The sequence below is a fragment of the Lycorma delicatula genome, chromosome 11, assembly GCF_047948215.1.
Source record: "Lycorma delicatula isolate Av1 chromosome 11, ASM4794821v1, whole genome shotgun sequence".
NCBI lineage: Eukaryota > Metazoa > Arthropoda > Insecta > Hemiptera > Fulgoridae > Lycorma > Lycorma delicatula.
Genome location: NC_134465.1, coordinates 43488411 through 43632589, shown reverse-complemented (window position 1 = coordinate 43632589; position 144179 = coordinate 43488411). Strand labels below are relative to the sequence as shown.

The following is a 144179-nucleotide window of genomic DNA, read 5'->3' as shown; positions in this document are numbered from 1 at the left end:
TTAGAAATTTTGTAATTTTTACCACACATAAACCATGTTCCTGCTTCTGTAATTAACAAAGGTCTGATTTTTCGTATGTACTGAAACATTTATCACAAATTAAAAGTAATTACGTTGCAGTTACAGTCGGTTAACTTAATTACTTAGAAACGGTTCATATTTACTGTGTTTCATGCTGTTATTTACAATGAAAATGAATATAGGATTATTTATTTACTTTATGTTTACGGTAATGGAGCTTATTGTAGAAAATAAATAGTCATTTACAAAATAAAATTGTTTAAAAAACTGTTTTTCTACTCGGAGTACAACTGGTATGACATCTGTTGTATAAAATACGAAGTATTTAAAGGAGGATAACATTGCGTGCTGCGCTATCTACCAAGTAAAATAGCAAACAAATAAGTTATTCAATCTATTAGTTTTATTTTTAACCGTTAGATGTAGTTACTTTTTTTTTAAAAATAAGTACTACAAAAAACATTTAATAAAAGTTTTACGGTGAATTTCCGATTCTTTTAACCGTTTTACAAAATTTAAACGATATGTATTGAATCCCATAATTAGTTATTTCTGTCATATTTCTAATCTGATGTTGATCTGATTATCTTTTTCGCCCAAATTACGAATCGCTTATAACGAAAAACTAGAGTATTTCAAGTATACCAAATTTATACAATTTTTGCAATTCCAATTCAGTTCTTTTATTTGTATATAAAAAAAAAACTATAAAAGAAAATTACTCCTTAATACGCGCGTGCGTACTGGGATGTATTCGCCTTCTGATAGGTTATTTTTTTTGTCTTCAGTCATTTGACTGGTTTGATGCAGCTCTCCAAGATTCCCTACATCCTACATCCCTAACAATTTCTTTTACATATTCCAAACGTGGTCTGCCTACACAATTTTTTCCTTCTACCTGTCCTTCCAATATTAAAGCGACTATTCCAGGATGCCTTAATATGTGGCCTATAAGTCTGTCTCTTATTTTAGTTACATTTTTCCAAATGCTTCTTTCTTCATCTATTTACCGCAACACCTCTTCATTTGCCATCTGATTTTTAACATTCTCCTATAGCACCATATTTCAAAAGCTTCTAATCTTTTCTTCTCAGATACTCCGATCGTCCAAGTTTCACTTCCATATAAAGCGACACTCCAAACATATACTTTCAAAAATCTTTTCCTGACATTTAAATTAAATTTTGATGTAAACAAATTATATTTCTGATTGAAGGCTCGTTTCGCCTGTGCTATTTGGCATTTTATATCGCTCCTCCTTCGTCCATCTTTAGTAATTCTACTTCCCAAATAACAAAATTCTTCTACCTCCATAATCTTTTCTCCTCCTATTTTCACATTCAGTGATCCATTTTTGTTATTTCTACTACATTTCATTACTTTCATTTTGTTCTTGTTTATTTTCATGCGGTTATTTTAGTAAGTATTATTTCGTCATTATCATTTATATAAACATTTAATGATTAATCTATTGAAATTAGAACAATTTAAATTTCGGTTTTTACGTATATTTATTTTAATCTTAGGTTATAGTAGATTCTTCGGTTTTTGGTTAAATTTGAAATCTGTTAATTAGTCTAATTTTAAATTTAAATTAGTTGTAAAAACGCCCTTCCGAAGGTGAGTAATACGATGACTGCGAAAGGTGTATTTTAAAGTGGTGCTCTCCCAATTCGTCGTTTTTTTTTTTTTTAATGATCTGATGCACACGCTTAGAAGGGCGTAATTCTTTTGCAGCGTTAGTTTATTATTCGTTTTTATTATTATTTTAACTAAATATAACTTATATTTCAGATTTTATTAATATCAGTCAGATCACTACTGACTTCTTTATTTGTTCTTCCGTAGACGATTTAAATAAATAAAATCACTATAAAAAAAATAAATATAAAAAGCATAATGAAAAGAACCAAAATTCCTCTGTCATATTCGGAAACAATTTGTTTTTTTTAAAAAAAAAAAGAGTAATGGATTTTAGCGTCGTTACGAAAATCCCTGCTCGATGGGAACAGATAGCGTAAAAAATGCTAGTGGAAAATCGACTATTGTTATCATTATCGATGTATATCGTTTTGAAACGTACTACAACGCAAAGTTTGTAGTAGCGTGTTCCCTCGGTTTCAGCTTGTTAAACCTTGCGTGAAGTTGGAGGTTAGGTTTGTAAGTTCTGATTTATATTAAGAGTTAGTCGTTGTTTATTAAATTAGATAACTGAAAGTTTCATTTGTAAATATGAATAGTACAAAGGTAAGTAAGTGTTTGTAATAAATTATTTACATATCGATTTGTAACGTTTAGTTATATGAAGTGAGAAGCAAACACAATTGAAGTGCTTCAGTTTCTTTACTGAGCTTTTTGTAATCCTTTTTTGTTTATTTAGTCTTTAATACCTATTAAGAATTAGCATTTATCCACATAAGTATAAAGACATATTATAACATTCTTTATTTCAAATTTAATGTTATATTCTGTCTATTCTTTGTCTACTTTGAGATTAGTATTAGACTGATCTATATTTTTTCTGATTGCCCTAATACGTTAACATATTATGGTACCAAAAAATGATTGTTATTTTCATAATTTCATGTATAAAATAAATTTAATAACAAATTTCAATTTTGTAAAAAAATAACATAAAATCTTGTAAATCAGCAAAAGCTGTGTGTACTTAGTTTTTCAAAATGTACATTTTATTAATTATAAAAGGAAGCCATTAAACATTTCTGTAATACTGTATTACAATGGCTTTGTTTTTCTTATTTTTTTGGCCATTCTGTTATATATATTTTAAGCTGTAGATTACCATGCTTAAAATTTAAGTATTGTAAAAGATTTCTTTCTGTTTTTGTTGCTTGGTAATTTTCATTGCTGGAATAAAACTTGTATTTAATTTTAGTAATTTACAAACTACATAAAATAATATTAAACCATGAAATGCACCTCATTGAATATGCAGGAGGTTGTAAGCGCTGGACCTCTTGCATTTGTCATTCCTATGCGTTCTTTCTCTTATACTCCTGGGTTTTATTGATCATATATTAATAGTAATGCTTTACAAATGTTTAAAATTGTTTCTTACAAATATAAACGTATCCTACTGGTTAATTTTTATAATTGACCACTATTAATTATACTTGCCCCTAGTATGTTTATGATGGTAACCGTTTTTCAAACAAATAGTAAATTTTTGATTCTGACAATAAAAAATAATTGCTCTCTTTTTGAAATTTCAAATATCCTAACTGTAATTTTGAATTAAATCTTTATACAACTTTGAATTGGATAAATTAGAACCAAATTTTACATGCAATTGCTGAAGTTTACACTCACAGTTCCCACATCTTATACGGTGTAGATTGATAATTCAATCTTCAATTATTGACTTTCATGTCCATAGATTCTTTTTTTTATATTTAAACAACTAAAAAAAACCTTGAATACCCTAGTCACTATTTAATGCATCTGTGCTTTTATATCTGATTATCATATTTCTCTTATTTCAGCTGACAAAAACATTCTAAATACCAGCATATACATTCACAAAAACTTAATTAAGTTACTTTTTTATAATTTAATAACTTTAAATAAATCATTCTTTATCACATGTAAGCTATTAAAAAGTGAGCTGATTATAAATATTAATAAACAAAAAAAATCTAGGTAGTCGCAATGCATTCCTTGGCAATTTAGATTATTACACCTGTAAAATCTGTTTCATTAAAAGTGTCACAATCTCTGCCATTTGAAGTTTCATAAGAAAGGACAAACAAAAGAATATATTCCTATTATAACATAAATAGTATTCATAAACTGTTTCTGTAGAAAATATTTCATCATGTCTCAGAACAGCAACATACAAGGGTAAGTCAAAAAGTAAAGGGAAATTTTGATTTCCCTTTACATTTATGGTAGCAATAATTGTTCTATTATAACTCATAACTTCTATCAGCTGTTCATTGAAAGTATTGTTTTATTTTTAGCTGTGTGATTGTGTTTAAAATGAGTGTTACTTTGTCTGATTGCACTAAGAAAGAAGTGAGAGCAGTGATACATGTTTGCAGTTGAGAAGGGATAAAACCAGCAGAGATTATTCGTCGAATGCAGCAGCAATATAGAGAGAGTTTGGTGGGAAGATCTACGAATGGATTGATTGCTTTAAAAATGGTAGGATTTCGTTTTGTGATGAACAGTGGAAAGGTAGGCCTCCACTTCAATGACTAACGATAATATTGAAGCCGTTAAATTAATGATTCTCGGTAACTGATGAATTACAGTTTATGACATTGCAAGTGAGTCAATATAAGCCATGGCTCAGCATTTTCAATTATCCATCCACGATTGTTTAAATTTTCAAAAAGTCTCTGCTCACGGGTTTCATGTCAATTGACCAGCATCCACAAAGAGAATCGTTTGAAAATTTCCCAGAAGCTTTTGAACGTTATGAAGATGAAGGAGTCCATCACTTTGAACCTGAGAGTAAGCGACAAAGTGTAGTGTGGAAACTTCCTTCATCTCCCACCGCAAAAAAATTCAAAACTCTGATGTCTGCAGGAAAGGTGATGATGACAAATATTCTGGGATATGGAAGGTTTATTTCACACCTAAAGGTCAATCAGTAAACAGTGACAACTACTGTATTTACTGAAGCAAAAAATCAAATCCAAAAGACATGATAAACTTTCTAAAGGCATGATTTTGCTTCAGGATAATTCTTGACCTCATATGGCAAAAAAAATAGTCCGTTGCCTTCAAGATCTCAGATTTGAGCTGCACCACCCTCCATATAGTCCAGACCTGGCTCCAAGTGATTTTCATCTTTTTGACCCATTAAAAGAACAGTTGCAAGGGAATCATTATCGATCTGGTGAAGAGGCCATAAAAGCGGTGAAAAGATTTCTGCACACCAGACTGAAAACTTTCTCCTAGGAAGAAATTCAAAAGGTCGTTAAAAGATGGACCAAGTGTATAGAAGTAGGAGGGGATTATGTTGAAAAGTAATGCATGTATCATTTATTTAAGTAAAAATAAAAATACTGATTTTGTGAATCTCACTTTACTTTTTAACTTGTCCTCGTAATTTTTGAGATCACTGGATGATTCAAAATTGTATTTCTTTTTATGGAATTTTTTTGGATGCTTAATGTCCTCATAGCATTTAATGAACTGTAGGCTAGGATTTGTGAAGTGTCTTTATTGAGTTGTAGCAAGTTATAGTGAATGATCATTGACCATTTTTACAGATGTTAACACTTGTTTTTTTATAAATATAAAGATATCCTATTGCTTGATTTTAATAATCAAACAATAGGTTTGATTATTTTTACATTCATGGACATAAGATTGTAAACTCATGTTGATTGCAATTTGTAGGATTTTACCATAAAGAAATTGTTTTGTGTAAAATGTATGACAGTATCGTAATATAATATTGTAATAGCCTTGAAAGTATGAAAATAAAATTAAGTTACTTTGTATTTACATTTATTTTCAAAATGGTGATTGTTCTCAGAGATTGATAACTGGTAAATTAGTAATAGTATTAAAGTTTTATCATGTAATTTCATTTTACTATTCATTTGTGCACTAAAACTTATGACCTATTTAAAAAACCTATTAAGTTGCAATCTGGATTGTAAATGTATTCTTTGTTCTGTGTGTTACAGAATTTATTAACAAGGAGTATTTTGTCAGTCATTAGAAGTCCTCGGTTATATTTTAGTAATACTGATTCTTTACCTAAAACAGAAAAATGTAAGTACAAAAATGCAATTTTTTACAAATAGATTATTGGATTATTTTCAAATCTTCTTTCTCCATATCATTTCTTTTACCTCATTCTTGAAAAACTCTGAAAAAGTTACAAATTTTTTTTTTTTAAATTAATATTTTTTAAAAATATTTTCCTGCTCCCCCACCCACAAAATTTGTAAGAACAAATTTTACTGTTAAAAGATTAAAAAAAAAACTGGAAATTATACAGTTGTAATATATAAATAAATAAAAATTACTTAGATAATAATTTTTTTTATTAATGACAAATACGATAAATTATTTTAAAAATTAATATTTTTTCAAAGCTGCCAATGAAATAGCAAAAGCTGATCAACAATGCGCAATACTATATTAGTGTTTAAATCATTGTAAATCATGTAAGGTACATTAAGTATATCAGATACTATGAACTGTACTATCATTAGCGAAGGTTTTCTTAAATTTTAGTTTGAACATGATCGTTTTGCTAATGACATTATGTGTTACTTATTTAGAACAGGAATACGTTGATGTGTTATTCATTTTGGATGCATCTGATGATAATGCTGTAGTAGAATATGAAATGTGTTTTCTGAATCGCAGGATTCCAAAACAATTAGTGCGACTTTTTGCAGTCTTCAGGAAACAGATTCACTACCTAGTATTTATAGCAACTACGAACAATCAGTCCAACACAATGCTGTTGTTGATGAAATTATTATTAATGCAGTTTAGCACTGTCCAGGCGTTGGTTGACTGTCTTTCTAAACGGATCAAATTTTCATATTCAGTGGCTTGTAGGACACTTAAACAAAACAAGTTTTATACTGATCATAAACAGCCAGTTTAAAAATATACATCCAAGAGATGGTCCATTTTGTTTGGAGTTCTGCAACTGGTGGAATACAAATCGACAACTTTACAAGTTTGTTTTGTTTACCTAGGCAAATTTCACTCAAGATGGTGTCAACAATTTACAAAATAAGTATATATGGACAGAAGTAAATCCTCATGAAACAGTGGAAGGCAATTAATTTTCAACACCGATTTAGTGTCAATGTGTGGTACGGCCTTCTTCATAAACAGCTGTTTTTGGACCATTCATATTACCCAGCTGTTTAAATTCTGAGATCTAGTTGCACTTTCGTCAAGAAGAATTGCTGCAGATGCTTGGAGATGTTTCTCTAGCGCTGATATGCAAAGTATTTCAGCATGATGGCACGCACCTCCCTACTTCTCTTATTTTATTTCCAATCACTGAAATTATTTCCCTGAGAAATGGATTGGTCATGAAGGTCCACATTCCTGGCCACCAAGATCTCCTGATTTAACACCTTTAGATTTTTGTGTCTGGGGTTAAATGAAAAATATTGTTTACGAAACAAAAAAAAATTTTGTAGAGGAATTAATTGTCTGCATTATGAATGTGGTTGAGCAACTTAAGGACAGCCCTGAAAAACTAAAAAGAGCAGCGAAAGCAGAACAGAAGTATGCCAAGAAATGTGTTGAAAATGGGGGCTCATTTTTGTACGTTATTATAAATTTGTACATAAAATGCACTTTGGTCTAGTGTACTGTTTGTAATTAAAATTTGAATTTTTCTAACCTTTCCTTGTTTTAGTAAACTTATATTACACCATTTTGTTCAGAATTAAATTCTTTAAAAGTTTTTTTTTTTTAAAGTTTCACGAGTTTATTTCCCATTTAACAGTTATTGTAAGTCAAACATAAAAAACAAGGTTTTAACTCCAATTGATTGGTTTTCAACCCAGATTTCTCAAAAATTACTTAAAATTCAGTTCTGGGAACTATTTTATTCAATTTTTTAGATCAATAACCATATGAAATTACAAATTCTGCCCATTAATTAACATCCTAAAACTTTTTAATTAACATCGTGGTGTATGAACTTTTTCCATTATTTTCATGAATAGAAAAGACTCTGAAAGTTCTTGTAGAACTTTGTGATACACTCTTATTAAAAATGAAAAATAGAACTTCTATTTTTTATATTCTACACATTCGCATTTCTAAATAGAAATTTTCAGTTGGAAAAGAAGAAAATAAGTTACCATAAAAATATTATGTCCAAACAAAATAATATTGTGTGACTTTTTAAAAGTTGTATAAACAGTTAGAATACTGTTGTAGCTTTCTGTAAATGATAATTTTATTTATTTTAACTGATTTTAAAAAATCTCTTGAATTCTTGATTCCACATATATATGAATTTTTACTTTCCCGACTATAGGAAAAGTATTTATAAAGAAAGTATGAAAATTGGGTCAAATATTGTATGTCAGGATTTTTTCAAATTGTGATGTTTCATGACCCTTTTAAAAAAAAAATCAGTTTTCACAATGAAAATTTTCAAATGGTACGCACGGTGTATATTGAACTGGTTTTTTTTTTTTTTTACCTCCAGAATGGGTGGACCAAATTTGATGAAATATGGCACAATTATTTCTGTATATGAGGCATTGATCTTATTTAATTTTGATCATAATCGATCAAGGGACAGGGAGATACAGACTTCATGGTGGGTCCCGCATCTAAACATTTTACTAGGTGTGTGAGAAAAGTAATGAGACTGACTTTTTTGTACCAAAGTTTTTATTTTTTTCAAACAACAATATTATACCCTTCAAAGTAGTTCCCTTGGGCAGCTATACACCGGCGGAGTCGTTGTTCCCACTCCTGGTAGCAGCGTTTTGAGGTCAAAAATTCCTGTTTCTTCGATTGTCCTTCTCTTCTGTTGTGAGGTTTTTCGGCACCAATTTTGCACAAACCTCTCACATGACCAAATCATCTGTCAAAATTTGATGTACGGTGAAAGTGTTCAAATTTAACTGTTCACTCGTCATCCTTATTGTTAAACGAAGATCTGATCTCACAAGAACCCTCACACGCTCAATGTTTTTGTCAGATTTTGAAGTTGAAGGTCTCCCTGAGCGAGGTTGATCTTCAACGTGTTCTTGGCCTTCCAAAAATGGTTTGTGCTAGTGGAAAACTTGTGCTGTTGATAAGCAATACAATAGATCTGTTTCAACTTTTCAAAGGTCACACTCACAGATTCCCCAAGTTTAACACAAAACTTGATTGCACAACGTTGCTCCATTTTCATAACACACAGCAAAAATACAACTTCACTGATGGCACTGTCAAAAATTATGTGTTGGCTGAACGGAGTTGAAACTCATACTGAGCATGTGGAAGGGATGAACAAACTGGTCTAGTATAGACCAGTAGACACAGTGTTGCTAGATCGCTCGTAGTGTTACCAGTCTCATTACCTTTCTCACACACCTCGTATTTGTAGGATAACTGCATTTTTTCTCATAATTTAATGTCCCTTATTTATCTGAGATATTTTCTGATGATGTTTAGTATTGATGTTTTTACTCCTCCCACCATTTTTAGGGGAGGAAGCAAAAAACTTATAAATCTTTTTTGTTATTTGTGGTTTGGAAGTCTCATTCTTGTATTAATTAGATGATTCCATTATATGAATTCAAGCAAATTCTTTCAGGGATGGGGATAGATAATCAACCTGTTTTTTTCTTCAGTTAACATTTTATTTAATATTTTAAGATTGAACTAAATTTTTTTAAGTTTTGTAAGATAATTAATGAAAATGAATCATTGATTGGTTGCAATTGATCAAGGAGGTGGGGAGTTACCATGGATTCCTTATCTCAAAATTATACATACAGAGTAGAATAACTTTTGTTATATAATTCTTTACTTGCATGCTTACATACTTTAATATTCCACTTAATTTTCCTCCTGAGTAGTAATCTGTCGAGGCCGTAGCCTTTGGGAGGCAGAATTTGCATAAATTTTACACCTTTTCTTTCTTTGCTGGTATTTTAAATTAATTATTTTTATTTATGTTCATGTTTTACTCTTTGCCAAATGGAATGATGTTGATAATTCATTTTTTATTTTGTAAAGAAGGTTCCTCTCCTCTTGTGAACCTGTTGTAAGGATTTTCCAGATAACTTAAGTGAAATTTGTTTTAAATGAAAAACTGTATTGTATACATAGACAAGTTTGAAGTAATTATTTTTTTTTTTAATCATGATTGTCACTTAATATTAGATTACTATAATTCAGTTGATTTATATTATGATATCGTTTTGATATTTTAAACATTTTCACCTGAAAATATCTAAAATAATTGAAGAAAATTAATTGGAAAATTTCAAGTGAAGAACACTATATTACTATATTTCAGACACCATTAGTTCACCATTTGTTTAACCTTCCTTTTATTTAAATAATAGTTAGCATTGAATGTAATTTTGACTAGTATTGAGTTTTAATACTTCATTTAATTAAAATTAACTTGTATTTAAAATATACCTTACATTCAAATTATGATACCAAAAAAAAAAAAATCATCATGTCCAGGCAATGATAAAGCTGAAGTGTTTTGCTCAGAGAAAACTAAAAAAAAAATTGTTTCATTACTGTTATGTAGATTGTAATTAGCATCAGAATAGTTAATTTTATAGCAGTTACTGAGATGATAAACATATTTCTTTTAATATTTAATAATTTAAATTGCTGATGAAGCAGAGGTGTTTCAGAACTATTGATCATGGAAGGAAAAAACAAAGTAAGTGAAGGATGAATTTGTAGTAAATAATTATATTCTACTGTGAGAATACATTCTTTTAGACTTGTTTATTGAAGTTACTCTCTCTTTAACTGAAAATATATCATAAATATTTATTTTTATTTATTTTTTTTTTTTTTTAAATGATGAATTGATTCATTAATTCAAAAGCTTTGTAGCTTTTATCTGAGAATACGGAAATGAAATTTTGTAGCCTATGAAAAATGGCATGCCTGAGCGAACCCTGGACTCCTGGATGATGGGCCAAGACACTATGATGTGACACTAATCACATAGATAAGCTAATAAATTTTCAAAATCTGTTACTTTTTATACTTTCACAAATAAAAAAATAAAAATTTTATTTAAGAATGAATAATATTTTTATACATGTTGTTACAGCTTTAAATTCAGTTACATTATTAGGACGTGTTGGTGGTGAACCACAAAAACGTGGAAGTGATGAACACCCTGTAGTTATATTCAGTTTGGCTACAAATACGAATTACAGATATGAATCAGGTGAAATTTTATTATTTTTTATTTATTGAACTAAATTTATGTAAAGGTAATTTGATGCATTAATTTTGATGAAAAAGTGTTTGTTTGTGGTATTGTCATACCTGTTTGTCATTGATATTTGTATTCATGTGAAATTATATTGGACATGTAATTTAGATTTAACAGGCCACTAGGTCAGTTTTGTTTTAATGTTTTTTTAATACTTTAAAATGGAGGATCAAAGAATTTGTATCAGATTTTGTTTAAAAAATAAGTTATTTTAATAAGTTATGTCCTTTAATATGAAATAGTTGCAAAAGGTTTTTTGTTAATCGAATACATAGGAATGAAGTTTTTATTCATATTATTATTTCTACTGCAAACATTTACTAGATGGTTGTTGAAGATGATAAAAATGAAAATGAAAAAGTAAATCAATGACTGATGAAAAAAAACAAGATAATGAAAAATAAATTTGACATTTCCTGGATGATTTATCCATTTTTTCGGTTGAATTCTGTTATATGCTCACAAATTTTTAAACATTTTCTATAAGCTTTAGTCAATATAGTTATTATTTTTATAATGAGGATAGGATAAAAATTACTAAATACAAGTTATTTCACTATTATAATTAGTTTTAATGAAATAGAATACTTTATTCTGTTACTAAATTTACAAACTTACATGTTTTTGTGACAGGCATTAAATACCGATGTCTTCCAATAAACACTTAAATGAATTGGCATCTACCTGTTGATAGTCTTTTCCACCACATAAATTCACCCTAATTATCACTTGTGAGTGATTGCCATAATGTCAAACCTCTCAACAGTATTAGTGTGTACACCTGATACAAGGTCCATGAACTGTTTGATGTGGTTAACAGTACTGTTTGTAATGTTTTCCTTATACCAATGGATGATGACCACTGACTTGTCTGAAATTTGATGAGTTCCAGGGAAAATTTGATTTACAATAACAGACACCAAATAACCCGCTGTTCTGTTTTCTACAGCAAATGGAAAACGCTCACCTGTTTCATGGCAAATACCTCCAAAACCCCATTGCTGTTTGGGAACCTGGCCCACGGGATTTTTTTAAGTAGGGATTCATCATTCTTGACAGTCTTTCTTGACCTTTCTATTACTTTGGGCGTTTCTAAATGTTTAGCAGCACACATTTTACGCAAGTAGTTACACAGATCCACAACTGTGTTGTGTTTTGTTCAAGCTCATAAAACTTAATATTCACAGTCTTGTAACTTCAACCGTAATTGAACATATCTCCACTCAGTTTTTATTGTAGCGTCACCTTTCTCGACTTTCAGTTACATTTAATATCGTGTTGTGCGTATTATTACATGTTTTCTCCTTTAATAAAATATTAAACATTTGAAAGAAAGAAATAAACTGTTCTTTAGATTTTTCACAAATCGTTAAAATTGTAAATATTATCAGAAACCTTCATAGCTTCACAAAATCACAAACTGAATACTGTAACTCGATGCAAGTAATGAACTGACTCAATGTTAGATTGCAACTAGAGAAAAGACGAGCCACAGGCCCATCATAAAAATGTTGCATGGTTTATGTTTCATTATACATGATTTTGTTAAATGTTTTAGCCAATTGTAACTAAATAACATTCATGAATTTAGCATACTAACAACAACAAAAACTTTTACGATGAAAAGCTTCAAAATTCTGAGCTGTTTTTTTTTTTTTAGAGTTGTGATTTTTTAACTCTGCTCTAATCCCAGTGTTTTCCTTTTTTATTCCCAAAACACAAATATAATTTTAGATAAAAACATTTATTCTATACTTTTTTATTTTTATAAAATTTAAAAAAAAACTAATGTTTACAATAGTTTTTTTTTAACAAAATGTAAAAAAATAAGTATAATAAATATTAATATAAACAATGTACTGTTTATAGTACACAGTACAATTTATTATACAGTTAGTACAATTTTTTATGCTATATGGTAGTGCTTCATTCAAAATAAAAATGTGAGCACACAGCAAACAAACCAATGCATCATGCTTCTTGATGTAAGCGATATTACACATTTACATTGATGTAAATGTATAGAAAATGTTTAAAGATTTGTTTATAACAGTGATACTGAGGCTTGTCTAGATGATTGAAAGGAATTTTACAACACTACTAGTTTCATGGGCTTGATATACAAGAAGAGAAAGATTGAAGAATGTAGAAAAGTAAGGAAGAAATTAGAAGTTAAGAAAAAAAATTCCAAATTTTTTTTGGCTCCACGAGGAGTCAAGTTTGTTAGTTCAGACACCTCAGTGTGGAAGAATGGCTAAAGACAGAATTCTGAGACAAATGGAAAAGGTGGCAAAGTATAGGAAAATGAATGAAAGAAAGACCATGAGGAAGATGGAAGGAGGTGGTAATTAGAAGTAAATAGACAAGGAGAAATTACAGATAGACTGAGAGTACTTTCTTTTTCTGTTACCACTGTAAGGTATTATTTCAGAGGATGAATGAAGACGATATGTATGAATGTAAATATAGTGTACTCTTGTACAGTCTCAGGTCGACCGTCCCGGAGATGTGTGGTTAATTGAAACCCAACCACCAAAGAACACAGGTATCCATGACCTAGAATTCAAATCCGCATAAAAGTAACTGCCTTTACTAGGATTTGAATCTTAGAACTCTTGACTTCAAAATTAGCTGATTTGCCAAGACGATTGAACCACTAGACCTGCCCAGTGGGCTGGACTGAGAGTACTGGGTGAGGTTTAGTCAACTCCCAGAACAAGAAAACTGGAACAGGGATCAGATATGAATGAATCAAATAAAAGATAATGGCTTATCATATTATTATTAGAGAAGTTATTGAAAAAGTCTATATCTCATGTGGTTTACAGTGAAATAATTCACATTAATTATAATTAATTTTCACATTCATAATAATTTTCTTTATTTTTGATCATGAGATAAGTGACAGTAATCAACTGAAGTTGATGATGATATATAATTGAATTAATGGTTTATAATTGCATTGAAACTGATTCAATCAAGACTTCTAAAAATTATATTTTATGCATCTCCAAACTTGCGTGTTAATATGAATTGTACACTATATAGTATTATGCTATTAACATATATGCTTTGATTGAACCTGAGAAAAACTATTTGATTTTATTTAATCACATAAGTAAAATATTATGTACAAACATGAAACAGTGAAAAGAAAATATCTGTTATGAAAAGATATTGAATCTCATAATAACCTTTGTTTATGATTTTTTTTTTAATGTACAGTCTGTTATTTTGAAATTGTAGAAAAACATTCGTTATCTCTCCATTTTTATACAGAAATTATGTATTTTGATAGTACTGTTATGATTTTGCAGTTTTTACAAAATTGCAAGAGTATAAACTTAACTAAAATTATTAAATTTTATTTTATAGACAAAAATATTTGACAACGTTTATACTTTTCTTGTTTCATTATTGCTATGAAAGGGAGTTTTTGTATTTGTCATAAATTACAAGTGATTTTCTTGAGGTCATATACTGTGATTTGTAACATATCAACATATTTAATTATAGTTCACTTATTCTAATCACAGGAATGGTTTTACTTTGCTATATCATTGTAGATATTTTCTGAGTGAAAGAAGCAATATTGGTAGCCTGGAAAAGGATTGTTTAGTTAGATGATTAAAAAAAAAATGTATTTTTTGGTTTATTTAGGTTATGATGGTTGTATTTATGGTTTTTTTGTATTGTTCTAGATTTGGATTTTATTTTATTATAATTGCTGGTTGATCATCTAATTTTATTTATTGTTATTAGTTAGATCATTTTTAGTTATGTTGGGGTGAGCAGCAGTAATGACTGAGATAGGATATTTCATCCTTGATAGCTTGGCAGTGAATAAACCATGTAGTAAGTTGTTAGGTCCTGGAGTTAAAGTTGTCAGCCTGGATTGACATTTTAAGCCGAAAGTGGTTCTTTGAAGAATAATTTTAGCTTACTGCCTGGTTAAAAAAGCCAGCAATGAATTGCATAACTTTCCCGGCTATGCCGGTCAAGTTAACAGTTCATTTTTAAAAAAACTTTCTTGCTCAATCATTTTAAGATCTATTTATATCTTTATGATAAAATAATTACTTTTTATGAAAAATTTGTTTCTATCTTTTATTGAAAGTTTGTTTCTGATGCATGGTTTACACACACGTATATGTACTCACAACTTAATTGTAAATATTTATCATTTTATTTAAATGTAATATTTTTTCGTTCATTTAATTTAATGATTCTAACTAAAGCATGTTCATACCATATTTAATTCGCAAGGTTGTGGTGGTACTAGCGGCATTGGTCAGCACTAGCTAAACTAATGTAATTTCACAATTTACATAGAACAAGTTTTGCTTGTATGGTTGGCAGACTGGTGTAGCTGCAAGGCTTAACGCACCAAGTACAAATTCAACTGGGTAGTCAAGTTCAAGACCCAGCCAGACCAAATTACTTTTTTACACTTTAAATATTATTCATTTATTTAATTCTGTCATTCACCTGTGATGTTACAACATAGTAGATGGTTACAACACTATTTTTTGGAATAGGGGTGCAATTTTGCAAATATTGTTATTTTATAATCATTAACAAAAGTGCCTAAGAAAAATATGACCTTAATTAGGCGAAATCTTGAGTTACTGAGGGTGACCTTGCTCTACAGCCTCATCCCCTTGAACTTTTAAGGTACAATTTAATGCCATTAATGTCCCATGTATAGAAATAATCTGATCAAGTTTGGTCAAAATCAGTCTAGTAGTTCTGAAGATGAAAGGTGATTTAGCGGCTCAAAACTCCAAACACACACACGTATACAAACATTAACATCTGGAAAAAATTTCCATCTAGTTTTTTGGGTTCCTTAGGTGTTAAAACTTCAAGATTCGGTGAAAATCGGATATGCCCAAATTGGATCGATTCCAATACTTTCCCTTTTAAAATATAAAATACTACATAGAACACCTGTTCCCTTTTCAGTTCCATTTTTATGTTGACCAGCGTTATTTTTCCAGTCTTGATTCTTTGACTGTCATTGTCACTTCCGCTGCATATAATCATTCTGGTTTATGGTTGTGTTACAGTGACAAAATTATATGTTAAAAGGAAAGGATTTTTTGTTTTATATATATTTTTTGTTAGTCTATAGGTTTTCCAAGTTGGTATCTTTTCAGGGCGTTATTCTGTTTTATTTCTCTTAGATATGTAAAATTTTCAACTATTTTAATTTTACTGTGGTTAGTTTTTGGAGATTTTGATTCATTTTTAATATTCATCATACATTCTGTTTTTTTTATTTTATAGAATCCCGTTTTTCTGCAATTTATTTAGTTTCTAGTTGAGTTTTTGCTACTTTGAAATTGTTTACAATAATTACCTGATCGTCCACAAAGGCAAAACAATCTATAGTCTTTTTTGAAATCTATTAAATGTTAAGTGTTTTATAACCTACTAAATGTTAATCCATTTTCTTTTTTTGCAGGAGATTTTACACAAAAGACTGAGTGGCATAGGATATGTATTTTTAAACCAAGCCTTAGAGATACAGTTTATAATTATTTAAGAAAAGGTCAAAGAGTGTATGTTTCTGGTAGAATTAGTTATGGTGAAATTAAAGATGACCATGGAAATACTAGGCCAGCTACATCCATTATCGCTGATGATATTATATTTTTTCAGTCCAATTAGATAATATTATTTGTAATATTATTTTTTATTTCTATTTTTCTTCCTCCGAAGTATTTTTTTTTTTTTTTTTTTTACTTTTTTACAAAAAATGTTTTAAAAATGGAGATTTTCATAATACTTGAACAGATGCTGTGCTGCATTATTTTTGTGTAAGTGACTCGTACAAGTTTGATAATGTTATGATTATTGCTCAGTTGAAAATTTATTTTGATTGAAAAAATGTTTGAATTAAAACATGCAAATTACCTAAAATTACAGTAACCGAATTATTTTACTTGCAGTTAAATATATAACTTTAAGAATAAATTTAAGCTATATAAATTAAATCTTTTTCTTAGAATTAATTAAGAAACTAAATATTAAGCACATTCAAGAAGTCAGATGTTAATTTGTAAACATTTATTATAAAACATTGTAATTTGTTTTGATTAAAAAGAAATTAATTTTTTAACTTGTTTAACTTGGAATCAAAGGGAATTTTATTTACCATTTGGTCTGTAATCACTTCCTGATCTTGAACATTTTGATCAAGCTCTCAAATGTGAAAAAATAACTTTTTTTTAATTAGAAATAGAATAGTAAAAGAACTTTTAATAATTGATTGTTACTAATGAAAAAAAGTCTTTTGCTTATAATTCCTTTGAAATAAAGATTTATATAAAAATAATATTTTGAGTTCCTTTTTTTATACCATTTTTTTTTTTATATATATAATTATAAAATACAATAGATGGAATTTTTTATCAAATTTTACATCTTTTTCATCATTATCAAATTGTATATCATTTTTATCAAAACGTTACAATTCTTGGAAGATGTTTAGCATTCATTTAATGATTACATATGCTTATGATTGATGATTAAATGATTACATGTGCTTATAAATATTATAATTGAAGTGCAAACATCTTAACCTTTTCAGATCATATAGCCTTGGAACTGGTTATGTGCGACATCAGTTTTAAAACGCTGTTACAAAATCATTTTATATGGGATCTAAGTCAGTTATTTTTTTTATATTCACAAAGGAATCAGTTTTATTACACAATTTGAACGACGTTTATACAATGTAAAATGTTTTATTTAAACTAGAAAGAATATGACCATTTTTTTCTCTGAAATGTGCTTGTGTGTGTGTGACTTGTGTATTATAATTGTTATGAGGATTACGGATTTATTTATTATTTACAAAAGTAGCTTGTCTTACTAGCAACATATCGATGTATTGAAACACATAATAAATTATGATATACGGCACACAAAAAAAAAAAAATTTGTGGTCATAAATACGTTTATACGAATACGTATTTTTACGAAATACGAATTTACTTGAGGTCTATTTCTGACAAATGATATTGGTAAACATGTAACACACATCGATTCGTAATGAATAACAGTATACAATAAAAATGGTTTTTTGTCAATCTGAATAGCCTTTGGAGTGGTGGGGATTTTTATAAAACGTAGTTTTCTGAATCTACTTTCACTTACTAACATATGTTACTAAACTGTGATTTATGACATCGTTTTTTCATCATATTTTGCCCGATTTTCAACCAATTTGCTTGAAAGTATTATTTTTAAAATCAGCAAACTACGTTTCATAAACACAAAGCAAAAAAATTTTGCTAATAAAAAACACGGTAGAAATGCGCAAAAAAAATTCTGCAATTAAATTATCGTAATTTTTGTACTGTTTCAATTTTTTTTTGTTACAGGCATAAAAAATATCCAATCTTAACGGTTTTTTTGTCAGAATCTGTTAAATCTCTTTAATATACTGTAATTTTTTTCACAAGAGGGTAGCATAAGATGAAAGGAGGCAGTCAGATAAAAACATATTTTCGCGGATCATTGTAATGAGAAAAGGTTAAATTAAATGGCATGTAATTTCATTATTAATATACTAATATTATGCGAACACATTTTCCTCAGTTCATCATTATTTGCTGTGTTCATATCACCTGACATATTTCGTGGATTACAATTTTTTAGTAGTAAAGCATATAAAGTATTTCTTTTAACAATACGTAAATTACTTCTATTAACTAGTTGTAGTGTGTTTTATTTATTTATTTTTTTTATGTTAATCTAATCTTAGTTTTAGATTGTTAAATTATCTCTGAACTTTGGGGGAAAAAAATTGTTCTTGTTAGTCTCACAAATTTGTGGTAAATATCTTGAAATTTATGACTGAAGAGGCAAAAAATTGAGTTTTTATTATGAATCATACAAAAAAGTAACAGAAAGGATTAGTGCTGCGACGGTAGTTTCAAAAATATCTTTAACTAAAATTAAAGCAGGGGCGAAATTTATGACTGAAAATCCATCAACGACTTTTTCTTCAGCCAAAAAAAGAAAAAAAAGACCATGTTCTATTTCTTGGTTAGACAATTTTGACTTGTGCTCTTTTCATCAGTTAACAATTTTTAAACATGAAAAATGTCTTTTAACTATGCAAAAGTTATTTAAAAATTGATAATGTGTTCAAAGGTTCTGCTACAACATCATTAAGCAGAAAATTAATGCTAAAATTTTAGCCCATTTGAAAAAGATTGGATTCAAATGGGCTAAAATTTTGACAAATAGATCAGTATTAGTATTAAGGCATGACATCTAATACAAATGCTATAAGTATCTGGAAAAAAATGAGTGAATTCAGAGAACAAAATCATTCAGTTGTGTTTCTCGATGAAACATTCATGCATGTTACTCATTTACAAAACAGCATGGACTGAAAAGAACTTACATAAAGAATCTTTGAAAATACCAGTTGGGAAAGGATCAAGTACGATTATTTTGTATCCCATTGGAATGTGAAATTCATATTGCACTCCTTTACTATGTGAAAATCCATGGGAGATTATCATCATGAAGTGAATTTTTCAAAGTGGCTTAAAGAGAAATTGCTTCCAAATTTGCCACATGATTCAGTAATTGTGCTAGATAATGCTCCTTATCACAACATTAAAGAGAACAAAGTCCCTAATTTGAATTTAAAAAAAATTGATATGCAAAACTGGCTGAAGTCACATGGCATTCAGTCTATCAAACTAATCTTAAAGTAGAACTTTATGAAATAGTTAAAGATTATAAGGCATTATTTGAAGTTTTATCAGTTGACAAAATCATTAAAAGCGCTGGTCACGATATTTTACGACTTTCCCTGTACCATCCCGAGCTGAACCTGATAGAACTGATTTGGGCAGATGTCAAAATTGGGTTGCTGCTTCAAACACTACATTTATCTGTGAAGATGTTGACAGACTTTGCAAAAACACAATTGCATTAATAGGTGTAGATCACTGAGAGAAAAAATCAAATACTGCTTGAAAATAGAAAAAAATTATCGGGATATGCAAAGGTCCACTTGAGGAGGCTATTGAATCATTCATAATAAACTTAAGCCACGATACCAGCAGCTAAAATATGATTTCTACAAAAATTGAAACCACTGAAGGTAAGAACAGCAAAGAAACCATGAGTAGTATGGATGAAATGTAATTGTTCAGATTACAGCAATAAGTAAAAAGTATTATAATTTCATTATTGATTTATATAGGAGAAAAAAGCAATTATTTTGTAATGCATGAATTTTACAAGCATTGACAAGCAATGACTTTACACTGCTCCCACTCTCCACAAGCCATATGAAATGGCACTATCTATAAATCAAGATAAAACACAACAATAAAGAATATAAACTAAAACTAATAAACATTACATAAAACATACAAACAAATGTAAAATTATGCATTTTATCTATTTCCTAAGATTTCCACTATAGTATTTCATTTCAATATCAGATTAAAGGCTAGAAATACTATTTTTTACCGAGTTATAGTTAATTTTAAAATATGCAACCCACCGGTTGGTCTAATGGTAAACTCATCGTAAATCAGCTGATTTCGAAGTCGAAGTTCTCAGCTTCAAATCCTAATAAAGGTAGTTTACTTAATAAAAGTAACTATTTTTATTCGGATTTGAATACTAGATCATAGATACTGGTGTTTTTTGGTGTTTGGGTTTCAATTAACCACAGGTCTCAGACGTAGTCAACCTTAGTTTGGTCAAGACTACAAATTTAATGGCACAGTTACATTATACTAAGTCGCTAATGATTTATATTGTTGAGGCGACTAAATAAAAGTATTAAAAAAGAAAAAATTATGGTATTTTAAAAAAAGTAAATTAATGGTTTGTTATCAAATTGTGTTGAGCAAAGTTGGGAAAGGAAAACGTAAAAATAAATTTAAATTACTAGACTAATTTATACTTTTTTATTTGACAATTTTAGATTAAGTTTAAAAAGATTTAAGATTAAGTCTTCTTTTCCTCCCAAAACTTAAAATAGCATCATAATTATTTTGTTTATTTACATTTGAACAATAATTAATATAATTTTCATTTAATTTAATTGTAGGATATGTAATTGTATTAATTTACTTATGTAGTGCAAGTAAATTGACTTTTATTGTTAATGGGCCATATACTTCTTATGATAGTTCAAATGGTTGTATTCATGCAGTTATAATTTTTTTTAAAAATATATTTTAAAAATATACAAAATAATTATTTATCAATTTTTAACAGTGCCATTTATACAATGATTCCAGGAGGAAAGATAAATAATTTGAGACTGATTCTAGCTTGAATAAGGAAAACATTTATATAAATATATAACCAAAAACGCTTTGTTATTGAGTTGTGGTTATGAATACTTTCGCCTGGATTTCAGTTCCCTGGTGAAATGAGGTCATATTGAAATTTTTAAGACTATATAAGTATAAACTTAATGATTTCTTATCTTTTTTTTATGATATCTAAAATAAATCGGAAAAATTTGGTGATGAAAACCAAATTTTGTTAGGTTTGCAATGCAATAACTTTGTTAAGTGACTAATAAATGCAAAAATTTTATTATCAAAGAATAACGTTCTTTAATATGAATTTAATTCTGAGAAAATTGATGTAATAAAGTTATGAAAAACGAAAAAAAACAAGTTTTGTTATTAAAAACAAACTTAACAGCAAATGTTATGAATTTGTAATAATTCAACACATCTGTTTTTAGTACAATGAATTTAGGTCTTAAAGTATGTAGAATTTTTAATTATCTCCATGAGAATGGTACACTTCCAAGTACTCATGTTTTATTGGAACATCAATCGGTACATGGTGATGAAAGGAAAACAATTCTTCTGCTTATACAGCTTAGTACTACAACAAGCACCCAAAGAATTTACAGTGATGGGGAGTCTTACTGTTTAAGACTCTGGGGGTTGGCCCCATTACCCCAGCTCCTGCAGCTTTTCTTTCCTCTACACAGAGAGCTGCAGAATACTTTACATTATGTACACTACACAGACTACAATTTATACCCTGATGTCATGAACATATTTTCCATGAATGCACCAGTAGATCTGGTGATATTTCGCATGCGCGTCATCAATGCTATCACAATGCTGGTACTGTTTCCTTGCAGATCTAACTCTTACATGCAACACACTAAGCTCAGCGGATCACCACCTTCTCCCAAGTTTCCGCCTGTGGTTAACAGACAGTCCCTCAGAAGCAGGGGTCATGCCCCTGCACTAGACTTTGTCCATTGGCCTGGGCCACCATAGGACTCTGTCGCAGCCAGTCTTGATGGCTCAGCCACCAATTCCATCTGCTCGCGGCACTCCAACCCTTGTAATAAATGCAATTGCACACCTGCGCTGCAGCTTGTCCTGATACAGGTTTCTTAGGTTGTAGCAACCTGAATCTGGAGCTCTGAGATCACCTTTGTAAGCGATTTCAAAGGTTGTAAACCTCTAATCATTCACACCGGCCTTGAGCCATACAGTCCAACTACTGGTACTCCTGAGTAAATCATCTGTCACCAAAGTGACATCATTGTAACTTTCCCCCCAGTACAGAAGAGAAAGTCGGCAGTTGTTCTGCTGCCTCATTGACCAAGTAGAGGTTCCTGGATTCTATGAACTGTTCGAGACCGACCAGCACCTCTAGGGTCTGTGAGTGGTAATCCTTAGGTGAAAGACTTGGCATGAGCAACCAGCACTCTGGTGCCTGGGAGACTGTCCAAAATGCTCCCCAACTCTTCCAGCAAGTCATCGATACACCATCCAAGCTGGAAGTATCCCGACACTAGTACAGTATCGAGCATACCCCTCATGATTTGTATGATGGTGAATTGATCATCAGACAAATAAGTCATCCAGATGACGCCCAACAAATCTGAACCAACTATGACCATGGAGAGCGGCCATATCTCACGAGAGTGGATAGTATCCACCCTATCCCCAACCATGTACGGCTCCTGAACCTAAAGGTTGTACTCCTCGAGAATCCTCATGGCTGCCTGGGAATGATGAAAATTCAACTGTCCCAGGTGCAACCGTTCTACATGGTGGTGGCTGTCCTCGAAAGCTTTCCTCAGTTCAGGTGACACCATAGTCCGTGTTCTTCACAGCTCTAGTCCAAGCTATGACATGCGACCTGCACTGCTTGCTTCCGACACGGTGTCCATCAGTAAGGACATTGAAATCCTAATAAAGGAAGCAAATCCTTTAGTATCATGTTTGCAGGAGACTCACTTCCGTCCCTCAGATGATGTGTCTTTTTGCAGCTAAGTTTTCCGAAGATGCGACTTCGCATCTTCGAGGGCGGAGGATGAGAATGGCATCCTGACTGAGGCCTGGCTGATGACTGTGAGATGTAGTCAGTTAGAGGGTCTAAAGACAATCTCCGGTAAAGCCCCTCAGGGCTCGGAACAGGGGGTGGTGTGGCAACTGGTAACATCACAAGGTGGGTGTCTTCTCCCTATGTGGTTGGGATGTGTGCTAAATGATACCCTTGATGACAAAAGACCATGTGTATTCTTTATGAAAGTATGTATGAGGCAATTATGTTGTGTGCCACACCTGTATAGATGGATATACCAAAATATAGAACATATAGGGTATTTTACTAAGGGCCCAGTGCCTCTTGCTGTTAACAGTAATAGGGGGGGTTATCGCACTATCTCTTGTGAGACTGTTCTGATAATTACTGGTGTGAAGCCCACTGATGTTCTTGCGGTTGAGCATTAATTTGCAAAACCGTTGGGTGAATTAGATGCAAAAATTAGAGAAATTAAGAATAGTGAATTTCAATTGTGGCAGGAGAGATGGGATGAGACAACTAATGGCCATTATACACATGGCCTCTCCCCGATGTGGAGTTCTCTTTTGGGTGTTTTCTAATAAATATGCTACACAGTTTCTTTCAGGCCACGGTGCTTTTAGAAATAAATTGGCTTATTTCAGCCTGGCTGATTTGTGTTTATGTCCAAGTTGTGCAATGGATAATGCTTTTCACGTTCTGTATGTCTGTCTTTGTTATGACAATAGACAATTACAGATTGTGAGGAACCTCAGAGATATTGGATCTTACTTGGATTTGACTGTCAGTTGTAAAAGCTGGACCGAATGAGTTATAGTAGAGATTTTGTGAAATATTTGGTTATTCAGCGAATTGGGAAGGGTGTATAGGAATTGACGTTCGTGTAACACGGTTGGCTAGAGACACTTGGGCATTTTATTTGCCATGATAGGCGTTTTTGAAGTTTTGTTTGGTGTTAATTGTTTTTGTTGTGTTATTTTGCGATGTTGTTCGTTTAATTTTCTTTTGCTGTAGGACATTTAGTTTAAAATTTATAATTTGTTATGCTCAGTCTATTTCGAATGAATAGTTTTGGTTATTCGTTTTTCGTTGTTAGTTTATAGGGTTTACACCAATGGAAATGTCATTCGTGGTATTTTGCATTGGTGGCATTCTGGCAGAGACCAAGATGATGACTGAGAGATGTCAATCAGTCTGTGGGTCTAGAAGATGATCTCCAGTAAAGTCCATCAGACTAGGTACAGAGGGGGTGGGGTGGCATCTGCAATTATCACATGGCGGGATCTTTCTTTACAGGAACAGGATGTGCTAAACGAAAATCTTGGCTGTATTACGTCAAATCCATTTCTCAGAAAATACTATTATCTGTTGTTTGAAGAAAGGTTCGAACCAAATGTGGATCATTATATTCACGCAGAAGATTGGACTGTAAAGCAGCGGAGACCTTGTTACCATGACAGTTGATGGAGCAAATACATTTGGAAAGTTGTTCAGGGCAATTTCACGTACATCATCATACTGTCCTGAGTTGGTGAGATATAAGTTGCAGGTAGAAAATAGGATTGGAGATTAGCAAAACACATTTAAAATATCCTTTTCTTATAATAAGCTGAGGTACGCCTTGAATAACTCTAATCACACTTCCCTTAGAAATGATAATATCAAGCTTTGTATGTTTTCACATCTCCCAGATAGTGCACTATGACATCTTTTGTATGTCTAAAATAGATAATTCTCTGTCCAGGTGTTTCCAAATTTTTGGTCAGAGGCCTTGGTAATCCTCGTACTCAAATCTGGTAAAGATAAATCATACTCCACAAGTTATTGTCCTATCTCCTTGACCAGTACCCTATGCAAGGTGATTGAGCAAATGGTAAACCGTTTTCTAGTATAGTACCTTGAGAGAAGCGCCCTAATTTCCCCAGTACAATGCGGTTTCCGCCAGGGTAGATCGTCTATTTATCACATAGTTACCCTGGAAACTGTTATTCAGAACACCTTTTTATATCGCCAACACTGGGTGCCGTATTGCAATAGGCATACAACACAGCATAGAGGAGAGGAATCCTAAATACACTTCATGAATGGGGTATAAAAGATAATCTCCTCGAATTTGTCAAAGGTTTCCTCATTAATCGGTCCTTTGGAGTTTAATTCAATGATTCTAATTAAAACACGCCTGCATACCGTATTTAATTCGCACAGGTGAGGTGGTACTAGCAGCAACGGTCATCACTAATGTAATTTTACAACTTACGTAGAACAAATTTCACTTAAACGGTCAGCAGGCTAATGTAAACGTGAGGCTGCCTAGTAGACTCAGCACTGGGTACTGAGTCTACCGGACGATCGTGTTCATAACCTAGCCATATCTAGTTACTTTTTTACACTTTAAATATTATTCATTTATTTAATTCTACTGTTCATCTGTGATGACATAACATAGCAGTAGTTAAAGCATTTTTTGGGATGAGGGTGCGATTTTCTAAAACTAATGTAATTTTAAAACTTATATAGAACAAATTTCACTTAAAACAGTCAGCAGACTGATGTAAACGCGAGGCTGCCCCAGCCGACTCAGCACTGGTACCAAGTCTACCGGGCGATCGAGTTCGTAACCCAGCCATATCTAGTTACTTTTTACACTTTAAATATTATTCATTTATTTAATTCTACTGCTCATCTGTGATGTTACAACACAGCAGTAGTTAAAAGTAGTTAAAGTAGTTTTGGGATGAGGGTGCGATTTTACAAAAATGTTTTTAGCAAATATTGTTATTTTTTAATTACTAACAAATGTATCTAAGAGAACTATGACCTTAATCAGGCAAAATGTCGAGATACTGAGGGTGACCTTGCTCTACAGCCTCACTCACCCCTTTGATGTTTTAAGTTGAAAATTTAGGGACATCAATGCTCCATAAATAGAAGTAATCTAACCAAGTTTGGTCAATTTCGTCCCGTAGTTCTGGAGATAAAAAGTGATTTTGAGGCCAACATCGAACACACATTACTTCACAGAACACAGATTACTTCACATTAACTAACAGAAAATTTTTTATCCAGTTGTTTTGGTTCCTTAGGTATCAAAATGTCAAGATCCAGTGAAAACCGCACATGCAAAAATAGGACTGATTACATAACAAAAGTGATAGTAAAGGTGAGATATTTGCATTAGTGGCATCCTGTCAGAGGACAAAAACTGATGATTATATAGGTAATCAGATTTAGAGGGTCTATAAGACAACTTCCAGTATAGCCCATCAGGGCTAGGAATGGAGGGGATGGTATGGCAAATGGGATGGGAAAGCCCCTTTCAGTCACCCAGAAGGGGCTTTCTCTTCTGGAGTTAGGATGTCCTACTCAGAATGTCTTTGAACTGACTAAATAGCAGTTGGAAGGTATTATTCAAGCCAACAGGTAGGTGAAAATATAGCAGTTTAAATATGTTTCTTATGGTTTACTCTGTAGCATAATACATAATGGATTTCTGAAAATGATATTACCGAGGCAGCTAGCATTAGTAACACAAAACTGAGTAGCTTGTGCTTAAATGGTTCTCTCATTTTGCCAGTGATAAAGAACACTTGCCAAACAGTATGACCAGAGATGTATCATGAGTACATTATTCATCTGGGTGACAAATGTTTTGGGGAAGATGAAAGAGGGTTTGTGTAATTATAAAATACTAGTTTCTTTTTTCCGAGGATAGTTGTGCTACTAAGTATTACTTAATCAATGACCAGCCATAAAGATACCTTTACTCCTGGACAACAAAATATTCTCCATGTACAATGCTGTAAACTCGCAGTTATTTTGCGATCTTTACAAATAAAACTCTCCAATGAAGAATTTTGTGAAAGAGAAAAAGGTGGGAAAGGCTTTAAATATTTAATTCAGTTTTTCCACAATTAAGTCTAAATCGAAATTGAAATAGATCGTTAGTCCTGAAATCAGAAAATTAATATTTGATAGCAAATTGAATTCTAAGAAACTAACAGCATGGATATTATTCAAGAACTGTTCAGGGTTTTCTTGGAAACAAGATGCTGAAAATAGTGACATGTAAATACTTTAACCCTTAATCTACTACAAAAATTTATGCTGCAAAATGTTAACTGAAAATTATTTTATTCACTCTCATCTTGACTTTTCCTCAAAATTTGGTCATAGTGAACGACAAACAAGGAGAAAGATAACATCAAAATATATTACAAATAGACAAATATAATATTGTTATAAAGGCATGTGTGACAAGAGACTATTTTTGCAAAGAAAAGCCTTCTTGTTAAAAAAAAGAAAAAAATAATTTCCCTGTTATATAATTACAAATTTCTCCAAAATACTGGTAAAAAATGGTTATTTACTTTTGTCATTTCTGAAATGATAGTTTTTTACATTGAGATCATAATGTTAAAACTTTTCTGTTATTTTTGTAGGGTCATAACTAAAATTCTGAGGAAGATAAGAGAGAAAAACTTATTTGATTTTTAAGTTTCATCAATTAAAAATAGATTCTACTTACATTTCTGTTCAAAATCTTTCTTTTAATTTGTAGACCAGTGTTTTAATAGCCTGGACTGTGAGGCTGGTATGATTAATAGTGTATGAAACTTAGATAAAGATTTGTTTGATGGAAAAAATTTGAAATTAAATGTTCCAATATAAGGTACATGCTTGTGATATTTACTAGAACCAGAATGTGAGAAATTTTTTTCACAAATTTTTGTTTTTTATAATTGTATTCTTCAGAATTTTTTTCAAAATTCACTGGAAATATCTCAATTTCTGTGGTGTTACATATAACAGAAATGCCTCTTAACTTTTCAATTGGTTTACTATCTTCAGTTTATACATTTTTTTGATGGGAAATTGGGATTATATGCGATTTATATCTACAGTAAGGAGAAAATAGAAAACATCATTTATGTAGTTCTGGAACCGCCATCACTCATTCAATTGTCCTTGATAGTTTTCTTAAACTAGTTCAGTAAAGGATTTACTTCTTAAATAATAAACGCATAATTGTTTGAAACTATTTTATTACAAATTTATAATTTTTCTATGTTAATTTTATATTACTAGTTTTATTATCATCACAGTCATACAGTATTTATTGAGTTTATAAAAATGTATTTATATACAGATAATTTTTTTTTTAAATAAAAAATAATTATAAAAATTGTTACTTATGTTGTTAATTAAACTTTTTTTGTTTGAATTAGTCTGGTTTTCTTGATTTTTTGCTGTTACCTGAAACAAAATGAATTAATATTAAAAATGTATATTTTCAACATACACATATATATGATATATTCTATATTACTAATTATAAAAAAGCTAACAACACAGTTGCAGGACTTTGCCATCATGCGAATTTTTTCTGATGCTTGACTTACACACATATACAACTTATTTAAAATATTTATCATTTTATTTAAATATATATTTTATTTATTTAATTCAATGAATCTAACTAAAGCGGATGCACGTATCATATTCATTTTCGCTGGTGTGGTGGGACTACCAGCCACTTTAAATATTATTCATTTATTTAATTCTACCGCTCACCTGTGATGTCTCAACATTTCAGACGACTAAAGCAGTTGTACATCAGTGTTAGACTAGCACTCCTTTTGATGAGAGGGGATACTATTGACCCACTTTGCCACTAGTTTATTTACAGCATTTTTTGGGGCAGGGGTGCGACTTTGCAAATATTATTTTTTAATTTTTAATAAATGTACCTAAGAAAAATAGAACCCAAATTAGGAAAAATCTCGAGATACTGATACAGCAGTGTTTCCCAATGTGGGGCCCACACCCTATAGGGGAGGCAACTTGATTGTTAAGGGAGCCAATTCGAAAATGGGCTTGTCCAGTATTTAAGTTAACTGTATGGCAACTCTTATTCGCTTCTCGAGCTGGGTAAACGGTCAGTATAGGTAATTTGTCCACTATGTTTGTAGCCATGATTTCACTATAAGACACTAGGGGCGGTTGAGTACCTGTTGAGTACAAAGACTTAGGTGAATCGTTGGTATTAATTTGAAATAAGTGTCCATTAAAACTGTTGTAAAAGTCTCATTGATTTAAAAAATATATACATTTTATATATAAAAATTATAAGTGTTATATAAATACAAATAGTAAGTATTTATGTTTTATTTTTATTTATTTCAGTTTTAAAATCATCAATTTCCAGAAAAATTTCACAAATGGAAAATGTTATTTTGTGGTTGGATAAATGTGTCATGTATATTTAATTATGATATTTTAGTCTACCTTTACTCTACTTGACATTACATTAATTTTAATACTTACTTTATTTTTTTTTTTTTTTTATTAATCTTATATTTCTTTCTTTCAACCCATAGTAAAATGAGTAGTGCAAGCAAGAAAAAAGTTTATCAGTATTCGGAGAAATATTAAAAAATCTGGTTTCATACCAGCTGTCCACGGAGAACGATCACCTTTTTTTGTCTTTTATGCCAACAATGCTTGACCAATGAATCAATGAAATGAGGTCATCGTGGGGCGCATTTGAAGGCGAAACATGTGCTCGTATTAATTCAGATTTGAATTACTTTCAAACTTTAAAGAAAGATTAAAAAAAAAAGAGTCACATTAATAAAGTCTATTTACTACTCATACTGCAACTGTCATTCGTACTCTTGAGGTTAGTTATCAAATTTCCTTACTTGCCGCTAAATCTTTTTTTTTTTTTTACCTTGTTAAACATCCCTGGCCTCTGCCGTTAGGCTATGCGCAGGAATGTCGGAGTGTCGTGGCAGTCGACTGCCCCCCTGTCTTGCCTTATTTTTGGCTTCCCAACGGGGTCCTCCCAGTTTCATCGAGATGCAGCAGCCCTCCCTTCTAGACGACCACTACACCCCTCCGCTGAGAGGCTACCCTTCCCATCCCTACACTAGGTTGCCGCATCCCCCAGGTAAACTGCCGCATCCCCCTCTTGTACCTGAGGGTTGCCGCTAAATCTGGGAAAAATCATAGTAATGGGGAGAATTTAATCAAACAGTAGTCTTCATAAATCAAAAATTCCATCTGTAAAATATAAATCCTTCCCATAAATAATAATTATGCTTTGTTGAAAAGTAAAAAAATTCATAAGCATAAATTTTATTAGAAAATAGTGAGGACTAACAGGATAATCTGCGTTAGAATAGTTGCCTATGAGACAGAGATTATGTGTGTGCGTGTGTGAGCATGTGTGTGCTAATGTGGTTTATGTGTTACTATGCTGATTGCTTGATTCCTTGACGGTGAGTATTCAAGTTGGGGCTGCATGTCAGCAAAATCTTCCATGGCAGTTCTTCTTAGTGTTTATTGATGATATGCTAAGTAAGCACCATATATAACCTCAATCTGAGGTTGATAAGTTCTTTTATTCAAAAAGTTCTTCTCCAGAGAGTCTATTCCGATTGAATTTGGAGAATATTCAATTTGGAAATGGTGTAAACAATTTTGTTTCAATCTAGCTTTGTGTTATTCTAATGTTTCTGCTGGTCTTGTGAGTGATACAAATGATTATTTTCTAATCTATGTTGGAATGAGATTGTAGATGAATATTGTAAAGAAAATTATTCAAAACTTTCTATTAGATTAATTTTATAAAGAAAATTATTTAAGACCTTGTTTCTGTGAGGTTAGACTTAGTGAAGAAAGTCCTTTAATGTCATTTTCATTAGCATAGATGAATTTTATGAAGAAAATAATTTAGAATTTTGTTTCTATTAAATTAAACAACATTATTTTATCTTTTTAGTACATACATTACTTAAAATAAAATCATTTGAAAAAACTTATTCTTTCATTTTTATTTAATTATGTGCAAAAAGTTATTAAAATACTTACCAGATAACAAAGCATTCTTTATTTCTTTCATGGGAAAATCAAACAGAAGTGTTATAAAAATTGAAGCAAAAAGTACAGTCATAAGTTCTGAAAATGGTATCTGAAAATTTAATAAACATATATTAACAGTCAGTAGTTTGAGCTGAATTTAATGAAACAATAAGTATTAAGTTCTACAAGTAATTCTCTCTCATGTAAGTGTTTTGTAAAATAAATTTGCCATTGAAAAAGTAGTGTAAAAAGTAGATACATTCAGAATCACAGTTAAAAATTTGAAGATCTTTGCTATGGTCAAAGTGTTGTTTCCTTTGTAAGAAGACATTGACATCTCGATTCTCCCTGGAGGGGAGAAGATCCCGCCTTCTAGCGTTTCTGGTCGCTACTACACCATCTCCTCCGTTCCTTGCCAGTTGTGGCTTTATGGAGGTCATCTTCTTGCCCTCTAACTGATCACATTCCACAGTGCTCAGTCCGGCCTCGTGAGATGCCCCGAGGGACATCTACATCGGTAATTCTGCCCCAGTAAAATTTTGCCTTCCGAAGAAGACATCACACACCTAACACTACCACGTAGCCCTCAAGAACTAAGCTAAGAGCCTACACGCGGAAGCGCGAACCTCGCTCCTAGTTCTACTTATTAATGAGTCAATTTATGTCTCGTAATTCGAAGCAAATAAACAACAACTTCCCACTAAAAGTGTTGATCGCAACAACAAAATTTAGACCTAGTACCCTTATTGAACTCAGCTTACGCTTTAATAACCCTAACTTGAAAGAAGGCATTGACAGTAAAAAAATAAATTTCATCATAGATTTATTTAATTTTTATCTTATTTTACTTTTGTTGAATTGAATAGATTGCTGTGATAAATAGCCATAACAAAATATAAACAGTTTAACTGAATTCAGCTTGTTTAAATTCATCTACATAGAGAAATATGTTTCTTTATATGGAACCATGAGGTTACAACGAATGTAGTTTATAAATAAATAATTTATTCTAACGTGACTATAACAATACAGATCATGTAAAGAATGAGTAAATTTGCTACTCCACAGATAAAAAAAGGAATTGCTTCAGCATTTGTCTAGATGGCTCAAGCGAGATCAAAATAAAGACTATGTCAGAGCAGCATTACAAAATTAATTATAAGGTAAAAAGTTGATGTGATCAAAATCCATAATAATTAATTAAAATATAAACATACGAGAAAAACTTAATTTAAATATATCTAGTTATTAAATTTAAAAAATAATTCTCAATTCAGAAGGCTTAAATGAAAAGTATTTCAGCACATATTTATACACTTGTTGAGCAGGATACAAAAAATTCAGGGGTTTTTAAAATTTTTTTAATTAATATAATTTAAAAATTTATCGTTAGAGTAATATTGTTTTTGGAAAAGAAAATCTTTTAATTATATTCTAAATAAATTGGTGAGAAGATATTTTTAAATGTGTCTGTAGTTTATTAAGAAAGCATAATAAGGCTCATTCTTTTAAGCTTAAATATTATGTTGTTGAGTCGTAGAAAAACAGTTCCATTATCTTGTTTTATAGAGTGGATACTGTTACTTTTTAAGAACAAGAGATTATTCTTTTTTGTAAAGATTACGTAGTCATAAGCAAAAACAAACGGATAAGTTAACATTTTTATTTTTCGAAATATCAGTGTTAATAATTCATATTTATGGGCCCCAAATAATAATCTTTCAGCCTAATTCTCATTCTTACTTTTTGAATGAGCTGCAGAAAATTATATATATCATTTTTCAAAATCTTATTTCTGGATGATTAATTCAGCATAATATTAATTTATACATGACAATAACAGTTTATTGTCATGTATAGATTATTTAGGTGTGTTATTAATTAATATATATTAAAAAATAGGGTGTATAATTATTTTTTAATAATCTGAAGAAATGACTTTTTTGTGTATATACTTACAACATCAGAAGGAGTCAATTCTTCTGTCATTGAAACAGAACCAGAGTTATAATAAAATACTGCAAATTGAGTTAGATAGATTGAGTATGATAATCTGCTAATTATAAGCAAAAATCGAGAGTTCAGCAGTTTTTCTAATGGCCCTGAAAAGAAAAATAATTAATATTAAAAATTTATAACTTTAGTTGTTCAAGAAACAAGTCAGTACAATTTATCAATTTTATTATCGTGTTTATATCTATGTCTTATTTTCAGACAATAAGCTGATTTGTCTTTTCCACAAATATTTTAGGTATAGTCATGTAATTCTTAGTTGGCATGTGCTCTTTTGACATTTATTAATTCAAGAGAGTTAAAAATGCACATCTATATATGTGATTTATTTAAGTTTTATTCATGAAATTGTTTTTTCTAAAAAAAAAATTGTAAAGTTCTTGTTCATTTAGAAAAAAAGGAAGAATTATCAGATTCAAAACTGGAAGTATGTAATTTGAAAACAAAATAAGAAGTGAAGGGCAGAATAGCAAAATGAAACTAGTGCATTAAAGATAAAATCTGTGATAAAAAGAAATCAAAGATAATTGAGTGATTAAGTTGCAATAATTTTTAAAAATAATGAAATACATACCCAAAATAAATTATAGTTGGTTTTTAATTTAAAAAAACATCAAGAAAAACGTGTGTGCACATAAGATTTTGGAGATGGTTTCTTAAAGATGCCTATGTTTGAAAGCTACAAGGCTAAAAATTTAGCATTTTTAGGGAAGTTAACGCAAAATGTAAACATGTCGCTAATGGACAAATAGGTACAACCTATTAAAGATCATGCAATTTGTAAATGTTAAACGGATAATTTTTAATCAGAATTTTACAAAAAATAAGTTTAATTTGTTTACTGATTTCCCGAATAAAAATAATCTCCTTTTTCATTGTTGGAAATAAATAAATAATATATTAAGAGATTAGTATAATTATAATAAATTGGTTTCGTTACTGATGGTGCTGCACTCTTTTATTTAGTTAAGAACGGATACAAAATTAGACTTCGGGTGTAAGTTATCATCAAGTGGTGGTGTTTGGTCAGTATTAAAAATTATATTTTTGAACAATTGAATGAATTCTCTATTACTTGAGTAATTACAGAACGATCCCGGGTATAATGTGGAGCGTCTGTTTAAAATTAGTGTATCATATTTTGTTTTAAGTGCCGCTAAATGTGTATGGTGTCTGCAAGATGATAACGAGTATTGAGAAAGTAGTTTTCACTGAGTTGTATCGTCAATTTTGTTACTAATATTTGAGCGTGCTGGTTGCATGTAATGTAATCTGGGTAGTACGTCAGATAATCTAAACCTTTATCGTACTTGCGGTTATTAAGTAGGTGCAGGGAAATTGTGGAAAACTTAAGTATTAGAGGAATAATAAATCTGCTAATGTATCGAAGTTATACGAAAGCACACCAGCAGTAAAATGGTAAGTGGTTTAGTGGTTATTTTCAATTCTATTTTATACTTTTACATAATAATTTGTTTATTTTTAAGACACATATCTGTATGAAAAAAAAGACTTCAGCGAGAATCAGTGATACGGTACTATAATATAAAACTATTACGATTTTTATAATAGAATCGTTATTATAATACTTCTTTCCGATTTAAAAAAAAGTTTGATTATGAAACCGTAAAGATTGGTGTGAAATTTGTTGTTTAGCCTTTTGAAATTTTTGTTGATGTGCTTGTATATTTCGTATTAATTTATTGTGATGAGTTTGTTTTTATTTTAAGTGCACCGTTAGTAGTTGTACTACCATTATGTGGTTAATGAATCTCTTGGATTACTTTATTTCCAGCCTCCAAGTGTCTGGAAGATGGGCATACTTGCAAATTGTAAATGTTTGTTGTATAAGTTTAGTGTAACCTAAGCATTTGTTGGATTTATGTCAAAGTATCCAAAATAAAAATTTGGTGGTTGGGCTTGTTACTAAAGTAATTGTATCAATATAATTGACTTACTTAAAATAGTTAATTGTAATAGCTATGTTGATGATTTAGTATTATTATTAATTTATGACTTAAAACGAAAAAAAAAACTGCTTAATAATGTAAATAGTTTTTGTTATGCTTGAAAAATTTGTAAACTATAAACTGTTTAATTTCTTAATATTTACTTAAAATCCATAGATTTTCTTTCTCTCCCAGTCACCCAAAGTTGTTGACAAATATTCAAAATGAATTATATTGAAAACCAGCAGTGGTATGTACATACATAAAACACTGAAACTTTGCCCAAACAATCTTCCATAAATGGTAACGTTTGAAAACCATGTTTGCAGATTACTCAGTCCAGCCATTTTACCAGATAATTTATAAAAAGAACTTATAACACTTTTTTTTGTCTTCTATCATTTGACTGGTTTGATGCAGCTTTCCAAGATTCCCTATCTAGTGCTAGTCATTTCATTTTGGTATACCCCCTACATCCTACATCCCTATCAATTTGTTTTACATTCCAAACGTGGCCTGCCTACACAATTTTTTCCTTCTACCTGTCCCTCCAATATTAAAGCGACTATTCCAGGATGCCTTAATATGTGGCCTATAAGTCTGTCTCTTCGTTTAGCTATATTTTTCCAAATGCTTCTTTCTTCATCTATTTACTGCAACACCTCTTCATTTGTCACTTTATCCACCCATCTGATTTTTAACATTCTCCTATAGCACCACATTTCAAAACCTTCTAATCTTTTCTTCTCAGAATCAATTGTCCAAGTTTCACTTCCATATAAAGCGATGCTCCAAACATATACTTTCAAAAATCTTTTCCTGACATTAAATTAATTTTTGATGTAAACAAATTATATTAATGATTGAAGGCTTGTTTCGCCTGTGCTATTTGGCATTTTATATCGCTCCTGCTTCGTCCATCATTAGTAATTCTACTTCCCAAGTAACAAAATTCATCTACCTCCTTTTCTCCTCCTATTTTCACATTCAGATGTCCATCTTTGTTATTTCTACTACATTTCATTACTTTCGTTTTGTTCTTGTTTATTTTCATGCGATAGTTCTTGAGTAGGACTTTCCATGCCATTCATTGTTTCTTCTAAATTCTTTTTACTCTTGACTAGTATTACTATATCATCAGCAAATCGTAGCATCTTTATCTTGTCACCCTTGTACTGTTACTCCGAATCTAAATTGTTCTTTAACATCATTAACTGCTAGTTCTATGTAAAGATTAAAAAGTAACGGGGATAGGGAACATCCTTGTCTGAATCCCTTTCTTATTATGGATTCTTTCTTATTTTCTTCAATTATTACTGTTGCTGTTTGGTTCCTGTAAATGTTAGCAATTGTTCTTCTATTTCTGTATTTGAACCCTAATTTTTTTAAAATGCTTAACATTTTATTCCAGTCTACGTTATCGAATGCCTTTTCTAGACCTATAAATGCCAAGTATGTTGGTTTGTTTTTCTTTAATCTTCCTTCTACTATTAATCTGAGGCCTAAAATTGCTTCCCTTGTCCCTATACTTTTCCTGAAACCAAATTGGTCTTCTCCTAACACTTCTTCCACTCTCCTCTCAATTTTTCTGTATAGAATTCTAGTTAAGATTTTTGATGCAACCTTATCTAGTTACTTAGTAAGTTAAGTAGTTTACCTTATCTACTCTTAAAGTTATAATTCATTCATCATATGAAAGCAACAAACAGTAAAAAAAAAGTTACTGTTTACTTTAAATCCATTTTTATAAAGCCTTAAACATATGAGTAATAAATTCAGTTAATAATTCATAATTCAGTTAATTCATCAATCTAACCAAAAACAACCTATGCTTGCTAACCTTGTTTAATTAACTTTAAAAATAAAAATTATATACAATAAATTGTATATAACAGTTTGGTCGTGAAATTCTGTATCGTAATGTCTTTTGATATAAATAAAAACAACTCCATTAACTTTTGTTTTATAAATTTCATAAAATTTATCGCTATATGAAAACAAATTTGTTTTATTAAATTTTTATTTCCTCTTTCCATCTGAACCTATCATCTGAGTTTCTTATGTTAGAACAGCTGGTAATTAATCTGTTACATTTCATGTTCAGTGCATTTATCATATTTTATTACCAGAATGTAGAATTTGTTACAAGCCACCTACATTCATAGATTTTGAGCTTTATTTTAAATTGTTATTAAAAAAAAAAATTAATGTCATTTCTTAAAGATATTGGTATTATTATTTTTAAAGGTATTGTACAGCTAACTGTATGTAATTATGCTGCTTGTTACATTCATTCCCATTGGTTGCAAGTTGATAAAAATCCACATCTTAGGAAGATTGCAGCTGTTCTAAGTTTTGCTATTCTTTTGTTAGTAATAGAATTTGATTCATAACCATGATTAATTTTATATAAAAATTTCTCAGTAATTTTTTATATATATTTTTTTAATATAAAATTATGTTGTGTTAGTAAGAGCATTTTGTTTTAAAAATAAATTTAAATTTGAAAATTGTACAAATTTTTATTATGTTTATAATTATTTTTATCAAACAAATTCATTTGCACGTAGTACTTTTTATAAACAATCAGATTTTAACAAAAATTTGAGAATGATTGCCAAGGGACAAAAACTTAAGGATTTGTTAATGATATTTTGGTTATAATTAAAGACTAATTTGGAGGAAGTAGCAAGTAATTAGCAGTTGTTACTGAGGGAGAAATTAATTTTGTAAGTAAAGAAATAAAACAAATACAAGATTGGAAGGTAATAAAAACAGTCAGGGTAACTTAAAAAAAGAAATTGATGATAAAAACTTAGTTTGAGAAATTAGAAAGTAATTCTTAATTGATCATTTTTATGTAGTACAATGGTTTATGTCATTAAAGTATAGGAAATAGAGAAGCCATAACAACAAAAGAATTGAGACTTTTATGGTGTTACAAAGATAATGATGGAAGTTAGGATGGATTGAGTTATGTAGAGAATGAAATTATGTGCTACTGTCTAGTTTTTTGTTATACATGATCATAGAAAAAAATTGCAGCAGTTGAAAAAAATTATATCTCAGAAAATACTAGAGATAATCAAACGAATATGTTTTTAAAAATTTACCAACTCAAAATGGTTTTTTATATATTTTAGAATGTTTAAGTATGAGCTGCGTCAATTGCTCTGCAAATATCCAGTCCATAATTGAGTTCTGCCCAGGTTCGCTGGAATATTGCCAGTAATTGTGGATATAGCAGCAGTGATCCATTGCTTAAAATATTGCAGATCTCTGATATTTTCACTGTAGACAATGTTTTTAACATATCCCCGTAGAAAAAAAGTCTAGGGGTGTCAAATCTGTGATTTTTGGAGGCCAAACCACAGCCCCTACTGATCCAACAATTAGGAAAGCTTTCATTGAGACCACGTTGAACGTCAAGGCTAAAGTGTGGAGGTGATCTTGTTGAAATATTACAACAGCAGTGTTACTTTCTTGTTCAATTTGGTCTACTTGTGGGAAAACATACAGTTGTAGCGTGTCTAAATAAACATTCCCTGTGATACTAGGTTAACGAAAAAAGAATGGGCCAATCACATGATCGGACATCAAACTGCACCACACATTTATTTTTGGGGAATCTCTGACTTACTCAATAATTTCATTGGGTTGCTGAGATCCCCATATCCTAAAATTATGCTGGTTGACACAACCACTGACATGGAAGTGAATTTCTATGTTCGCATCTATATTATTAGATACATGTATTAAATGATAATAGCAATTTTCAATTCGGTTTCGTGGATTGAATGCTCTTTTTTATAGAATCAATTTAGAAAATTAAAATATAAAAAAAATACAAATTTCCAATTTAATATTAAAATCTTAAAATTCTGTATTGAAAAGTTATTAGCTACTGTTTATTCTGATGAACAATTGTATAATTTTAATCTTAGAATTTTATAATGAGGTTTAAAATGGGCTTTTTTTATTATTTTTGGAAAATGTTATAGAAATAAAAATTATATGATAGGCAAATTAATTAATAAATAAAAAGAAATATAATTAAAATACATATAAAAATACGAAACAAAGTACAACTCGTGAAAGAGTAGTAGTTCAAATTACTTGCCCTCTGCATGTTTTCAAATGGCAATTTCAGTTGATTGCTAGGATTTTAATTGCTCATATTACAGTACTGAATATATGTTGATGGTAGCATATAGCTCTTGCTATACAAAGTCTTTGAACTATGTTTTGACACTTTGGTGAAAGTGCTAGGCAAATTGGATAATAGAGAATATAGTTGGCAGAATCTTCTAAAAAAACTAAATTGCTAAGCCATGTAAAAAGGTATTCAGGGTTAGTAAATTTTGTTTTTGTAAGTGTAATTTATTTATTTATTTAGAGCGTGACTTTTTTCATGAAGATAAAATTTTGATTTAAAAATAAATATTTATCAAAAGATAATAAAATTATTATAGCATAACTTCGATTTTATCTTTAGTTAATCAAATTGTAAATAATTAGCTAATCTGCAACTTGGTTTACATTTAGTAATGTTAAAATCCAATTTATGGAATAAGATAAAAAAATTACCTCCACGATTCATGTGACACATATAAATAATCCAGCTCAGTGATGCAGATGTTGTTATTGGTACTATAGCTGCATATAAACTAGCGCTGAGTGGATCATATTTATGATTTTGCATTGCTAAATGCGTTTGAGAAAATATTGAATATAATAATCCTATTATGCAGAGCGTCCATCCCAGTACAGATGATTTCTGGAATCAGAATTAAAAATAAAAAGTTAAATCATGAACAAAAACCACTTAAAATAAAAATGAATGATATAATTGGGTTGAAAATTTATATCGTACAATAAAATGGTTGCACATATACGATAACTATAATAAATAATGTTAAGTACCTATCTGCCATCCGTTTTATTCAGTACTGGTATAGTACCAAAAGTAAAGTACCTGTTACTCCTATCAGCTGAGTGTGACGTGATTAGATTGGGTTGCACGCAGAAGTTTACAATATACTGTTGAGATAAGATCAACTACTATTCCGGGTAATAATAATTATTAACATTCACAGTGATTACAAATGAAATGACACTTATGACAATTTACGAAAAAGATTTTAATTTTTTTTATGTAGAAATAATTAACATGCTTATACAGAAATTTTTAAGTTGTTACAACTACTGGTTATTTACATCAATATTGATTATCGTGTTACCCTGGCAAGTTAGGTGCTACTCCTATGGAGAAAGCTTTTTGAGTGGTTGACAAATTTGCCAAAGCAAAATCTGTAATGTTCTGAAATGATGTTTCAGAACGAAGCACAGTAAATGACCACCAACAAAGAATTTATGATTGGAAAAAGCAGTAGAAAACACAGGATGTCTGGAAAACTTTGTGTCAGAAGAACAAATTGGGGTCGTGTTTGTATCTGGTACTGATGTAGTCCAGATGAATCAATTAGATTAGCAAGTTTAGAATTATAAATTTTGCAGTTGACTATGTGGAAAGTTTATTGACTGGGTAAACATTTACAAACCATTCCGTATAAATTAGAGTTAGTAATAAAGTTTAAGTAACAATGATTAGATCTTGCTTAAAAATTTCTAATTTGCTCCTAAGAATGCGGGAATATTTCGATAAGGAAGGTGATTTCTTTCATTGTGTGATTTTTTTATGACTAACGTACATTTCACACTGGTTATTAGAATATGGGAACAGTGAATCCTAAAGAAACCAACAGTAACTGGAGGAATTTATTTTGACATATTAAATGAATGGCTAATGCCTCAACTCAAAGAATATGTTGAGAATCTCATTCTCAAACAAGATCGAGCTTTGCCTCAATGGGATATAGAGATTAGAAATTATTTGGATGAACACCTTCCAAGATGGATTTACCATGCAACTGATGAAAACATGGCATTGGTACATTGGTCATCAAGAAGTCCAGACTTTATGTCCTTGTGACTACTTTTTGATGGGTTTTATCAACTTTTGCCTCTCCCCGTTGTTGAAGTAGAAGACTTAAAAATATATGACAAACATGTTTTGTGTTGAGAGGGATGTGGTTTCACAAGTTTGAGGTAAACTGAACTACCATGTTCATATCTGTCATCTGATTCATGCTGTACACATGGAACATTTATAGATTCAAACTTTAAGAAATTTCTTGAAAACCATGTAAGTAGTAATCTCCATATTTAAAAAAAAAATTTTTACGTAACATCAAAAGTGTGTTTTTCATTTGTTTTCACTCTATTTTGGTGATTGAATTCATGAAGTGTGATTTGAAATGCTAAATAATCTTAGAGTATATCCAAAAGAAATGGCACAGATTGCTAATGAAGTCTTTTCTGTATTACGGTGGTTTTATTCCACAAGTTGTACAAGGAGGTTTACATGGGTGGTTATTTTTTAGGTGATTATTTTTTATCATATTCTGTTCAGAGTATACCTTTTTTTACAGTCTTTTCTCAAAATTGAAGGTCTTGTTGCCTATTAAATAATTAAAAATTGACGAAAGTCATCGATGAGGCCAGTATGTGACCTGGTGTTATCTTTGCAGCATAGTTCTTCAACAAGACTCTGCAGAATCTGGTATAATAAGTATCATAATACCTTTTGGTATCTCAATGTGATAAAAGCACGAATATTATCACTTAGTGGAGTAGTGTACTTAGTTATTAAGGTTAAGATTAGTTATTTAGTTTGTTGGAAATGTTTTTTCTTTTTATGTTGAACCATTATTTAAAGGTAATTAATGACCTATCAATATCCATTCCACCGTTATTTCTTTGTATGATAATATTTTAAAACTAATAATTGCTTTTTTGTTTTCAAATATCTATATTTGAATATTATAACATCATAATATTAATTTTCTTATATTTCTCTTTATTATTTATTTTATATTTCCCTGATTTGGTATCAGGATATCCCTTAAATGAACTTGAGAAGTTATTATTTGTTGTTTTTTTCTTTCTGAGAATGCTTAATTTGCTCCGTCACGACCAAAAGAGCAAGAGTATCATAATATTGTATGAATTATAAAGGAAGTTCTTAAACATTTTAAAAACAGAAATTACTTAAATCTAATTGGCTTTTTTGATTGCTATAACTGGCAAGCTGGTTTTAGATTTTTACAATCATTGGCAGATCCTGAGGAATTAATTACATATAAAAGAAATTATGATAAAATAAATAAATAAATAACTGAAATTATGAAGACATAGTAATAAATATTAATTAAACATATAATCAGTACTAAGAAATGCTATAGAATGAGTGTTTCTACCAGTTTTTATAGAATAAAAATAAAGAGAATTAGTTGTTGACAAAAGACATTAAATCTTAACTTTTAGGCAGTTCCAGTCAAAAGTATAGTTAAAAAGTTAATCAAACGACTGAAACTTCCCTTTTAGATTGTCCAGTATAACTTGATGTAAATATCCAATTTTTTATTATTTACTTTAATGATATTTCATAAGTCTATATTTTTAATTAATAATATGGATTTCAATCACATTAATTTTTTATTTTATAATTAATTTATTGTCTGTTGTGTGATATTGCTAATGATTAAGGTTTTATGACAGTTTTCCTTCATTCATCAGACAGTGGTAGGGCAGTTTTTTTATTTTTTATTTGTGGAGTAGCATCTACTCTTTCTTTACATGATCTTAATAATGTATTACTATGTACCAATCAGAATAAAAGATTTGTTTGTTTGTTTATTTATTGATAAACTAGAAGACTGTAGACATGATGCTTTGTCTTGAAATTAATCTATACTATTATATAAATAGGAAGAGGGTTTTTGTTTGTTATGGGTAAACAAAAAAACTACTTGATCAATCACAACCAAAGTTTTACCCGTGTTTCTTGGCATAACTGAAAAGGTTTTTAGATATTTGGTTTACGAAAAAAAAGTTCATTAGTGGAGATTTGCCGATTGAAGCTCAAACTGTAATGAATTGAACTGTGAACTGTTAGTCTATCACTATGAGCTGGATTTGAACTGAATGATTCGAATGAATAATATTACAACAATAATAGATTTAAATTTACATTAAATAAATTTAAAAAAAAAATCTTGTTTAACAATAATGGGCTTCTGGTGGAGACTGTGTGTGAGGCTAGAGTGATGAGATATGCGAGCACATTATAGAAGGCTAGACCAATCATCACCATCAACTGGTAACAAACAGGGTGCTTCTGGGCACTGTTTTGGGAGGTTCAGTGGGGTACTGTTATAATATCTCTGCAAACAATTGTACAATTTTGTAAATTCATACGGGGTATTTATTAGGTTGAGGGCCTACTTTTTCATGCCTCAGGTACACTCTTGATCTAACAGATCATAGTTATTCAGAATTGTGTGAACACACAAACATATATAAAGGTTGTCTGTTTGTTTTTTATTGCATCGTAAGAGAACCAATCAACTGATTACTTTCAAATTTGAAGCATACATTCATGTTATCCCAGGGAAGGTATTAAGCCATCGGCCAAGGCTAGCTACCTTGAAGGGTGGTATTAAAAATACTCATTATTTTTTTGCCTCCAAAGAGGGTGAAGTTGTGAATTAAAGATATTCATTAAGAAAAAAAAATAGATGAATACTTTTACTTCATTATTATATTTCTGCCACCATGGCAGAGAAATAAGTTATGAATTTTTTGTCATCAAAGGTTGATACTATAGTTAAAGGATGGTATTTCAGTATTCTACCTTTTGTAATTTAGTTTCTTTTTCAGGTTTCTATAAAACTTGAATACTATAATTATTGTTTATCTGTATTATTCTTACAGCCATGATTTTAACATACGGTGTGGGGGTCCAGGGGATAGAGCCCTCTTGATAGATGGGAACGGCAACCAAAGCAAGCTGTATGGGTGCCCAGGGCTACAATCCCTCTGACAAATTGGGAATGGTGAGCGAAGTGAGCTCTCTGACCATAGGGTAAGCCTTGGGAGGCCCTGAGGGTTCAGGTTCTGGCTAGACGAGCCAGGTCGTAATTATTATAAGGTGATAGTAATTTTATGAAATTGTTGATTTATCTAAATGTACATAAGTTAAGTAATATAATTGTATGGTTTTAGGCAATTAAGAGATATGTTTCTCCTGAATGACTGTCATTCTCAAAAGTAACAAACATCCTATGTCAGGTTTTTGTTAGATTCTTGTATTTTTTTTGACATTAAGAGTATTTTCAATTTTGTTTTATTTCATGTCAGTAAGTGTTGGTAGTTTTTAATATTTAATTCAGCCACTAGTGTTCATTAGAGTGATCATTTAAATATTTAATTTTTTTTTTAATAATTTATCATGCTGATGAATATACTTATAATATATTATACTTACAAAATCGATGCATATTTGTGTCATTTTTTTAGATTTATAAAGGAAATATCCTAATGCAATCCCTGTGAAATATGGTATTATTCTATGTGTTGTTTGACCATACGATAAATTTGCAGTTTTAAACAATTCTGATGATCTGTAAAAACAAATATTTCATTAATATGAGTAATACTGAATTCTGTTTCATATTGTTTTGTAATAGTGTAAATTTCCCAAATAAGTAGTCATATATACAGTGCATGTTTTTTAATAGAAGGGGATTTCTTATTAAGCAGTTTCTAATTATATTATATTATATTAATTATGTGAAGTAAGCTATTCTAAGTAGCAAATCTGTGTTGTATTTCCAGAGTAATGATATTCAGTGTACAGTTGGTCTCTTCAGTGAACAGAGTGAAGGTGGCACTTATAGGGCTGAATTTTGCTGGTATGCATATTGGCGGTGTTAAGTGTTAAGTTAGTTGTATGACCATTATGTTGTATGTGACACGATATGAGTTGATGTTATTTCAAAAATGGCACAGCTATTTCCAAGAATTATGAGCATATTGTGACATGCTTACTAAAGAAAATGGGAAATGAAGTGGTTTAGCATTTCCTTCTTCATTTAACTAAACATTCTGTTATATAGTAGGTTGGCAAACTTACTAAAATATACGTGAAGTTCACATGGAATACAATGGTATACACGGTATAAAATGGTATACATGGTATAAAATATACGTTTAGTCACAACTAGTATGTTTTAATACTGTTTAGCCCTTATTTATTTATTTTTTACTTATTCCCAGCATACTAATAACTTCAACATTTGAAATATTTCAGCCTGCCTCAGCCAGGATGCCACCGATGTGAATGCCACAAGTGACATTTTCATCGGTGTTCTACCATTTATAAAGAACTCATAACAAAATACATCAACCAAGTCTTAAACAAGACTGAGTGGGCCAAATTATGTCCAAGGAACTGAACTACCTACTCGAAATAGGTAAAGTTGAGTCTGGCACGCAACATCAACACACAATAAAATCAAAAACTTAAAGCAATAACAAAATCATAAATCTTAAATCAAAACAACAATGGGTATAAGAAAGAAAATTCAATAAGGAAAGTAGAATCCAAGCAGAATCCTGCTTGGATTCTACTTTCCTTCATCAATTCTCTCTTTTGCTAAATAGACTATAAAGTTTAGAGATGTCCTGGGGATATCCCTTGGACAGCGTTTTGATAACCTCATAGCCACCCCCGTGGAGCAGCACATCTTGGTGTCTAAAGATAGCTTTGCAATACCTGCAATTCACTCTCAGTACACCCTCGTTTTTGTAATTGATAAGTGGCAGAGGGCTACCATAGATTGCTAAAAGCTCCAGAAATGTCCAGGAAAATACCCATGACAAAATCCGCCAAACTAGAAGACACAGTTCTCAGTACCTTAAGTACAGCATACTCTATACTTTTTTCGGGACGAAACCCATACTGGTTTTCAATCAAAAGACCATGCGAAGTCAACTTCTCGTTTATGCAAAGATACAGCACCTTTTCAAACACCTTACCAAGAACCGGCAGCAATGTCAGAAGCCTGCAAGATGAAGTAATTGTGGGATCCTTGCCACCACCCTTATACAATAATTTTACAGTTCTGCCTCTTCCACTTGGGATTATTCCCCAAACAATAATCTATTAAAAATCTTTATAATGGTCTTAACACACACCAAGGGAGTGAAGAAGAAGCTCCACTGTTATGTTGTCAAAGCCAGAAGCCTTGCTCCTCCCCAAATCAAAAATTGCCTAACACACCTCAGCCTCAGTAACCGTGAAGGAGACTGCATCTCCGTGAAACAGGGTAACCTCACGTCGAACCCACAGATGATTTGCGATCTTTCCAACTTCTTTATCATCAGGCAATAGTTCATTTAAAAGGCTGCGTAGAATTTCAGTTATATCTAAAATTACTCCATGCTGGGTTGAGAGAGCAGACAGAGAACAATGTCCTTTCTTCGTTTATATCGTAAAACTCTACATCCCCACCCCATGGATCCTTGTTCCCTGTTCCCTTGCTCATTCACAAAGGAACGCCATGAATCTCTCTTAGCAGTACGAACTGTATGAACATAATGGAACTTTGGTCCATATACTAAGCAATGAGTACTGCCCATCATTCAGGATCACCCTTGCATTGAGATGCGCTTCGCAAACAGGCAGTTTCAATTCGGTTAACTCCCTACACCACAATGGCACGAGCCTCTCCCGACCAGAACTACGGGAAATCAAACACTTAGTGGCATCAGTGAAGGTCGCTGACAATCATTCTACCAGGTCCTCTACATCCAGCATCTGTAAATTCCAATCCAGATTACGAAGCCTGGCCGACAGAAAATCAACAAACTTTCTCCAGTCCGCATGGCTGTGCAGAAAACGACCTGAACTGGAACATTACATTGGTAGCGTTCACTGAAGCCTCCAGCAGTCTTATATACAATCAATCGATGATCACTTGAGCAATCATAAACCACCTTCCAGTTACTAACATTGGCAGGAATAAATCTACTAATGGTGACATTTATGTTTGTTTCAGTAAATGACACCTGCCATCAACCATACCTGCGTATGTGGGTAACTCACCAGAAACATTGCAAACTTGCAATCCATGCTGGGCTATGAAGCTCTCAGTTAACTCACTACCATTATCAGTAAGTCTGCCATGCCACAAGTGAGACTTGGCATTTATATCTGCACCAATTATGATAGGATCCAGACTACAGAATCTCAGGATGCTGTCCCAGACCTCATCAAGATGATGATCAGCAGGGTCTCAAACCTGTAAATATGAACTTATAACATAATAATGGAAGTCATCTACTTTAACAACACCATGATGACTTTTTTTTAAACCCCCAGGACTGCCGTCAGGTATTGCTTCAGAGGATGAGATGAATGATTTGCAGCGTGTGTGAAAATGCCATTCCTGACCGGGATTCAAACTCAGGACCTCCAGATGAATGGCTGAGATGCTATCACTCGCATTACGGAGGCCGGCAAACAACGTGATAACTCTCTAAGAGCTACCACACGAAGACACAATGAAGTTTCTTTCTGCGCAAAACAGCGGATGTACTGTTGGAACCAGAATAGAATCTTTTCCAACAGGAGAAATTTAACACATCTCCAAACATAAGATATGGATGTTGAAGCAACACAACATCTAATCCTCTTTGTAGGGCGACCTCATCTAATTTGAGCTGAACAGTTTAAGCACCCTATGCAACTGCTCAAATTTAACTATATAATGAGTTGAGGTACATGTCAACAGCCCTCAAATAACATACACAATACTTAATGTTTACAGGTTTATAGTCCTTGTGCAAACAATTACAGTTCACACATGTAAGACCCTCCGACTTTTTAGGGCAATCATCACATTTGTGTCCCTTGTCACTGCAGTGCGCACAAATGGCCGGCAGATCACACAGTTCTTAGCTCTACTATCATACTGACAACATTTGAATCGCCACTGTACGTCCGTATTCCTTGACCCTACATGATGTGAAATCTAAAAATAAATTTGCCCTCTGCAACAAAGCTCTTATACAATCTCGCTTTTCTTTAATCATAACAGCATAGTGTTGGTTGCGACTATACTGACGGGGGAACTGGGACAGTAACAGTCTCATTGACTATCACTTTCATTATCTCAACTGTTTTGGTAGCTAATTTTTCATATCCTTTTACCAAATTCGCCAAGATATTCATAAAACCCTTCAATTGTGTGATAATTTTGCTGCACACCATACCAGAAGCACTCTGGGATTCTCAAGGAACTGCATGAAGTGTTCATATTCTTCCTCAAAAGTTCTGAGCAGAGGAACAGAGCTCCCAGCCTTTCCATCTATCCTAATAAACTCCTCAGTCAGATTACCCTTACTGGCCCCTGAAACCCCAGAGGTACCTGGTCACGCCTCATCCTTTCCAAAAGAAGAGGTAGAGTCATCTAACCTCACCTCAACTGTTGTTCAGGTTTGACCTCCTGTTGTTGTTTGACACCCCAAGTTCTGACCTAAGGAGACGCTAGAAGTAATAATTAAGGTAGAGAAGGAATGGAGGGCTGTCAAGGATTATGTTAAAAGCGTGATGGTAAAGCTTTGTGAGTACGAGAAGTTCCACAGGGGGGGGGTGATGTAGGGGTTGGACAGGTCTGCGACTGAGTACCTTAGGGGGCCCCTGCAAGCATGTTGGGTTCCCCTTGGCACAGTGAGGCTGTGGACGGAGTTTCCACGGCCTCACCTGTCCAGGAGCGGAGTGATCCTGGTGGCTGAGGGTGTGCTTTCTTCTTCAAAGCAACGCCGTTTTGGGTAAGTATGCGAGTTGTGCATGCCTGTTGGTCAAGTGCATGTGTGTGGTTATTAAGTGTGCCTTTTGGTTTGGTCAGTTCTGTGTTCTTTGTGATGTTCTGTGTCTGTGTTGGCATGGTTTGTTCTGGAATGTGTAATAACATGCAGTATGCATGTGCGAGGTATCTATGTGCCTGTCTGGTATGTTTATGCTTGGAATGGTATTGTGTTGATATTTTGATACATCTTGCTGTGTTTTGTGTGGTGGTTGGATTTTGATGTTTGCTTGTGGTGACCAATTGTATGTGTAGGCGTTTACCCTCCTCCTGAAGTAATGCTCTATTAGCACTTTCCAGGAAGGGTGGTTTAGTCGGTAATGCGCAGGAATACATAATCAATTAGTACATTTTGCGGAACCTGTTTGTGAGCCCGACACTGCTTTGAAATCTGTAAATGGGGTTCCTCCACCTCTTGTAGGGGAGGGGTTGACCGACTTAGGCCTTCCTGTCTTTATTCCTCCTTATCAGACATTCAAATACTTGAATACTCGCAAACTAATAAAATTCAAACAATGTAAATACGTAAATAAAAACCAAACACGAATATGTAAATAAACAAAATGAATAAGATCATTGTAAAAAAACAAATGCCGGCCTCTGTGGCATGAGTGGTAGCATCTCAGCTTTTCATCCGGAGGTCCCAGGTGTGAATCCTGGTCAGGCACATCATTTTTACACACGCTACAAATCATATTCATCTCGTCCTCTGAAGCAATACCTAACGATGGTCCTGGGGGTTAAAAAAAAAAATGCTCCAATCAGATCGCAGCAGTATGGCTGTCATCAAACACACAATCAGTCACAGTGAGCAATATGGCTTTGTTGTCAACATAAACAACCACTATTGAAATAGTACAAAATTAAGCAAGTATAAATTAAATGTAAAATAAAAATTATATTTATCTAACACAAAATTAGATAAAATATAACTACACAAGAAGGCACTTAAAGAATTAACTTCAGACTGATACCGTAGATAGTCTATGGGCTATCTAAGTTAAAAGGAAAGTTTTGCAATCCTTTGCAAGGTTTTTTTATTTTCTTACATGTCATCAAATTAAACTTGGGTATTTTAATACAGGTTAACCAACCTAATTTGTTTGTCTCTTCTACTATAAATTTCTCTCCTGCCCTATTTGTTGTAAGGGCTCTTCATTTTGAATTATATTGATCCAACTAATTTTAAATATTTCCTTCTATTTACCATATTTCAAAGACCTCTTTTTGTTTTTGTTTTCCTTATTTTTCAATGTGTCACTACCACTGATTACTAAACTTTATTAAATATTTTCAGGAATTTTTTTTTAATTTATAGATTTATGTTTGATATTAGCAGACTTTTTTCTTGCATGAAAGCTTTCCATGCTTGTGAATCTGAATTTGTATTATGTTTGTTTTTATATTTAAAAACAAATATAATTCTGTAGATAATAAATTGTTTAATAATCACAATGCACATACAACATTAGATTTTTATTTAAAAAATTAAAAGCTGAGTTTCTGTACTACTAAGTTTTTCTACTTTAATAATTTATTTTTTTGTAATTATTAAATATTGATTTAAAAATACATACGTTACGCCATGACGAATAAAAGTTGATAAATTATTGGTGTATGTTGTGTAAAATCGTAATACTGCAGATGCTCCTCCTATTGCTGTAATTAAAGCTAACCCAAGAGATTGTTCATGGTGTAAAATATAAATTATTGCTGGAGCAAGAAGAAACATATGCATATCAAGTGCTAGTTGATGTGTTTGGGGTGCACACTGAAAAGAAAAAAAAAATTTTGATTTCATGTTATGAAATATACATATTAATTTTATTTATTTATTGCTCCTTTTCCCCTATTAAACATATTAGCAACCATTGATTTAAAAAATAATTTATTTGTAAAACTACTAATTCACTAAAACATTTACGCACTATATAATGTTTGTTAGTGATTTCACACTTTTGAAGTAGACGTTTGGCTTTTACATGACTGCCCAAAAAGGCGTGTAATGTATTTAGGTTGTACATATGTATGTATGTTTGTTTCACTGTAGCAGCTCAACAGCTAAACTGATGTAGGTGTATGAACCCGCATTGGAATACTTACGTTACTGTGAGTGTCACAAGCTATGTATATATGTATAGTATATGTAAAAGTGAATAGACAGAATACTTGTAGAATTACTGCGCAGTGCAGGTGAGGAAGCGATTGATAGATTATACAAGCTGGTGTGTAATATTTATGAAAAAGGGGAAGTTCCGTCAGATTTCAAAAAAAGTGTTTAGTCATGATTCCAAAGAAAGCAGGGGCAGATAAATGTGAAGAATACAGAACAATTAGTTTAACTAGTCATGCATAAAAAATCTTAACTAGAATTCTATACAGAAAAATTGAGAGGAGAGTGGAAGAAGTGTTAGGAGAAGACCAATTTAGTTTCAGGAAATGTATAGGGACAAGGGAAGCAATTTTAGGCCTCAGATTAATAGTAGAAGGAAGATTAAAGAAAAACAAACCAACATACTTGGTGTTTATAGACCTAGAAAAGGCATTCGATAACGTAGACTGAAATAAAATGTTCAGCATTTTAAAAGAATTAGGGTTCAAATACAGAGATAGAAGAACAATTGCTAACATGTACAGGAACCAAACAGCAACAGTAACAATTGAAGAACATAAGAAAGAAGACGTAATAAGAAAGGGAGTCCGACAAGGATGTTCCCCTTTACATTTTAATCTTTACATAGAACTAGCAGTTAATGATGTTAAAGAACAATTTAGATTCGGAGTAACAGTACAAGGTGAAAAGATAAAGATGCTACGATTTGCTGATGATATGGTAATTCTAGCTGAGTGTAAAAAGGATTTAGAAGGAACAATGAACGGCATGGATGAAGTCCTTTGCAAGAACTATCGCATGAAAATAAAAAAGTACAAAACAAAAGTAATGAAATGTATTAGAAATAACAAAGATGGACCAATGAATGTGAAAATAGGAGGAGAAAAGATTATGGAGGTAAAAGAATTTTGTTATTTGGGAAGTAGAATTACTAAAGATGGACGAAGCAGGAGCGATATAAAATGCCGAATAGCACAAGCGAAACGAGCCTTCAGTCAGAAATATAATTTGTTTACATCAAAAATTAATTTAAATGTCAGGAAAAGATTTTTGAAAGTATATGTTTGGAGTATCGCTTTATATGGAAGTGAAGCTTGGACAATCGGAGTATCTGAGAAGAAAAGATTAGAAACTTTTGAAATGTGGTGCTATAGGAGAATGTTAAAAATCAGATGGGTGGATAAAGTGACAAATGAAGAGGTATTGCGGCAAATAGATGAAGAAAGAAGCATTTGGAAAAACATAGTTAAAAGAAGAGACAGACTTATAGGCCACATACTAAGGCATCCTGGAATAGTCGCTTTAATATTGGAAGGACAGGTAGAAGGAAAATATTGTGTAGGCAGGCCACGTTTGGAATATGTAAAACAAATTGTTAGGGATGTAGGATGTAGGGGGTATACTGAAATGAAACGACTAGCACTAGATAGGGAATCTTGGAGAGCTGCATCAAACCAGTCAAATGACTGAAAACAAAAAAAAAATGTAGAAGTGGAGATTTGCTGGTTGAAACACAAACTTTGGTGAATCGAATTAATGAACTATTAACTGTGAGCCTCTATCACTGTGTGAGCTTTGTTTGAACGGAATAACTCGACTCAATTGAATAAATAATATTACTAAGATTAAATTTACGTTAAGGAAAATAAAATAACATTAAATTAATTTTTTTAAATTCTGCTTAATAATAATGGTTTCCTGTGGGGACTGCATCTGAGGCTAGAGTGGTGAGGTATTAAATGAATTTGAATACTAGATTGTGCTGGCATCCACAATCTAGTATTTTCTGAAGGATCACAAAGAGATGATATATTTCAGACTGGAATATACTTACGTATAATAAATATTTAAAAATGTCGAAAACCCATCGGGTTGGTCTAACGGTGAACGCGTCTTCCCAAATCAGATGATTTGGAAGACGGGAATTCCAGCGTTCAAATCCTAGTAAAGTCACTTATTTTTACACGGGTTTGAATACGAGATCATGGATATCGGTGTTCTTTGGTGGTTGGGTTTCAGTTAACTACACATCTCAGGAATGGTTGACCTGAGACTGTACAAGACTACACTTCATTTACATTCATTCATATCATCCTCATTCATTTACAGGTACCCTTTGGGTGCTGTTTTGGGAGGTGAATTGGGAGGCTCTTATAATAACTTTTCAAAAAATCATCCGATTTTCAAAGTTCAAACGGAGTATTTGTACTATAACAAATATCCCATTTATGGGTGAATATTAACTTTCAAAAATTAGTTTGAACGCTAACTTTTGTATGCATCAGTACACTCTTGATCTAATAAGACACTGTTATTCGGAAGTATTGTTATATCTTCACAACCAATCTATATTTAAAAAATAAAAAAAAGAAGTTCTTTATTATACTATATTAATAAAGGAAAATTAATTATTGTACATTAAAAAGCAATGCATTATTCTTTTGACAATTTATTTTTTTAATATTTATCTCTTGTTACTGTTATGTTTGTTATATACTTAGTTAAGGTGGCTGAAACGTAATACACAATTTGCTCATAATTTGAAAATAAAAAGAAATAAAAACTCAGATGAAAAAATGAATTGAACAAATGAAACAAATATGGCATAAAAGTGCAAACTATTTGTTACAAAAACTTAATTTATTCTTCCACATAGTTACAGTTTATGGCAACAAATTTCTACCAATTGTGAACCATTTTTCATATTCCATCAATGAAGAATGCTGGTGATCTTTTCTTTATCCACGACTCACTGAGTCCTTCAATTCATCAGCCACGGTGAAATGAATATCATTAATATTTCCCTTTAATTGCGGAAAGAAATGAAAATTGGAGGGTGCCAAATTTGGTTAATATGGAGGATATGGAATAGACCCAACATCACAAGAGCCTTGGCGGTTGTATGGGATGTCTGGAGCTGAGCAATAATCACATCCACCATGAACAGATATTATGGTAGTCCATTTGTCGTACTTGTTTTTTCGATACACATATCTGTGTAAGTGACAATTATTTTAAATCAATTCATCCCATCATGAGGCTTTTCAAGAATCATTAATACCGGTCAACAACTGTGAGGTTCATTTTCAGTATTTGCTTTACTAGTTTCTGATGAAAAAATTTTTATTTCCCAATTACTTGCAATATTTTGATAGTTTCATTGTTATAAACAGCTTTTAGACAATGATGAATGTCACTAACGTTTACTTTATCCGCTGCTAAAAGTTCAATCGTTGTAACTGACAGAAAATTAAAGAGCTTGGGTCAACAAGTTTTGGATTGTTAGTTAGGGGAATGAAAATGTTAGTATCTGTCACTCTTAGCAATATTTTATTCTCCTATTATGTTTCAGTGTGCATTACATTTCAGACACCCCTCATAGCTCCAGTTATAGTTTAAAATGAACTGTATATAGAAGATATAGTCATTTTGTTTTTGATGATACTCCTTTCTTTTCAGTTTCCTTTCTTTCTCTTTAGCTCCAGTTTTAAACTACTCATTCCCCTCAAATAATATTTGGTGGTTCATAAAAGTTGGTGGTTGATTTTATGGGAGTCTATAAAATGTTTTTTTAAGTAAAGGTTTTTTGGTTTTTCTTATTATTATATATAAAATTACTATGTTTTACATATTACTTATAGTATTCTTGAGTATCTGGTTTTTTATTTTGATATTTACATAAATCCAGCCTGAAATTACATCCATCTGAAATAATAGAGTCTCCAGATTAGTCAGTACTTATGACACAAGAACTCTGTAGGTCCCTGCATCTTTTACACTGATCCGGTATACTGGATCAGGATGATATATATTTTTACCAAAACCAAAAGAACATTTAAAAAAAGACAAGATTAAAGTGATGGATTCTGAGAAAACTATAAACTATCTACAGAACCACAAAATGGGACGAACCATCTTAATTAAAGAAATGCTTTGAGACCTCTCTTGGTATTTGTTATCTATCTTGCCTCACAATTTGTTATTTTTATCAAGGTTGGATCCAGAACATTACTGATTAATGACTTTTTAATTGAGGCAACATAAATATATGATGCAACAAATTTTGTTTTCTCCTATTTTAAAGAGATTATTTAATGAAACCGCTTCTGTCTGACCCTATCACCCAACCCTATCTTATCTAGAAGATTCATAATGATTTTATATGTGGTTTCCTAAATTATATTTATTCTATCTTTAATGCCAAAAGTAAAACAATTTTGAAAATAGCATCTACATAACAGGGCAGCATTATTATTTATACCTATGAATCTTAAAATAATTATAATGACAGAACATTACCATACCATTTCTTCAAATTTGAAGAAATTTTGGATGTATAGAAAATTTTTCCAAAGACCAGCTTTACATAAATCTGCATTAGCTCTTACAATTGTTCCCCATTGTGGGCCTGTACCAACATATTCCATTATATATGCATAATATAAAAGAACTGCCATTAATGCTGGCGTTAATCTGTAAAGAAAAAAGATGCCAAATTAAAATTATCAGTGCTCATAAAATTTAACATATTTTCATGATTAGATACTATGATTTTTCATAATTACACAGTAATGTTATATTATTGGATATTTGAACTGGCTTCTTCATTTTTACCAAGTAATGTAGATAGGACTCAAGAGATATTGTAATCATATTTATGTTAACATCAATGATTTTCTTATTATGAATTGTTTGGCTAGTTTAATACTGTACCCATTTCAATTTCTTATGGGCAAATCCTTTACCGCAGAATATTCACTGCATTCTACATTTTTAAATATCTACTCTATGAGGGTCGTTCAAAAACTTCATGGGTTGATAAAGAACACTAAAAATTACTCAAAAGTTTTTTTCTTATTTTTCACCTTTCTATTTTTAGTCATCTTCCGATTTGATACACTTAGATCTTCGACTTTCCAACTTTTTAATGCCCTCAGTCCAGCTTTGCAAAATAGTGCATTTCTCAGCTTTGACCTCATCATTTGAAGTGAATCTTCGTAGAGTGAGTCATTTCTTCAGGTTTGAGAAGTAGTTGCCGGGAGCTAAATCTGGTGAATATGGCACATGTAGAAGCACTTTGAAGTTTAGGTCATTAAGTTTTGCAGTAACAACCAGAGACGTGTGTGCAGGCATATTATCTTTATGAAAGAGTATTTTTACTTTTTTGTCAGATGTGGATGTTTAACCTGAATAGCACCTTTCATTCGGTCATAGTGAAAGTATTACTCCCCAGTGATTGGCATTCCTTTTTGCAGGTAGTGTTAGCTCTGTACCACAAGAAACCAAAAAAGTCATAGCCGTGACTTTACCTACAGATTTTGCTTTCTCTGGTGCACTTGTATCTTCCACTGTTTGGACTGCTATTTGATCTCTGGTGTATAATTGTGAATCCATGTTTCATCTACTGTTATAAAATACTGAAGAAAGTTAGCGGAATTGCCTTTAAATAAGTCTAAACACCCTTGAGAAATGTTCAGTCAAGTGTGTTTTTGATTGGCTGTTGTAATTGAGTGTAAAGCTCTTTTGTATCCAAAACACCATGAAAATGTAGTGGACAAGGTCTGTTGAGATGTTTGCAATGATGTCATCAAGCTAAATTTAGCATCCTAGGTTTTTACGATCGAAAATTAAGGGGAAGAATTCAACTCTTTTTGTAAGTCTATTGGGATTAAACCTTTTAAAGTATTTTATAACAGCTTGAACTTCAATTTTATCGATTTTTCAGAAAATATCAAAAATCGTTTGCTTTACAACATCATTGATGTAATTAAAAGCATGCATATGAAACTTCACAGCATGCCATCCATCTAAAGGATTGTATTTGTTAAATATAATCATTTGGTTATAATTGCGTCATCTATCTGTCAGACTGAGAACTTACCAAACAACTCTAGTATGTATTTAAAATTCTTGCTTAATCCTGTATTTTTTATCCTGTACACATTCTGTTTTCAACTATTAGTACAGTAGAAATTAATTGCAGGTTATGATTATCCTACAGGATTACGTCATGAACTCCTTTAATTCTATTTGTTTTCTGATTTTATAAAATCAAATGTTTCTTTCATATTAATGTCATAGATTGCCATAGAAGAATATTTCTCGTTAATAAGAACCAGAAGAACTTTAACTCACAGAGGAATCTATGTAACGACAACACTTCTCAGGTTTAAAAACTTTGCTTAAATAAAGAAGTATTATTTAATTAATATCTGTGCAGTGAATTAAATATAACTTTTTTCAGTAAATTAGAAGTAAATTTCTGTTGGCTTCAAAGGTCTACATTTTTTAATTTCCTCTGAAATAAATTCTAACCTTGCAATTTTGATCCTAGTTCCTTTACTTGATTTTAAAAAATAATTCAACATTTTACGAAGTCATTTAGCTCAATTTGTTTTTTCAGACTGGGTTCATCAGCTGTAATTCAAAATCTGAATTGTTGTCAGTTTTATAATCAAAAGGACAATCTCTAATGGCAGAGTGATAGTGTCTTGACTTTCATTCGGAGCTCCCAGGTTCGAATCCCGGTCAGGCATGACATTTTTCATATGCCACAAATTTCAGTTTCATATTTCCATGCACAAGCTTCAACCTAATTATGATCAATTAATATAAAAAAAAAAATTGAGCCTTAGGCCCAGTCTTGTCAGGAATCTTGGAAACGGGAAGAATTTCACTGTTAGGTGCAGGTAACTGCAGATACTAATGACAGATTATTTCTTACGTTTAAAAAACTTTAAGTAAAAGAGTAAATCTTTTACTTATTAGTTTTTTCTCTGATTCTGTCATGTATTTCTCACGTTCTACATACTTAATAAGGAAATTTTTGTTGATTTCCCTTTTCTTGAACCAATTTTGCTAATAAATTGCTTTCTTTCACTCTCATGAGATTGTAACTATTAAGTGCTATCTTTTTAAATACTTTTCAAACGACAGAAGTAAAACTACTGGTACGTAATTTTCCAATCTTAGTTTATCATTTTATCTATATAAAGGTGTTTATTATGGCTATTTTTTATTTTTCAGAGACTACTCCTGCTTTGAGGCTTTACTTAAACTTATTCGTTTACCATTGGTTACCTTCTTCTTTCTTTCTTTCCTGTTTAGCCTCCGGTAACTACCGTTTAGATAATTCTTCAGAGGATGAATGAGGATGATGTGTATGAGTGTAAATGAAGTGTAGTCTTGTACATTCTCAGTTCGACCATTCCTGAGATGTGTGGTTAATTGAAACCCAACCACCAAAGAACACCGGTATCCACGATCTAGTATTCAAATCCATGTAAAAATAACTGACTTTACTAGGACTCGAACGCTGTAACTCTCGACTTCCAAATCAGCTGATTTGGGAAGACGCGTTAACCACTAGACCAACCCGGTGGGTCTACCATTGGTTACCTAAAATATTTTAGTGAAATATATAGGTATAATGAAGGTTTTCTGTTGCGATTCAGATTTTTAAATTTAAAAAAACTAATGAAGGATTATAGAAAAATTCTGACTTTATTTTCAGCAATAAAAAAAATTGAATTCAAGTTCTGTGAAACATTTAAAAAAATTTAAATCATAAAAAAAACTTTTTTATTATATTACCTGATTAATCTTGCAATTATTCTTGTTGGCCATTTTATATATCCTTTTGTTGTGATTTCTTTACTTAAATTGTGCGCTGAAAGTACTCCACTTAAAAACAAAAAAGAATCTGTGTACACAGTTGAAGCTCGAAGGACTGAGCTCCATACTGTATTTGAATGCTATAAAAAAATTAAAGCAAAAAAATTATGTATATCACTCTACTATGATACTATAAATACATATTGTTTTAGTAGTATATATTTATATTTATAATACATAGTTTTAAAAATCAACAGAAATAGATACATTAATTTATTGCATTATACCGTCTGTCCTATTCTTTCTTATGGGTGCAATACACCCATAAATATCTAATGTATAAGAGATACCAGACAGAAATACTGTTGTTGATTGAGAGTACACCATACAGACAGCCCTGTGGTGAACTGAATGAAGGTGTTACTTGTATGGATAAATATCGTCTGCATTTTGGTTGGTTTGGCATATGCTGATATACAACTGTGTTTTTACATTTTTCAATGGGAAACTATTTCACTACTGTGTCTTTTCTACTAAAAGCCTAGCATGGGATGCTTGGTTATTCTTAGGGGATTGTCTGTTATTTTCAGGTATAACTTTTGAGTAATATCAGGCTACATTACTGGTATCACACTTATTATATATACAGTCTTGTACAAATTGATGTTAACAAGAATATATTTTCAAAATTAATAAATTTTATTACTTATAAAGAACGTAATTTTATATTTATTACAGTATTTTTTAGTATTTAATATATCCTCTTCTCTCTTTAATAACCATTTCGGTTCTTTTAAACATTGATTCTATAAGTTTTTTTATACATTTGTTTAATTTCTTGATCGTGAAACCACACTTTTCTCGGAACGAAACGTCTTCTCTTTGGTAGTGCAGTCCATATTTCTCAGTCTTTTCTTCGCAATTGCTCACAAATTTTCAATAGGGTTCAGGTCTGGTGAATCTCCAGGCCAGTTCAAACACTGAATCCCTTTTTGAGACGTGAAAAGCTCTTCCTTTGATCACTGGCAGGGATTCAATTCTTGTTGAAAAACAGCGTTTGTGACTCCAAGTAAATCTGCAAATTTTGAAGTTCTATTTTCTAATAACGGGATGTAATTTTCACTGTTCATCATCCCAAAGATGGGTACTAAAGTTAAGTTAGTAGCTGAAATATCCCCAAAACATCTTTAAAGGATGCTTTACAACTTGTTTTATGTGTTTTGATGAAACCCGCTCATTATCACTTCTTAGCACATTTGACAAGTTATGCCCAGAACTAAAAAATGACTCTCATCAGAGAAAAGGACTTCTCTGAGTCTTAGTGCTCCAGTTTTTGTATTTTTTTGCTCAAAGAAGCAAAAAAATTCAAAGAAGCCTTTTCTTCTTCATGGCAATAAATAAGAGGTCGTTTTCTTGAGGCCTTCATGCCTTGTAACAGCTTTCCAGAAGCCTGCGTACATTAGAATCATGAATTTTCACACTGGCCGATTCTAAGTCTTTTTGTAACTCAAAACTATTTTTCTGAGGATTAATTTTACTTATTCTGTGTAAAATAGCATCATCTTTTAAGGTGGTTTTACATTTTCTTTTACAGCAATCTTTTCGTCAGGCTGAAATTGTACCCATCTTAAGATTTTGTTCAGTTATCATATTAACTACACCTACACTAATCTTATACTCTGCCGTTATCTGTCTTTGACTCATACAAGTATGTTCATTGACTGTTATTATTTTGCTTCTTTTCATAGGAGTTAACTCCATATTTCTACTTTTCTAAATTTATTAACAAAATTACAAGAAGATCACATACACTAGAAGAAACCAAAATAAATATGTAAGAGATACACATAATTTGTCAAAACAAACAAGTTATTTTCAGCCATTACTTGAAATGGAGGGAAACAGCTGTACTACATCTGGAATCAGTGATACAACACACATAACTAAAAATTATTTCTTGTTCGCATTAATTTGCACAAGAATGGACATGAGTATATTTTTTAAATTTATTTATATTAATTGATTTCTGATTACATATATTCTTTTTTTTATGATGAGATGAATTTTTGTTTTGTATGAAAAGAACAAAGATTGACCAGAACTGAATCATAGAACCTACCAGATGAGACGCTACCAGTCCACTAATGTCTATTGACCTTTTGTATATCTTTGAGCAAAAATATTTTGCAGCATATATTTAATGAGCATAATTTGAGATCCTCTTTACAAAATTGATTCTTTTATATGTCTTGCATTTTCATGAACTTTAACGATATTCCGTAAAGAAATCTGAGCTAGTTTTCTAATTGGTTTTTTTTTTTTTTTTTTTTGTAAGTGAAGGAAAAATTACTTTTACAACATATATTTATGATTTACTGAACCTTCGAAGGAGTGGCTGCATCTCTCAGGCTTTCTTCTGGAAGGTTCTGATTGAACTCCAAATGAAATCTTGAAAAAATCCTGTGATTTTTTTTTTAATATTATATTTTTATTGAGCATGGTATTTTTCATTTGTTACAAAATTCATATAATCATTAATAAAAAAAGATAAAAGTAATTGGATATCAGATTGTTCTTGCTAATTTGAATAAATTAAAAAAATATGAGTATATAGTGGTTGTGGGTTAAGTGCCATAATCTTAATGGTTGTAAATAACTTGACAGTTACAAGTTACACCCAGAAATAACACCGCTTCTCATGCAAAATAGTTAGTAGAGATAGTGAAAGTGAAGTGGTTTCCTGTTTCCTTCTTACTGAGGTATTACTCAGCTTTTTCTGAGATATTCGGTGATATATTTATATATATCATTGAATACCAGCATGCTAAGCCCGTTGAAATACAGGTGATATTCAGCACAAGTGATAAATCTTCACTCTATATTTGTCACAAAAATTGGTTTTATCAGATGAAGTTACCTGACTTGTCACTCCTATACCTAAGGTGCTTTATGTACATCAGCCATAAAAAACTGGCGCAGATCTGGTCTGAAAGGAAGAAATTAGTGTACCCACCTGCCATAAAACAATTAATTTATATACCGCTTCAACTCAGAAAGAAGAGGAAGGAGTAACATACACTGGCCAAAAATTAATTTCAATAATATCACCAGCATGAAGTATAGTATATATATATTTTATTAAGCTTTGTATTTTCATGGGGACCATTTTCCCTGTAGTTTCAGAATTATTACACAAATGTAAATCTTTCATCTTTACATGTATTATGAAAAACCTGAATTTCATACTGACAATTTTTTTTTTTTTTGAGTTTCTGAGGACTACGTGAGGCAATATTTTGCATTCATTTCAATTCCTTTTTGTAGTTTCCTTTTTTGATCGTCCAGTAGTTCTTCATTTTTTGCCTTTTTTTTAACCAGTTATTATTGATTTCTTTTTTCCCTCTTTCTTTTGGAAACTCTTGAAATCTTGTACCAGTTTTCTAAATGTTGTTCTACTTTTTTTTAAAAAACTGTCTTAAAACCATTGAGGTCCGTTAAAGGTTTAAATTTGTTTTCTGAGTCTGTTATCGTTATAAGATGGCCGAAGAATTTAGCTCTGATCGAATCTGACATTTTCTCATTTTCATTGTATTTGTAAAGATCTTTATTATTTTTTACTTTGTATTTGTTTTACAAAATTTTATTGATCCTAGGAATTTTTTCAAGATTTTCCATTGTTTTTTCTATTGCGTTTATTTCACCCGATTTCAAACTGACGATGTATTCTGCTGTGTACAGGCTGTCTGGTTTGATTACCGTATTGTAATGCCTGATTTTGGGTTTTATTGATTTGTTTTTTTTTTTTATATATATAATGCCTAATAGCTTTGACGGCATGTAACATACAATAACTTTATGTTAGCCTTGAGAAGGGCTGTTGTCGTCGAATGGGTTTGACTGCTCGTAATTCATAACCTTGTGTTGGCCTCAAAGGCTGTTTTTTGCATTAGCTCTGAGAACAGCTGTTGTCTGGAAGCTGGTCTCCGGCAAAGTCGGGGAGTTACGGCTCATCCATTGAAGTTAGACTGGGCTTCCCCTCAGTGGCAGTTAGGTCCCCACTACAGCATGGCTGTGGTGGCCCCGCAGTGTCGGGTCGGCGTTGGTCATCATTCGCCAGCGCGGCTGAGGCGGTTCTGAGCGATCCCACGCTGGGCTGGCTCCTCTGCTGAGTCCACCGGCCAGGACTATTGAAACCTGGTGAGATGGAGCGGGAAGGTAGCGTCTACGTCCAGCAGCTCCCTCGGTGGGCTAGCCAGACCTGCTGCTTTGGCGGGGATGTTGGCATCTGCTGGGAGGGCCCATGTTGAGGCAGCCAGGAACTTCTGTCTTCTCCCATCTTTTTCCTCTTCTTCTTCTTCTTCTTCTTCTTCTTCTCCAGTCACTCTCATGCACGCTCTTTTATTGGAGCCTGAGAGTGGTGGGGCTGCAGCACCACTATGGTAGGAGAACTGCATAGCGGGAGTGATGCTTGTATCAGTGCGTACATATACTGTACGCCAGCTCACATCTGAGTTGCTACCGTGTTCATCTGCCGATATTAAAATAGACATATATGTGGTAACAATATGTATATTTTTATATAAGGATGAATAAATAACTTGCAAAAATACATATATATGCACATACATACACACACACACACACACAGACACAACATATTTCACATGTGTACTTATATTTTTTATTTACCTGTGTAAGAAGATTGCGATTTGAAAATATAATAAATGTTAAAGGCATTAATTTATGCGCTACATATAAAATCATACTACAGAGTGCTCTTACTCCATTTATACTTGGAAATTCATCTCTGTTTTCCTCTAATAGATCATTTATACCACGCTTTAGCGAAAATGCCATTAATATTCTATTACCATTACCTGTAATGTATTGAATTAAAAATATTTGATTAGTATATTCATTTTATTGATATAATTAACATTTAAAATTAATTTAGTAAAATCAATTTTTTAAATTGTCCATATTTTCCTCTGTAGTAATTAATTCAAAGGCAAAACAAAATTCATCAGTTCACAACATTACAGTATTAAAGTAGAGCTCTTGCCGTATTTTTTCATTCTTATTATTCTCCCTTATGTATCAATAGCACTTTTGAGAATTCCTCATTACCAGTTAATTAAACTTAAAATTTAAAAATTACACATTAAAATACCAAGTTATTATATATATAAAATATGTGTAATTTGATATAAGTTTTAACTACAGTGATTTTTTTAGTCCTGTTACCCAATTGTTAATATCTGGTAATTTTTTTCTAAGAAAGGGAAATTTTGTTTTGTGACACAAAGTTGATAGCGCTACTCAACCGGTATAGATACGGCAGTGTGAGTTGATTCTCCTTGAGCTGTGTAAACTTTTGTGTGTTTCCGGTTGTTATGAAAGCTGCTAAAAAATTGAAATTGTATCCATATCGCGTACGGTTAATCCCAGAGCTTCAGCCTCCATATTTAAACAAGCGATTGCAATATTGCCGTTGTTTAGGTCTCTTGTAAATGATAACGGAATTGAATTTTTAAACACAGTGTTCTTTAGTGATAAAGCTTGGATCCACCTCGACGGTTATGTGAACAGTCAAAACTGTCGAATTTGGGCGGTTGAAAATCCTAACGCTTTACAAGACAAATCTTTGCATCCTGAAAAAATTGGTGTATGGTGTGCGATATCTCATCATCGTATAGTTGGACCCATATTCTTCGAACAGACAGTAAATGGTGAAGTATACAGAAATATTGTGTGCCAATTTGTGACCCTCCTGGAACCTCAAGAACGGTATTGCTAGTTTCAGCAAGATGGCGCTACATACCACATGTCTCGAGAAACCGTGGATTTTCTGCAAGAGTTCTTTGATGATCAAACAATCAGCAAGGGCTTATGGCCTCCAAGGTCCCCAGACCTCACATCTCCTGACTACTTTTTGTGGGGCTATATTAAGTCCGAGGCCTTCAAAAACAATCCTCACACTATTGATGAACTAAGTCAGTATTACCGACTTAATCACGAATATTTCCAATGCGACTCTTAAAAAGGTTTCTGTTAATATGCTGAAAAGAGTCCGTGTGTGTATAACCGCAAGGGGTGGGCATTTTGAGCATATTCTTTATCAATTATGTAAGTAATAACTTTTTATTAAATCTCTTTTGTAAGTAACAAATACATTTTTTTATTCCACCTAAATTTCCCTTTCTTAAATTACATTTAAAATTGGGTAACAGGACTAAAAAATCACTCTGTAATATTGTCAAAAGTGCTGCTATCTATAGCAGCTTTATAAAGAGCATCATTATCAAACTCTGTCTACAGACTGATTAAGCTGAATTTCCCTTTATATTTATAAATATGGTATTTTCAAAATGTCTAATTTTTTATTATTATCACTTTCTTTTGAAATTTTAATTATTTTCAAGTTAGTTTCTAAGTCAGTAATAGAGTCTTTATTTATTATTAGTGATCTGCAACATTAGAAAAACTTAACTTATTGTTTGTATAATATCTAAAATGTTCTGAAAACCTTGCCTTGAAGGATATATTAGTTTTTCCAATATAGATTTTATCGCAATCATTACATGACGTTTTATAAACACTATATAAACTGTTGAAATCATTACTATCACTAACTTTCTTTAAATGTCTTATTATTCATTTTTTGGCTTATATGCTGGTTTATATTTTTCATCATTATAAACGTTAATTAAATTTTTAATATTATTATTATTGTAGATAATATCATATATGTTTAATATAGTATTTCTTATAGATAATATCAAAGCTATGTGTATTTATAGATTTCAATGTCATTACATTAATAGGTTTTAAATTTTGTTTTCTATAAATATTATCAATTAACAAGGTATTATATCCATTTTTTACTGAAATATCATTTATAATTTTTATTTCCACATCTAATTTTTCTTTGTTGTTACATGTGGTAAATTTAATATAAATTTAATTTATATTAAATTGATACAGTGCTGTATTTAGTGGGTGGTCGCAAAGATGTTTAAACAATTTTAATTAAGTAACTACACATATTAAATATATATATACTTTGTATTTTAATGTGTAATTTTGAAAATTTAATTTTAATCAACCAATGATGAGAAATTCCTTATTGGTACATAATGGAGAATAATAAAAATGAAAAAAATAAGGTAAGAGCTCTTATTGGTTCTGTACTGTGGTAGATTGCTGAATTTTGTTTTGCTTTTGAATTAACATTTTATATAAATGTAATTTTACTTCTAAAAAAAATATAAATTACTTCTAAAAAAAAGTTAATTACTGTTATTACTAAATCTATAATAATATATAATTCAGTAATAATTGAAAATAATTTTTAAGATTAGTCAACTTTTAAATGCACTCATCGTGTATTTATTTGTGATATTAAATAATCTACATTCTAATGGATTTTTATCAGGTGGATAAAATGTTAAGGTAAAATTGAAATTATTTTATTATTTATTTAACTCATTTAAGAAGAGAATAAATAAATTATGAAATTTTTTTATTCTGATCAGAATAATCCAGATGTGATCTACATATGTTAATTGTTGATGTGATCTATGTAAAGTGTATGCATCACATCAGGAATTGGTTGATATGCTACTTCTTGGATAAAAAAAGAAACTACCTGGATGAATCAAGGGAAACTATAGTAAAATCTTGAATACAATAGCATTACAAAGAACACATTAATTATATGATAAAATTGGTTCTGATTAAAGTCCATATTAATTATTTAAAATATAAATATATGAAGTAATGGTAAGGAAAATAAATGAAGATTATTAAATATAAAGAATAAATCAGAATAAAACTAAATATAAAAAAATAATTCATAAGACATTAATGGAAATTATTTAAACTTTAAAGGGTTAGGGAAAGGTTTTTTGTAATGCAAAAGTGAAACAAGGTTTTTAATATTTCAAATGAAATCTGTTAAACCAAGCATGTGCCATTTTGATAGACATCTTTTGCCATTTTTGAAGTAAAATTCTGTCACTGTAGAACTACGTTTTCTATGCAAAAAAATTGTGAAAGTGATTTTCACATGCCTCTATTGAAAACAACTTTATATCCTTAAGAGAGTTCTACAGTAACTAAAATTAATTATAGTTTCATGACTATACGGTTGATGCATCAAACTTCCCAAACAAGCTCTCTTAATTTTTTACCAATCACTAAAAATGTGTGAAGTTTAGCATTGTTGTAATGGAAGACCTTTGCTATCGATCAATTTTGGTTCTTTTATCTCGATAGCTTGGTGTAACCTTTCTAGTTGTTGAGAATAGAGGTTAGAATTGAACATTTGATTAGGCATCAACAGCTCATAGTGAACTTTTTAATCTTAACACACATATAGCATCACTCTCCTTGGCATCAATCTAGGATTGACCACTGATTATGGAGCTGCACCTCAGTTCGACCTTGATCTTTTCTGTACATTATTATTGTGCGAGACCATTTTTCACCACCTGTAAGGAGTTGTTTAAAAAATAGGCTGATTTTGTAATATTTTAGCAATGAAGCGCAGGTAGAAATTCGATCCTTTACATTTTTTCATTGTTAAATCATATGGCACCCAACAAACATTAAGTTTTTTTCTTTTTTTTTTATCTAACAGCCTTGTATAAACGATTTAAAAAAACTATGTTGTGGTCCATGTTTAGTTCATTACTGATATTGTAACTGCTAATGTGTTGGTTTTGATAACTTTTTCCATGATTTCCGGAGCTTTCTCAGTCATTGGCCAACCAGAGGAAAGGTACATCATTGACATCAAAATTTCGAGATTGAGAATGCTTGGACCAGCTTTGTGCCACACATACTGATACTCCATCATGTACATAATGATCAGAAATATTTTAGCAGCCTGAGTCACAGTTTTCCTTTTACATTTAATGTGTTCAATTTCTTATTTTATCTAACTAGTTTTAAGAATTAAATATTTTTTAAATAAATAAACTAATGTAATCTAAAAATACTCACATGTTTGATAATCACACAAGTGTTGTCAGATTTGACATTACCTGAGTTATGTGATTCTTATGCCATCTATTGGTTGAATACAAAAAAACTTTCCCCAATCCCAATGTTTATGTACACATTGGACAGGGCGCAGAAAATTCACGGCTATTTTTTAATTTTAAAAAATCTATAGCCATTGTAATGATAATCTTTTTATATGAAAGAATGTCTTTTAATTATTTTTTAAATAAATTTATGGATAAATATTTTTTAATGGTTGAATAAATGAAAACAATTATGCTCTGATTTGAAAGAGGAGATTTTATTAATTTAGACTAAATAATTATTTTCTTAAGCAAAGATTGATTGTATTTCATAAATATAAACATAAGGAAAGTTAAAATGTTTATTTTCTAAATATAAGTGTACATGATTCATTTTTATAGGCGCCAAATGATCTGACATTCAATTTTTATATGTTGAAAAGCTTAGAATTTCATTAAGAGATTGATTTAATATTGATAAACTAATATTAAAACAAAAAAAAAAAATGGAAAAAAAGAATCTTCTCTTAGGTTTATTAAATAATGGTTTTTTTTTTTATTTACCTGTTTTGTACTTCCATTCGTTGTTAGTTATGTCTATAATTGTTGCTATAATTGAGAGAATAAGTACAAAAACAAAGAAAGAACTGTAAAAAAAAAGAAAAGATAACAAAAATTAATAAGTTTTCTTAATAATTTAAAAGATAATTCTTGTTACTTATTTTTTGGTATTTTAATTTTCTTATTTTAAAGTATTTATAAAAAGATAAATTCTTTAACTTATTTTGAACAGAGTATGTGTGCATAAATGAACGTTAGTCCTGTTACTTTATATTATTATTTTATCCAGATTAATTTTATTTTGTGTTTACTTACATTGTTAAAATTGTTGATAAAGGTGGAGAATCAGGTTTTTCATAACATGAATATTTTGGAATTCCAGTATGTACTATTAATCCTGGTGTTGAATTTAACGGTTGCAAAGCAGTTTGTAACCCTGATAGTATAGAATCTTTTGTACAACTTTTTGGTAAACAAATACCCCATGCAAGTGTTGAATATCTTGGTATAAAATGACCTGTCTAAAGAAAAGAGAAGTACATTATTAAATTACTTATTTTGTTGTTGATAATTAATGTATTGAAAAATTAATGAAAAAAAAGTTGCAGTGTCGTCCATTTGGTTCTTCGAAGTGCATTACCTATCATTGAACATGGTAAATTAAAAGTCAATTTCTTCGGCATGGAGATTTAATTTCTGTAAAAGTTTGTTACAGATGGAAAATTTTGTTTTTTTTTTTCAATGGCACTAATAAGATGATATAATAATATAATTAATATTCAATTGTTGTTTGGTTCATTGTTTTACCTTGAAAATAAGGTACTTACATATTAACGCCACCGCAGCTACAGCTTTATTTAAAAACAAAGTAGTCAATTGGATTTCGGTGGAAAATGAACAGTCTCTTTATTAATTTTAATAAATGGTTATTTATATTTATTTATTTTATAAATATAATTTAACCAAACTTAACCTATGCTCGCTTCACTCGCTAACCTTGACTAATTAACACCATAATTTTTTGAGTATTTGCTTAATAAATTCAGTAATTATTGCAATTATTTATTATTTAAATAATCAAAACACTCCTGTTAATTAGTCAAGGTTACGAGCGAAGCGAGTGTAGGTTAAATTATATTTATAAAATAAATAAATATAAATAACCATTTATTAAAATTAATAAAGAGACTGTTTTGAATCTATGTTAAACTCTATATCGGCCTATTTTCCACCAAAATCCGATTGACTACTTTGTTTTTAAATAAAGCTGTAGCTGCGGTGGCGTTAATACGTAAGTACCAAATAATAGTGTTTAATAAGTACCTGTTACAAGAACAAGTTTTTATGTTTTAATGCCTGTAGAGAAATAGTATTGCTGTTATCCATGAAGAATTCCGTAGGAGATTTCCTAATTTTCTACTACCAATCCATCATTTGAATAAACTGAATATACAGTTTTAAAATACTTGGAGATGATGATGTTTCATGATCAGGTAGGCCTATTACTAGTTCTTCTTGAGAAAACTAACTACTTCATAAAGACATTAATAAAGCGAGTTAAAAGTTTAACCAGAAAGTTTTCAATTAGGTTGGATATACTTGGAACAAATCTATGAAAGGTTCAAAAAAATTGAAGTTTAATTGTTATTAGCCAAGGTTATTTTATAAAGATGATTTTGACAGAAGAGTGAAGAAAAAATGTTTAATTAATGGGTTAATGGGAGACATAAGAGCAGAAGGATAAAATTTTGATCACCTGCTCCAGTGTGTATTAAACGTGTAGTAATACATATTTTAAAACATTTTTTTTGGTTAATGCTTCCTTATTGATAACCGGGGAAATCGATTTTCACCCAAGTGTACCAACAATTATTAAATTATTATAATTATAATAATTATAATAATTTTTTAATAATTATAATTATTAAATTTTCAATTTTAAACTTAATTTTTTATTCTAATATAACACCTGTTGTTATATTAATCATCCTCAACAGGATCGGTTTACAACTTGAGAAAGAACTAGGAGAATTCCAGGAAGGTTTCAGTTCCTGGAGGAGCTGTCCACACCAGATCATATGTCTAAAGCTAATAATGGATTACAACAGGAAAAGAAACAGAGACATGATGATAACATTTGTAGATTTCAAGAAAGCTTATGACTATCCACAGAGACTGCAGAGACTATATATTTTGTCAGTTTATAAAAGCACCATTAGCAATAATTTAAGTTAGTTCTGTCGTATCAAACAGCAATATTAATATTATGGAGGATGACTGTAAAAATTTGTTGAAAATGATTTTTCATAAGTTCTTGAAAAGAGTTTTCTTAAAAAAAAAAGATAAATATATATAAAAAGTTTCTTTTAGTTCCTGTTTACTTTTCCAACACAAAATCCTCGATTTTAAACATAAAAATATTTTATCCAATCTTTTTAAAATATATTATTATTATGATTCTTAAAAAAAAAAAAAATTGTATAATTTTTTTAATGAATAAAAAACACTTTTCCAGATTTATGCTGCCTATGATCCTCATTAAATTTACCATAATATCTCAGTTCAGAATTTGAAATTAAGAAGGTATTTTAAATTAAGAAAAAAAGGTTCTGAGGGTCATCTCTTTTAAATCTGTTATTTTAATCCAAAAAAATTTTTTTCTATTGAATTTTTATTTGGCGATCATAAAAAGAAATTAATAAATCTTATATTTACATTATTTCATGTAGAAAAGTAACAGTTACATATAAGAAAATCAAATATATGTTAAAATTCAACCTTCTCAGTGAAACTGGAAATAAAATCAGTCATCAAAAACCTCTATGATGATAGTAAAGCAATAATTGTACTTGAAAAATGGTACCATGAAGATGACCATGATAACATGATCCCTTGTTAATTATCAAAGTGATTAAATAGAAATGCATTTTATCGCCGACTCTGTTCAATATCTATGGGGAATATATATTATTACGGGGAATATATTCAATATATATATATGGGGAATAAGAAAGGGAGTCTGACAAGGATGTTCCCTATCTCCGTTACTTTTTAATCTTTACATGGAACTAGCAGTTAATGATGTTAAAGAACAATTTAGATTCGGAGTAACAGTACAAGGTGAAAAGATAAAGATGCTACGATTTGCTGATGATATAGTAATTCTAGCCGAAAGTAAAAAGGATTTAGAAGAAACAATGAACGGCATAGATGAAGTCCTATGCAAGAACTATCGCATGAAAATAAACAAGAAAAAAACAAAAGTAATGAAATGTAGTAGAAATAACAAAGATGGACCACTGAATGTGAAAATAGGAGGAGAAAAGATTATGGAGGTAGAAGAATTTTGTTATTTGGGAAGTAGAATTACTAAAGATGGACGAAGCAGGAGCGATATAAAATGCCGAATAGCACAAGCTAAACGAGCCTTCAGTAAGAAATATAATTTGTTTACATCAAAAATTAATTTAAATGTCAGGAAAAGATTTTTGAAAGTGTATGTTTGGAGTGTCGCTTTATATGGAAGTGAAACTTGGACAATCGGAGTATCTGAGAAGAAAAGATTAGAAGCTTTTGAAGTGCGGTGCTATAGGAGAATGTTAAAAATCAGATGGGTGGATAAAGTGACAAATGAAGAGGTATTGTGGCAAATAGATGAAGAAAGAAGCATTTGGAAAAATATAGTTAAAAGAAGAGACAGACTTATAGGCCACATACTAAGGCATCCTGGAATAGTCGCTTTGATATTGGAAGGACAGGTAGAGGGAAAAATTGTGTAGGCAGGCCACGTTTGGAATATGTAAAACAAATTGTTAGGGATGTAGGATGTAGAGGGTATACTGAAATGAAACGACTAGCACTAGATAGGGAATCTTGGAGAGCTGCATCAAACCAGTCAAATGACTGAAGACAAAAAAAAAAGAGAAAGAAAAAGGGGAATATATTATTAGGGTAAGTCTGGATGGTTGGAGTGGTAACCTAAACGTTTGAGGTTGATGAATCATTAGTCTCAGATTTATGGCCAACATTAAACGCTGCACAATCAGAAAGTGAAATGAAAACCCAACAATAATGATTTCAACATACAAGCCTTCAAATCTTTTATTGGATTCATTTATCTGAAAAATAAGAAGAAAAACATATGATAATTGATTGTTAAATATTGGGTTTATTGTAGCAACTTACATCAAATTGTGTTGTTCGTATAAAATTTTCTCCTTGGATTTTATGAACTATATCTTGTACAACAGGTGGAGCATCGTTGGTTACCATCAGATCTATTGCTGCAAGACAATAATTTGGTTCTAATCCTTTAGGCGCTGTTATTTTAAGACATGAATGGAAATCACCCAATTGATTGGCATTTCCAGAAAATAATCCTGCTCCAAGTTTACCAGTTCCATCCCACACTGTAATTAAAAAAAAAAAATAAAATAATAACACTAAAATTAAAAGATATGCTACAGAATTTATTGCAGAATTGTTTAGTGTGCATAAAATGTGTGAGATGGAAATTTAATTAAATTAAGCCTACTATTTTAGAAAAAAAACTCTGATTGAGTAGAATCCATTTTTACCCATTAGAATAATCTCAAAATACTTACTGAAAGAAGATTACAGACTGTCCAACAGCCTTGACAGATGATAAAGAGGAAAATAATGAGGAATGAGATTAATAAGGAAATATATAATTTTGTTTTTTAGGTGTAGTACCTAAATAAATGTAGAATAAAATAAGAATGTTCATGCATTCTTATTAATTGTAGTAATTAATAAGAACGCATGAGCGGGTAGTTTTCAAAAGAGTGATGTTACCAGCAAGAAAAGAGTTTCTTGCAGATTAGAAATTTGGTATCAAATATAAATCTAGGAGTTAAAAATAAATTTGTATAAATATTTGTCGTAGTATAGCAGTCAAATGTGGACAATGGAAACCCAGAAAACAAAGAATAAAAGACTTAAAAATATGATGTTTACAGGAGAATGTGAACAATCAACTACTTTGAATGAAAATTAGATGATTTGATCGACTACAAAATAAAGGGAGATATTGTCATGATTTAAGATAACAGTTTGTTAAAATCATAGAAATTAGAAATAGTTTGAAGTGCTTTTTTATTATTCAGGTTAAATAAATTTGGTAAAGATTATTATAGGAAGTAAAAATAATAAATCTAGAAAAAGATTAGATTTATTGAATAGCATGACAAATTGATAATGTAAAAGTATTAAATGACCTGCTTTCAAAGTAATGGAATTTAATTCTTCCAAAAGTCTCAGAGCTAATTATTTTCTGTTTATTAGAGTATTTGATAGCACTGTTGTTTTGATATCTGCTTTAGAAAGATCAAGAAACTCCTTAAGTATGTAATGAAGTAATATATTCAGTCTATATATTTTTTTAAAATTAACCAGGTGTTGGTTTAATCATTTAACTAAATATAAAATACACAGAACACTTTCCAACTTTCTTATACGTATAATTGCAGATTTTTTACTAGTCAGACAAAGGTTTCCCTATTAAAAAGAACTCTTCAAAAGAGTAGAAGGCTTCTTGAATTAGGTATTTTTTTAGTTCTGTTCTAAAAAAGTAGAAAGTCTGTATATGAACCAGATTATCCGGTAAGCAACATAAGAACTTACAGTCCATGTTTGTAAGCTTGTTATCAAAGATACCAGTATGGTGATAAGACTGATTAAAATTATTACGTTCTTCTATCATCTTTTGTTTATAATTTTTCTCTGTCCAAAACCCCCCCTTATTTTGTTCGGCATGAAACTTCTGGTATATAAAGAGATGGAACAGATAATTTTATTATTTTTAAAAGTCATTCTATTAGGGGCTCTCCCCAACTTAGTCCTTGTCTGCCCCTAACTCTTCTCTTTTGCTAGCGTAGGACACACTCAAGATTGAAAGCTTGAATTTTAGAAGCCGTTATAAAAGTTGCATTTTTTGGTTAATTTCCTTGTATGTTTTGATTAAATATGTATTAAAGGTAATGTATTTGGCAGGTCCGTTCAACAATTACTAACTCCACTCATTTCTGTCCCAAACCTTCTTCTTTGTAGTTTCCATCCTCCATCTCTATTAATTTCATCCTTCTTCTTCCTTGCTTCCTTTCTCTTTCTACTGGCCCTTCCAATTCAGGCATAAGATTCCACTTCCTCTAATCAGATACCCTAACTGATTTCTCTTTCTTTTGTGTCTTCCCTCATAAGTGCTCTTTCTTCTTTAGTCCTGTTCATTACTTCCTCATTCCTCACTTTATTTGTCTATCTACTTCCTCCATATCTACATCTCAAAAGCTTCAATCCAGTCATCCCGCTCCCTCTTCCTCATCATCCAACCTTCATTTTCATTTCACATGCCATATGTGGCTTTCACTTAACTTCTTCCTAACTCTTAAGTCCAGATTTTTAATACATGGTAATTTCATCTTCTTACTGATGGCTTCCTTTGTCATCGCTCTCCTCCATACTTTTATTTCTATTACACTCTTCCAGTCCTCTTTCACCAGTTTTCCCAAAAGTCTGTAATTATTACTTTTTGTATCCTTTTTATTTATCTATACTACTGGATACAATTTGTTTTATTTTATTTCTATTATTTTAGTTTTTCGTATATTTGTTTTCATCTCATATTCTTTCATTCCTTCCTTCAGGGTTAGTAATCTTTGTTGTGTGTAGTGGTGTAAATTCTTTTTATCAGCAGATGAAGGTGTTTCCATTTTTTCTAATGTAGTGAATTTACTTTTAATCATGGATAATTTAATTTGTATATTCTCCTGTGTTGTGGAGTTAGTGTTTTGTAATTTATTGTATGATCTTATGTGTTTTGCTTGTTGTAATGAAAGCAGTAAAGTAAATTTCTTGCATGAAAGCGTTAGCAATGTTGTATTGATACTTGATGTATGTTAGAGTTACACAAGTTACAACTAAGCGTCTGTTGAGTTTTTCTTTATTTTTATATAGAATGTAGTTTTTTAAGCGTGATTGGGCAGCCATTAATCTGTGAATAGTGTGAAAAAAGTGCATGTTTGTGTTGTGAAGGATGATTAGGTATCATTTGAATAAATATGTTAGTTTTTAGTAGGTTCGCTATGTATTCTAAAGTGTTGGTTCCAGTATTTTTTTTATTGCATGTAATTTTTGTTCATTACTCCCACTCTTCAGTATTTGCATTTCCATTGGTGCATTACGGAATACTGATTTTGTAAGCTTTTGCCTCTTCTGATATTATCTGTCAGTCAAAGGTAGAACTATTTGTGTTACTTAGCAGTGCTATGAGCTGTGCAAATGATTCTCTTGTTTAGGCTCAATCCTTTACATCTGCTATTGTAAAAATTATCATCAAAGTGGTGATAAATTTTATCAATTACGTAGGACCTGCAATGCACAGAAAGGAAATCGAGGGGAGAATAAATGCGAATGAGCATTTACAATGAGAGGCCTCGTCATAAATGCCCATACAAGACATATATAAATATTACTGCAGCCAATATGGCCAGTACATATATAGTACTGCAGCCAATTTGTTATTTATTTCAGACATTTTTACCGCATAAATATTTAGTAACTTAATAAAGATTATAATTTATGAAACATGATTTAGGGTGTAGTAAATACATTGGTAGTTTGTGCAGGACAAAAAGTGTTGTATCAGTCCTGTAAAATGAGTATTTATGAAAACATAAATAATTTGAATGGAGTGTAGCATTTTAAAGTTACAAAATGTAAACGATAGGAAAGCCAAAAGGGCAAGACTTAGTTTTTAATTATTATTTGTTATATAATTATTATTTTGGCTAATTTTTGTAGATATTCTTTCAGTCCTTGTCTAATTATTGATCAGATAAATTTCAATAACAGCAAAACTTGTAATATGAAGTAATTCTGGATTATCATAAAAACTTTACTATAGAGCATCCTTTGGTATTGCTTACTTCAGTGAAGTAAATTTCATAGTTTTTATATGATTGTATCTCTGTAATTGTATATTATAGATAAAATATTACAACAACTTACTCTGAATAGACCATTTTTTCCATGACTTTAAACCATCTACATACATTTGTGTATGTTTTTTACACTCATCACTTCCTCCAGATGGTATAAATGTTGGTTGTATATACCATGGTGGTTTGAAATTACTATCGTCCGCACTTTCATCTGTAAAAAAAAAATTGCTAAAACAGTTGAAATTTCAACCTAATAAAAGTATATATTATATACAGTAGTAATATGTATATTAAGATCTACCTCATTTAACAGACCAATGGTACATAATGTGATAGTGTGTGTTGTGATATGAAGTAGCTAACATTGTTCACATAATAAATTAAGTTCCCTTCATCAGAGAATGAGTTACAGATGGTTTGGATGGAGAAGTTCTTCTGTTAGGTTGCAAATTTTTAACAGTTTTAGTCAGATCTAAATCAGCAATTATTAAGGTTAGGAAATATTTATTATTTTATTTTTTGTTATGCAAAAGAAAGAAAAAAGAGGAAATTTTTTTAGGGAAAGAAAAATTTTTTGATCAATATTTATTCTGTAGTTTTGACATTTTGAGATGTGCCCCTCAGTTCAGAAAGGTTTTAAATAACTAAATTTTGTGTTAAGGCTTTTTCCATTTCTTAAAAATAATCTGTGGTAATTTAAAAAAAATATATACACTAAGAACATGTTGTTGGTCAATACATTACAGCATAAAAAGGTCATTATTCTAGTTTGAAATTTTTATCTTGGTAAAGATAAAATTTATTTTTCAAAAAATAAATTTTTTCATGATTTTGATTTATGGTTTTCTGTTGGATTACTTTGTGGGCAAGCAATAAGTATGAGAAACTTTATGTCTTTTTCTTTTTACTTTTATCATAAAGGAGAAATATTGATTTTCAGTTGATTGATTTGAATATTGCGTTGAATCATTGAATTTTAGTTTTGCTGCCATAGAGTATTAATATTTTTAGTTTCATGTTCATTTCAGTTTTTTGTACGAGTAATAAATTGAGATAACGAAATTATGTGAACAAATAGATTCAAACCCAGGGCATCTCAACATAAAGAGTTACCGCGTTAAATTCTGGCAGTTTTAAAGTTCTCTTTGTTTTTTTTGTTGTACATTATTGAGGTATTTTAGTTATTACGGAGGTATTAGTTGGTAATGAAACAATTTAAATAATTTGTAATAAAAACTATTGTAGGTAATAAGTGATAAGCTACTGGCCAGATCTCCAAACTAATTTAAAGGAATGCAATGTGTTGATACTGCAGTGTAATACAATATCAGATAGCATTTGTATTGGCAATGTTTTTACTCAAACCCACCGGGTTGGTCTAGTGGTAAATGCGTCTTTCTAAATCGGCCGATTTGGAAGTCGAGAGTTTCAGCATTCAAGTCCTAGTAAAGTCAGTTATTTTTACACGGATTTGAATACTAGATCGTGGATACCGGTGTTCTTCGGTGGTTGGGTTTCAGGAACTGAGACTGTACAAGACTAAACTTCATTTACACTCATACATATCATCTTCATTCATTCTGTGAAGTATTATCTGAAAGGTAATTACCAGAGGCTAAACAGGAAAAAGAAAGGAAAAATGTTTTTACTCAAACTGTTTTTGTAATCTGTCTATTTTTCTATAATACATGGTGTATATATTTCATTAATCGTAGTTAACTAATTTTTATAATATAAAATTATTTATACTATAATAAATACATCACACATTCATCATGTTGATGAATATTTAAAAAATTTAAATTATTACCCTATCCTTTTGTCTATATTTATGACATACAATCGGTTTTTGCTAAAAAGTATAGTCAGTCGCTTATTCTTTAACAATATCCACCTATATAAAACCAGCAAACAGCTGTTTTCATGTAAATGAACACATATTTCAGCTTACAAAGGTACAAGAAACCTTTGTGCTTACATTGGCATTTTTAATCAATTTCCAGGCTATTTAAAAATACTTCCCAACAATTTATACTATTAATACAATTAAAAGAATTTAATTTACAGAAATAATATTACACTGTCATCAAATTTTTAATTAATAGTAATTAAAAGTTTTAATAAACCCTGAATTTTTTACATTGTATTAAAACAACTGCATAAATATATTCGTAAATAGGTTTTCATTAATGTCTTCTGAATTATGAATTATCTTGTAGGTTTTTTTTATTATATAGTTTCTTTTCTGTGTTACTTTAACTTTATTTCATTCATTTATATTTTAAACAAATAATATAGATTTTAATCACATCCTCTTTGTTATCTTATTAATTGTGTTTTTTGTGATGATGTTCTGATCAAGGGTTTATCACAGTTTCCTTTGATCCATCCAAGCAAATAATGGAGCAGTTTTTCTTTATCTTTGGACTAGGATATCTTCTCATTTCTGACATGATCTACATAATATATTTTTATGTTCTAATCAGAATAGAAAATTTACTTGTATACCTGACCTATCACTTTTGTACTACAACTCTTCAGAGCTTAAGATTTCGACAGCATTGTGCACTACTGTGTTGTATGAACATCTCAATATATTTATTTATGAACAATTCAAATTATAATTTAGACTGTTACATTCTACCTATTTCTTAAAGGTTTTTTAAAATGTGTGTGGTCATAAACTATTCATTAACAAGTGTTGACAGGCTATGGAAAATTCAACTACTGTATATTAAAAAGTTACTATACATCTATTATATGCATGATTATAATTATAAACATGATTAACACTTTTTACTCAAGTAATATTTTTTGCAAAGATTAATAAGCCAGCATTGTGGATAGTTTGCTTTCACGAGTCAGCAAGACCTTAAGACGAGAAGGTGTTTCTGATTCTTTGTTGTTCATTGTGTTTTCGTTACCTTTGAATGACTGAAACCATGACTTTTGTGTGCTCTCAAAATGGCTGTAACTTTAGAACCATGTTCTTTAATACATATTTCTTGAGCTTAGTGGGTAAGACAATGAAAGATCAATCTTCTGTTAGGTTTAGATCCAGATACGCTGGTTTCTAATTGACATAGTGTAAGAGCACTAATCAAGAAATTTAGGGATGGGATCAATAAAGGACTATCAGCAAAGTGATAGACAATCGGTCCTCAATGAAGAAAAACTTAAAGACAAATCAGCTGCTTTGCCATGTAGTCCCTACAAGTCTGTGTGAAAGTTAGCCCAACAGAAAAAGACATGAGTGTAATAACTTCACACAAGGTAGTTTGTTGCCGGCCTTCGTGGCACAAGTGGTAGCATCTCGGCCTTTCATCAGGAGGTCCTGGGTTTGAATCCCGGTCAGGCATGAATTTTACATATGCGCTACAAATCATCATCTCATCCTCAGAAGCAATACTTAACAGATGTCCCAGATGTTAAACAAGAAAAAAAAAATAAGGTAGTTTATAGGAAGCTCAGCCTCCTATGTAAAGTGAAACTAGTTCAAAAGTTATCGATCACAGACAGTGGAAAGTGAATTCAATGCTGTGAGTGGTTTTAATGATTTTCAGCAGATAATTCTGATGATATTTTGGACTATGTTTTCTCTACCGTTGAGGCTCAGTTCTGCTTTATCAGAATATGTGCACACATAGAACTCCTATTTATGTCTGCCAACAACCCACATAACGTTCATGAAATTCTTCTACATGACCAAACTACTGGGGTGTGGATTGCAATATCCAGAAGAAGAGTAGTCAGCATAATATTCTTTGTAGAAATAATAAATTCAGCTCGTTATTGTGAAATCATTCACCAGTTCATAGGAGAGCTAACTGAGATTGACATTAATGATGCTTGAATTCAATAAGATAGCGTGACTGTGTATTCAGCCAGGCGGTCTATGAAATTACTCAAGAGTATGTTGTAGATTGAATCATTTCTAAGGGGCTTGAGGTTACCTTGTTCTCTGGACTTGAAGACCACCGGATTATTAATTGGGGTTATGCAAAAAAAAGTGTTTATCAAGATAACCCCTACAGCCTCTATGAACTTCAAACTGCTCTTTGTGATTTTACCAAGACATTCCACATGAACAACTTGTATCTTTGAGAACAAGAAGAAACGCGTGCTGAGCATCCACGTGCACAAGTACGCCTTGAAACATGTGTGACCAGTAAGGAACTGGGTCAAGTCGTATCCTAGTTCCCTGTGTTTTCTGCACAGCCATCTCTGGAGGTTCAGGATCAGTCTGTAGGTCCATCTTCTTTCATCAACTGATCCCATCTCCCCTGCCACCTGAGGACAAGCGATGCCTCTGCATCCACATTATCCACTCCCCTCTGTATCACCTCCTTCTTCTGAACAAGGAGATCCAGGGTTGCAAGTCTGGCCGCTACACCAACTGCATCGTCTGAGATTGTCTTTGAAATCCTCTGAAATCAGGGTCAACTTATACGAGATTATGGCCACTTGGGTCTTTTCTGGCAAAAACTGTAGCCTGATCTCCTACTGGTACGAAATTATAACGTTTTTCATCTCGTTATCCGTTCTGATTTCTCTGTCACCATAAGTGCCAAGTCGTCTGCGAACCTAGTAAAGATTGCCCCAATGGGAAGCGTGATGGACACGACTTCGTTGTAGATGATATTCCAGTGTTGGCGCAAATACTGGATCCTGTGGATCACCCTCATCCTGATCCATAATACTTGATTTTTCAGAGAGATAATACTGGATTTTCCTCCTCAGTTATGGACTGACCGCCACGACTATTCAGTGCCTGTAATATCTTGCCCCACAGTACACTGTTGAATTCATTTTTTACATCAAGTAGGATCACAGCCGAAGTCAAGCACATTTGCCTTGAGCTTGATCTGGCCTCCCAGACGTTGGTCGTGAAATGGTATCTAGAAATGGTATCTACAGTTGTCCTGCCATTACGGAAGCCAAATTGGATTCGCTAAGACCGCCAGTTGCCTCCAGCTTTTGATTGAGCCTGTTAATCAGCACCTTTTCAAAAAGCTTTCTCAGGTAATTCAGCAAGTAGATTGGCTTAAAGGATGCAGGTTCACTGCTTCCCCTCCCGTTCTTCCTGATGACATCTGGCGGACTTCCAGGAGTCTGGGAACCATTCCTGGGTGATGGCATAGTTGAATGCATCAACCACGCACCACGGAGCGAATTGTATTACAACAAGCTCGACCACATCCCAGGGCATGCCGTCCAAGCCAGGGCTCTTACTGTGCTTGATTTTACAGCTGGCCACCACGTGCTCTTCTGTGGTGACGAGCTGAATCTCAACATCAGATATTTCCTCGCAGTTTGTTTCGCTGTATCTAGGAAAGAGAGCCTCCATGCAACTCAATAGGGTAGTTCCCCTGTCAAGTACCGGAAGGTGCTTGCCAAATTTTTTAGCCATCTCCCCAAATGTCCTTGTTGAGGGTATCACAGAGTTTCCTCTACTTCTACCAGAAGTAATGGTTTGCTGTTCTGTTTCTGTTGTTGCAGGTACCGATTGGAAATTTTTCCGGTTCCTGTTCTTCCTCCCATTTACCAATGAATTATAGATATGTATCTGGTTTTGGGCTTAGTAGTATACCAATTATCCATCTATCTGGATTAATATTGGGAGGAAGAAAGTTGTTTCAGGTAGATGGATGACTACCATTATGGAAGTAGTAAAGTTGGTTGGAGTAAAACTGTAGCATCATATACAGGGCCATCTTTTCCCTTGGTGTTATGGTAAGTATTTGCAATTATCTATATTTTTATATAATCTTGAAGAAATATTATAAATTGTTTGTACAGTAAATTTTTTCTTGGAATCACTCCATTTCGTATAATATTATTCTGTTACTATGATAGTTGAATTCTTTTAATAGAAAATTAATTCACTATATTGGGTTAAAGCGTATATGTTCGAATATGATATGATAGTCTTTTTTACTATAAACAACTCTACTATAAGTTGTTTTATAGTAAACAACTTTACTATAAAACAACTCCGTTGTTTTCTTTTAACTTTCTCAGGATATATTTTACAAAAAACTCAATTGACTAAAATAAAATCACTTTTAATTTTTAGGATAAATTATTTTTTGAGCATTTACCAAGGATTTACTTTTGTATAGTATTTTTCAAACTTTTTGGTGACCTTGTTGAGTATACAGACAGATTTTGGTATATAGCACTACAAATTTATTTTGTAAAAAGTTATTACGATGAATTTAATTAAATTTTTTAATAATTAATAATACTCAAGCAAGATTAAATCACAAAAGGTGTTTTTTGTTTTTTTCACTGTTGGCATTCTAAAATCATGAAAAGAAAATGCTTAAAAATTTGTTAAAAAATATTAAAATTAGTCTATCAAACCAGATAATAGAATTTTTATGTTGTCTAACACAATTTCAATTTACAAGAAAGGACCTCATTATGCTTCCATTGACATTTTTAATTAATTACCAAACCATTAAAAAGAATGTTCCCATTAATTTATTTAAAATACAATTAAATGATTTTCTTTTCAGAAACACTATTACATTCCATTCAATGTGTATATAAATTTGTGGGCTCAAATATTTTTCAATAATGTCTTTCGAATTGTGAGTTTTTTTTTATGTTTAATATGTTTACCTTATTATTATTATTTCAAGGGTTTATATTTTAAATAATTAATATGGGCTGAAATTATATCTATTTTTTTATCTTATAATGTATTATTTTATAATAATCAGAATAAAGATTATTTAATTTATTTTGTTGCAGATCTGATTGGTAAAACATCACCATCAGAAGGATAAATTAGCAAAAGTAACTTTTAACAGAACAAATTCTAAAAAATTAAAAAAAAATTAACGTTTAGAAATTAATAGAGTTTATTAAATCTGTTTTGTCATTAATTTTTTTAAAAACAAAGATTGGATATTAAAGGTTAGTCTACCTTTAATATCCAATCCATATTAGCCTTTTTTTAATAATTTATGTATTGTTGTTTGTTACTTATGAAAATGTTTGTTCCAGTTGCCTTGTTCACTGAAAACGAATTAATTATTATTTTGTAATCTGAAAGAGATACCCTTTTTAAACTGTTGAGGATTAGTACCGTGCATAAAAATTACATTTTATGTATGGCAGATCACTGAGTGATTACAAATAAAGATTGAAAAATCCTACTATTATAATTATGTTCTGCGATAAGCTGATGAATGCAAAATTATTCAGCTAATCAGTCAGTATTGACACACCTATATTATAATACAGCTAGGGTTTTTTTAACGCAAGCACGTATAGTTGTTAACATTTATTTGAGTTCAAGATCAGGAGATAAATATATTGTTCATGAATCGGAGTCAAGTTGCCAAAAATATTTGGATATCTGTTTGTGTTGTGTACGTGTTTTTGTTTTTAGTAAACAGATTTTTCGGTTTATTTTAGTTTATGTTGAGATAATGGATTTTTGCCAATGCTATGACTGCTGTCCTGTCAGTTTAGGTTAAGGACAAATAAATGTATATGTTTTAATTTACTTTTGTAGTTTATTTATTTAAATTAAAAGAAGTATATTGTTAAATCAGTTTTAAGAGTAGATTTGCCTTAGAATTGATTACAGCTATTTGAGTTATTTATTTTTATTATTATTTTTAAAATATACATAAAGATTTATTTTTTGTTGAAATGAATTGAAAGGCAAGATTGTACTCATTTCACAATATCCTTTTTTTATGATTTGTAATTACAACCGATTTATTTTGTTTTGTTCTATCAGTTTAATAATTTTTTTTTGACGTTTACAAATACTCTCAATAATTTTGAATCTTGATGTAATATTTTTTTCGGTACTTTTTAATGTTGATAAATATTTCAGTTAAAAAGATTCTTTGTTCCTTCAATTAATAATAACTAGCCAGCCCATTTATTGTTGCAGGGGGATGGCACCTTGGACATCCACAGAGCTTATGTTGGTCTTCATTCTCATCTACTCAGAGGGCTCCACCCCCTTGGACTCGCACTTTTGTTATCCTCATGATTGTGAGAATAATACTGATAAATAACTTTTTTTTCCTTAATGAATATCTTTAATTTAAAACTTCACCCTCCTTGGGGTTGAAGAAATAATGAACATTGTAATATTTTAACCTTCAAGGGAGCTAGGGCTTCGGTCTGTGGTTTAAAACCTTACATGGTATAATACAAATATATCCTGAAAATTTTAAAGTGATTTATCAGTTAGTTCTTTGAGATGACGTTTATCAAAAAACCTTCTCAGTTTTTCCAACAAACATGGGTAAAAATTTGGTTGCGATCTATGGTGTAGTTTTTGTTTATCATGAACAAACAAAAACTCTCTTCCTCTTTATATAATAATATAAATAATAAAAGTTGAATTAATGTGTTTAATAACTGTACGTTAATGTATTTAATTTTAATTATTTATTTTCATTTTTTTAGATATTGTTCTCCTATTACCAGATTTCATTTTACATTATGTAGAATTAAGAGGTTTGGCTTTACATGTTAAACATTTTAGCCCCCTGTGTTGTTTTATGTATCTGTTCAGTGAGAAACAAAAGTTTTAGACTGGTTTATAGGCAGAGCCGTCCCTACCGTACTACATAAATACCAGCAGTTCAGTAATTAAAGAGGTTCCTTAGTACAAATCAAATGGGGATTGAACACAAAATTTCCACAAATTAGACAAAAAGGAAAGGGGGTGGTTGACAATAAAAAGAAAATGAGTGTGCTGTAGGACTTAGTTAATTAAACTGTCATGTAATGTTTTCCACTTGATTTGGCAATTATTATTTGAAAGTGTTTCCTTTAAAGAGGGAATATAGTTCATAATTCTAATTGTAATTCTAATTGCAGCGCATGTCAGTAGTAATATCTTGGTTTTGTTTTTATATTTATTACTATTTCTGTAATTTGGTTTTTTTACTAGATAAAAAAAATTAATTTTTGTTTATATAGAAGCAAAGGTTATCTACATATTTAGTAAAAACCAAAATAAGAATATACTATAAGAATTAATTATGTTCATTATTTTTTTTTATGGATTATATGTAGGATAATTTTTGTTTTTTAAATAGGGTGATCCAGAAGTAAAATTACTATTAAGACAATGAAATTTGGTAAAAATTACTACAAGAAATTATATTTATAATTCTTTTATCAGCTTCTTTCTAGATCACAGTAGTAAAATCATTTTTTATGAATATATTAATTTAATTAAGTATGAATAGTACATACGCAACAGTATTTTGTTTTATAAAATTAATATTAAAAAAAGGAATAAAGCGCATCTATAAAGAAGTACAGGTTAAGTTACATAGAATTCCATTCATATGAAATAAGATTGTACTGAATGTCCTTCAGTGTTTCTTTGTAATGAGATTTTTTTTAATTTTATTTTGTACCTTTACTATTTATTTACAGGTGTTTTATGCTACGTATCATCATTATTTTATTGTATATTTTTTTTATATTAAATAATAAAAATAGATTATCTTTTTGAAGTTGTTTTATTTATCTTAACAGATAATATTTTAGCATCTGTAAATTTGTATACTTGAATGTTTTAATTAATTTCACAATTTTTAGAACAATATGTGTTGTGCAATATATTCATAATTTTTTTCAACAGTATGTTCTTTTTATTTCTACTTTATTCCAATCTTTTAGTACCATTGTACTGCTTATGTGTTTATATATATATATATATATACATACACACATACATGCATAAATAAATAATGTGTGTCGGCCTATACTTAGATTAATTTCTTCAGACTGACTCAACATAAATTCTTTGAAAATGGCTGAAAAATTTCTGCTTTTGGGGCATTGATTGTATACATTTTTAGACAAATTTAAAAAAGCGGGGCGGAGTAGTTTTCACATTTTTAATTATAACTTTTTTTTTTTATAATGGTTGTAGAAAATTAGACTGCAGTATGATAAACGTTCATATTGAGTTATTTAAAATTCCAAAATTTTTAGTTGATCAAGTTTAGGAATGGGAATGTTCAACATTATTTCTAAACACTTTTTATTTATTCTTAAAAATCTATTCCCTAAAAAAGTTGAAATTTGGATATATATGTGTATACTATATACAGAGTGTTTTATTTTATTCACCCCAGGCTATTTTTTTTGTAATCTCACCCAAAAAAATTACTCAAACTAAAGTTACTACTCAGATTAGGGAGATGGTGTCCTTTAACTTGACCGTTATTTCAAGGTTAACACAATTTTTTCAAACGGAATGACTTATTTTTCACCCCTCCAATGAAAAGAGTAGGAAATTGTACATTGAAATATGCGGTCACATATATGGCCTTAGAATGTTTTTGAAGGTCATACAGCTAATCATCAGAGATGGTGTTGTACGAGTTATATTTTTGAAGATCATACAACATTCCTGGAATATGAATATTTATATTCCAAGCCATTTATCTCGCAAACTATGGGAAAGAACATAAAATGACTACACTATCATATAACATTATCTCTTATGGTTAGCCGTATGACCTTCAAAAAAGGTCCAAGGTCATATGTGTGACCACATATTTTAATGTAAAAGTTTTTGTACTTTTCATTGGTGAGGTCAAAAATACGTCATTCCATTTGAAAAAGATCATGTTAAACTTGAAATAACGGTCAAGGTCAAATCAAAGGTCACCATGAGATGACTTCCAATCTGAGTAACTTTTTTTAGGTCATTTTTTGTACTGTGCGTAATTTACAAGAAAATTGTCTGGGACAAATAACAAATAAAATGAAACACCTATATATATATATGTATCACCCCATCAGTCAAGGAGACATGGTACACATATTTTATTTTTAATTAACTAATTTTTTTTAACTTTTAAACTTGCTTAAAAATTTTTCACAGACTTACTGAATTTATTCTAATAATTAGACTTTTAAGTTCTAGGAAACACGGTCTTGTGCTTAAAATATGCATTTTTTAAACTTAATTTACAGGATTAAAAATCCAATTGTATGTAGTTCTAGCCAATCTATCTACCCAGAACATGGACCATCAGTGCTCCAGTCAGCCCAGGCAAATCCAGGAACCAACTCGGCGCCTCCCAGGGCCAAGGAGCCTACCTCATGCTTGTAGAGCTTCCCATTCCCAATTTGCCAGGGAGACTGGCACCTTGGACTCCCACCATTTTGAACATTTGTTGTAGGTACAATATTGTGCAAATTTTTATGTCGATATGCACCTTGCGTTGTTCAGCCAATGGTGGAAAAATTTGAATAAGAACGAAACATTAGTGATATCGGTAACAAATTAAAAATCAACCACAAAACAATTTAAAACCGTTTAAAGAAAGCTGAATATAAAAAAAAAATTATGTTTGGATGTCATATGATTTAACAATGAAAAGTTTAATGGATCGAATTTCCATTTGCAAATCATTGCAAAATCACAGTGAAATTAACAGAATTGTGTTTTTACCTCCAAAATGGTAAAAGTGCAAGATCAAAACGCCACACATTTGTTTTAATAAACTTCATTTGAAATATAAACAAAACCTTAACTTTACTTTTGGATTAAAATAACAAAAAACTTTTTCACTACATATTAAAAGGTTTTTGAACTTATTGATCCCCAAAATGTCCTATAAAAAGTCCTTAGCCTTCCCATTGAATATATATATTTGATTTAAGAATGAAGTAAAGGCTATTTTCAAGAAATATATTCAATTTGATATAATATATTATTTGGATAAAATCCCAAATAGGCTTATATCCTGAAATTTTGGGAATTTTAAAAACTAAGAAGCATATTTTTATAGTATCGTTCCTCCTAGATATGGAATTCTGATGTCATAGGCTATGTTTTGCGTCATTCTAGGTACATAGAATTGGCTTATAAGAATCAAAAGTTTAGTGTTTAGAAAAAAAAAACGTTTTACCTTAGATTTCTCAACTAAACCTTCAGTCTGGCTGAATTCATTCCTGTTAAATGTAATGTAAATTCTAGAAACTTTTTCTTATAATAAATCTTTCGGTTCATTTAATCTTTATTGTTCAAATTTCTATGTGTTTCTACGTAGTAATAACAACATTTATATTTTCTAAATGAATTAAAAAAAACTTACCTAAAATATTTTCTGGAACATTTTCTTCTGGAATGTTAAATTTAATATTGATGAGATCATTTTGTACCGGTATTGATTCTATTAATGGAATCGTTTGAAGCGGTCTTTCATCCAAATTAAATCCAATCGATGATTCTGGAGATTGTTCAAATGCACCATTTTTAAGTTCATTAAATAAAACTAGTAATATTAATTGTCCTTTTATAATTTTTTGATAAATCATGTTTTTAAATATCAAAAAATATATCACTATAAAGTTACATTTAAAATAGTACACCGGTTTATTTTTATTTATGTTTTTTTCTTGATTGACTGTTGGGTTATCTGTTGTAATTTTTGAATAAAGGTCTTTTTATTTTCTGTTTTTTACTACGCTGATCTGAAAACAAAAAAAATTTGTTATAGTTATTATTTTTTCGCTTAAATTATAAATTTTAATAGTTTGTTATTTATCTTTATACACAAGTACCAGGATGACCAATTCATAAACATTATCTTTCAAGTAGCAGTTTGACAGGTTACTGACAGCAGAGGATAGTGTCCTTCACATTGTAAGACTTGATTAGTTTTTTTTTTTTTTTTTTTTTTTTTTTTTGTTTGTGGGCGAAAAATGCTTGGGCGTTATCATCGTCCGGATTAGTTAGTTAATAACTAGACCGGTTGGTCTAGTGGTGAACGCGTCTTCCCAAATCAGCTGATTTCGAAGCCGAGAGTTCCAGCGTTCAAGTCCTAGTAAAGCCAGTTATTTTTACATGGATTTGAATGCTAGATCGTGAATACCGGTGTTCTTTGGTGGTTGGGTTTCAATTAACCACACATCTCAGGATTGGTCGAACTGAGAATGTACAAGACCACACTTCATTTACACTCATACATATCATCCTCTGAAGTATTATCTAAAAAACGGTAGTTACCGGAGGCTAAACAGGAAAAAGAAAAAAAAGACTTGATTAGTTGTAATTTTTTTCCCTTTTGGACTATTGAAAGATAGAGGATATGAATTGAATTCCCATATTATTATGAAAGAACTGAAGGTAAATATTTAACAATAAATCGACAACATTTTATGTCAAGTGACTCTCAATATGATCGCTCAAGCACAAAAGTGCTGGGCGCTCGTTTTAAAAATCTTTTGTGAAAGTATGGTAAAGTTCTGTTAATGTAAATACAGAATTTAAATTAATTTATGTTTTTTTTAATTTATATGTCGCAACCGTGTTTAATCTATAGTGGTTCAGTTTAAAGTTATTCACCTGGTATAAATTAGAACATCCATGTGTATGTATGTTTTCAACTTGTTCATTAAAAATTAAAGAAATGCTGGGTCGATCTGAATGATTCTTTTACGTGTGGCTTAGGTTTTAAATTTATTCAGTTAACTTTGTTATTCTTGGATGAGTTGTAAAGTTTATACAAATAATATGAACTGTATATATATGTATATTAAAAGCAAAAACAAAATTCACCACAATACAGAATCAAATAAGATTTCTTGCCTTATCTTTTCATTTATATACCTATAGCGCTTTCAAGGAATTACTCATCATCAGGTGGTTAAAATTAATTTTTTATTTTTAAAAACTTCAAAATCACACAAAAACTATTGTTACATATATAATATAAATATGCAGTCAAATAATACAAAAATTAAAATTCTTTAATTTTATATTTTTATGGCTAGCTACTAAATACAGTACTCAAATTGTTGGTGGCTAGCCACAAACATGTATAATAACTTAAAGAGTTTTTAGTTTTTTAACGATTTTTAATTGTTTGACTACATATATATATATATATATATACAGAGTGTCTCATATAAACCCAACCGATCAATCATTGATCTATGAAATTTCAAAAGTCAAGCCTACTCGTCTACTCGTTACTGAAATGGACTCGTCCAACATCTTAACATCGCGGCGACGCAGAACACTACCGATAGTAACAACAATGACATAACGTTCAGTGTCGTACGAAATCAGCGGTTGCACTGCAAGATTTGTTTCGCCATAAGTACCCAGATAAACCAGCTTCTAACAAAAGATCAGTATTAAGGTTGGTCGCAAAATTTAGAGACACCGGTTGTGTTAATAACAAGGAACACAAAAGATCTGCGTCAGTGTTGAATACAGGTACAGTCGCTGAAATCAAAGACCTCGCCAAATAAATCGATCAGACGTTTGTCTGCTGAAATTAATTTGTCTAAATCGACTGTTCATCGGGCGACCGAATGATTACAATTACGACCTTATGGCATTCAAACGGTTCATCGACTTCTTGAGCCCGACAAAGAAAAACAGCTACAATATTGTCAACGGTTCCGTCGATTTGTGCGCGAGGGAATTAATGTTATGGATTCGTTATTTTTCACAGATGAAGCACGGTTTCATTTGGATGGCTACGTAAACAGCCAAAACGGTAGAATTTGGAGCGCTGAAAATCCCCACGTTTATCACGAAAAACAATTACACCCGCAGAAGTTGGGCGTGTGGTGCGCGATATCGCGGAAGAAATTAATCGGTCCTATTTTTTTCGAGTACACCATTAATGCAGAACGATATCAGGATATTTTATTTCAGTTCATTGCACTCTTGGAAGAGGATGACAGACACTGCCGGCTACAACATGACGATGCGACATTGCACTACGCAGGTTCAGCTTCTGATTTCGTTGAGGAATTCTTCGGTAATCGTGTTATCGGTCGAGGCTTGTGGTCACCAAGATCTCCAGATTTGACTGCGGCAGATTTTTTTCTACGTGGTTACCTCAAAGTAAAGCCTACAGCGACAAACCACGAACACTTGAACGATTGAAAGTCAATATTGAACAAGCCGTATTAAATATCCAGCCACAAACTTTGAAAAAAGTTGCAATAAACGCTGTAAAAAGAATTGAAGCTTGTATTCAAGAAGATGGCGGCCACTTCCAACATTTATTCTAAATGTAAGGTAATGGATGGTAATAATAAAAATTATATTTACATTTACACATGCCTTTTTATTATTTCAATACCTACCAATATAAGGTTGGGTTGCGTTTTATATGGGACATCCTGTATATATTTATATATATATATTCAAACAATTAAAAATCGTTAAAATATATATATAATATATACACTGTATATGTAACGGTAATTTAAAATGTGTGATTTTGAACCAACTGATGATGAGGAAAGCGCTATTGGTATATAAATGAAAAAAGAAAAATTATAAGATAAGGTAAGAAATCTTATTTGATTCTGGACTGTGCTGAATTTTGTTTTTGCTTTTAATTAATTGGTCAAAGGAAGATATGGACAATAAAAGAATTGATTTTGCTAAATTAATATATACGAGGACTGTAAATAAAGAAATGAAACTAGTATTTTTTGGCAGCCAAATTGGCAACACTGAAATTACTGGTTGTCATGTGTTTGTATGAACAGCTGATTTATATTAGGTATTAATATTTTTAGTCTATTGTTGCCATGTGAGACGTAAAAATCTTCTAGTCAAGTGGAAGTGTGCTGCGATCTTCTAGGGCGAATTGAAACTGATCCTGATTTTCTAAAAAAATATTATTACTGGTGATGAATGTTGGATATTTGAGTACGACCCAGAAACAAAACGCCAGAGCAAGGAGTAGCACACTTCAAACTCACCACCAAAATAATAAAGCAAAAATGATCAAATCAAAACCATGCTAATTTGTTTCTTCGATAGTAATGGCATTGTCCATAAAGAGTTTTTGCTTACAGAACAGACTGTAAATCAATATGTTTTCCGAGAAATTCTTGAAAGACTGGGCCGGTGAGACCAGCCATCAAAGACAATTGGATGCTGCATCATGAAAATGCACCTTGTCACACTGCACTCTCAATTAATGAATTTTTGGCAAAGAAACACATTCCTGTAGTTCCTCAACCACCTTATTCACTTAACTTCAGTCCATGCGATGTTTTCCTGTTCCCGACTTTAAAAAACACCTCAAAGGACACAATTTTGGAACAGTAGAAAACATAAAAAAAATGTAATCGACCATCTGAAGGATATTCTGGTTTCAGAGTTCCAACACTGTTATGAAAAGTAGAAAAACCGTTTGAAGCGTTGCGTGGCTTCCCAAGGGAACTATTTCATGGTGATTTATGTCCATGTATAATTCATGTAAATAAAGCGTTTTTCTGAATCAGTCTCAGTCTATTTACAGATTTCGTTTGTATTTTTTGAGTTGTTAAATAATCATATTAGAGGTAGTTATAAAGTTTACTACCGTGAAATTTTGGAAAAAGATAAAATAAATTTTCATTTGGTATTTCAATTTTTTTTTTGTTCGTCCGGACCACTAAGGATGACGTTTTCATAATAGTTTGTAACTTCTTTTGTTTTCCCAACATTTTTCACTCTGTTGTTTTTCTTCCTCGGTCCATTTTCTTCTTGTACTCTTATACTCCTTGTCTGGGATTCTTTGATTAATTTTCTGAATCGGACTCTATTCAAACTGAATTCTTTGGGGATTTTTGAAGTTTTAAGATCATTTTCTATTTCTTTAAACCGGCTAGTTTTAATATTTCTACTGTTAGAAAGTTAAAGTATTTGTTTTGTTTATCTGTTTTCGCTCATTCTGTATAAATCTCCATAAAATTGTAATTTTCTTATGCCATATTTTAATTATTGAAATTGTATAAATTTTTCTCGACATATGAACTATTAATAGAAAATTTTATTGTAAGAGTTAACTATATACTGTATGTTGAATTAAAATTCATGTTTCAATAATTTAAAATTTAGTTTCATTTTTATATAAAATTAAAACAAAAAGTTTTTTATTTTCATGTTTTTTTTTTTTTTCAGTTTGTGACCATTGCCTGGATCTGTGTCCTATCTACTGTTTATTGTAGTATTATGCTGAACGACAACCTATTATAATGAATGCTTTCGTTGTTATTTTCAATTACTGGCCAGTCTAAAAGATCTTCAAAGCAATTATTTATTTCTCTGTTAAACGTGTATGTAAATGTTCCCAGACAATTAGTATTAACCCTTTCTGAATTATTTAATTTCTAATTTTTTAATTTATTTATTATTTAGTATCTTCACATATTTAATTGATTATTTTTTCACGTATTTTTCTTTTAAGCTATTCGTATGAACTTTTTAACCATTTGTTTTTTTAATTAATGTTTGCTTTAATTAATGTTTGCTTTTTGTTTGCTGTGTTAAAATAATTTAACATTATTTTGAGTTAATTTATAAATGTGTTAGATATCGATCAGAATAAAAAATTAAATGACTGAATGGATCTAGGAAGACCGTGCTAAAGTCATGATCGGAGCAGCATCACAAAATACACAAATATTAATAAAATAAAGATTATACGATTGAAGTCTTTATAATTATAAAATAAAAAAAATATATATAAGCACATGAAATAATAATACGTTAATATATGATTATATTAAATATAAAAAACTAAAAATACGAGGATAAGTCAATTATTATCCGTAGTTTCGTTATATTTTTGTTTATGTTGGTAGTACTGTCGTGTTGCGTAGATGACGCAACACGACAGATTACTCACGGTAATTAATTATTAATGTAATATTAATATTGTAATTTAAATGAACGATTTAAATGCTTTACTTTCAGAATATTTACGTATTTTTTTATCATATCTGCTGCACTTTAAAATACCGGTATATACTCGTTATTTTTTTTAGATTTTCGGTCTGGCAAATCGAAGTGCGGGGCTTATTCGGGGGCGCGGGGTACTCGAATAAATACGTTTTTAAATTGCGACATTTTAAAATTGTATACTGTATTTAAGATACTGACATTTTAAAGATGGTACACCAATAAATAATACGAAAGGTAAAGTCGATAGATGGGTGGAATATATTGAAGAGTTACACGGAGGAAATGAATTAGAAAATGGTGTTATAGAGGAAGAAGAGGAAGTTGAGGAGGATGAAATGGGAGAAACAATACTGAGATCTGAATTTAAGAGAGCATTAAAAGATTTAAATGGCAGAAAGGCTCCTGGAATAGACGGAATACCTGTAGAATTACTGCGCAGTGCAGGTGAGGAAGCGATTGATAGATTATACAAACTGGTGTGTAATATTTATGAAAAAGGGGAATTTCCGTCAGACTTCAAAAAAAGTGTTATTTTCATGATACCAAAGAAAGCAGGGGCAGATAAATGTGAAGAATACATAACAATTAGTTTAACTAGTCATGCATCAAAAATCTTAACTAGAATTCTATACAGAAGAATTGAGAGGAGAGTGGAAGAAGTGTTAGGAGAAGACCAATTTGGTTTCAGGAAAAGTATAGGGACAAGGGAAGCAATTTTAGGCCTCAGATTAATAGTAGAAGGAAGATTAAAGAAAAACAAACCAACAAACTTGGGGTTTATAGACCTATAAAAGGCATTCGATATCGTAGACTGGAATAAAATGTTCAGCATTTAAAAAAAATTAGGGTTCAAATACAGAGATAGAAGAACAATTGCTAACATGTACAGGAACCAAACAGCAACAGTAACAGTTGAAGAACATAAGAAAGAAGCCGTAATAAGAAAGGGAGTCCGACAAGGATGTTTCCTATCCCCGTTACTTTTTAATCTCTACATGGATCTAGCAGTTAATGATGTTAAAGAACAATTTAGATTCAGAGTAACAGTACAAGGTGAAAAGTTAAAGATGCTACGATTTGCTGATGATATAGTAATTCTAGGCGAGAATAAAAAGGATTTAGATGAAACAATGAACGGCATAGATGAAGTCCTACGCAAGAACTATCGCATGAAAATAAACAAGAACAAAACAAAAGTAATGAAATGTAGTAGAAACAGCAAAGATGGACCACTGAATGTGAAAATAGGAGGAGAAAAGATTATGGAGGTAGAAGAATTTTGTTATTTGGGAAGTAGAATTACTAAAGATGGACGAAGCAGGAGCGACATAAAATGCCGAATAGCACAAGCTAAACGAGCCTTCAGTAAGAAATATAATTTGTTTACATCAAAAATTAATTTAAATGCCAGGAAAAGATTTTTGAAAGTGTATGTTTGGAGTGTCGCTTTATATGGAAGTGAAACTTGGACAATCGGAGTATCTGAGAAGAAAAGATTAGAAGCTTTTGAAATGCGGTGCTATAGGAGAATGTTAAAAATCAGATGGGTGGATAAAGTGACAAATGAAGAGGTATTGCGGCAAATAGATGAAGAAAGAAGCATTTGGAAAAATATAGTTAAAAGATGAGACAGACTTATAGGCCACATACTAAGGCATCCTGGAATAGTCGCTTTGATATTGGAAGGACAGGTAGAAGGAAAAAATTGTGTAGGCAGGCCACGTTTGGAATATGTAAAACAAATTGTTAGGGATGTAGGATGTAGAGAGTATACCGAAATGAAACGACTAGCACTAGATAGGGAATCTTGGAGATCTGCATCAAACCAGTCAAATGACTGAAGACAAAAAAAAAAAAATACTGTATTTATAAGCGCGATAGAATGTATTCACCGTATTAAAGTTGAATTTTCTACGACCGCTATACAAAAAGTCAAACGTGAGAAATTGTGAAATCTTACCACTTCCTTTTATATAAATGTATATTAATTTAATGTCCCATGTTTAGAAATTTTCCACCTATTTTCGAAGAATATGTTGAGCAAGTCAGAATATATTAATTAACATAATGGGTAAACAATTACGTACATAAATCATTCGAGAAATTTGTATTACGGTTTTTTTTGGAGTAAGGAGATATTGAAACAGAAATTTTCAAAAATTGCGATACCCAATAATTTGGTCGATCGCTTTTTTTTTCTTTCCGGGTAAGCTGCTGTAGTAACAATACAATTACAATTATTTCAATACAATACAATACAATTACAAATATACTGAATTCAAAAACATTGCAATAAGGATGAAAAATAATATTTTTCTAGTAATATTTGAAAAAGAAATAATCTTAAATGAAGGGAAATGGAATTATCATTAAAAAACATTTTTATTTAATTTCGATAACTAATATAAATCGTGTTAATATAATATAAATTGTTATAAATATAAAAAGATAAGTTTTAAGCTAAAAAATAGATGTTATTAAATTCCATGTTAGTCATTTAAAATTAACATAAAAAGTTGTTAAAAAAAAAAATATATATATATATATTTAAAAATCCTTGTCGAGTAATATTATTTATATATATACTGAGTAATTCATATAGAAGAAATTTACATCAGTTAAGGACAGAGATACTTCCTCTATAACAGTATTTCTCAACCTGGGGGACGCGGTGATGTAAAAAGGGGGTCGCGAAATTAGCCTACTACTTTACCCGTAAACAGTAATGAAATCATTTTATGGGAAAAAATAAAATTATTTACATTTAAAGAAAATAAATTAATGAGGTGGTCGCGTTTGATTTTAATTTAAAATTTGTTTCATACGCGGGTCTATGAACATACAAAAGCAAATCGGTTTCAAGTGATTTATGTATTTACTTTTTAACGAAACCGTAGGCTAAAAAACCCTTTTCACAGAAGTAAGACCTGGCAAAAGGGATTACTAATTCTCAATGTTTCTGAGACTAAATTTCCATATTCATTTCGACTAGCAAGCCAAAACGTACCTGAATGTACAGATGTGAATGGTAGTCGTAACATCTACAGATGTAATTATAGTTTTCACTAAACGAATTTAGTACCCGACTCTTCGAGATTTTATTTTTATCTTCCGGGAAATACTGCGCCGACTGAATTTTTAACTCATTTTGTTGAACTCAATTGTTAACTCATTTTTTGTTTCTTCGTGCTATTTAAACTGTGGTGAATAATAGTATCTTATTCATCCAAATTTTTCTCAGTATAATCGGAATTGAATAGAAACATATCAAAATGTTTACTTTAATAACTTTGCATAATTCTCTGGTTAAAATTTGGGAATCCGAAAAACTTCCAGAGCATTGGACGACAGCTATTATACATCCTTTACACAAAAAAGGCGACAAGACAAATCCAGACAATTATCGTGGAATTTCGTTATTGGATTGTACGTATAAAATTTTATCTAGAATTATTTACAATAGAATTAAGGACCAACTAGAAAGCAAGTTAGGCGATTACCAAGGTGGTTTTCGGCCTTGGCGCAGTTGTCCAGATCAAATTATTACTTTGAAATTAGTTATAGATATTTTTAATTGAAAACAAAAACAGATGATTATTTCTTTTATTGATTTCAAAAAAGCGTACGATTGCATACATAGGCCTTCGATGTTAAAAATTCTGAGAAATCTCGGATTGGATCCTAAATTGGTAAATATGATCGGTTTAACATTGACAAATACAAAATCTAAAGTGAAGTTTCGTGGCGAATTTTCCGAACCTTTTTACATAAAATCCGGACTGAGACAAGGCGACGGACTTTCGCCTTTATTATTTAATTGTGCACTAGAGTTTCTGCGCGAACGGTTTAAAATTAATCCAAAAAATATTCACATAGGATACAAAAGAGATAACTTAAATTTAAATCGCCTAGGATTTGCCGACGACTTAGCTTTATTAGCTAATAGTATCGCAGAAACCAGAATACAAATAACAAGTATAGAAGAACTTGCGAATAAAATTGGACTTAAAATTTCTTACGAAAAGACTAAAATTATGGCTATAGACCTTTTAGTTATTAATTCTGTGAATATTAATGGAAACAAAGTAGAACTTGTAGAAAAATTTAAATATCTTGGAGAGATCATTACTTGTAATCCTAACGAAAAACAAAATCGGACCGAAAGACGTAATAAATTATTTAAAGTACTACAAGTAACCAAAAATACTTACAACAAAAAATCGCTCTCGATTAACACTAAAATTAGACGTTACAAAACTGTGGTTAAACCGGTAATTACTTACGCGAGCGAGACTTTATTTAGATTAAATCAGAAAAATAGGACTGAACCTTTGCTTAAAGTTGAACGCAGGATTCTTATAACCTGCATAAACAAAAAATATAAACACGAAAATCAGTACAGATTATCGCCTAATAAATTTCTGTACGAAAACTTGGAATCCTTAATCGATACTATGAAAAAGAAGCTAATTTCTTTCTGTGTACACTTGTTAAGATTACGGCAGGATAGGATTACTAAGAGAATTATCGATCGATTATGGATTTTGATCCATAATGGCGGATTTAAAAAATCCGCCATTATGGATCAAAGAAATTAAAGAAGACACGCAAGAATTAAATTTGGCTTACGAAGATTTACTTAATAAATCCGAAAAATTAAAATTTGTTATTAAAGATTCGAATACCAATTTTAAAGTAAGAACTTTTAATTATGCAAAAAGAATTTATTCAGAAGAGCATCGTAAAGCAAGATCATTAAGAATGACTAAATATTGGGAGAAATTAAAAGCTAAGAACTTAAAGCCAAAAGCGGCAAAAAAAGACTTGAATTATTCTGACTAAAGTGGTCCTTTGCGGCCTTAAAAAAAAAAAAAAAGAAGCGAAAAATCCTGATACCAAGATTATTAATAAAATCGTGAACTTTGTCATTAATAAATTATTTTTATCACGTCCTTGTCAATTAACATTCAAGTCGTTTAAATGCAAAAATATATCGGTTAAGTAATGCAACACTTATAATACTTATTATTTTGTAGAAACATTTTGTTGTTTATCCTGGAAACATATTATTAATTCATCTCGCGATTCCAGTAACCGGACTATAACACTTTCCACCACGTTAACTGTCGTCTATACGGAAAAGAAGATTTTTCTTTTTGTCCGTTTCATCGCGTAGTTTAGCAAACAGCTGGAGCTAAATAGTTTTAACTAGTTTTCATCGGGTTGGGATCGTGAAATATTCATTATATATTCTTTTTTTACTTTTGCGGATCGTGAAGCTAATAAGATTGAGAATCGCTGCTTTATAAAATAAAAAAAAAGACTACAAAGAATTATTTTAAGTCTCTTAAGCGGTTTAACTACAGAAGGGTTTACCCTAAACGAATTATTTAGAAGAAAAATTAAGTGAAAAAATTTTTTTTAATAAATTCTACTATTTGAGTGAAATTTTTAGATACAAAAACCACGAGGACCGTATCTCTCCATACACTTTACAGGATGTTATCGAGCTGAAATGGCAACGGTGAACCGTATTCATAGTATCATTAATAATTACTTTAATCAGCCTTAGGATACAACAATATAATTAAAATGTTAAAATCTTAATAGGCTTTTCTTTAGTAGTCTTTGAAGAAAAGAAAAAATAAAATAGCTAAAAATGTTCACTTCCTAGAAAATAACAACTTTATTTATTTAGAATTTGAGCTTATATTTTTTATTTTTTTAAAAGTTGTTTTCACTTCTTTGTACGAAGTAAAGGAAGTACTGTGATCCCGAAAAATTTCGATTTTCAAATTTCAACGGATATATCCATTTTGAGTTGTTACAGCGTGACGTCTGTACGTATATCTCGCATAACTCAAAAACGATTAGCCGTAGGGAAATGAAATTTTGGATTTAGGACTATTGTAACATCTAATTGTGAACCTCCCTTTTTGATTGCAATTGACTGGACCAAAAGTGTCAAATAAAGTTGAAAATAAAAAAAAAATAAAAATTGTATTTTTGACTTTTTATTAACTGCAGTAATAAGCTATGATTGATAGCTTTTCAACGATATATCGTAAGTGGTACTTATTTTCATTAGTTCCAGAGTTATAGCCAAATAAAAGTTTAATTAATGGAACATTTGGATGTTACAAGGGGAAGGCACATTAGTTCGAATTAGACTCTATCTCGCTCTTTTTTTTTTTTAATTTAAATATATTGATTTATTAATAATTATTAATCTTTGATTGTAAAAAAAATTACGTTAAATAATAATAAAAATGATAAATTATCAGAAGTTATTAATGAAATAAAATTTTATGTACTTTCATTTTAAAAAAAATATGCATATTTAATTTAATGGGCGTAAAAAGAAGTCATGTGGTGTACTCATCAGGTTTTTTTAAATTATCACCACTTGGAGATTATTTTTTTAAAAATTAATTTTATTTCAAACGCTTCCCCTTGAGTATGGGAACCCCCAAAATAAATAAACTTTTTTTTCATTTCTCAAAAACATAAAACAATAGTCTCAACGTTTAATTTTCATTAATTGCTCCGCAAATGTAAAAATAATCAATTTGTGTTTGTTTAATTTATTTTTTTTTTTACTTTTAAGGCCGCAAATGACTATTTTAGTCGAATAATTCAAATCTTTTTTGCTTCTAAGTTCTTAGCTTCTACTTTCTCCCAATATTCTTAATGATCTTGCTTTACGATCCTCTTCTGAATAAACCCTTTTTGTATAATTAAAAGTTCTTACTTTAAAGTTGGTATTCGGATCTTTAATAACAAATTTGAATTTTGCGGATTTATTAAGTCAAATTTAATTCTTGCATGTCTTCTGTAATTTCTTTGATCCATAATGGCGGATTTTTTAAAGACCAAAATCGATCGATAATTCTCATAGTAATCCTACTCTGCGGTAATCTTAACAAGTGTTCACAGAAAGAAATTCGCTTCTTTTTCATAGTATCAATTAAGAATTCCAAGTTTCCGTACAGAAGTCTATTAGGCAGTAATTTGTACTGATTTTCGTCTTTATATTTTTTTGTTTAATCTAGTTAATTATATATAAAAAAAATTAAAAATTTTTGCTATTGTTTTCTAATAAAAAGGAGTTATTTTATGGTAAAGCATAAAATGATTGAATTCACGTTTGTATCAATTTAAAAAAAAAATGAATTACCCAACTTGACCGGCATTGCCGATTTTTTAACAGTAAGTGGTAAATTTTTTTTAACAAATATTACAATTCATAAATATAAACACAAATATAACTTAACATTTCTAATTTTAAAAATATTAGACTACAAGATTCATAATTATAGCCACAAGACAATAATCTGATATCTAATCTTAAAACTTCGTTTTGACTTTTTGGAATCGCCTAAAGAAATTATATCATCATTAGATGGGAATATACTAATCCGTAATAAATATTTAATAATCGTGCTTCAAAGCAAAACAATACGGTTTGATTTTCTTGTAAATGAAGTGGTTTTCATTATTCTACGAAAATATGTCATCTAATAAAACCCAGAAATTTTACTTTTTGAACAACAGAAATCATTATCGTTAATAGGAATTTTATCCATGTAATCGATTTCATTAAACGTGACGTTAATTTTTTTTTTTTAATAAAGAATGTAATTATAAAATAATAAGTATAAATAAATATTTACCTGTGTTTTACGTCTTGTAAAAGAAATATATGTATATATAACGTGTAATAAATTACACCAAAAAAACGAATTTTTTTTTTAAATTACATTTTACTTGTTTTTTAATACAAAAATGATGAAATTATTTACCGGTTTTTTGTTTTGTTTTCGAATATATAAAGATTAAATTATAATTAATTAATACATTCACAATTATAAATCAAATCATTGTAATAATTAACACAGAAAGAAAGCAAATTATCCTGTTTGATTCAAAATACAACTGTACACTGTATTACAACTATTCTTGATATAAAATATAACTTAAACATACTCCTCTTTGAATGGGTTAATAGTCACGTATTATTTTAGTAACATATACTTTAAAATACGTCATTCTACTTAAAAGAGATTGGTTGTTAAAATAAAGTGGAGGGGTGAAATGTTATTTATTAAAGGTGGAAAACATGGTTCTGTTTTTTTTTTTAATACGTACTTATTTTTTTATTTATTTATAAGAGTATTATAAATTACTCCATTCAAAATACGTAGTTTGATTTTATTATTTTTTTTCTTTTCTAACCGACGTCTCTATGTGTATTTATATATATATATATATATATATATGTATATTTCCTTCCCTCTTCTGAAAATAAGTTGATCTCACCCATTTCGTCACTATATATTTAAAAAAAAAAAAAAAAAAAAAAAATTGTTGGCAATAATATTAGAAACTATAACAAGATGACCTGCCGTATACCACAATTTGCTGTGTAGGCATATTTTCATCGTTTTAAAAACACTAAGCGATTTTAAACAGCGGTCAATCAATTATTATACATATATGTATTAATAAACTATTCTTGCGTTAGTTTTTTCCACGTAAAAAACTAATAAACAACGTATACAGATTTTTTTTTGATCTCTTTGGCCGAGTGGTAGCATCTCGGACTTTCATCCTGAGGTACCGGGTTCGAATCCGGTCAGGTATCTAATTTTTCATACACTACATAATTACACTTCCGTATTCCCACGCACAACCTTCAATAGCTTCTGTCCTGAATTAATGAATTAATTCATCATTATAGGACTAGAAACGTCCTACAACTTGGGTTGTTTCTGATGCGCGACCTAACACACACACACACACACACACACACACACACACACACACACACACACACACACACACACACACACACACACACACACACACACACACACACACACACACACCCACACACACACACACACACACACACACACACACATACTCACTCACTCATTCATACACATACACACACAACTTAATTTAAAATATTTATATTTTTATTTAAACGTAATATTTTTTCGTTCATTTAATTCAATAATTCTAACTAAAGCGCGTGCGCATACCATTCGCACGGGTGTGGCGGTACTTTCTTTTTTTTCCTGTTTAGCCTCCGGTAACTACCGTTTAGATAATTCTTCAGAGATTGAATGAGGATGATATGTATGAGTGTAAATGAAGTGTAGTCTTGTACATTCTCAGTTCGACCATTCCTGAGATGTGTAGTTAATTGAAACCCAACCACCAAAGAACACCGGTATCCACGAACTAGTATTCAAATCCGTGTAAAAATAACTGGCTTTACTAGGACTTGAACGCTGTAACTCTCGACTTTCCAAATCAGCTGATTTGGGAAGACGCGTTAACCACTAGACCAACCCGGTGGGTTAGGAACGGTCGACCTGATACACTCCATTTCATTCATACATATCGTCTGAAGTAATATCTTACGATGGTTCCGGAGGCTAAATAGAATAACAAAGAATGCCGTCATTATGACGTTAATTGAGGGCATGTAAACGAAAATTGCGAACCAAATTGATATGACTTGCGCAGAAAACCTGAGACGATGAAATTGTTATTTCTTAAGTCCGTCCGCATGGACAGAGAATATTTACAAAATACGTATTATAACGTATAATGGGTGTGGTGGTACTAACGGTGACGTTCGGCACTAATTAAACTAATGTAATTTCACAAATTATATAGAAAAGATTTCGTTTGTACGGTCGGCAGACCGGTGTAGCCGAGAGGCTTAACACACCAGTCGACCGGGCGAACAAGTTCGAGATCCGGCCAGACCGAGTTACTTTTTAACACTTTATTATTAATTTATTTAGTTCTACAGCTCACCTGTGACGTCAAAACATATCAGTAGCTTAGAGAATTTTCTGAGGTGGGGGTTTTTGATTTCCTTATTTTTTAATCGTTAACAAATGTGCCTAAGAAAAATACGCCCTTATGTAGGCGAAATGTTGAGATACTGAGGGTGACCTTCCACTACAGCCTCACCCTTTTGACCTTTAAGATGAAAATTTAATAGTATCAATGCTCCATATATAGAAGTAATCTGACCAAGTTTGGTCAAAATCGGTTCAGTAGTTTTGGAGATATAAAGTGATGTAGAGGTCAACACCGAACACACATAAGTACATACAAACATTAACATCCGGAAAATTTCCATCCGGTTTTTGGTTTTTTTGGGTTCCTTAGGTGTCAAAACGTCAAGAGTCGGTAAAAATCGCACACACCCAAATTGAAATGATTACAATACTTTCTCTTCTAGAGCTATAGCTCTACAGCAAAAGTACTACCTTCTACGGGAAAGTAAAAAATGTGTTTTTCTTTTACTTCAAAATAGAGAAAGCTCATGTGTTTTTTTAAAATGTGTATTCAAATATAAAATGAACAAAAAGTTACACAGACGTTATCTAATTAAAAAAAATACGTACATATATATAAATATATACAAACCAATGAATCATCAGTGAACCTTCCTCTCAGGTTTGAGATCTGGAGACCCGATTCATATCCCGCTGACAATTTCCCGCCTTAACTCACGATTCTCTGCCATTCGAATCAATGTGCCGAACGTTTCTCCAGTTTTTTTTCTGCCGCATCTTTTGGTGGTCTTCCCAGAGACCTCTGCCCTCGATTTTTTCCTGTACGAACTAGCTTCTCAAGATTTTCGCCGGGCCTACGGACTATATGGGCAAAAAAGTAAACGATGCGCTGGAATTTTGTCTTGGACAACCTCCTCCGTATACCCGGTTCGTTTATAATCGAGTTGTTCGTTCTCATTCCCGTCCGTGCAACGCGGAACATTCTTCTGTAGGCCCACATTTGAATTCATCAGTTCTCCTCCGTCTTCCACCTTGATGGTCCAGGTCTCATTCAATTAAATGACTGCTGGGAAGACTAGTACCCGATATAACGTATTCTTCACGATCGAGGAATATTTAGGAGTATTTATATTTAGGAGAGGAGTGTTGAACTCTCTCTCTCTCTCCTACTTAAATATAAGAAAAAAATTATTAGATTTTATGAAAGAAAGGAATGTACTAACTAATCTCATATATACAGTAATTTTATTAAAATAAATATTTGAAATGCATTAAATTTTGCGACTAACCTTAATACTGATGTTTTGTTAGGAGCCGGTTTATCTGGGTACTTATGGCGAAACAAATCTTGCAGTGCAACCGCTGATTTCGTACGACTCAACAATGAAAACACGTTCATCTAGCGAAAACACCATCTTGTCTCTAACAATATACTGAACGTTATGATTGCATCGTTGTTACTATCGGTAGTGTTCTACTGCGTCGCTGCGATGTTCAGATCTTGGACGAGTCCATTTCAGTAACGAGTAGGGGAGTAGACTTGACTTTTGCAATTTCATGGATGAGTGATTGATGGGTTGCGTTTTATATGGGAGACCCTGGATATATATATATATATTGTAAACCCGATTTTAAGTAAACTAAAACCCGATTTTAAGTAAATACTTTAAAACGTAAAGAAAATTTAATTTCACCCGTAATCCCACAATTGGACCGAAAGTGATGCCGTACTTTTCTTAAAAAATTCGGTAAAAAGTATATATAAATAACGTAGAACTTTTTACAAAATTTAGTTCTTTTTTTCTTTTTCTGTTTACCCTCCGGAACCAATTAAATTTATTGTCCACATTATCTATATCGATCATTGTCTACGTCAATATCGAGTTTATCAGACAGTTATGTAATTTAATGTCATCTGTAAAAGATAAACTTTTATTATTATCGTGATATATGTAAAAAAAAAACTGACAACACAGTTGTAAGAATTTCCAGTCACGTGGCTAAAACCACTATACGAGAAAAACCTACAACTGTGGGGTGTTTCTCCTGCACGGGTTACACACACAACTTATTTTTAAATTTTTATCATTTTATTTAAATATAATAGTATTTCATTTTTGAGTTAATGATTCTAACTAAAGCGCGCGCTCATATCGTACTTAATTCGCGCGGATGTGGCGGTACTAGCGGCGGCAGTTGACACTAACTAAACTAATGTAATTTCACAACTTACGTAGAACGAATTTTGCTTGTACAGTCGGCACACCTGTGTAGCCGCGAGGCTTAACGCTTCGGGTACCGAGTCGACCGGGTTTAATAATTTCGTCTGCATTTCAGCACTTCTAATAAAAAGAAACTGTAATTTTTGGGAACAAAATTAAGCTTAAAATTGGTGGTTTTTTATGTAATTTTATCTGGCAAATACGATAAAATAGGTCACAGAACTGTAACTTCAGAAGTTATTAAGATATCCGATGTACAATACAAAATTCGGTGTCGAAAAACAAGTTTTTTTTTTAGGTTTGTAGTATAATAGCTTTGTTAAATGACTAATAAATGCGGAAGTTTTAACAACAAAATTTGTAGAGAATTTAATTCTGAGGAAATTAATGTAAATACAGTCAATAAAAAGTAAATAAAAACTTTTAAAAATCAGTTTTTTATTGAATCAAAACAGACGAAAAATAAACTCAGAATCGTATTATTATTATTATTTATATATAAACATATGTCGCCTATTAAAACGAAATTCGTTCTGATCGGATTTTTTAGTAGTACGATTTTTTAATTAATTCACACAAGAAGCTATAGATCTAGAATTGCAAGTCTCGTAAATCTTTTAATTTGGTTTTTAAATTTAAAATCAAAATTAACCTCAGTCAATTGAAAAGACAAAACGTTTTCCTTATTATTATTATTTTTTTTTTAACAAATAAAGCTTCCATAATTTCTGTTTAATTTTCCTGATTTAGAACATAAATTATAATTATATAAAGTAATTATAAATTTTATCTGTGAGTAATCAATTCATCTGATAACATTATAACGTCATATTAAGTTTTTTAAATTATTAATACAGTAGATAATCTGATCAAAGTTATAATTAATATCATTAATATTCGTTTGATTTATGTTAAAAGACGTATTTCATTTTTTTTCGGAAATAATTAAATAAGGAAAATGTCGAATTAGTTAGGTATATCAAAAGTACAGGGTGTCCCATATAAAACGCAACCCATCAATCACTCATCCATGAAATTTCAAAAGTCAAGCTTACCTCCCCTACTCGTTACTGAAATGGACTCGTCCAACATCTGAACATCGCGGCGACGCAGTAGAACACTACCGATAGTAACAACAATGCTATCATAACGTTCAGTGTATTGCTAGAGACAAGATGGTGTTTTCGCTAGATCAACGTGTTTTCATTGTTGAGTCGTACGAAATCAGCGGTTGCACTGCAAGATTTGTTTCGCCATAAGTACCCAGATAAACCGGCTCCTAACAAAACATCAGTATTAAGGTTAGTCGCAAAATTTAGAGAGACCGGTTCTGTTAATAACAAGGAACACAAAAGATCTGCGTCAGTGTTGAATACAGATACATTCACTGAAATCAAAGACCGATTACTCGCCTCGCCAAATAAATCGATCAGACGATTGTCTGCTGAAATTAATTTGTCTAAATCGACTGTTCATCGGGCGACCAAACGATTACAATTACGACCTTATCGCATTCAAACGGTTCATAGACTTCTTGAGCCCGACAAAGAAAAACGGCTACAATATTGTCAACGGTTCCGTCGATTTCTGCGTGAAGGAATTAACGTTATGGATTCGTTATTTTTTACAGATGAAGCACGGTTTCATTCGGATGCCTACGTAAACAGCCAAAACAGTAGAATTTGGAGTGCTGAAAATCCCCACGTTTATCACGAAAGACAATTACACGCGCAGAAGTTGGGCGTGTGGTGCGCGATATCGCGGAAGAAAATAATCGGTCCTATTTTTTTTGAGTACACCGTTAATGCAGAACGATATCAGTTCATCGCACTCTTGGAAGAGGAATACAGACACTGCCGGCTACAACATGACGGTGCGACATCGCACTACGCAGGTTCAACTTCTGATTTCGTCGAGGAATTCTTTGGTAATCGTGTTATCGGTCGAGGCTTGTGGCCACCAAGATCTCCAGATTTGACTGCGGCGGATTTTTTTCTACGGGGTTACCTCAAAGAAAAAGCCTACAGGAACAAACCACGAACACTTGAACAATTGAAAGTCAATATTGAACAAGCTGTATTAAATATCCAGCCACAAACTTTGAAAAGAGTTTCAAGAAACGCTCAATTACACCTCGTGTAAAAATATTTTTTTTTTGATTGATGAAAATTGATATAACGAAAGTATTATCAATCGAATAAATATTTTTTTCAGTTTTGCCTGACAGTTGATGAGCTGTGTCTGCGGGGAGGTCCAGTCGAACGAACACATGATGTTTGACTGCCCAGCTCTTGGGGGAGGGGCCTGAACTCAGACCACCCTAAAGGAGGTCAAGGGGAAAATTGGACACTCATAAGCGACGAGTCAATGTGGCGAGAACCTCATTATCGGACCGTATGGGTGTTCCTTGATGCCGTTGCGTTGTTCAATAGGCATCGGTAGTTTTTCAGTGAAAAATGACTCCTACTGTGCTGCTGTGGGAAGCTTTCCGGAAATGATAACTGGCCACATAAAGCTCCAAACGCTTTAATATGTTGGACAGGTACTTGCTGACATTCAGCGATAACACCCCACAAACCCCACAAACTTATTCCATATTGCAATTTACTATTTACCAAAGCGTAATATACTAATTTCAAAATAGAAACCGGGTAAATAAACTTTAAAATATATATTTTTAAATATGTTTAAAAATATATTTTACGCGAAACCTTGTATACATGCATCTTAACCGAATCGATATGCTCTGTCCAAGTACGGTTCTCAATGACATAAATACTCAGATATTTAATATTAGAAACCTTTTTTATACTTACACATTGAATACAAATTTTATCAACTCTTCTCTGAAGCCAAAGACGCTTAAAATAAATATTGCAAAAAGGTTCCTGTTTGTTTCCAAAAATTAAACCGAATAAATTTAGATTTTACGCTCGATATCATCCTATTAGCCGCAAAACTATAGGTTTAGACGATTTAAATCACTCTTCATTCTAAATTTAAGCTCATGAATATTATTCAATCAGTATCTTCTGATAAAACAATTAATTATATTAATGTAATTTTCATATGCAATAGACGTAAAAACTAATGATGTGAACACGACGAAGCCGTAATCACAACTGAATTATACGATCCTCGAATGTAGACTTTCAGATTTACGATAAGTAAGTTACTACCTGATATCCACAACCTATTCTCAGTCCAATACTTTTCCGACTTTCGATACATATTTCCTTATCGTTTGCAACTAAGTTAATAAAATATATCTAAATATATTTACACTTTAGAAGCAGCGGAATTACTAAAATCAATAATACTTATATATATTTAGAAGTAAATTTCAGTAAATTCTGGAAAGTATGTTCATTTTTTTAGGTATTGTCAAAAGAAGCCCACCGAGTTGGTCTAGTGGTGAACGCGTCTTCCCAAATCAGCTGATTTGGAAGTCGAGAGTTCCAGCGTTCAAGTCCTTGTAAAGCCAGTTATTTTTACACGGATTTGAATACTAGATTGTGGATACCGGTGTTCTTTGGTGGTTGGGTTTCAATTAACCACACATCTCAGGTATGGTCGAACTGAGAATGTACAAGACTACACTTCATTTGCACTCATACATATCATCCTCTGAAGAATTATCTAAACGGTAGTTACCGGAGGCTAAACAGGAAAAAAAAGGTATTGTCAAAGAAATTGAACGATAGTCGGTTAAATTAACATTACAGAAAATAAAATTTGGGTCATGAGGTAGTAAATGAAGTTTTTTATACAGTATACAATACTCTTCCGCACAGAGGTTGCGACCGTAAGTACAAGATGGTGCGCGTGTTACTATTATTCTTGGCATACTCTGATGTTTACAGAAATACACTCTCAAATACGATAAAGAGGGTGAAAAAAGAGAGAGATTCTTCCGACCATCATCATGCATTACGTCACAAAGTATAACTTTACAAGGTTCAATAACTTTTTTTTTCTATTTATTACACGATTGAATAAATATACTTAAGTTTTTTCAGTAATTGTTTGTAAATTTTAATTCGCTGTAATCATAAAAACCAATAATTGTGTAATTAATTAATAGAAGTACCATTCAGATTTTATTTGTTGTAAGATAAGTGCATATGAAAAAGTATAAATTTTCCTAAATGAATGTCAATTGTTCTTTAAACAGCGTTAATCATTAAATAAAAAAATATTTTTTAAAAAAGCTTTTATTTAACTAATATTAATATTAACATAAATAAAAAGGAAACAAATTAGAAAAACCCTCTAAAAAGTAAAAAATAACAATTAAATCAAATTGAGAATTTTAAACAAAAAAATATAATATGTTAACAAATATAAAGGTAAAAGATTAATATATATATATGTATATATATATTTGTTTATATTCTAATGACAAATTATAAACGAGTGTTCCGGTCTAAAGTAATATAAAATTACTATTGCTATTTAAAAATTAGAGATAAAACATTTCATTTAATAGAAGGTAATAATATTAAAAATGATTATTGTATAAAAAAAAAAAAAAACATTTAATATTTAGATGTCTTGTAAATAATGAGGTGGTATTTAATAATTAAAGCTCCATCACTCTATATCTCTCTATTTAAATAAGATGAAAATAATGAAGTGGTATTTAAAAATTAAATGTCCGATGTAATATAAACAAGGTGATTTAAATAGACTTTTATTCAACATCAGTAAAATATCTTTAATAATTAAAAATAAATTATTGTTTTTAATTTTTACGTAAAATATTTATTTTACAAACCTTATTAATTATCCAATTTTAAAGGGTTGTAAATGCGTAAAATCCTCAAATTACAAAATATTTTATTTCATTATATTTTTGGACAATTTAATGTTTTAGGTAGATTTCATAAGAAAGCAACCGATTGTAATGGTTACTATGATTCGACTTCGGGAAAATTTCGACATATCTTCGCGTTTCACATCCCCCGGACCCTAAAACCACCGTCAGCTCAAACGTTTATATATATATATATATATATATATATATATATATATATATAATGTATTTCACTTTCTTGTGGACATGATAACTGCCGTAATTTTGCGCCAATCACTTTCAAACTGTTCCTTAAAAATAACTCGTTAGAAAATCTTGGTCGACTTTGTTAACGGCCAAAATAGGACTATGGGACTGGTAATGGGGGGGGGGGGGGCTTTTTCGAAAAAAACGAAATATCGCTATAACTTTCTTATTAAGTAAAATATCGAATTCGTTTAAAGTTCCGACTATTTTATGGATAAGGGCCTAAAACATATGTAAGAAAATTGTTTGATATCATCAACCATTGGCCCAAGAGGTTGAAAAATTTGGTTCTGAAGATAAAAAGCATCATACCTCCATTAATAGGCACAGTATCGAATCGGTTTAAAGTGGGCATTAGTCCTCTAAACATTACCTAAAACCTTTGTCTTAAACAATTTTTGATATGACCAACCCTTACGACAAGGATGACCATTGTAGTATTGAGTCAATTTGAAGTTTTACTTAATTTTAAGGTGAAAATGTTTTTTATCCCCTACTTAGCAGCTTTGAAATTTACCTCCGCCTTCCGGCCTGCCGAAAGGGATTTTTTTTTTAGTACTTTTCGAAAGATCTGTTATAAAAGACAAAAGATTGGGGTCGAAAAACATATTATTTTGTGTTTGGTGTAAAATAACTTTTTTAAATTAATAGTAAACAGGTAAAAGTTATTAAACAAAACTTACAGAGAATTTGATTCTGTCTAAAACGGTACGAATATAGTCCACAGAAACTAAACATAAATAAGAATTTCGAAGTTTAATTAAAAAAAAAAAAAATATGTCGAAGTGTAACAGATTTTAAATAGATATTAAACGCAACCACCGGGTTGGTCTAATGGTGAACGCATCTTCGAAAATCAGCTGATTTCGAAGTCGAGAGTTCTAACGTTCAAATCCTAGTAAAGGCAGTTACTTTTATACGAATTTGAATACTAGATCGTGGATACCGGTGTTCTTTGGTTGGTCAGGTTTTGATTAACAACACATCTCAGGAATCACCTGAGACTGTACAAGATTACACTTTATTTACACTCGTACATTTCATTCTCATTCATCCTTTGAAGTAATCTTGACAGTGGTTCCGGAGGGTAAACAGATAAAGGAAAAAAGGTAATAAATGAAAAAAATGTTCAATATTACGGAAAAAAAATTAAGTATTTTAGAAATATAAACAATCAAAATTGAAAAAAGTTAAATGAAACCACATATTAATAAAACAATTTATTAAGCATCATGAAGGCTGATTAGAAATTACTTAATATAAATTTTTTTGAAGTAATTTATTTCATAATACTAAAAGCTGATTCCAACAATTAGGTTTTTTGTATGAATTTGAATAGCTACAAACATTAAATAAGGGAACTGAATATTGCGTATATGTCTTTTACTTAGCAACTAGCTGTAGGGTGTGCCTACGGCACGCCTCCGCAGCTAGGCCTTCCGGGCGGGTTGCCCTGGCGGGCAGCGTCTCGGAATGGGATTATTAGGTGTCCAAAATTGATTACCTCTTGTGTAAGATTGTTGTTTTTTGATGAAACAATTCATTTTATAGCAGGTGCGCTCTCCAACCACGCGAATTTGAACCAATATTTCTTTCGGTTCCACCTTACAGCTGATGAGCTGTGCGTCTGCGGAGACGTCCAGCCGAGCGAACACATGATGTTCGACTGCCTAGCTCTTGGAAGAGCCAGAACTCAGGCCACCGTAGAACAAAGAGGTCAAGGGGAAAATTGGCCACTCATAAGCGGCGATTCAATATGGCGTGAACCGCATTGTCGGACCGTGTGGGAGTTCTTTGATGCCGTTGCTTTGTTCAGCCGGCATCAGTAGTTTAAAGGATATAAGACTCCTACCGCTTGCTGTAGGATTCAACCCTCGAGAAATGGCTGGCCATCGGTCAAATATAGCTCTCCAAGCGCTATAATATGGTGGACAGGTACTTGCTGGCATTCATCGACCTAGACGTGGAAGTAAATTGCTCTCCTTGACGGAATATATTTTAATATACATTTAAGTCATGTATATTAGTATGTAGACGGGGTGCGTTTACCTATTTTAGTAATATATGACAATTGAGCGGTGGGACACACAACCACAACCGAGTGGTGTAGGGCACCACGCTTATTCCAGTCATGCAGTTAGGTAAGCTGTAGGAGCTAATTAAGATATTGGTCGCTAAACCGTTTTAGGCAAAGTAGCCGTTTGTGGCACGGACATTCGGTCTTATTCTATAGGATGACCGAATGGAATGGTGGTGGAAGAAATGCCAAACAAACCAAATAACGAAAGTTAATTTAGAAATTTAACTCTAGAAATTAATACTAACGAATCGGGATTTTCCGCCAGTGATCGGTAAATTCCGGTAAATTCCGGAATTTACCGATCACTGGCGGAAAATCCCGGTGCCTACTTTTTAATAATAATTCATTATTTTATGAAGAAAAACGATCACATAAATAAATATGTAAAAAAATTTTAAAACACCGCTTAAATTAAACGCAACAAAAGATAAAAAATAATTTTATGAGTAATCTCAGAACGGATTTGACAACATGCTTTGATGGTGATGTATAAGGTTATGTGAATCTCGTAGCTTCAAATTAAAAATTTGAAAATATTATTTTGCTGTTATTGAAGAGGGGCATTAACAGCTTTGTTCGTTACCCGGATGAAAATCGGTAGTATACGAAAAGATGTCGTGTCAGACTGGGATTCGAACCAGTGACCTCCGCACGAAATGTCGTGACGCTACCTATTCAGCCACGGAGGTCGGGATAGACATCAAAATATTGGAACTATTTATTTTCAATCACAATGTTTCGGTTTCTTCTTACTGAAACCTTTTGGAAAATAATTTTCCAGGTCTCTCGGAAAATTTTCCTGTAGTAACAAGTAGGCAGAACATTTTCCAGCACGATGGGGTGATTCCAAACTTTTCTCTAGCAAATAGGCAACACTTAAACACAACTTTTTTATACGAGTGGATCGCACGAGGTTGACATATCAGATGGCCTCCGAGGTCGCTTGACTTAACAACTTTTAATGTTCGGGCTAGTATCTGTGGAACCACTTGAAATCATTAGTTTATAAACTACAGTGTAATACAAGAGAAGAGTTGTTAGAATTGTCAGTGCAGTGTAATTAATACAAAATAACCCTGATGAAATACGAAAAACCAGCCGAAAACATTGTTCGGCAAATGGTCTGCTATATCCGCTGTGGCGGGTGACATTTTCAGTAGTCTATTTAACTATTTGTATTATTTTTCTAAAATATGTAATTTAGGTTTAATACCTACCCAGTTAAAGACTGCCGCATTTCGATAGTTTTGTTTTTAATAAAGTTATAAGTTCTTACGTTTGTATTCAGTTGTCTCTAAAATGTTTATTACCCATTTAAAACGTTTTTTACCCTAAACACAAAATAGTGTGTTTTTCGACCCCGATAACCTTTTCATTTTACCCCAAACTTCTCGAACGTATTAAGTTTTGGACCTATTTCTTTCAATTTCTAAAATGAGATTTTATATAAAACCGCTTAATTTGGATATCAAGAATTACAGTCTGGTTTAATTTTACCAAAACGAAGAAATCAGGGTGAAATCACTCGTTAGTCGACACTAGCTAACGAAGTATTTTCGAATATATGTTTAAAAAAACTTTATTTTCATCAGTAGAATATGTTCTGAAAGTTTGTTACATTTTTTGTGAGTCACTATATTATCAGTTATAGAAAATTTTATTCTTAAAAAAGTAACCCAATTTGTCTGTTCGTATAACATTTTATTTATTATGTATAAAGCTAAATATTAATATTAGAAGGAAGATTAAAGAAAAACAAACCAACGTACTTGGCACTTATAGACCTAAAAAAAGGAATTCGATAACGTAGACTGGAATAAAATGTTCAGCATTTAAAAAAGATTAGGGTTCAAATACAGAGATAGAAGAGCGATTGCTAACATTTACAGGAACCAAACAGCAACAGTAATAATTGAAGAACATAAAAAAGAAGCCATAATAAGAAAGGGAGTCCGACAAGGATGTTTCCTATCTCCGTTACTTTTTAATCTCTACGTAAAACTAGCAGTTAATGATGTTAAAGAACAGTTTAGATCCGGAGAAACAGTACAAGGTGAAAAGATAAAGATGCTACGATTTGCTGATGATATAGTAATTCTAGCCGAGAGTATAAAGGATTTAGAAGAAACAATGAACGGCATAGATGAAGTCCTACGCAAGAACTATTGCATGAAAATAAACAAGAACAAAACAAAAGTAATGAAATGTAGTAGAAATAACAAAGATGGACCACTGAATGTGAAAATAGGAGGAGAAAAGATTACGGAGGTATAAGAATTTTGTTATTTGGGAAGTAGAATTCCTAAAGATGGACGAAGCAGGAGCGTTATAAAAGCCGAATAACACAGGCGAAACGAGCTTTCAGTCAGAAATATAATTTGTTTACATCAAAAATTAATTTAAATGTCAGGAAAAGATTTTTGAAATTATATGTTTGGAGCGTCGCTTTATATGGAAGTGAAACTTGGACGATCGGAGTACCTGAGAAGAAAAGATTAGAAGCTTTTGAAATACGGTGCTATAGGAGAATGTTAAAAATCAGATGGGTGGATAAAATGACAAATGAAGAGGTGTTGCTGCAAGTTGATGAAGAAAGAAGCATTTGGAAAAATATAGTTAAAAGAAGAGACAGACTTATAGGCCACATATTAAGACATTCTGGAATAGTCGCTTTAATAATGGATGGTCAGATAGAAGGAACAAATTGTGTAGGCAGGCAACGTTTGGAATTTGTAAAACAAATTGTTTGGAATGTAGGATGTAGGTGGTATACCGAAATGAAACGACTAGCATGATAGGGAATCTTGGAGATCTGCATCAAACCAGTCAAATGACTGAAGACAAAAAAAAACTAAATAAAATTCCGATTGAGAAGGTTTCTGTTCAAAATAATATTCTGCCCCTGCACTTATTTATTTATTATTTAAAAATTTATTAATTTTGTAATAAGATGTCGTATTTTTATTTTACTTTTATGAAGGTCGATAACCTGTCTTCTTCACCTTGATCATTTACAGTCGTACTTGAATCTAATAAGCAATTTAATATGTATGTTTTTATGTATACATTCAAATAATTGCCGTGTTCGATTAAGTGGTACTTTTAAATTGTGGTAAATTAATTCGTACATTTGATACGCACACATATTATTTTCAAATTAATTATGACGTAGATTGGTTGTACAATATGTACAAATACTTGATGTCATTTACATTGGATATCTTTGTTTTCCCAAATGTAGGTTATGACTTAAGAGGTCAAAGCGCATTCTAATTGTATGGAACAATTAAAACAGCAGTCAATCATTTACTATGTTATAATACGTATTTTGTAAATATTCTCTGTCCATTAGGACGGACTTAAGAAATAACAATTTCATCATCTGAGGTTTTCTGCGCAAGTCATATCAATTTGGTTCGCAATTTTCGTTTACATGCCCTCAATTAACGTCATAATGACGGCATTCTTTCTTATTCTATTTAGCCTCCGGAACCATCGTAAGATATTACTTCAGACGATATGTATGAATGAAATGAAGTGTATTCCTGAACAGTCTCAGGTCGACCGTTCCTAACCCACCTTGTTGGTCTAGTGATGAACGCGTCTTCACAAATCAGTTGATTTGGAAGTCGAGAGTTCCGGCGTTCAAGTCCTAGTAAAGCCAGCTATTTTACACGGGTTTGAATACTACATCGTGGATACCGTGTTCTTTGGTGGTTGGGTTTCAATTAACCACACATCTCAGGAATGGCCGAACTGAGAACGTACAAAACTATACTTCTTTTACACTCATACATATCATCCTCTGAAGTATTATCTAAACTGTAATTACCGGAGGCTAAACAGAAAAAAGGAAAAGGTAGACCATTCCTAAGATGTGTTGTTAATTGAAATCCAACCACCAAAGAACACCGGTATCGACGATGTAATATTCAGATCCGTATAAAAGTAATTTCCTTTAGTAGGATTTGAACCTTAGTACTTTCCACTTCGAAATGGCTTCCGTAATCATTTAATTATTCTCAGTTATCTTTATTCCGGTTAAAGAAAAATGTCCCAACATGACCTTTCAATACGCAAAATATTATCACCAATTTAATTTATTATTAAATAATTTATTTAAGTTAAAGGCAGCTAACTGGAAAATTCTATTGTTTGCCGATAACGCTGTATTTGTGTTTCACTTTCCCGGCTCTAGTAATATTTGCTGCAACAGCAATAACGGGAAATTATATAGATCGTTAAAAACAATCCAAAAAAATTGGTCTTTTTTTTTAATTTTATGCCATGAAGAGACATTTTAAAACAATTTTGTCATAGAAAATTTATATAAATTCTAAATAATCTGCGAAAAAAAGTTTATTCCAATTCTCCGGAGAATTTATTTTGGTCGGACGGACGTGTGTGCATTTGGAAGTATTTATGTTAGCCTGTATTTGGTCTTAAAACCTTGGATCCCGTCAACCGATTTTCTTCAAACTCGATAGACAGTTACTATCTTCGCGCGGAAAGAATGTATTAAATTTTTACAAAAATTGGAAAAAGAGGGACTGTTTTGGACGAAATAAAACTTCAAATCTTTACAGTGGTACGATAACCAAAACTTTTTTTTAGATAACATAGGTATAGGCGTTACAAAAGCAATTATATAATAGAAGAAATACATATCGAAGGTATCATGTTCGAGCAGGTATATATTCACCTAATGTCATTAAAATATCTCAGTCCATTTTTACTTCCTTGTATGAAGTAAAGGAAGTATTGTGATCACGAAAATTGTCGGTTTTCTGACTTCAACGGAAATATCCATTTTGACCATCCCTGAATCCATTTTGACTAGTTTCGGCGTGACGTCTGTACTTATGTATCTCGCATAACTCAAAAACGATTAGCCGTAAGATGTTGAAATCTTGGATTTACGAGTGTTGTAACATCTAGTTGTGCACCTCCCCTTTTGATTGCAATTGATTGATTCAAAACTGTCCAAAAAAGCTCAATAAAGAAAATAGCTTGGTTTTGATTTGCTCTATTTGCTTTTTTGGGACCCGGTGAGTTTGTTTCTGGGTCGTACTCAAATATCCAAGATTCATAACCAGTAATAACATTTTTTTTTTTTTAAATCACGATCGGTTTTAATTCGTCCTATTAGATCACGACACACTTCTACCCTATTGTTTTTCTGTTCAACAGTGAGGTTTTTTGGGACCGATTATGCAAAAATATTTTTCATATCCAATTTGTTTATCAAGATTTGATGGACTGTGGTACGGTTCAAATTCAATTGTTCTGCAATCATTCTGATAATTAATCGCTGGTCGTACCAAGTCTTTGATTCGCTCAACATTGTCGTCACTTTTTAACTTAACGGTTTTCCAGAACGTGGATCGTCCGCTACTGATTCCCGGCCATCTGAAAATGTTTTAAACCACTTAAAAACTTGGGCTCGTAACAGAACGTCATCTCCATACGCCCTTTTCAATTTTTAAAAAGTTTCAGTAGCATTCTCACCGAGTTTAACAGAAAACTTGATTGTACAACGGTGCTGATAATTAGTATCACTCGTTTCTGTAACGTATAACAAAAAATCGTTTCAGGAAAAGTTCTTTTACGTCTCACATGGTAACAATAGACTAAAAATATTAATACCTAATATAAATCAGCTGTTCATATACAGAGATTACTAGTTTTCTAGTAACTTTACAGTGTTGCCACTTTGGCTGCCAAAAAAAACTAGTCTCATTACTTTATTTGCAGATCTTGTATTACCGCATGAATGAGTGGCCCAATCGAATTTCGGATTCTTTTAGCATATATAATGTTTTTTATGCGTTGGTCATTTTCTATGTACTTTTCTTGTACGTGAAGTACTTTTCTATGTAAGGACCGATTTAAAGAAGAAATGTTACACTCGTGGTTATTTTATCGGGTTATTTTGTAAATAACGATAAAAATACGACGTTTTATACTTTTTGTCTCAAGGATACTGCTAACGTTTTGGCCAACTATTCGTTACGTCTGTTGTGTGAAAATCATTCTGATGATTTCAAAAGTTATTTAAAAATGAACCGTTTATCTTATGACCTATTACTTGATGAAGTTAAATATAAAAAAAGAAGAGACCATAATGAAGAAAATTATTGCCTCTTTTTTTTTCTTTGTCTTCAGTCATATGACTGGTTTGATGCAGCTCTCCAAGATTCCATATCTAGTGCTAGTCGTTTCATTTCAGTATACCCTCTACATCCTACATCCCTAACAAATTGTTTTACATATTCCAAACGTGGCCGGTCTACACAATTTTTTCCTTCTACCAGTCCTTCCAATATCAAAGCGACTATTCCAGGATGCCTTAGTATGTGGCCTATAAGTCTGTTTCTTCTGTTAACTATATTTTTCCAAATGTTTCTTTCTTCATCTATTTGCCGCAACACCTCTTCATTTGTCACTTTATCCACCCATCTGATTTTTAACATTCTCCTATAGCACCACATTTCAAAAGCTTCTAATCTTTTCTTCTCAGATACTCCGATCGTCCAAGTTTCACTTCCATATAAAGCGACACTCCAAACATACACTTTCAAAAATCTTTTCCTGACATTTAAATTAATTTTTGATGTAAACAAATTATATTTCTTACTGAAGGCTCGTTTAACTTGTGCTATTCGGCATTTTATATCGCTCCTGCTTCGTCCATCTTTAGTAATTCTACTTCCCAAATAACAAAATTCTTCTACCTCCATAATCTTTTCTCCTCCTGTTTTCACATTCAGTGGTCCATCTTTGCTGTTTCTACTACATTTCATTACTTTTGTTTTGTTCTTGTTTATTTTCATGCGATAGTTCTTGCGTAGGACTTCATCTATGCCGTTCATTGTTTCTTCTAAATCCTTTTTACTCTCGGCTAGAATTACTATATCATCAACAAATCGTAGCATCTTTATCTTTTCACCTTGTACTGTTACTCCGGATCTAAATTGTTCTTTAACATCATTAACTGCTAGTTCCATAGTAAAGATTAAAAAGTAACGGAGATAGGGAACATCCTTGTCGGACTCCCTTTCTTATTACGGCTTCTTTCTTATGTTCTTCAATTGTTACTGTTGCTGTTTGGTTCCTGTAAATGTTAACAATTGTTCTTCTATCTCTGTATTTGAATCCTAAACATTTTATTCCAGTCTACGATATCGAATGCCTTTTATAGGTCTATAAACGCCAAGTATGTTGGTTTGTTTTTCTTTAATCTTACTTCTACTATTAATCTGAAGCCTAAAATTGCTTCCCTTGTCCCTATACTTTTCCTGAAACCAAATTGGTCTTCTCCTAACACTTCTTCCACTCTCCTCTCAATTCTTCTGTATAGAATTCTATTTAAGATTTTTGATGCATGACTAGTTAAACTAGTTCTGTATTCTTCACATTTATCTGCCCCTGCTTTCTTTGGTATCATGACTATAACACTTTTTTTGAAGTCTGACGGAAATTTCCCCTTTTCATAAATATTACACACCAGTTTGTATAATCTATCAATCGCTTCCTCACCTGCACTGCGCAGTAATTCTACAGGTATTCCGTCTATTCCGGGAGCCTTTCTGCCATTTAAATCTTTTAATGCTCTTTTAAATTCAGATCTCAGTATTGTTTCTCCTATTTCATCCTCCTCAACTTCCTCTTCTTCCTCTATAACACTATTTTCTAATTCATTTCCTCCGTATAACTCTTCAATATATTCCACCCATCTATCGACTTTACCTTTCGTATTATATATTGGTGTACTATCTTTGTTTAACACATTATTAGATTTTAATTTATGTACCCCAAAATTTTCCTTAACTTTCCTGTATGCTCCGTCTATTTTACAAATGTTCATTTCTCTTTCCACTTCTGAACACTTTTCTTTAATCCACTTTTCTTTCGCCAGTTTGCACTTCCTGTTTATAGCATTTCTTAATTGCCGATAGTTCCTTTTACTTTCTTCATCACTAGCATTCACTAGCATTCATCACTAGCATAATATATCGTCTGAAACCCAAGGTTTTCTACCAGTTATCTTTATTCCGCCTAAGTTTGCTTCTGCTGATTTAAGAATTTCCTTTTTAACATTCTCCCATTCTTCTTCTACATTTTGTACCTTATCTTTTTTACTCAGACCTCTTGCGATGTCCTCCTCAAAAATCTTCTTTACCTCCTCTTCCTCAAGCTTCTCTAAATTCCACCGATTCATCTGACACCTTTTCTTCAGGTTTTTAAACCCCAATCTACATTTCATTATCACCAAATTATGGTCGCTATCAATGTATGCTACAGGGTAAGTTTTGCAGTCAACGAGTTGATTTCTAAATCTTTGCTTAACCATGATATAATCTATCTGATACCTTGCAGTATCGCCTGGCTTTTTCCAAGTGTATATTCTTTTATTATGATTTTTAAATTGGGTGTCGGCAATTATTAAATTATACTTCGTGCAAAACTCTATAAGTCGGTCCCCTCTTTCATTCCTTTTGCCCAGCCCGTATTCACCCACTATATTTCCTTCTTTGCCTTTTCCAATGCTTGCATTCCAATCTCCAACTATTATTAAATTTTCATCTCTTTTTACGTGTTTAATTGCTTCGTCAATCTCTTCGTATACACACTCTACCTCATCATCATCATCATGGGCGCTTGTAGGCATATAGACGTTAACAATCGTTGTCGGTTTAGGTTTTTTTACCTATTGCCTCAGAGGAGCGTTTTATAGTCAATCAAAGGTTTTTGACCACGAAACAATCATTTGAAGGCTTGGAAATAACACTGGAATATCTTCTTCAGTTAATATATTTAATTTAAAAAATTCTCTTTAATAAAATCAAAATTAAAAAATAAATAAATAAAACTTTGAAAATTAAAAGCTTTACAAATTGAATAACAGTGAAAAATTGCTGCGGGAGTAAACACGTGGTAAAGAACCTTGTCCAAAAATAGATCTACAATTGGCTGAATTGTACTTGAATGCGTAAACGACTGACTTCCATGACACAATTTGTTTTTCTCTCTTACATTATACGTAATGTAAGATACCTGTAGTGACCTGGTGGTTTATTTTTTGATTTAAATGGAAGCTTTTAGTAAAAAGAAGGTAACTGTAAAAGTATGTTGATCTTTGTTAATTTTATTGGTGATTTTGAAGGTTTCCCTAGTTATTTGATGCAACAGTATTTTACCCTTTTTTTAATTCTTTGGTATCAATTTGGTAACTGTATTTTTTTCTCTTGAATTTGTGCCCATCTTTCTAATGAGGTGAGGTAGTTTATTTTCATAGGACGATTGAATATGATGTCCGGTAATATGCAGTACATATATAAATCCGGGCTGAACATTATTATTTACTGTTTTTTTTGTGAAAAGATTTATTATTTTTTTCTTTTCTTTCTAAATTTATTATTTGAAGGAAAAATAAGTAATATTCAATAATTTACAGTGTCAGTAGTAAAAGGAGAACGCAATATTTAATTTCTAGATGATTTTGTTAGGTATTCTTTTCGAATGTGTTAAGAAGATACGTGGGGGATCGGCGTCTGACATAGGCGGTATGTGGGTCAACTGAATAAAAAGTAAAATTCTGCTTGCTTGCCAAGCCGCTTTTACACATCTTCAATAGCAGCTAAAAATCCTGACGTATTTAAAATGCAAAAGTTGTCCCGGTATATAAGTTCATGATAAGTTTTTTTTTGATAACTGTAAACTATAAATTATCTCTTTTTGCAGTTAATAAAAAAATATTTAATAAATGAGTAAAAAAAAAAAAAATTAAAATTTTTAGAGGTTAATAATTTATTGATGGAAATCAGTACAGATACAGACCTGATAAAAATATTAACGGGTTCTTTCTTTAATCTGTACAACGATATTTTTGAATTGCAGAATAATAAATGACAGGCGTTATTGCTTTTTATCAGTCAAAAACCATTCAACAATCGATAAAAATAGGCTTACTACAAAAGAAAAGAACAAGAGACGTGGAAAAGAACAAGTAGTTTGAGTGACAGATATATAAATATGTTCTGGGATGTAAATTATGGTGTGATTCAAGGTAGGAAGTTGGGTCCCATTCTTTTCCTTATAAATATATTAATCAGTTAGGCAGTCTTCCTTCAACAACAACTTCATTGACAAGTATGCTGATGAAATAGCGTTCTGTTTGATGGAAAATCGTGGAAGATTGTACTTGATGCTGCATGCGAGGCATATGAAAAAAAATAGTTCGATAGAAATATTTTGGCAATGAATGTAAAGAAGAAAATATATAAGAAATATAATAAAATATATATAAGAAATATCTGAGAAGAAAAGATTAGAAGCTTTTGAAATGCGGTGCTATAGGAGAATATTAAAAATCAGATGGGTGGATAAAGGGACAAATGAAGAGGTATTGCGGCAAATAGATGAAGAAAGCAGCATTTGGAAAAATATAGTTAAAAGAAGAGACAGACTTATAGGCCATATACTAAGGCATCCTGGAATAGTCGCTTTAATATTGGAAGGACAGGTAGAAGAAAAAAATTGTGTAGGCAGGCCACGTTTGGAATATGTAAAACAAATTGTTAGGGATGTAGGTTGTAGAGGGTATACTGAAATGAAACGACTAGCACTAGATAGGGAATCTTGGAGAGCTGCATCAAACCAGTCAAATGACTGAAGACAAAAAAAAAGTAAAGAAGAATAAATTTATGACTTTATCGCTTAGGCCTAATATTGATGCATTATATTAAGGTATATGGATTTACTTACCGGTAGTTGATCGTGATTTGTTTTATAGTACTTTTGAACAATAGAATCTTATAAATAATTGAGCGTTATGCTTGAGTAGAGGCTTAAATGGGCGTCATATCCTTTGTATAAGAAATAAAATTGGTAGATTTCTACGCGCAATCTATTTATTCAAACCGAATTCTTAAGCCTTATGATCTGAGGAAGATTTATGTATATGTACAGTTAATATTGCGGTACGTTATTATAATGTGGAACGGCATGTTTCAAAACATGTTAGGGTCTTTTTGGATGGCCCGGTGAGATTCTTTTTTGATGCGCTGAGAATAAGCCTGTTGTCTCCTATTGGTGTATACACAATTGCCCAAAAAAAGTGTAATGTCTCTAGGGTGTATACATGTATATTTGTATGTACGAGGGTAAGTCAATTATTATCCGCAATTTAGTTATATATTTGTTTATGTTGGTAATACTGTCGTGTTGCGTAGATGACGCATGCGTGGTTAAATTGTTGTTATGTCTGTGCAGGTTTGATGCTGCTAGGTTGGTTCCATTATCGCTGCCCTGCCGTTAACCATGGTTGCCCCGCTTTCTGTTTGCACCAAAGAAGAGCAACGTTCAGTGATCCGTTTTTTGTGGTCGGAAGGTGTATCAGAGGCCGGAATTCATCGAAGACTTTCGGTACAGTACGGGAATAGTGTGTTGCCGCAACGGAGTGTCTATGAATGGATTGAAAAATTCAAAAATTGTCGCACAAGTGTTACGCACGACAAAGGAGCCGGGCGACCGTTTATCACCACAAATAAGGAAAACATTGAGCGTGCACGTGACATGGTTTTTTTAGACAGGCGAGTAACTATTGATGAAGTGGCACATCGTCTGCAAATTTTTCACGGCTCTGCCTACGAAATCATCCACAAAAGACTTATGTTTCATAAAGTCTGTGCAAGAAGAGTCCCAAAACAACTCACATAGTTGCGTAAACAAACGCGCTTGGGCATCTGACAAAAACATTTGGATCGCTACGGTAATGAATGGAACATTTTCTTAGACAGAATCATCACTGGTAACGAAACATGGATCCATCATTACGAGACGGAGAATAAACGGCAGAGTATGGAATGGAAACATCCAAATTCACCCTGCAAAAAAAAAGTTCAAGACCCAACCGTCCGCAGGAAAACTGATGTTTACGGTTTTTTGAGACTCACAAGGCCCAGTACTGGAACATTATGAGGAAAGGGGCACGACAATAAACAGTGCGCGTTACAGTGAGATGCTTACTGCCAAGCTGTAGCCTGCAAGTGATCATTTGGCTGTTTCTGTTGAAATCCTTGATACTGAGACTCATATTAGAAATCAACATCTATGCTTCAGACTTTCGGAACGTCAGGTAGAGACCATTGTTCGCAAAGTTGCTACAAAAATAACGGATGGCAGACCGGTCACGCCAGATACATTACAACAGATCATGATTACTGAGCTGGCCAGGCTCCCCGAAAGAGCTACCAGACATCAGCCTGTCTATTGGTGGTCTTCCGATATTGCGGATCAACGCAGGGTTCTGCAATCCATGAAGAGGCGCGTGCAGAGACTTCGAACAAGAGCATACGGAGCTGATCGAGACCTGAACACAGCGATTACACAATACCGAGCAGCAAGAAAACAGTTAAACTTCATGATTAAACATGCAAAAAGGCAGAAGTGGAGGGAGCTATGCAGTGAACTAGATGCTGACCCCTGGGGATGGGCGTACCAGGTAGTCATGAAGAGACTGGGAAGACGGTTGCCCGTCCTTAATAAGATAGAAGCTACACGACACATGGAAGCGCTTTTCCCGCGGGTTGATACGGGCGTCACGGAGCTAATACCTGGTGAACGCGACAGGTTCACCCAGGATGAAGTGGCGACTGCTGATAAAGGACTAAAAAATAAAAAGAGTCCAGGACCCGATGGTGTTCCAGCTGCAGTCATAAAGGGTCTGATGTCCGTCATCCCGTGGGAGATGACAGATATTGCGAGTTATGGGGTCCAGCATTCCTTTTTTCCTGCTTGCTGGAAAGCGTCAAGAACTGTTTTCTTGCCCCTGGAACAGTCAGTTCCAGGGGCTCTCGAATATCGCCCTATAAGTCTCATTAATAATATGGTAAAAGTCGTGGAGAGGCTCATCGCTAATAGACTAATTGAGGAGCTGGAAAACAACATTCTCCTCCATGAGAATCAGTTTGGCTTTAGGCGGGGACGGTCAACTATTAACGCCATCAACAAAGTCGTTTCATGGGCTGCTGCGGTGAGGGATGGGACTTGGAGAACCAGGCGTATCCCGCTAATGATACTCCTGGATATAAGGAACGCTTTCGGTTCGGTACCTTGGCCAGCTATATTGAGGGCACTTCAAAGAAAAAATATAAGCGAGTACATAGTGACGCAAGTAGCCAGCTATCTATCCGAGAGACGAACTGAAATCAATACGGTGGATGGTGTGGTAAGTCATCAGATCTTCGGTGGAGTCCCGTAGGGGTCTGTACTCGGACCCCTACTTTGGAACATCTTCTATGATGGAATTTTCCGACTTCAATTCCCGCCAGGGGTGAATGTCGTAGGATACGCGGACGACATCTCGCTGCTAGTGGAGGCCAGCACCTTAGATGAAGTGGAGGACAAGGGGAATATTACCTTAGAAATAGTGAATGAATGGCTCGTCAACAACAGTTTGGAGGTCTCTCCTTCCAAATGCAAGGTATCCTCTTCACTGGTAGGAGGATACTCAGAAGATTAAATCTGCGCCTGAGAGGAGAGGCAATTGTCGAGGTGGAAAGGGCTAAATATCTAGGGATGTTACTGGATAAACACCTCAAATACTCCAGTCATGTGGCCATGACCTGCGACAGATCAACAACAACGACAGTGGAAACAACAATCCGTGCCATGCGAGGTCTCTTTGCGGGACAAGGAATTCCACGTGCGTCGAAGAGGCGACTTATCACCTCAGTGATAACGTCGTCTCTGTTGTACGCCGCCCCGGTATGGGCCGATGCGGTTAATGTCCAGCGCAACAGAAGAAAATTAACTAGCACTCATAGGAAGTCGCTTCTGGGCGTAGTTTCGGGGTACCGAACGTTATCGTATGATGCACTGTGCGTGTCTTCTTCGGTGCCCCCGATAGAATTACAGATTAAAGGACGAAAGCTAAGGGCGTCCGGTGTAGCCAAAGATGAGGCCAGTTTTATTATACGAGAACAATGGAAGGTGGCATGGGCGGGTTCAGCAGTGGCCGCATGGACAAGAAGAATTATCCCGGACCTGGATGCTTGGCAAGATCGCTCTCATGGTGAATTAGATTACCACACAACGCAACTCATGTCGGGACATGTTGCGTTTGAACAATACCTGCATAGGTTTGGCAGGAGAGAGTCACCAATCTGTTGTTACTGCGATGCGGTTGACGATGCCGAACACACTATTTTTGAGTGCAGACGATGGGAGGAACAACGTATAAATGCAGGACTGATGCATACCCGACCGGAGCAGCTCTCGGAGTGGCTCTTGGCTATGTCCGGAAACTGGAATAATTTTGCAATATTTGCAAGAACAGTTATCAGAATAAAAAAAGATGAGGCAAGACGACTGGGATACTGAGGGTTGTAGTTTATTGTAGGGCTGGGCGGACAGCCCCGTTCCTGAGGGCTCACATGTCCTGCTGTGTGTGTTCCCGTGATGAAGCGGGGACTCCTGGGGTCCGTTAGGTGCGAATGAATGAAAAGACCGAGACCCGGCCGGCGGTGTGGGTTCCCGGTTACGCTTTGGCGGCTTTGGCTCCTGCGCCGTCGGTTTGAGGCTGACAAAAGGAAAGACCGAGACCCGGTCTCTGGCGGGGGGGGGGGGCGTCTGGGAACGGCATAGCCGGACCTGGTTCTTACGTTGGAGATTAGAGGCAGGCAATTAAAAGATCCGGAAAGGACACGTCCCCGAGTCGAGTATACTTAATTGGATGTCCCGCTCGGGGATGTAGGGAAAAAAAGCTGTAGCCTGCAATTCGAAGCAAACGCCGAGGACTACTGTCGAAAGGTGTTGTGTTGCACGACAATGCCCGTCCATATATTGCTGCCCACACTGCTGAAACGCTCCAGAAACTCAACTTTGAAGTACCGACTCGTCCTCCGTATAGTCCTGATGTTACCCCTTCTGACTACCACTTGCTTAGTCCACTCAAAGAGGCATTAAGGGGCTGTCGATTTACCTCGGACGAAACGATGAAAGAAGCGGTGCATTCCTGGCTCGCAGCTCAACCGAAAACCTTCTTTTTTGAGGGCATCAGGAAGTTTGTGCAACGATGGACCAAGTGGATTGAAATGCAAGGGGACTCTGTTGAAAAATGATGTACATGTAAGTTTCCTATTTGTATTGCAATAAAATTTATACCTACATTGCGGATAATAATTGACTTACCCTCATATGTATACATACATACATGTAATATGTTTGTATGTTTGTTCTACCGTAGCAGCTCAACGGCGGAAGTGATTTAGATATATAACCTCGCGTTGGAATCCTTATGGGGAGTGTCATAGTTCTTTAACATCATTAACTGCTAGTTCTATGTAAATATTAAAAAGTAACGGGGATAGGGAACATCCTTGTCTGACTCCCTTTCTTATGTTCTTCAATTATTACTGTTGCTGTTTGGTTCCTGTAAATCTTAGCAGTTGTTCTCTGTATTTAAACCCTAATTTTTTTAAAAATGCTGAACATTTTATTCCAGTCTACGTTATCGAATGCCTTTTCTAGGTCTATAAATGCCAAGTATGTAGGTTTTTCTTTAATCTTCCTTCTACTATTAAACTGAGGTCTAAAATTACTCCCCTTGTCCCTATACTTTTCCTGAAACCAAATTGGTCTTCTCCTAACACTTCTTCCAGTCTCCTCTCAATTCTTCTGTATAGAATTCTAGTTAAGATTTTTGATGCATGACTAGTTAAACTAATTGTTTAACTATTATAGTTAATAGGCATAAGTTATAGGCAGCAAGAAGAGGGTTCTTTTCTTATTATCTGTATTGGAGATGTTAGATTTAGAGAAAACTTTAATTAAGGAAATTTTTTAAGCTTAATTTATACAGAGTGATTCAAAGAAACGGGAAATTTTGAAAGTTGTTTGGTAGCCGTGGGCGATTGGTACCACTTGATAAGTGGCGCCAGCCTTTCCAACCTAACCTGTCATTTAGTTGTCATGGATCCTTGGAGTGGTGCGGAACGTGCATTTGCTATCAAAGCGTTTTACAAAAAGAATGACAGTGTGGAGGGAGCGCGTAGAGAATTTCACCGCCATTTTAATCTGGGACGGCGCGACCGTGTTCCATCAGCACGTGCAATTAAAACATGGATATCTAATTTTGAGGAAACCGTTTCGGCAATGAAAAAGAAACTTCCAGGCCGTCAGCGAACCGTCCGTACACCACAGAATGTTCAAGCTTTACAAGATGCTGTCGCACGAAGTCCACATCGGTCAATCCATCGTCTCTCAGCATCTTTACAATCGCATAGTTCAAGTGTTCGGAGAATGTTAGAGAAGGACTTGCAATACCATCCGTACAAGTTGCAGATCGTCCAGGAACTGAAACCGAACGATGCAGTAGTGCGAGCACAATTCTGTAATGTAATGCTTCAGAAGATAAATGATAACGAAGAGTTTGTTCAAGAACTGTGGATGTCAGACAGACGAAGCGCATTTCCACCTCAGTGGATTTGTTAACAAGCAAAATTTCAGATACTGGGCGCAAGAAAATCCTACGCAGCTACACTAGCGTCCGTTGCACAGCCAGAAAGTTACCGTGTGGTTTGCTATGTCATCTTATGGTGTTACAGTGCCCTTATTTTTTTGAGGATGACAACGGTCTTGCGATTACAGTGACGTCGGCTCATTACGTAGCCGTGCTTGAAACCTTTGTTGTGGAACAACAAAAGAGATTTCCACCGATTCTTAACACAGCCAGGTTTCAACAAGACGGAGCAACGTCACATACTGCACGAATATCGATGGCAGCTGTACGCCGATTGTTTGGACAACGTGTCATTTCACGAAACGGTGACATTAGATGACCTCCCAGATCGCCTGATCTCTCAGCTTGCGATTACTTTTTGCGGGGTCACCTTAAAAGCAAAGTGTTCCGCAGTAGACCTGCTACAACGGAAGAACTGAAGGCAAAGATCCGAGAAGCAATTACGGAAATTCCAGTTGAGATGTTACGTCAAACCGTGAACAATTTAACGAAGATACTTCATGAGTGCTTACGTAGAAGAGGAGGTCACCTGCAAGATGTCATCTTTAAAAAATAAACTAAAGTGTATGTATCCTAAAATGGCAACATTTGTACAATTACATGAAATAAAATTCATTTTCTAAAAAAAATTTTTCATTAACGTTATTTAATTTTTAAAATTCCCCGTTTCTTTGAATCGCCTGTATAAAAATATTTTTTTTTAAATTTCTAAAAATTTATTCCCCACCTCTTTTGTTGTTTTTTGGCTCTAACTCTTTTAATTTTGATTATTAGTAATAATTTTTTTGTCATTTAAAGGGCTATTAAAATTAAAGTAGCTCTGGCACTTATACTGTATTCCGGACCCAAAATGCTGAGAAACTTTTTTCGTTACTTTCATAAAAGTTATACTTGATCTGCTTAGTCGGGAAAGTCATGTAATACTTTGTCTCAGCTCGGATTAATAAGAAGCTTTATATGAATTAATAGCTAGCTATATTTGGAATAAAGATAAGGGACAGCCCGGCCGAAGCCCATTATATACAGCTTGTTAATGTAATTATAAACGTTAATACCTTTTTGTTTATTGAACTAATTCCCACGCACATTTCGGAATTGTTTGTTATTACAGGAACCGATTGATTCAATAAGTTTTAAATACTTATACATTGTTATTATTATTTTCTTTGTTCTTATGTAGTGTTTAATTGTAATTTATAAATTGTAAATACGTATTATGGCTATTGCAAAACAGGATATTATTTCTCACTTAATTAAATATTTATTTCTTTTATGAAAAGTTAAAAAAATTATGAATGTAAAAAACGTATTAGATGACAGCGATTTAAGCATTCTTTAAATTAAAGATTAAAAATAAACTTCCTATTTTCGGTAAAAGTTAAGTTTTTCGTTTCCCCCCAAATAAAATACACAATAAAAAGAAACGTGTAATTGATATTAATTTTAATTGTAACTGATTAGTTAATTAAAAATAATAAATAGATTAAACAATCAGTATTGTTACATAACGTACGGTAAATGTTCAGGGAAAGTTATATAAAGTAAGTGTCGCAGCATTAAACGCTTTAGTTATATTTTATAATGGCAGTAATTTTACTATTTAAGTGTATGGAGTACAAAAAAATTAATCTAATTTTATTTTTGTTAATTATTTCGCTATTATTATTTTGTGTAAAATGTGAAAAATATAAAGAAAGTAAGTAATTTATTATAATATCAAGTTGAGAGGTCTCCTGACTGCTGGAGTCCAGCCAGGAGCGGCTAGGGGTGTCCGGGTAGGGTCCCCAGAGATCCAGAGGGTGGAGCCCCGACCGGCTAGCATATATATAGATTTTTTTATATATTGGAAAGTCTTGTTCGGTTTTCTTTTCCAGTGAAATATATATTTTTTTTTTTAATTTTATTGAATAACATTGCACCGAGTCGGATCGACTTATTAAATTAAATAATTAGTCAAATAAATAGCTTATATAAAATAAATTATGAATAAAGGCTCCAAAAACAAGGTTACTGAATGAAACTCGTACTTAAAAAATTAATTTTTTCTAATTTTAATTTCCAAGTTTTAAAAATCTTGAAATTTGATTTTCATTTGAAAATTATCACCTTTTAAAAGTTCCCGTTCCGAATGAACTCAGATTTTCAGATTTAAATCTGAGTTCATTCGGAAAATTGGTATATAATTTGGATTATTTTAGTAAAACTTTTTGACTATTTCTATTAGCGTTTAGTTAATTGTTTGTTCTCTAGGTAGTGGGACGGTGCGAATATTTCGTCGTTTTTATTATCGCTCGATCGGTGATTGTTAACGGTACGGTTACGTTTTTTAATATTATTGATTTGACTGATTTTCAATAGTAAATGCAATAAAATAATTTTTAATATGAAATAATGAGTTGATGTTTCAATATTTGTTTACTAATCGCGTAATTCAATAAATGAATATTCAATAATCATTTTTCAATATTGAATATTCCATTCTCAATATTCAATTTTCAATAATAAAAGTTCAATATTCAAATGAGAAATATGAAATAGACTGTACGCTCCGGAGTTAAGATTTTATCTTCCACACTAATGTTTGTCTAAGGAGTATCGTATACTATGCGTACAACAATATTCTTTGTTATTTTTTAAAACTAATTTGTTATTTAAAAATTGACTGGATTTTGTTTAAAATTATTCTTGTTTATTTTATTGAATTAACTGATTTATTTATTTGAAAAGGTTTGCTGCGGTTAGAAGTTGTCGGCGATTTGCAGGTTAGAATGTTTATTTCCTACAAATTTTCTATTATACAAAATTTGTGTACATTAAATATAAACCAACTGCTCAGTAATTGTTATCGGTCTGTGTTGTGGTTTAAGAGTAATTCTTACGTCGCCAAATTAACTCTTAAAAAAATTACCTTAAAAAGATAATAAAGACGGATAACCATGTTTTATTAAAAAATATCTTATTGTCATTTTAATGTGTTATAATTTTGTTTAAAAAACTGTTATATGTTAACTGTGTGATATGTAATTAACTTATTTATTAAGAATTTCTCCCGTAATGTTATTAAATCAATTCTTTTTGTTGCAGGTGTAAAATTAGATACATTTAATTTTATCTCTAACTATGTTATTTCACCTGAGAAAATTCTTCCTACAAATTCAACAAATAAATTATGTGCTGAAGATTCTAAACTATTATTGAAGGAAGCCAAGTTATTTAATGTAAAGGCCTTACAAGGTATTCTTATTTTTATTAATTACAGGTAATGGTTAAAATTATCGCGTAATTATATACAATTATGGACTCGCAAATTTTTATGAAATTTTAAATGTACTTTATTTAGGACATAAGTTAACCTAAGTTATTTGTTACTGAAATTATTCATCAGTGACACCTTTCACCCAAATTTCGTCGCTTATAAGTTGCCTAGTACCCTTGCCAAAAATTTCATAATACAGCACTGTTCAAGTGTAATATCCATTATTTTCGAAGAAATAGTCAGTTATTGTGTGCAATTATGGACCCAGCCTATCAGTCGATATTTAATATGTTGTTCAATTCTAATATTTAATTAGATGAGGTTAGCAAGTGAAGGGAGTATTAGTTTATGTTTGCTGATATCATATAAAGTTCAATACATAGAATAATTAATTACATAACCTAACTAAATTCACTTAAACCAAGCTATTTTACTAAATTACTAATGTATGTTGCACGTTCACCAAAATCCACACCTTAAGTTTAACATAACTTAATTTAGTCTAATTAAATCTTGCTTGGGTCCCGGGTTCGAATCCCAGTCAGGCATGGCATTTTCACACGCTACTTGTTATTCATGTCATCCACTGAAGTAATGCCTAATGGTGATCCCCCCCCAAAAAAAGAAGTAAATCTTACCTAATTCTTAACTTAATTTAATTGAAACCAAATTATTTAGTCAGAGAATAATCTATGTTACACTTGTGAGGGTATAATTCTTGGTGAGGGTACTTTGTAAAATTATGACGGATATAACTCGGAGTAAAGGGCACTTCCAATGAGTAATTTCAATTGTAACAAATAATTTAGGTCCTAAATTATTTCACATTTCATAAAATCTGATGCGAGTCCATAATTATATATAATTACCAATTATTAGTTTTGTTTTGAAATCTTTATTTGAATTGACAGTTTTTCTAATAAATAAAGAGTGAAATTGTTAAATCTGTTTTATTTTAATCAATCAGGTTTATCTCTTTATCAGGTCATTGAAACTTAACTTTTGGTTACAGTTCCTCGTAGTGACTGTTATATGTTACAGTTACCAGTTTTCGTACTGCTATGAGTGGTCGTGATTAATATTCAGGAGTCTGAGGAAACCACACTTGTTAAATAACTGGGTGTTGAAAAATATGTTAATCTCATTTCTATATAGAGACGTCTTTTTCGTTTGTTGCCGATAACTGTGAAAACTACTGAACTAATCATTACAAACTATTAATTGTAGTATTTACCACAGTTCAAATCTCACCATTCTTGCTACTATATAAATAAAAAAATCTTAAAATAAATAATATCTAAATAAAAATCTTCCTGCACAAGAAGACTGACTTAGTTATTTTATTTTGTTTGATTTTTAGCCCAAAAAATACACAAAAGTTAGATTAAATGAGAAAACTAAGAGGTGTAATTTTTTATTTACTTGATATTAAAATACATTTTCTGTGTACAAAATAATTAAAAATAACAAATAGACCCTATATACTAGCAGCATAAAGTTTAAACTCAGTCACCACTGTGACTCAATATAATTACGTATGAGAATTCACCAATACAAAGGTCTGTTGTTAACCTTAAATTAAGAATGACAACTAATTTTCATCAAATTTTTACATGCACAACTTCAGATACTCTACTACAGTATGTAAATTTCAATAAAGTTTATCTAGTAGTTTTGGAGATTTTCGAGCCACAAATTTTATACGTTAAATAATATGGTACTTACATATTAACGCCACCGCAGCTACAGCTTTATTTAAAAACAAAGTATTCAATCGGAGTGTTAATTAACAGGAGTGTTTTGATAATTTAAATAATAAGTAATTGCAATAATTACTGAATTTATTAAATAAATACTCAAAATAATTAATGGTGTTAATTAGTCAAGGTTAGCAAGCGTAGGTTAAGTTTGGTTAAATTATATTTATATATAAATAACTAGTTATTAAAATTAATAAAGAGACTGTTTTGAATCTATGTTGAACTCTATATCGGCCCATTTTCCACCGAAATCCGATTGACTACTTTTTTAAATAAAGCTGTAGCTGCGGTGGCGTAATACATAAGTACCAATAATATATATAAAGAAAATTCAATTTCACCCCCTAATCTCATCGTGCCAAAGTCTGTAAAAGAAATATAGTAAATAACCTAGTATTAAATATAATTTTCTTGTCTATATACACAGATATTGTTTATATCAATTGTGGTTCTCTTTGTCAATATTGACGTCTTCAGACAGTTGTGATATAAAAATATAATTATGTATATGATATACAAAATTTAATGAATGTCATTGTCTATAAAAAATCAATTTGTATTGTTTTCGTAATACACATTAAAACAAATTAGTTTGATAATAGATTTAAAGGACATGATGCCTCTTTACATATTTAACAAGGTTTTGATGGTTTGAGAAATATTGAATATCGATATCAACTTCTTCCGAAAGTTATGTGTTTTATTAGATTCAGTATCATCTAATCTGATGCAGACCTACAAGAACTTATCGTCAGTGAATAAAGTAGCTTTTTGTAAAGTTTTATATCTTAAACTAAATTGTTCCATAGGATAAACCATAGACATAATAGATTCAATTTTCAGTTTGGTACTGATATTTTCATAACGCCTAGGTCGGCAAGGTCACAGGTAGGAAGAAGAATGAACTTCTAGGCTTTTAGCTAACATAAATCTAAGAGGTTTTTTTAAAGACTTGAAGAGCAATATATTTGCTCAGCTCAAAATAGTGTTCAATCTTAAAGAGATATTTTAGGTCTCAAATTAGTGTTTGATTATCACCCTGAAGTTGACTGTCTGAATTAGAAAAATTTAAGAAGTAGTATGATTAAAATGTAACTGTTGCTTTTGTTTAAAAGTTCTGAATGTGCACAGAAAGAAACAATCTTAATTGTTCAAAGACAAAAAGCACACATTGAACACAAAGGATCAGACATACCTTCTTATCTCAAGGTCTCCAGCCAGGGTGACTCACAAAAGTAAACTGCACACAATACAGGATTATCATCCTTTGCAAGGAAACATTACTCCCAGCACATGGAATATAATTGTGCATAGGGTATAGTTACTTGTTGAATGCTTTATATGTAATATCAAGAATTTATCAATAATGTTGTTTTCAGTTCATTCATGGAAAAACATTCATTGAGGTTAAAAGAGGCTTAAATGGTTAAAATTCTCTTTAAAGTGTTATTCATTTATTTTGACATAGAATTGGGATAATAATCTTTCAATTGGATCTTTTACTTGAATTTTTATAATGTATAAAAATTACATTTCAGGCAGATATGTCATACTTTCATGACTGTTTCTACAATCTTTTTGTCAAAATACTTGTGTAGCATTTGTCAGATTGTAATACTAAATTAAAATATAAATTAATAGTTGTTCTAATTTAAACATTAATTATTGTCTTTCAGCCAATGGGCCGCTAATCCAAATGTTAGTTGAACTGTCCTATTTCACCTGTTTAAATTGTTTAATTTGAAATTTTTATTGCTTTATTGCATATTTCTTGGACCTTATAGTAATCTTTAAGATGTTTTAAAATAAATCAAATTTACAATTTTAAAAATTTCAAATTTTAAAAGTGTTCTAAAATATATTTATTAGTAGTACATTTCTATACTGAAACCATATTCATAAATTAGTTATTTTTTATAATTGAATTTTTAACTCCCTCCCCCACCAGTAAGTTGAAATAATGTTATATGTGTAATGCTGTGTTTCTCAATTGTAGAATTTAAATGATTTGTTGCTTTTCACTACTTGTCTTGGTCCCTCTTATGGTTGTAACACATATAAAAGAATATTATTTATAATAAAATAACATAAAAGAATATTACACAAGGTAAAAGAAACATTAGCTGGGTTCCTTTCTCTAACCTGCCAGCTTGGTCTAATGGTGAACGCTTCTTCCCAAATCAGCTGATCTGGAAGTCGAGAGTTCCAGTGTTCAAGTCCTAGTAAAGTCAGTTATTTTTACACGGATTTGAATATTAGATCGTAGATACCGGTGTTCTTTGGTCGCTGGGTTTCAATTAACCACACATCTCAGGAATGGTCGAACTGAGACGGTACAAGACTACACTACATTTAAACTCATACATTCAACCTCTGAAGTATTATCTGAAAGATAATTACCAGAGGCTAAACAGGAAAAAGAATGAATGGGTTGCTTTTTGTGATAGTAAGAAAGTTCAGAATATTTTTGGTCTCTGTGTAAATGTATTAAAGATGTCACTTATAGAGATGGAACACATCTGCATTTCTGTGGGCATGGTCTTGGCAGTCATATGCAAAAAATATGATTGTCAGTGAAGAAGGGATGAAACCATTTCATTCCTTTTTTCCTTTGTAAACCTGGTATGGAATGCTTTTTATCTTGAAAATAGCTATGCAAATTTTAGGAGTGACTTGTATTTCATTCAAGCATTCTCTTGAATGCTTTTTTTCGCTCTGATGTTTTGTTGTGATGCGTCCATATGGCTTCTTCCAACCATGATCATCTACCATAATTTACAACCTCCAACTATCAATTTAACTGATGCAGAAGCATGATCCCTGTGCACCTTCTAACATCGAAGGTTTCACACAAGAACTCTTCCTATATCTAACTTCAGTTAGATTATGCATACATATCATTACTCGATTGATGTTTAAACACCAAAAATACTATCCTGATACTAACAAAACAATTACTGATTGGAACAACAATATTTTGTCCTACAATTCAATTTACTCATAGTCCTCTTGATTTATTTAAAAATCAAGAAAGAAATTCACAAATTTAATAAGCCCAATGAAAGCACCCTATTTCTCTCTGCTGTGGTCTACTTTTGGGAGCGAGGTCAATTCCTATACCACAGCTCCATCACAGAGTTGTTCACACATCCATCTCAACAATGATTGTACTACTCATGGCCTCTTATGAAGCTGACAAGGATTGTTATCTACTTGGTTGCAAAAGTTCAACGTTTTTCACACATCCAGAAAAATGTCAGTGAGCTTAATCAGTCATGATGATGGTCATTTAATCTGTAAGAATGTAGTTGTAAATGGAATCATCGTACTCTTTTTGGTATTGATAACGATGTTTTCTTAAATGTTGCATTGTAGTAATCTTACCTAGGTGAAAATGAAAATCTATGTGTGGCATCTTTGAAACAGTGTGGTCAGATGAACTGAAACCAGATGCATGTTGGGTAATAGAGCAACATAGACTCCTGAATACTGATTAATATGGAGCTTTGATGTTTTTGGGAGTATGGATGGACTGTGGGTTTAGTTTTTTTATCGGTGTTCTATAAAATTGTTAACTTGTTACATAATTGCGTTGTGACTAAGTACACTAGTATAATATTATTAAATTCCTATGAAACATGTATTGGATTCAGAACTATGAACTCATTGATCTGTTGCAACTAAAATAACACAGAAAATTAATGACTAATATCACTGCAGTTCATCCCATTCAAATTAAGGATGTACAGTCTGTTTAAAACTCTTTAGTTTTTCTGCCAATCTGTGTGTTAGATGTCTAATTTTTTAATAATAAGTGTTGTAAAAGGTATGAAATACAATTCTTCATTCAAGATAAGTTTTAGATTCTGTAAAAATAAACTGAAGTCTGATCCAGGGTAAGACAGTAAGCTACTCCTTCCACAACCAAACTCAATAACAAACTTAGGATTTATACTGAGGTAAATGCCAATGGCCTAAGCCTCATTTAACAAATAGTGATTGATAGTAATTGCTTAACAAAAAAAAAGAAAAAAAAAGGTTGGAATTATGTATTGATGTTAATAAAAAACATTTTTATCATTCATGGAAAAATGTTGATATGTTGTTATAAAGATACATCATTCAAAGTATAGTAGGGTATCTGGTTACAATGCTGGACAGAATTACAAAACTACGTAGTAAATTAGCCCAATGGGCTGGTCTAGAGGTTAACTCGTCACTGTAAATCGCTTGTTTAACAGCTGATTTTTTGAAGACAGGTTCTGAGGTTCAAATTTTAATAAAAATTAGTTACTTTTGTATACTAGTTTAAATACTAGACAGTGGCTACTGGTATACTTTGACTATGTAATATTTGGCTAAGGTGCTAGAGACTGTGGAAAAGATATTTATAAAAAAAACATCAGAAGTAAATGAAAAAAAAAAAACGCAAAGAAATAATAACAATAAATACAAATCTGAGAATATGCTATCGCAGAATTGGGAAAATGATAATTATTATCCTTTTTTTGTTTTAATTCTTATTTAAGAATTCTATTTAGTTCTTACTTTAAAATTATTTATATAAAATAAAAGATTTTGTAGAATTTTGTAAGTACTGTTTGTTATCATCCTGATCCTGTAGGGGAAAAGCCACCTTGTGATGATTCTGACCATCCCATCACCCTTTAATGGGTGATCAGCCCTTAAAGGGCCTGATAAGGGCCCTTATCAGCCCTTTTAATGAGCCTTTAATGGGCTTTATCAGAAGTCCACCCTTCCATATAGCTCCATTATAGAGGAATAAACATCTAAACTAACCAGGGCTCAATGCCAAAACACCTTTCTTGGTGAAGTAAGCGCTCAAGCAGGTCCCTAGGTACCTGCCTGTGACTTAAGAAATGTAACATCAACCCCTTCAGCAATTCTCTTCAGGGCCAGAAACATAAGGAAACTACTGACTATGCTTCATTCGCTATGAGTTTTCCAATTGATTCTCAAATCCAGAAAAGAATTTACCCTCTCAAGTTCTCTTACAATCCTAGTACGTTTAGCTTCATATTTGGGGCAAAAATGAAGGAGTTGGTCTACAGTGTCAATTGTTTGTTATCAACTAATTATAAATATGTATCAAGTGATTTTTTTTTAATGTATACTTATTTTAAGGTATCTATGAGGTGTGGTTATTAAATAACGAGACTAATGATGTAAAATATTTTATTTTACATTTATATATATTTAGTTATTATCCCCTTCACAATATACACCCCTCCTCTATGCTTACAACACTCCATGTGAATTTTCCATTGTTCGAAACAGTGCTGGAAGTCTTCTTCTGTGAGTTCTTTCACAGCTTCAACGGTCTGAAATCTTGTTCCTTTTAATGCAGATTTGATCTTGAGAAACAGATAAAAGTCACTTGATGCTAGGCCAGGTGAATAAGGCCTAACACTGGGATGTTATACTTACCTAGAAACATCTTGACAGACAGTTTAGTATGAGCCGGTGCGTTTTCCTGATGAAGAACCGATAACTTGTTCTTTCACAGTTCGGGTCGTTTTTTTCACGGAGTTAAGCAAGGGGACCTTGAATGAAGACAAGAATGGTTAACCGACAGTCAGATTGGTTCAGGTAACCAATTTTTTCAATAATTTTATTGGTTTTGACATGGAAGGGCAGCCCGGGCGAACATCATCTTCAATGTCTTCTCGGCCATCTTGGAAATGCTTAAACCAATCAAAAACACGTGCAGATGATAAACATTCATTGCCATACACCTTTTTTTAATAAAAGAAGTTTCCATAGCGGTTTTTCCAAGTTTCATTCATGACAATTCTTTGCTCTAATAAAACACTTATTTTTTTGGCAAAACAAAAGTTATCCAAACTGAGGCCATGGCAAGACTAATATGTCCACAGAAACTGAAGTGGCAACAATCGAAAGAGAAGGCTTCTTGCTACACAGCTGTAGGTCGTATGAATTTGGTGTATCAGCAGTTCTTCTGTAGCAGCGCATTAGTCTTGTTATTTAATAGCCACACCTCATATTAATAATTGTTTTATAACCAATATGTCCATCTGGGTAAAGTTTTTTTTTTTTTTTTGTAAATTATGTTTGGAGTATAATTTTGTTTTCTAGTTTATAAAAAATTGAAGTTTTAAAGAATGGAAAACGAACTTATATTTTGCTAAAACAACTAAGTTGTGTAAACATTATGTTAATCACATTTCATTCAGAAAGTCTTATTTTGTTTTTTAAAAAGTAATAATTATTTAATTGTACATATGCTTTTAAATTGTTGTTATAATTTCATGAACTGTACGTAATGTTTATTGGTTATCAGTTTGCTTTTACAACTTGGTACACAATTATTTTGGCAAGAGTTAGTATTTAAATAAATAAATACGTCTGCATTATGTATGCATGCATTTATACTTGTGCTCTGTATTTACTGGTATTTGATATTGGTGAAATTTTTTATTAGTTACAGTATATATAGTTAATATAACTCATACTGTACTGAGTATTATGTATTTAATTATTAAAATATATATGTGGGTATATTTTTACTGTATACTGAAAGTTATGTTATTTTTGATAATAGTTATCATTCTTTTTTACTTTTAGGAACTGCAGATTGCAAATGTGTATTAGTAATATATATTAGAATATAATATATTGTATTTATGGGCTTGTCTACCGATGACAAGAAGCATCTTGATTTTGTTGTTCAATTTCATTGAGGTTTCTTACTTCATGTGCAGGGAAATTAATTATATTTTTTTCCATTTTTAAAAAAATAACTTAGGCTTTTCTTGATATCTAAGAACTTAATAAATTGAAAATAGAAATGTTCTGTTTGAATTTGCAAAACTTGTTAAAAAGTAACGTAAGGAGTATTTTTTTTATTATGTAGCCAGCCACACATACAGTTCTGTACATTATAGTACAAAAATTCTGTATTGTTGATAGTAAATGGTTTTTTATACTTTTGTATTTTCAATTTCATTTATATATGTAGAAAGAGTGAGAGAGAGAGAGAGAGAGAGAGAGAGAGAGTGAGAGTGTATTTTAAAAATTACACGATTTATATAAAATTTTAAGAATAAGAAACATATTTTTCTTATTAATAATTAAAAAATGAAATATATACATACTTAAACCATGGTAATTTGGTATTACATAACTGCTGCCAAGAACTATAACAATATTTAAATTATAACCACAGCAAATAAAAAAAAAATATTAATCACAAAAGAAAACGTAACACTTAACATATGTTAAATATGTTTTTACGTCTTTTAAAGGATAATGGTTATCACACATATGTAAATAAGTTAAAAAAAATACAAGTATGTAACAAAGAATTTGAAAAACAGAAATAGTGTTGGAATCATTCATTACAAAGTAGGTTGCAATACATTTCAGTTTAAAACAATACATTTACAAAAACAATTAATGCATTGTTTGGAAATTATTACTAGATTATCAGTGTGTGTGTGTGTATATATATATATATATATATATATATATAGAATAATCCAGAAGTCATAATAGAAATAAAAGAATTGTCATTAAAGTAATGTTAAAATATAGCTTCACAAGAAATGGTACTATCTCATTGTACAATATAAAGAATTTTACACAGTGATCTCAAGATGTTCAATACTGATTGACTGTCTTGCGTAAGTTAACACAACCTAAGAAGCAAAAAGGTTTGGAGTTTGCACAGTGAGACTGGAAAAGTTAAGCAGTTCATTGCTGGCTATTTTATATATATATATATATTTTTTTTTTTTTTTTTTTTTTTGTCTTCAGTCATTTGACTGGTTTGATGCAGCTCTCCAAGATTCCCTATCTAGTGCTAGTCGTTTCATTTCAGTATACCCTCTACATCCTACATCCCCAACAATTTGTTTTACATACTCCAAACGTGGCCTGCCTACACAATTTTTCCCTTCTACCTGTCCTTCCAATATTAAAGCGACTATTCCAGGATGCCTTAGTATGTGGCCTATAAGTCTGTCTCTTCTTTTAACTATATTTTTCCAAATGCTTCTTTCTTCATCTATTTGCCGCAATACCTCTTCATTTGTCACTTTATCCACCCATCTGATTTTTAACATTCTCCTATAGCACCACATTTCAAAAGCTTCTAATCTTTTCTTCTCAGATACTCCAATTGTCCAAGTTTCACTTCCATATAAAGCGACACTCCAAACATACACTTTCAAAAATCTTTTCCTGATATTTAAATTAATTTTTGATGTAAACAAATTATATTTCTTACTGAAGGCTCGTTTAGCTTGTGCTATTCGGCATTTTATATCGCTCCTGCTTCGTCCATCTTTAGTAATTTTACTTCCCAAATAACAAAATTCTTCTACCTCCATAATCTTTTTTCCTCCTATTTTCACATTCAGCGGTCCATCTTTGTTATTTCTACTACATTTCATTACGTTTGTTTTGTTCTTGTTTATTTTCATGCGATAGTTCTTGCGTAGGACTTCATCTATGCCGTTCATTGTTTCTTCTAAATCCTTTTTACTCTCGGCTAGAATTACTATATCATCAGCAAATCGTAGCATCTTTATCTTTTCACCTTGTACTGTTACTCCGAATCTAAATTGTTCTTTAACATCATTAACTGCTAGTTCCATGTAAAGATTAAAAAGTAACGGAGATAGGGAACATCCTTGTCGGACTCCCTTTCTTATTAGGGCTTCTTTCTTATGTTCTTCAATTGTTATTGTTGCTGTTTGGTTCCTGTACATGTTAGCAATTGTTCTTCTATCTCTGTATTTGAACCCTAATTTTTTTTAAATGCTGAACATTTTATTCCAGTCTACGTTATCGAAAGCCTTTTCTAGGTCTATAAACGCCAAGTATGTTGGTTTGTTTTTCTTTAATCTTCCTTCTACTATTAATCTGAGGCCTAAAATTGCTTCCCTTGTCCCTATACTTTTCCTGAAACCAAATTGGTCTTCTCCTAACACTTCTTCCACTCTCCTCTCAATTCTTCTGTATAAAATTCTAGTTAAGATTTTTGATGCATGACTAGTTAAACTAATTGTTCTGTATTCTTCACATTTATCTGCCCCTGCTTTCTTTGGTATCATAACTATAACACTTTTTTTGAAGTCTGATGGAAATTCCCCATTTTCATAAATATTACACACCAGTTTGTATAATCTATCAATCGCTTCCTCACCTGCACTGCGCAGTAATTCTACAGGTATTCCGTCTATTCCAGGAGCCTTTCTGCCATTTAAATCTTTTAATGCTCTCTTAAATTCAGATCTCAGTATTGTTTCTCCCATTTCATCCTCCTCAACTTCCTCTTCTTCTTCTATAACACCATTTTCTAATTCATTTCCTCCGTATAACTCTTCAATATATTCCACCCATCTATCGACTTTACCTTTCGTATTATATATTGGTGTACCATCTTTGTTTAACACATTATTAGATTTTAATTTATGTACCCCAAAATTTTCCTTAACTTTCCTGTATGCTCCGTCTATTTTACCAATGTTCATTTCTCTTTCCACTTCTGAACACTTTTCTTTAATCCACTC

The 144179-nt window shown here is 31.8% G+C and overlaps 2 protein-coding genes and 1 long non-coding RNA gene across 6 annotated transcripts; 2 read left to right on the top strand and 1 right to left on the bottom strand.

Annotated features, from left to right (window-relative positions):
• The first annotated feature begins 2120 nt into the window (after positions 1-2120).
• mtSSB (mitochondrial single stranded DNA-binding protein) lies at positions 2121-16716 on the top strand. 2 transcript variants are annotated; one of them, XM_075378290.1, is made up of 4 exons: positions 2121-2268; positions 5685-5772; positions 10796-10915; positions 16431-16716. In XM_075378290.1, the coding sequence occupies exons 1-4, from the start codon at positions 2254-2256 to the stop codon at positions 16634-16636; spliced, it is 429 nt and encodes a 142-aa protein (XP_075234405.1). In that variant the 5' UTR covers positions 2121-2253; the 3' UTR covers positions 16637-16716. The 2 variants fall into 2 exon arrangements, with proteins under 2 accessions (XP_075234405.1, XP_075234404.1); XM_075378289.1 differs by lacking the exon at positions 2121-2268 and adding an exon at positions 4079-4185.
• An 11625-nt stretch (positions 16717-28341) lies between these two features.
• Positions 28342-141777, bottom strand: LOC142332047 (nose resistant to fluoxetine protein 6-like). 2 transcript variants are annotated; one of them, XM_075378166.1, is made up of 15 exons: positions 141759-141777; positions 88282-88660; positions 76242-76385; positions 72402-72625; positions 68532-68737; positions 68220-68302; positions 63316-63503; positions 58606-58766; positions 55317-55485; positions 50477-50670; positions 44516-44651; positions 39715-39904; positions 33125-33267; positions 31175-31274; positions 28342-28555 (listed from the first exon to the last, which is right to left on the bottom strand). In XM_075378166.1, the coding sequence occupies exons 2-15, from the start codon at positions 88502-88504 to the stop codon at positions 28524-28526; spliced, it is 2193 nt and encodes a 730-aa protein (XP_075234281.1). In that variant the 5' UTR covers positions 88505-88660; positions 141759-141777; the 3' UTR covers positions 28342-28523. The 2 variants fall into 2 exon arrangements, with proteins under 2 accessions (XP_075234281.1, XP_075234280.1); XM_075378165.1 differs by lacking the exon at positions 141759-141777 and adding an exon at positions 101567-101863.
• Positions 34187-84485, top strand: LOC142332049 (uncharacterized). Of its 2 annotated transcripts, none has more exons than XR_012758133.1 (3): positions 34187-34597; positions 81674-81907; positions 84093-84485. It is a non-coding gene; the product is annotated as an uncharacterized LOC142332049 (long non-coding RNA). The 2 variants fall into 2 exon arrangements; XR_012758132.1 differs by lacking the exon at positions 34187-34597 and adding an exon at positions 44066-44179.
• Positions 141778-144179: the final 2402 nt, after the last annotated feature.

What these genes read in the sequence shown, in the direction of transcription:
- mtSSB (XM_075378289.1), top strand. Translation starts at nt 4,120, where the DNA reads ATGCAGCAGCAATATAGAGAGAGTTTGGTGGGAAGATCTACGAATGGA. An exon ending in GATTGATTGCTTTAAAAATG is followed by an intron (nt 4,186 to 5,684) that starts GTAGGATTTCGT and finishes TGTGTGTTACAG; the next exon opens with AATTTATTAACAAGGAGTAT. An exon ending in GAATTACAGATATGAATCAG is followed by an intron (nt 10,916 to 16,430) that starts GTGAAATTTTAT and finishes CTTTTTTTGCAG; the next exon opens with GAGATTTTACACAAAAGACT.
- LOC142332047 (XM_075378166.1), bottom strand. Translation starts at nt 88,504, where the DNA reads ATGATTTATCAAAAAATTATAAAAGGACAATTAATATTACTAGTTTTA. An exon ending in ATCGCAATCTTCTTACACAG is followed by an intron (nt 58,767 to 63,315) that starts GTAAATAAAAAA and finishes ATTTTTTTATAG; the next exon opens with CATTCAAATACAGTATGGAG. An exon ending in GTGTCACATGAATCGTGGAG is followed by an intron (nt 33,268 to 39,714) that starts GTAATTTTTTTA and finishes TTTTCTTTTCAG; the next exon opens with GGCCATTAGAAAAACTGCTG.